General features: G+C 56.3%; 11 protein-coding genes across 30 annotated transcripts in view; 5 read left to right on the top strand and 6 right to left on the bottom strand.

Moving 5' to 3' along the window:
- Positions 1–4,329: 4,329 nt before the first annotated feature.
- On the bottom strand, positions 4,330–5,170 carry MIF (macrophage migration inhibitory factor). The gene is made up of 3 exons (XM_030836261.2): positions 4,939–5,170; positions 4,595–4,767; positions 4,330–4,512 (listed from the first exon to the last, which is right to left on the bottom strand). The coding sequence occupies exons 1-3, from the start codon at positions 5,044–5,046 to the stop codon at positions 4,446–4,448; spliced, it is 348 nt and encodes a 115-aa protein (XP_030692121.1). The 5' UTR covers positions 5,047–5,170; the 3' UTR covers positions 4,330–4,445.
- A 133-nt stretch (positions 5,171–5,303) lies between these two features.
- SLC2A11 (solute carrier family 2 member 11) lies at positions 5,304–28,533 on the bottom strand. Of its 14 annotated transcripts, none has more exons than XR_009566360.1 (13): positions 28,172–28,532; positions 25,463–25,561; positions 23,043–23,203; positions 19,842–19,966; positions 18,061–18,190; positions 17,395–17,543; positions 14,352–14,539; positions 14,131–14,241; positions 13,761–13,862; positions 13,554–13,629; positions 12,780–12,899; positions 11,645–11,794; positions 5,304–8,431 (listed from the first exon to the last, which is right to left on the bottom strand). XR_009566360.1 is itself a non-coding variant. In XM_060310209.2 (13 exons), the coding sequence occupies exons 1-13, from the start codon at positions 28,334–28,336 to the stop codon at positions 11,789–11,791; spliced, it is 1,560 nt and encodes a 519-aa protein (XP_060166192.1). In that variant the 5' UTR covers positions 28,337–28,525; the 3' UTR covers positions 9,983–11,788. The 14 variants fall into 14 exon arrangements, 11 of the variants coding, with proteins under 11 accessions (XP_060166197.1, XP_060166192.1, XP_060166190.1 ...); XR_009566359.1 differs by lacking the exon at positions 5,304–8,431 and adding an exon at positions 9,983–11,116 and having other exon boundaries at positions 28,172–28,531; XM_060310209.2 differs by lacking the exon at positions 5,304–8,431 and adding an exon at positions 13,207–13,334 and having other exon boundaries at positions 9,983–11,794; positions 28,172–28,525.
- Positions 28,534–37,611: 9,078 nt separating this feature from the next.
- DERL3 (derlin 3) lies at positions 37,612–39,708 on the top strand. The gene is made up of 7 exons (XM_030836268.2): positions 37,612–37,833; positions 37,961–38,026; positions 38,102–38,175; positions 38,274–38,367; positions 38,781–38,976; positions 39,433–39,523; positions 39,627–39,708. The coding sequence occupies exons 1-7, from the start codon at positions 37,741–37,743 to the stop codon at positions 39,706–39,708; spliced, it is 696 nt and encodes a 231-aa protein (XP_030692128.1). The 5' UTR covers positions 37,612–37,740.
- A 2,094-nt stretch (positions 39,709–41,802) lies between these two features.
- SMARCB1 (SWI/SNF related BAF chromatin remodeling complex subunit B1) lies at positions 41,803–68,850 on the bottom strand. Of its 3 annotated transcripts, none has more exons than XM_030836267.3 (9): positions 68,558–68,849; positions 64,730–64,841; positions 63,053–63,182; positions 61,017–61,154; positions 58,868–58,995; positions 55,625–55,791; positions 48,336–48,526; positions 42,448–42,579; positions 41,803–42,116 (listed from the first exon to the last, which is right to left on the bottom strand). In XM_030836267.3, the coding sequence occupies exons 1-9, from the start codon at positions 68,648–68,650 to the stop codon at positions 42,077–42,079; spliced, it is 1,131 nt and encodes a 376-aa protein (XP_030692127.1). In that variant the 5' UTR covers positions 68,651–68,849; the 3' UTR covers positions 41,803–42,076. The 3 variants fall into 3 exon arrangements, with proteins under 3 accessions (XP_030692127.1, XP_030692126.1, XP_060166012.1); XM_030836266.3 differs by having other exon boundaries at positions 64,703–64,841; positions 68,558–68,848; XM_060310029.1 differs by lacking the exons at positions 41,803–42,116; positions 42,448–42,579; positions 48,336–48,526 and adding an exon at positions 51,568–53,930 and having other exon boundaries at positions 64,703–64,841; positions 68,558–68,850.
- A 1,186-nt stretch (positions 68,851–70,036) lies between these two features.
- On the bottom strand, positions 70,037–75,070 carry MMP11 (matrix metallopeptidase 11). Its single transcript, XM_060310126.1, has 8 exons — positions 74,912–75,070; positions 74,593–74,822; positions 73,546–73,689; positions 73,332–73,465; positions 72,948–73,189; positions 72,614–72,830; positions 71,670–71,927; positions 70,037–70,800 (listed from the first exon to the last, which is right to left on the bottom strand). Exons 1-8 carry the CDS (start codon positions 75,068–75,070, stop codon positions 70,667–70,669), a joined length of 1,518 nt encoding a protein of 505 aa, XP_060166109.1. The 3' UTR covers positions 70,037–70,666.
- A 5,489-nt stretch (positions 75,071–80,559) lies between these two features.
- On the top strand, positions 80,560–82,466 carry LOC115841962 (histone H3.3A-like). The gene is made up of 3 exons (XM_030836410.2): positions 80,560–80,571; positions 80,689–80,766; positions 81,701–82,466. Exons 1-3 carry the CDS (start codon positions 80,560–80,562, stop codon positions 82,112–82,114), a joined length of 504 nt encoding a protein of 167 aa, XP_030692270.2. The 3' UTR covers positions 82,115–82,466.
- Positions 82,467–83,955: 1,489 nt separating this feature from the next.
- On the top strand, positions 83,956–85,867 carry CHCHD10 (coiled-coil-helix-coiled-coil-helix domain containing 10). Its single transcript, XM_030836273.3, has 4 exons — positions 83,956–84,112; positions 84,363–84,582; positions 85,425–85,572; positions 85,671–85,867. Exons 1-4 carry the CDS (start codon positions 84,072–84,074, stop codon positions 85,688–85,690), a joined length of 429 nt encoding a protein of 142 aa, XP_030692133.1. The 5' UTR covers positions 83,956–84,071; the 3' UTR covers positions 85,691–85,867.
- A 731-nt stretch (positions 85,868–86,598) lies between these two features.
- C13H22orf15 (chromosome 13 C22orf15 homolog) lies at positions 86,599–88,178 on the bottom strand. Its single transcript, XM_030836411.2, is given in 7 exon segments — positions 86,599–86,820; positions 86,823–86,848; positions 86,930–87,004; positions 87,238–87,331; positions 87,333–87,373; positions 87,465–87,551; positions 88,154–88,178. Coding segments are annotated over 7 exon segments (462 nt in total). The 3' UTR covers positions 86,599–86,706.
- Positions 88,179–91,988: 3,810 nt separating this feature from the next.
- On the top strand, positions 91,989–93,103 carry VPREB3 (V-set pre-B cell surrogate light chain 3). Its single transcript, XM_030836697.2, has 2 exons — positions 91,989–92,037; positions 92,787–93,103. Exons 1-2 carry the CDS (start codon positions 91,989–91,991, stop codon positions 93,101–93,103), a joined length of 366 nt encoding a protein of 121 aa, XP_030692557.2.
- Positions 93,104–94,504: 1,401 nt separating this feature from the next.
- ZNF70 (zinc finger protein 70) lies at positions 94,505–112,330 on the top strand. 4 transcript variants are annotated; one of them, XR_009566439.1, is made up of 4 exons: positions 94,639–94,971; positions 97,073–97,244; positions 97,951–99,823; positions 112,141–112,330. XR_009566439.1 is itself a non-coding variant. In XM_060310693.1 (4 exons), the coding sequence occupies exons 3-4, from the start codon at positions 98,014–98,016 to the stop codon at positions 99,649–99,651; spliced, it is 1,329 nt and encodes a 442-aa protein (XP_060166676.1). In that variant the 5' UTR covers positions 94,639–94,971; positions 97,073–97,244; positions 97,951–98,013; the 3' UTR covers positions 99,652–102,303. The 4 variants fall into 4 exon arrangements, 3 of the variants coding, with proteins under 3 accessions (XP_060166674.1, XP_060166675.1, XP_060166676.1); XM_060310693.1 differs by lacking the exon at positions 112,141–112,330 and having other exon boundaries at positions 97,951–99,324; positions 99,634–102,303; XM_060310692.1 differs by lacking the exons at positions 97,073–97,244; positions 112,141–112,330 and adding an exon at positions 94,530–94,571 and having other exon boundaries at positions 94,889–94,971; positions 97,951–102,303.
- Positions 112,331–119,103: 6,773 nt separating this feature from the next.
- LOC115841903 (immunoglobulin omega chain-like) overlaps positions 119,104–123,776 on the bottom strand; it is a 22,142-nt gene continuing 17,469 nt past the window's right edge. The window contains exons 2-4 of one of the 2 annotated variants that reach the window (XM_060310189.1): positions 120,086–120,137; positions 119,893–120,014; positions 119,104–119,423 (exon numbers count right to left, since the gene is read on the bottom strand). In XM_060310189.1, coding sequence (XP_060166172.1) covers positions 119,104–119,423; positions 119,893–120,014; positions 120,086–120,137 — 494 coding nt within the window. The remainder of the gene's footprint in view (positions 119,424–119,892; positions 120,015–120,085; positions 120,138–123,776) is intronic. The other variant, XM_060310188.1, reaches the window with a different exon arrangement.

The following is a 123,776-nucleotide window of genomic DNA, read 5'->3' as shown; positions in this document are numbered from 1 at the left end:
GAGACTCTTCAGGTACTGAGATAGACTTTTAAGTAAAAAAAAAAAAAAAAAAGTACAACCTAGTGTAGAATATGCTACCATTTGTGGGGGAAAAAAAAAAAGTTGGGGGGAGGGGAGGGGGTGTTATATGTGCATAAAATAGCTCTAGAGGGATTTGAGAGAGGGCTGCCCGGTGGAGGGAGGAGGCAGGAGGGAGCTTTCTCTTTGGGGATCCTTGGAATGCTTTGAATTTGAGCCAGGTAAATATATTACCTATTAAAATGAGAGCAGAATTAGGAAAAGAAACCAGGTGGCAGGGGGCATGGTGGCAGAGACTTCCCATTTGTAGCTTTGGGATTTGGAGCCCTGTCTGGATGTTTGGGGCGTAGACCTATGAGAATATCGAGTCCAGACCCCACTGTCCCCAGATGGGGGCTGAGGCTCCAGTAGTGAGGGCACAGAGTCAATTTCTGAAAGCTGACCATTTTTGTCTCTTTTAGGTCAGCTTCAAACACAGAAGTGAGGTGTGCTCACTTCACTAGGAGGGGAAATCTGGGCAAATGGCTGGTGGGTTTGCAGTATGGCTGCCCCCCCCCCGGCCCCCATCTTCCAAGCCCATTCTGGTTCTCCCTGGGAGGGCTGGAGGGCTGGAACCTGGCTTTGCACGGCTGGGAAGAAGGGCTGGGTGGCAGGAGAGAGCTTTACAAAAACACAGTTTTGGGGGCCAGCACTTAGTGCAAAGGGGGGCAAAGAGTCAAGGAGGACATCAGTGGGCCAGAAACACTGGAAACTTCCTAAGCTCTGGGACTGGCTGACCTCCCCAGATAATACCAAGACCTGTGTGCAGTCACGGCCCGCTGCTCCCTGCTTCAGCTCCCCTGGTGATCCACATTACTCGTATCAGAGGCTGAGCTGTCCCGTCAGCTCTGAGGTTTAAGGAATATGTAGGAAAGACATGTGGTGAATCTCTTCATTTCACAGATGGGGAAAACTGATGCCCAGAGGGGAGCCAAGCAGTCTCTTGACCCCAGGGTCCCTCGGATCAGGCTCCCAGGGGAAGCAAGCCCTGAGGCAGGCGTCTCAGACCAGGGGACAGGGCAGTGGGGCAAGCCTGCAGAGGACAAGGTGGGAGGCCTGAGGGGGAGCCTACGCTGCCCAGCTCTTCAGAATGGACAAGCCCCGAGTGGCCTCCGGGCCACCGGCGCAAAGATCACAGAGCCAGATGCAGCCACCCAGAGAGTGCTGGGGGACACAGGACCCAGAAGCAGCTCACAGGGCCTGGGCCGAAGCACAGGGTACTTGGCATCGTGCAGCACTGGGTGGCCTCAGGGAAGGCATCCTAGAAGGGTGCAGTGTGGGGCTCCCAGTGAGCAGGTGGGGGAAAGGCATTCGATGCAGAAGGAACAGCACCGGCAAGGGAGGTGCCAGGCTGCAAACCGGGGCTGAAGGTGCTGGTTGCCCCAGAGGCCAGGGGTCTTTGCTGGCAGGTGATGCGGTACCACTGGGGCAATGGTGGAGAGCGGGTGGCAGTCTGTGCCTCCACCCCCATCTGTCCCACATCTCAGTTCGAGCTGTTATTTGGAAATGAGTTTTTGCTGCTGTTTTGAAGGTTGACGGCACCCCTGTGGGCCTTGGGGCAGCTGGTGGCATCAGGGGAAGGGATGGATGCTTGGTGGGCAGCGGAGCCCATGCTTCGGAGGAAATGGAGCTGGCCGGGTGTGGGGCGGGGCGTGGGGGAGGACTGGGACTGGGGACAGATGTCTTGAGAGGGAGGTGCAGCAGCTGCTCTCCTCGGCATGCAGGGACGGTTATTAGCTCCAAGGGGCTTGGGAGCATGGCGGGCAGGGTTAAGAATGTGGGACCCAAAAAAAAAAAAAAAAAAGAATGTGGGACCCTGATCCACAGTTGCCCCCTTTTTCCCGTCCAAGGAGCCACTGCTGTGCGACACCCCAGCTGACCAGAGCCTCTGGCGCTCCCTGATTCATGGGGGCAGCGTGCCATGCTCTGCCCTCCAGAGCCCCTCCATCCTCCCCAACACAGCAGGTGCCCAGCCTCCTTGGCCCTCAGAGACCCCTACAGCTGGGGAGACCCCCATGGCTCATGTGAGGCCACAAGGTGAAAGTCCTAGCTGGGGGCAATGGGAGGGAATGTGAAGTCTGACGCTGGGAGGTGGTGGCCTGGTGTCGACACACCCCAGGAACCAGGATGGTGTCCTCACCTGTGAAATGAAGGAGTCGGATAAGATGCTCACAGACACCTAGGCCCCTGCTCTCACGACCTCGTGTGGTGTGGTGAATCAAGGTGAAGGCCAAGAGCAGGGGGAAGAGGCTGTGTGCTGGGAACTTGGGGGTTGGGGGGCACAGAGCTGGGGAGCTCAGGGGATGTGACAAAGGCCAGGCCGAGGCAGGAGCCTGTCACAGGGCAGGTGCTCATACCCAAGAGGGAAGCCCCAGGCCACGAGCCAGGCTGAGTGATGTTTGGCTGCAGCTGGAGCCATGCCACCCCCCCACCCCCTCCCCCAGCACGGAGACTGACTCCAGTCCCCTCGCTGAGGACAGAACGAGACTGAGGTGAACTGGAAGATCTCTGTGGAAGAGGAGCATCCCCTCCGAAAGATGGGCTACGCCCTCCAGACTCCCTTGAACCGACTCTCCTCCTTTCAAAGGTCACGACTGTCCCCACTGTCCTGGAAGTAAATCCTCAATACCCAGGGAGCTGACTGGGGGCTGAGGGTGGAGAGTGCCCCCTGGACCTGGACCGAAGGAGAGCAGCCCTCAGGCATCTGAATGCGCAAGCTGGCACTGGCACTCTGCCCCAGAGGTGTGGGGTAGGGGGTGGATCCAAGTGGAAAGTGCCAAGGGACTGGGCTAGGCAGCCCCGGGGCCTGGGCTGTTCTGAAGTTGCCATAATCAGAGGGCAAGTGTGGCCTGCTACAAGCCTAGGATGGGCACCCAAAGCTTCCTGCCCCTGCCTGCTGGGAGTTCACACTGAAGCCACAGTGGGTGCCACATGGGCTGGGCCACTGGCAGCCGTCCCAAGGAAGGAGCCCGTGGCCACCCCAGGCCCCAGCACACATACAAGGTGGCCCTTGTCACTGTGTATCACTCAAAGGTGGGCCTGATCCTCACTCCCAGCATCAGAAGGGAAGAGCTCCAGAGGCTTGGTCCAAGTAGTAATAACCCTTTTCCCCAGAGCCCTCAGCTTCCAAAAACAAATTCACTTAAATTCTGTGGAATTTAAAAAAATCACCTCCATCTAGGATGTTCCTGACTATCTTAGGGGCTGAGAAAGAACAAAGGGTTTCAATGGCTCGGGGCCAGCAGGAATCCAGAGGTGAGGCCCCCAGGAATGGGGTTCATGTGGCCAGAGGAGCCCCTTCTCTGTGCCAGCAGCTGCAATGAACTGGACTTCTCCCCCAGGGCAGGCAGTGCGGGAAGGGTGGAGCTGGCCCTTCACACAAATTCCCAGTGCTCATGGCTGGGGCTCATTTGGAAGGAGTCGCTGCCAGGGCCCATGGAGGTGCTCACGCTGCAGGGCAGTAAAGTGTTCAGCCCAAAGGCGACTGGACCTGAGCAAGCAGCACCTCGTGGCAGCACCAGGACTGCCTGCTGCCCTATCGCTGCCCCCACGAGGGAGTGAGCCCCTGCACTTGGAGAAGGGATCCTAGGCCAGGAGACCCCAGTTACACTGGACCTTGACACTGACTTTGTTTTCACAGGGTACCCTCAGCGCCAGGACCTCCGGAGTCCTAGTGGGGTTAACTAGCCACCTGGAGGCTTTCAGAGGTGCTGCACCATAAGACCTGAATGGTACCCAAATTACAGGGGGTGTTATCTCAGGGAACTGCTGTGCCTGAGGGGAGCAGAGCCCAGGCCCAGAACTGGGGTGAACAGGGCAACATAACCAGGAATCACCTCCTGGGCACCTTCCCTCCTACCAGACCCAAAAGCTGTTGCAAAGTTCCAGAACAACGGGATTTCCCAACTCAAGACACTGAGGCAGCAGCCTATCGAAAAGTGACCCTGGATGGAGTGGGGAAGGCCTTCTTCCCCCCCCCCGCCCCCACTCAGATTCTGACCCCTCCCCCTTCCCCCCCAGCCCTAGCCCGAAAGATAGTCCGGCCTCTGCGGGAGGTGGGGGGTGGGGGACTATCGACGACGAATTCCCGTAGGATTCCGGGGTCTGCGGCCTTGGGCAGGATGCTAACCACAGCTGGGCCCTCTGCTGGGGGCTGGGGGCGTGGAGAGGCTAGGCTGCAGATTCTGGGGGCACCCCTCCCGACCTCGGTTCCCCAGTCACTGACCCAGCCCTGCACCGATTCCTCCGCAAGGCAAGGAAGCCCGAGGCAGCCCCAGTCTCCACACCGTTTATTTCTCCGTCCCGGTAGGTGGGGTCGCTGGGGCGGGGCGGGCAGAAAACCGCGCGCAGGTTGCGGGACGCGGGCAGGGGAGCCCGGGGCGCGACACTCAGGCGAAGGTGGAGCCGTTCCAGCCCACGTTAGCCGCGTTCATGTCGTAGTAGTTGATGTAGATCCTGCGGGGGAGGAAGCGGGTCTAAGCCGGCTGCGAGGTGGCCGCCGTGGCCGCGCGCCCCCTGTCCCCCGACGCCCACACACCTGTCCGGGCTGATGCGCAGGCGTTCGGCCAGCAGGCCGCACAGCAGCTTGCTGTAGGAGCGGTTCTGCGCGCCGCCGATCTTGCCGATGCTGTGCAGGCTGCAGAGTGCGCACGGCTCGCTGGAGCCCCCGAAGGCCATGAGTTGGTCCGGCACCACGTGCACCGCGATGTACTGCGGGGGAGGGGCAGCGGTCAGCGGGCCTCCTGGCCTCGCCGGCCCGGACGCCCCCATCCCTTCCCCTCCCGGAGCCCCATCCCGGAGCCGCCTTCCCCGCCCAAGCCCCATCCCGGGGCCACCTCCCGCCCCAGCCCGGGACCGCTTGGCCGGGCCCTCCCCGCAGACCTGCGCCGGCTTGCCAGTGGCCTGCGCCAGCTGCTGGGTGAGCTCGGAGAGGAGCCCGTCCGGCACAGAGGCGCGGGGCACGTTGGTGTTCACCAGGAACATCGGCATGATGGCGAGGGACGGCGAAGACGGGGATGCAGGAACCAACCGACTCGCGCGCAAACACCGCCGGGAAACCTCGGAGCTACGTGACCGCCGCCCGGCGCCCCGCCCAGTGCGGCTGCGGCCCAGCCTCCCGTGACGCCCCAGCCGGCGGAGGCCCCGCCCCCGAGGCCGCGGCGCGCTCGCGCCTGGTGACGTCACCGCCTGCGGAGGCCCAGCCCGCCCGGCGGAACTCGGAGCCACTGCAGAGTCGGCCATTGGCCCTGAGCACCTCCTCAAAGTTCTCCACGCGGCGGCCAGAAATCTGCCTGTCCCTCGTTTGTCCTTTCATCTAGTCACAGCGACGTCTGTGTGCCGGGAGCAGCGGGGATGCGGCTTTTAGCGGGACAGATGGCCCCTGGCCCTCCAGCAGATCACAGCCGGACAAGAAGATGGAGTCCCAGCTCATTCCACTGAGCCCTTGTGTGTCCGCAGTCTCCGCGTGCGCGCGCGCGCGCGTGTGTGTGTGATGGGGAGGGGTGGTCATTGATGCAGGTGGGAGGGGGCTTCCACAAGCGAGTCACCATCCAGAGGCCTTCCCTGCACCCCTGCTCTTCACGGTGGGTAAGGATGCTGGGAGGTGCCCAGGGGAGGGGCAGGGAGTAGGAGGGGTTCCAAAGGCAGTCAGCAACTCCGTCTCAGAGCCCACGCCAAAGCCCCATCCGGTTCCCTGGACAACCCCTCTGCAGGTCTGGAAACTTGAGCTCCTCAGGGAAGCCCCACCCTAGCCAGGTCCTGTGCGGATGCCCTCTCACAGAGCCCTGGGTGCAGTCTCTCTCTTCCACTGTTGGTCAGCTCAGGGGGCACCTAGTAGGTGCCAAACATACAAGAGACATGGACTAACTACTGGCTGAATGAATGAATGAAGTTAGCCATGACACGGCAGGACGAGGACAGGGCCAGGGATGAGCCTGCAGGCCCTGCCATTCCTGGGCAGGAGGGCCACCCGACTCCCGCTCTGAGGAGACCCTGGTGGGGGGGCTGTGCTGGGGAGCAGAGCTCTGCAGGCACTCGAGGGGGTTTGGCTCATGCTGGTTTGGCCAAGTCTCAGAGCTCTCCAGGGAGGTCCTGTCCTTGGTCTCTGGCAGGTGTGGTCTGGTTAAGGTGGCACAGCACACACTGGCCTGGACACTGGGCATGTGATAGAGCAAGGCCACCATGCCTGTGGGAGCAGGCGGCCTCAGGCAGGAGGTCACATGGCCCAGCTGTGCAAATACTCTGTTAAATGTGGATCCCTCCAGGTGGGCCCCAGGTCATATCCCTCCCCACTCCCACACCCCAGCAGACTTCCTGTGCCCAGGGCTCTGTTACCACTGATGCACCCCATGCATTGTCTCCAGCCCGGGGTGCTCCTCCGAGCCCCAGCAGCCAACTCCGCATGTCCTGCTACCTGTGTCCAAATCCAGGTGCATGACTATTCTCCCACCCCTGATCGCCTGCCAGTGAAATGTACCTCCATCCACTGTCCCTTTACCCTCACTTCTCCGGCCCCCACACTGCCTTAGCCTAAGTTAGCTGGCACCACCTTTGGCCTGGCCTGGCCTGCCTGGGGGAGGGGTCTGTCTCCCCACCCACTGGCAGCAGATCTGGCCATGTGACTTGCCTGGCCCAGTGAAATGTGAACAGAACTGACACAAGTGACTCCAGCCAGAAGATTCAGGAGCCAGCACCTGGTTGGCGGTTCTCTGATAGTGGAAGTGGGTGACACATTGAAGCCTTGCCAGCAAATAACCTGCGACACCGTGTAGGTGAGCCACTGTTCGGGGCCCGTGCTCCTGGCTTCTGGCTCCTGGCTTGGGCGTTGGTCCTGGAACGCTGTCGCTCAGTTCGTCAGGAAAGCCCCAGAGCTCCTGGCTCCATCAGGTCCTCTACTTCAAGGCCGTCACCATATCTGTTTGCGAGTTACTGCTTCCTTTCTGGGCTGCATGAGGTGGGGGACATTGCTGTGGCCTACCTTCTGACCCATTACTAGGTAGCAGGCGGAGGGCCTCCAAAGACGACCACACCCGATTCCCTGGAACCTGTGAATATGTTACCTTACTTGGCAAAAGGCACTTTGTAGATGTAATTAGGGCTACAGACTTTACAGTAGGGAGGTTGTCATGGATTATCTGGGTGGGGCCAACGTAATCACTTGAGCCCTTAAAAGCAGAGAATTTTCTCCAGCTCAAGTAAGAGATGCAGCAGGAGGGGCGGTCAGAGAGCCTCGAAGCAGAAGGACTCAGATGTGCCGTTACTGGCTTTGAAGATGAAGGGGCCTCAGTCGTTCAGCTGCAAGGAACTGAATTCTGCCAGCAGCTTGAATGAGCTCAGAAGTGGGTTCCTCCCTATTTGACCTGGAGACGCCTTGACTTCGGCCGTGAGACCTGAAGAAGACGACCAGTCACTTTGTACTAGATTGTGACCCACAGAAACTGAGATAATAAACGTGTTGTTTTAAGCTGCTCGATTTGTGGTAATTTGTTCTAGGAGCAATAGAACATTAACACCCCGGCATCCCCAGGGGCTCTATAATCACCTGCTGAACAACAGCGCACACACACCGGGAGCCCTTGGCCCCCAAAATCTTCTCCCCCTCCCCTCCAGCTGGGGAGGCAGGTCAGCAGAGGTGGAGATGGGGCAGTTGCCAGAGAGAAGCTGGGAGAACACACAGAGGGCTCCCAGAGTGCTGACACCTGCCTTCCAGAAAGCTCCGCGTTTACCGGACCCACAGGCCTTCAGTCCCATCCTTCAACACTCCTGCCTCCAAAGGAACCCCAGCTGGGCCTGTCCTCAGGAAGCCAGCTCCAGGTGACTTCTCCATGAGACCTCGCCTGACCCCGACTCAGAGAGTTCTCGCTCCCCAGAGAACCTACTGCTTGCCGCTTCTGCTGATTTGGCGGTTACTGCTTCCTACTGAAAGCCAGACAAATTCTTTATGATACAACAATGATCAATTGTTTTTTTGACCTAAGTGCCAAGGTAGTGCAATGGGGAAAAGATGGTCTTTTCAACAAACAGTGCCAGCACCACTGGACATCCATTAAAAGTAAATGAATAAGGGAATTCCCTGGTGGTCCAGTGATTGGGACTCGGCGCTTTCACTGGGCCCGGGTTCAATCCCTGGTCGGGAAACTGAGATCCTGCAAGCCACGCAGTGCAGCTTAAAAAAAAAATGGTGGACACTAGATGACTGTGGATGTGGTGATCAGTTTTTAGATACAACACAATCCATGAAAGAATTCATAAGCTGAACTTCTTTAAAATTAAAAACATCTGGGGACTTCCCTGGTGGTCCAGTGGTTGAGACTTCGCCTTACAATGCAGGGGGTGCGGGTTCCATCTCTGGTCCAGGAACTAAGATCGCACATGCCTCCAGGCCAAGAAACCAAAACATAAAACAGAAGCAATATTGTAACAAATTCAATAAAGACTTTAAAAATGGGCTTCTCTGGTGGTGCAGTGGTTAAGAATCTGCCTGCCAATGCAGGGGACATGGGTTTGAGCCCTGGTCCAGGAGGATCCCACATGCCACGGGGCAACTAAGTCCGTGCACCACAACTACTGAGCCTGCGCTCCGCAGCAAGAGAAGCCACGGCAATGAGAGGCCAGTGCACCGCAACGAAGAGTAGCCCTCGCTCACAGCAACTAGAGAAAACCCGCACACAGCAACGAAGACCCCATGCAGCCAAAAATAAATAAAATAAATTAATTTAAAAAGGAAAGAGTTTAATATATATATACAGGGACTTCCCTGGTGGCGCAGTGGTTAAGAATCCACCTGCCAATGCAGGGGACACGGGTTCGAGCCCTGGTCCAGGAGGATCCCAGATGCCATGGGGCAACTCAGCCCGCGAGCCACAACTACTGAAGCCCGCGTGCCTAGAGCCCGTGCTCCACAACAAAAGAAGCCATCTCAATGAGAAGCCTGTGCACCGCAACAAAGAGTAGCCCCCGCTCGCCACAACTAGAGGAAGCCTGCATGCAGCAATGAACACCCCATGCAACCAAAAATAAATAAATAAATTTATTAAAATATATATATACATTTTATAAATAAATAATAAAAACGGCTGCTCTGTGGAAGGCACTGTCAAGAAAATGAAAAGGCAAACCACAGACTGGGAGAAAATATCTGCAAAAGATGCATCTGATCAAAGACTGTTATCCAAAATATATAAAGAACCCTTAAAACTCAACAATAAGAAAACAAACAACTTGATTTTTAAAAACAGCCAGTTTTTTTTTTAATTAATTAATTAATTTATTGGCTGCATTGGGTCTTCGTTGCTGTGCACGGGCTTTCTCTATTTGCGGCAAGCGAGGGCTACTCTTTGTTGCAGTGTGCGGGCTTCTCATTGAGGTGGCTTCTCTTTGCTGCCGAGCACAGGCTCTAGGCACACAGGCTGCAGTAGTTGTGGCACGCGGGCTCAGTGGCTTGCAGATTCTAGTAGTAGTTGTGGCACACAGGCTTAGTTGCTCCACGGCATGTGGGATCTTCCCGGACCAGGGCGCGAACCCGTGTCCCCTGCATTGGCAGGTGGATTCTTAACCACTGCACCACCAGGGAAGTCCCAAAACACTTTTAACAGACACTCACCAAAGAAGATATATACAGATGGCAAATTAGCATACAAAAAGATGTTCCATGTTTGTCATCTGGGAAGTGCAAATTACAACAAAATACCACCACACACTTATTAGAATGGCCAAAATCACTGACAACACCAAATGTTGTGAGGATGTGGAGCAACAGGAACTCTCATTCAGTGCTGATGGGAATTAAAATGGTATAGCCACTTTGGAAGAGAGTTTGGCAGGTTCTTACAAAACTAAACATACTCTTACCCTACGATCCAGCAATCATGCTTCTTGTATTTACCCAAAGGAGGTGAAAATGTATGTCCACACAAAAACCTGCACATGGATGTATATAGCAGCTTTATTCACAATTGGCAAAAGCAACCAAAATGTCCTTCAGTAGGTGAATAAACTTTGGGACATTCAGACAATGGAATTTTACTCAGTGCAAAAAGAACTATTAAGCAATGGAAAGACATGGAAGAAACTTAAACGCATATTACTAAGTGAAAGAAGCCAGTCTGAAAAGGCTACATACTCTATGATTCCAACCATATGACATTCCGGAGAAAACAAAATTGTAGAGACCATAGAAAGATAAGTGGTCACCAGGCGCTGGGCAGGGGCAGGAAAGGGATGACCATGTAGAACAGAGAGGATTTTTAGGGCAGGGAAAATACTCTGCATGATACTATCATGGTGCATAATGTCATCATACATTTGTCCAAACCCATAGCATGTAAAACTACAGGAGTGCACCCTAATGTAAACCGTGGACTTTGGGTGTGATAATGACGTGTCAATGTAGGGTCGTGGATTGTAACAAACGTCCCACTCTGGTGGGGGACGTTGATAATAGGAGGCTGTGTGAGTGTGGGAGAGGGGGCATATGGGAAATCTCTGTACTTTTCTCTCAATTTTGCTGTGAAATTAAAACTACTCTAAAAAATATCTTTTAAAAATAGTGGGCAAAAGACTTGAACAGAGTCTTCACAAAAGAAGATACGTGAATGGTCATATTAGCACACGAAGAGATGCTCAGCATTATTAGCCATCAGGGAAATACCTCAATAAAACCACAAGACGCCACTACACACTCAGTGGAATGGCTAGATTAAGAAGAGTGACATTGCCAAATGCTGACGAGGATTTGGAACATCCAGAAGTCTCATCAATTGCCAGCAGGAATGTAAAACAGTATATGCACTTTGGAAAACAGTTTCTGCTACGGTTAAACATACATTCATTATTTTTTTTTAACATCTTTATTGGAGTATAATTGCTTTACAACGGTGTGTTAGTTTCCGCTTTATAACAAAGTGATACGTTCATTATTAAACTCAGCAATTCATTTACCCCAAAGAAATGAAAGCATACATCTACACAACTTGTGCAGGGATGTTCATAACAGTTTTATTCATCATGGCTAACAATTAGAAACAGGGCTTCCCTGGTGGCTCAGTGGTTAAGAATCCGCCTGCCAATACAGAGGACATGGGTTCGAGCCCTGGACTGGAAAGATCCCACATGCCGCGGAATAGCTAAGCCCGTGTGCTACAACTACTGAGCCTGCGCTCTAGAGCCCGCATACCACAACTACTGAAGCCCGCGTGCCTAGAGCCCGTGCTTCGCAACAGGAGAAGCTGCCGCAATGAGAAGTCGGCGCACCATGGCAAAAAGTAGCCCCCACTTGCTGAAACTAGAGAAAGCCTGTGCGCAGCAACGAAGGCCCAATGCAGCCAAAAATAAATAAATAAAATAAATAAATGTATTTTTTAAAAAAACAACAACCAATTAGAAACAGCCAAATGTCCACCTGCAGGGAAATGGGTTAACAGATGATGGTATATCCATACAGTGGAATACTATTCAGCCATACAAAGGGATATATGCTAATACATGCAACAACACGCATGAACCTCAAAAACTTTATCTGGAGCAAAGCCAGACACGAATGCATACATATGGTATGAAATTATATCAAATTCTGAAAAAGAAATCTGACCTGTAGTGACAGAAGGCAGGTCCGCGGTTGCCTAGGGCCTGGGGTCGGGCAGAGTATTGATTGCAAAGGGGCACAATGGAACTTTGGAGATGATGTGACCGGTCTACCTTGATGGTGGTGGTGGTTCATGGATATGTACACCTGTCAAAACTTATCAAACGTAAACTTAACATGGATACATTTTATTGTATGTAAATTATACCTCAATAAAATTGATTTTTAGCAATCAATTCCTCAGAAAATCCTTCCCTGACCACTCCCCTCTCAAACACCCCTTGGTATACACACCCTTCAGAAGCTGTATTTTCTTCCACTTCATTTCCCCAAGTTTGTTTTGTTTTGTTTTAAGATTTTTTTGATGTAGACCTTTTTTAAAGTCTTTATTGAATTTGTTACAATAGGGCTTTCCTGGTGGTGCAGTGGTTAAGAATCTGCCTGCCAATGCAGGGGACACGGGTTTGAGCCCTGGTCCAGGAGGATTCCACATGCCGCGGAGCAGCTGAGCCCATGCGCCACAACTGAGCCTGCGCTCTAGAGCCTGTGAGCCACAACTGCTGAGCCCACGTGCCACAACTACTGAAGCCCGCGCGCCTACAGCCTGTGCTCCGCAAGGAGAAGCCACCGCAATGAGAAGCCCACGCACTACAATGAAGAGTAGCCCCCGCTCACCGCAGCTAGAACCGCTAGCCTGCTCGCCACAATGAAGACCCAAAAATAAATAAATAAATAAAGCAAGCCAAAAATAAATAAATAAATAAAAATTTAAAAATTTGTTACAATATTTATTCTGTTTCATGTTTTGATTTTTTGGCTGCGAGGCATGTGGGATCTTAGCTCCCCATGCAGGGATCAAACACGCACCCCCTGAATTGGAAGGCGAAGTCTTAACCACTGGACTGCCAGGAAAGTCCGCCCAAGTTTGTAATTGTGTTTTTATTGGTTTCCTGTTAACTGCCTCCAGACAGGGAGCACCGAGAGGTCCCAGACCCCATCTGTCCGGCTCACCACTGATGGCTGAATACCAGGCCTGCACACAGTAGGTGCTCAACAAACACCCATTAAACAAGGGGATGCAGGGCTAGTGAATGGAGAGGGCCCGAGGGAAGAGCAGCAGCCGGCTGGGCCCCAGCCAAACCTGCTGAGCTAGAGTTCTGTGGACCGGATGACCTCCGGCCTGTCCATGCGGGGCCCTGGCTCCACCCCGGGGAAGTTGAGTCTGTGCAATTCCTCTGAGATGTCCATGAAGCTCTTCCCTCTGGTCTCAGGGAGGAAGAAGCCAGTGTAGACGGCCCCACAGACACAGACACAGAGGAAAGGAACATAGAGGAAGTGGGACAAGCCCTCCTGTGGGTTAAGAGACCCAAGCTCTGGTGTGGCCCATTCAGCCCCCACATGGAAGGCCCCACCACAGGTCCTGATGAGGGACTCGACCCTCTTGGCTCAGATAAGCCCCATCCCCTTCAGTCTCACACCTCCTGGATGGAGCCTCCCCTGGGGTTCTCATGCTGACAAGGACAAAACCTACGGCAGGGCCCCCGGGAGGGAGGGGCGGGAAGGCCTACCACGATGAAGGGGAACCCCAGCCCGACTAGGAAGAGCATGGTCCACATGAGCATCCCGCAGACCATGTAGGCAGCAGGCCGGGCCATCTGGTCAAACAGCTCTGTGGCCAGGATCCCGGTCACTCCGGCTGGAAGGAGGAGTGGGGACAGGAGGCTGCCAGCCAGGGCTCCCTGGCCGGCCTTCCCCCCACCTTGCCCCAGACAAGAAAGTGGGGCCCTTCCAGCGCTCCTCCAGCCATTCCCTCCCAGAAGCCTGTACAGTGGGGGGAGGGCACACCCAAGCATCCTTCACCCAGACATCCGTGCTCCTTCAGCCAGGCCCAAAGACAGGAGCTCTTCCCACTCACCAGGGCCAATGCCAAAGCTGAGGATGAAGGCAAAGACGCAGGACATGGCCAGGTAGGGCATCCAGGGGAGGGAGCTCTGCGGCAGAGGGGCGGGGGTGAGGTGGTGGTGAGGGGAGGTCAGGCGGGGCCCAGCCGCCCGGCCCTCATCCACGCCCTGCTACCTGCAGGCACAGGGCCGACGCCCCGCCCTCATCTACGCCCAGCTACCTGCAGGCACAGGGCCGCTGTGAAGACGCTCCCCCAGCAGGTCATCAGGCCGTACCCCACCATCAGCAGCATCCGTCGGCCCACCCTCTCGATCACCACACACTGCAAAGGAAAGGAGCCCTCACTGATTCACTGGTGTGGGCCACGGTCGCGGTCCCCTCGGTTTGCGGGCCAGCAGTGGGGAGGGGCCTCATGAGGAAGCCCGGCAAACTAGATGCTCGATAAGTGCTTGCTAACTCGCCGTATTTTAACATAGCGACCTGAAGTGGAAGTGGCTTAGCGCTGAGGCCTGCGGTCCCCGGAGGGCCAGCACCCCCAAGGGTCCGCCGCAGGGCTGGGGGATGAGGTGTCATCCCGGAGGCAGACTCACGCTGAGCAGCGTCGCCAGCAGCTCGCAGCCCCCGGTCCCGATGGCGGCGTACTGGACCTTCTCCGGAGGAATCCGCGCCTGGCTGAACACTGCCGACGCGTACGCGTACACCTGCCGCGGGGGAGGGGGGGAGGGGCGAGAGGCCGAGGCGCACCGGCCCTCCCCGCCGGCCCTTCCCCCTCCCCTCTCCCCCCAACCCCGGCCTGGCCCGGACTGCTCACCGTGTCGTTCCCGCACAGCTCCATGGCCCCGCCCAGCACCACCAGGCTCGTCACCTGCCTCCGCAGCGCGCAGTCCCGGAACAGCTCCCACGGGCGCCGCGCGCGCCGGCCCTCGCAGGCGGCGCGCTCCCGCTCCAACTCGGCCAGCTCCTCGGCCAGGTCCGCGGGGCCCCGCAGCCGCTGCAGCGCTGGGGGAGGAGGCAGGGCAGAGGACGCTGAGCTCCCCTCCCCCAGGCCCTCTGTGACCCCCACAGTGAGCTGCCCACGCCCACCTCCTTTCGCCTTCCCAGGGTCCCCTTGGTCTGATGGGGATGATCAGTTCACAGCACCACGGAGCAGAAAGGGCTTTAGAAACTCGGGGTTGTGCGGGGGCATCACACAGGACACAACTGTGGCCGATCTCCACTGCAGTCTCAGTTCACCCCTCCCTGGGCCATGGGATTTGGTAGCTGCTCCCACTAAAGAGGCATGTATACACCCGCCCCTTGGTGCTGGGTTCGGCCCTGCGACTCGCTCCGGCCCCTAGAATTAGGCTGTAGGAGGGCGTGCCGCGTGTTCCAATACAGCCTCAAGAGACCTGCTGGTTTCTGTTTGGTCTTCTGTCATCATCATAAAAACTTGCGGTGGGGCTGGCCCACTGGTCCCAGGAAAAAGCAGAGATGGCCCAGCTGGGACCGTCCTAGATCAGCCAATGCCCAGCTGACCTACACCAGTGACAGAGCCTCCAGCCAGACCTAACCTTCATCAGCCAACCCGAGAACTCAGAAGCTTGGGCTAAGTAATCATTTCCTTGGTCTCCCGCGGAGGTGCGACTGTTAGGCAGCAAGAAAAAAAACGGACTAAAAAAACCCCTGGTATGGGAGTAGGTGACGCCATAACTAGGACCTATGACATGCAGTGTTGGTTCCTAACCAGGCAGAGGACGGTGAGGAGGCTGGAAGAATGAAAGCCCGTGTAACGTGCAAGAAACAAAACAGGTCTAATGAACTTCTGGACTTGGGCAAAGAGATCTCCAAGCGTCGAAAGCATGAGCTAGCTGCCTTTACCTGAGTATTCTGAGCTGATTGTAAGGAAAATGAGCTCAAAAAGACCTTCAGAGGGAACACAATTTAATCCAATTTAACTTATTTCAGAGCTTGCTAGGTTAGTTAAATAAAAAAGAAAAAGAAATCTGTTTTTCATCTCTAGCTTCTCCATCTAGCAGAGTCCTAAGTTAAATCACAGCCTGAGAGCAAAGACTAGATCCAGAGCAAGGCCAGTGAGCCCTGGGCTGAGGGTAAAGATCAAATCAAGGGTATGGCTTCCTGCAGTGCCTCATGGACCCTCCGGGCTGGAAAAACGGGCATTACAGAGGCTTAAGGGTATTGGTCCTCCGCAGCTCGACATGCCCTAGATTCCAGTAATTAGGTTGCAAGAGAGAAGCATGTCTCGACAAGAATTGTGGGCGTGACTTTCTGGCACATAAATCAAATGCACAGAAAGTTCACATCATTTTGGGGGAAAGTTGTATTGACAGAAGCTCTGCCGGCCTGGATGAAAAGACACCAAGACGGTTTGAAATGTAAAGGCTTCTGTGCCCCAGTTTTCTATAGGTACATTTTCCAGGGCCCTCTTCAGGTGTCAAGGAAGGTGATAGAAAAGGAAGGCGATAATGTCAGGAGGCTCACAGTCTGATCTTAAATCTACCCCGAACAGCTGAAGAGTCTTGACTAAGTCCCTGTCTTCCTTTAGGCATTTCTAATCTGTACCACGAGGGTGCTGAAGAAAATGATCCCTAAGGCCCTTTCTAGTCCTGACAGTCTATGATTCTATATGTCACAGCCTGGACTCCACTGAATAACATAATCGCTGTTTAACACTGAATTGTCTTGTGGAGTCATATTACAGTTAAATGACTCCAAAGTGCTACCGTGACACCCAGATTCTCAGTGGCCTGGGGAGCCCCTCCCTGGGGGCAGAGCCAGGGCTTCATGCAGGAGCACTCTCCATCCCAGGGCAGGGGAGGCTGGCAGCGTTTCCCCAGGGGCACTCAGCATTGCTGTGGATCGGCAACTGCTTTCTGCCTCCTTGCCGCCTCTTTTTTGAAAAACAGTTTTTCACCAGTGTCTGCTGAGTGCGCGCGAGGTGGAAGACTTCTGTTTATCTCTTGGGTCTTTGGCTCAAGAAAAGGCATATATAGATTTGACATGATCTTAAGACCCTGGACTTCAAGCCTGATGCCATGATTGGGTGAGACTTGGTGGGGGTGGGGGGTGTTTCCGGATAGCACTGAGCATGTTCCTGCTCAGGGCAGGGACATGAATAATAACTGTGGCCATGGCAAGCTGGGAAGAATACATTAGTGGGCCCTGGTCTTCGCCCCTTGCCACATGAGTGGAGATGCCATGGATTTTCCTATCTCTGGACTTTGGGTTCAGTGACGTGACTCTCCTTGGCTAATGGGAGGTCAGTGGGCAGGAAGGGACCAAAGGTTTGGAAAGTGCTTGTGCAGTTGGATCTGCCTTCCGGGCTAGTCTGTCAGTACCAAGAGTGCAAGGAGCAGTGTGTGCAGCAGAGCTGAACTGCTCCAGCTCAGACCAGCCTCAACTGGCCAGCCCCAGCTGACCCCGACACCATGAGCCAGCCCAACGTGAAGGACTGTGTGCTTTAAGCCAGAGATTTGGGGATTGTTCCTTTGGCATCATTATCGTGGCCATAGCTAACAGGGAAGACCATCAGCCCAGCTGGCATTGGGCCCTTGAGGTCTTACTCAGTGTTTCTTCATCTTGCACGTCAGGCAGGGGGCAGGTGGCGCTCCTTCTCTGCACCACCCTGGGGGTTCCCAGATGGCAGGTGCTGGGTCTGTTCCATCCCACTGCCTTGGCGCTTAGGACAGCCCCTTGATAAAGAGCTCTGAAGGGATGGATGGATCATGAAATTGAGGCACAAAGAGAGGGATAGCTTTTCCTGAATAAATGCGACCCAGGAAATAAGGACCCACATGCTCTGGCCAGATGTGCCCCATGGTCAAGGGTGGTCTGGGGGCCCGAGGTCAGGGACTCACCTGCCAGACAGGCCTCGGAGTCTCCACAGTCAATGAGGAGGTAGCGTGGGCTCTCGGGGAGCAGGGGCAGGGAGGCCAGCTGGAGCACCCCAGGCACCAGGCAGCTGGCCAGCAGCAGGGGCCAGGCCTGCGGGCCACCCAGGAGCTCCCTGGGGAGATAGAGGAGAGGCTGGGCCAGGTGCCTCCTTGTCAGAGCTCTGTCCCCTACCGGCCCCCCCTGAGGGCAGAGGGTTTGCATTACCCTGTGCCTCTTCCCAACCAGCTCTGGGTCTGGACACCCAGGTAGGGACCCACGATAGGACAGGGTCATAGCCCCACCTCATCCCTGGCAACTCCTCTCCCCAGGGCTCTTCCCAGGGCACAGGGCTCTGCCCTCACCTCCCTTTTCTGGGATAAACAGGACACGCTCCCTTTAAAAGCCCAAACCTGCACCCTCTCCTCTTTGCTCCCTGATCCGGAGAGGCGAGAAGAGGGTGACTCACACCAAGTGTGTCTGACTGACACCACACTGGCCAGATGCACATGGACAGGGTTTCAACGACTTCATACAAGGAAGCAACGTCTTAATCCACTTGGGTGGGTAGGGGAGAAATTTTGGTGAAGAAGGGCTTTCCCTGGCATCCCTCCAACCTCTCAGTGCACGTGGGGTGGGGGGGCGGCACTTACCTGAGTCCAACCACCTGACCCATCACGACCCCCAGGGCGGCGAAGATGGCTGAGGTCATGGCCACAGCCCCTCGGAGCTCCTTGGGTGCGCTCTCCCCCAGGTACATGGGCTGGACGTTCATGCTCACACCTGGACATGAGCACAGCAGCCGTCAGCCACAGGCTGGACTCCGCAATGCTTGGGCCCGCCTCTCCCCGCCACCCCCGCCCGCCCCCACCGCGGCCTTGGCACCACCAGCCCATCATCTACAGGCACTGAGTGCTGCTCCCTCAGCCCAAGCGCTCTGAGGGGTTCCTCTCCACCTGATATAGGGCCAGCAGGATTCCGGTCAACTCCCAGTACTTCTGAGAGAGAAGCCCTATCACCGGGAGGAGTGTGAGGGGCTCAGAGGGAGCAGATGCCCACCAGCGGCCCCGGCTCTCACCTCTCACGTCAACTACCACCGCATGTTCTCCCCCATCTTGCCTTCCCTGGGGACGCACCTCGCACCCAGGCAGCCAGTGGGAAAATGGAACTGGATGGCGCCCCCACTGCCCACCCCAGAGGGTGACAGCCGGCAGAAGCTAGGAGGCCGCAGTACTGGGGCACCATCCACCTGGGAACACGTCAGGGAATGCTGCTCCACCCCCTCCCTGACATGGGATCAGGAAACAGCCCTCAACAAGGTCCTGCCCCTCTCTGAGCACTGGGTGGGGGGAGCTGGGAGGAAGGGGGGTACACTGATTGCCAGAAGCTCTCCCATGGAGGTACACCCACTCTTCCTACAGACAATTAGGGAGGGATTCCTTCTGTGCCAGGTACTCAGGGCACAAAGTTTGACCTGGTCCTTCTTCCCTGAAATGCGGGCTGTTCTGAGTGACTCACTTCTAAGTAGACTGTGGCAAAACTGATGGTGTATGACTTCTGAGATTAGGCCATAAAATGCACTGGGACTGTGTCCTTGCACACACATGTGGGCTTCCTCTCTCCCATCACTTCCTCTGGAGGAAACCAGCCGCCATGCTATGAGAACACTCAAGCAGCCCTACAGGGAGACCCATAAGCTGAGGAGCCCGGGCCTCCTGCAAACAGCACGCGAGGGCGCCATCTCAGAAGCAAGTCCTCCAGCCCCAGCCAAACCTCAGGTGACTGCAGCCCTGCCTGACAGCTTGATCACAGCCTCCTGAGAGGCCCCAAGCCAGGACCACCCAGCTAAGACACTCATGGTTCCTAACCCAGAGAAACCATGAGTTAATAAATGTTGCTGGTGTTAAGCCACTAAATTGTGCAGTACTTTGTTTCACAGGAATAGATAACTAACTAATGAAGACATCGGCACCTGGCTGTATAAACAGTAGGAGTCAAGGGGGATTGTTGATGGGCACCCCTAAAAGCCCAGGTGGACACGCTCAAAATTCTGCTCCCTCCCGTGACAAGCCCCAGAGCCTGAGGGGTCCCTAAAAGGCTACTCTGCTTCTGTAGGGAAGATCAGAGAGCCCGTCCTAGATGGCTTTTCATCTTGACTGCCAGGAAGCTCCCAGCTTAGAGGACTTCTGTTGGTTTAAGTTTGGGGATGTTTGCCCTCCCATCCCTTACAACTTTTCCATTTTTCTAGATCCACTTTAAGTACCTAGTTATATGACCCTTTTAAGATAAATCATATCTAATCATTCTGCAAAAAAAAAATAATAATAATGGTGGGCATGAAAGGAAAACAAATCAATGAATGAAGGGAATAAAGAGGATACAGGAAAGTGTAGGAACAGAGGCAGGAGGGGATCCACACACACTCACACTGTACCTGCGCTGACGCCCACGAGCAGCCGTCCCAGCATGATCATCTCAAAGGAGCCTGCTCTGCGGCTGAAGCCAAACAGGGTCGCTGCAGCCACCACGAAGATGTTATTCACCAGCAGGGACTTCTTCCTTGGGGAAGCCAAACACAGGCGAGAGAGGTGGGTTCAGTCCTGAGGACCACCCCTGGGGACCCTTCTCTGAAGCTGCAGCCAGCCCTGATCAGACCTGTGTGTGCATGAGGGGACTGAGTCAGGAGTGTAAGCTACACGAACAGAAATGGCGCTGGCCACTGTAGCTGGGGTCACTTGTGGGATGCCCCCAGGGGCCTACTCCCACTCCCCTCCTCCAATATGCCCCAAATTACTCTCCTTTCTGCCTCCGCCACGGCTTGAAGTGACAGAACTCGTATGGCTTTATCCCTACAGATTGAGCATTGCTCTCCTCAAACTCCTCTGTAAAGCGAAGGGCCTAACATCTGATTTCTCAGACTCAAGGAAACCCTAGGGAGGAAGAACAGGGGCTTCCGGAGTGAGGGAGGGGACAGCTGGGGAGCCAAGTGCATTGCAGAGTCACTGTTCAGAGCCTTCAGGATGGCTGGGTGGTCTCTGCCAGGCTGGTTCAACAGGACAGACGGCAAAACAGGAAGGGGTACTGGGCATGTCAGCAGCGCCACACGATGAGGCGTCAGCTCTGGGCTCCTGACACCGCGCTCAGAGGCGCCGTCATGCAGGTCACCCAAGAGAGGCCACAGGAGGTCATATGGCGCATGTACTGACAAGGAAATGAGCCACAGGAAGCCGCTGGCCTGCTCCAAACCAACAGCACAGGGGTGAAAGATGGGCCAAAGCTCAGATCCCCTGGCCTAGAGAATGGAGAATGACCGTGGATTATAACTTGATCCTGTGGTAACTCCAGTTGTGACTTATAAGCCACATACGGCTTCCTCACTGATATAAATTAATACAGTACTTCCAAGACTTTCCTGGTGGTCCAGTGGTTAAGACTCCACGCTTCCAATGCAGGGGGCACGGGTTCAGTCCCTGGTTGGGGAAGTTCTGCATGCCAATGCCGCACAGTGCAGCCAAAAACAAATAAACAAAAAAACACAGTACATCCATTGTAGCTATTCATCCGGCGAATGCATTTTGCTGCATTTCAATACACAGACGACAGCAGAAACACTTTACGTCCACCGGCAGGGAGAGTACTGCACCTTTACCGACCTCCTTAGGGACATGGCAGCTCTCCAGCTCTGGGCCACACCTGCTCCATGGGGAGCTGCCCGCCTCAGGCATCTTGCTGGCCTGCTGCTTTGATGCCTTTATGCTGAAAGGACCTGGGGAAGAGGAAGCGGCAAGTGCACCCGACGTCATGGTAACGTACAAGCATGACAGAGTGGGAGCCGCCACACCAGTGGAGCTCCTGACGTCCGAGGGCACATTTCCTCCAAAGTGCGGGATGGCTTGCTGCCCTTCCTCTAAGAAGGGTGGACAAATCTCAGATGGCTTCTTTCTACTTTGGAGGCAGCCTGTCCCACAGTGAGTGTCGTGATCTGACACCTACACTGGATATTCGCAAACCTGGAAGCTGTGAGTGGAGTATGCCCTAGTGGGTCCAAACCAGCTGCCAGAGGCTCCGCCCCTCGACCCTCTAGACCTGGGAGATTGTGGTGCTCAAAGTGCCCCCAAGGAGAATCACAGTGCAAGACCTAGGATTCTGGAGTAAAGCCACTACTTCAGTGAATTACTACCCCCTTAATCAGAAATAACTCCTGGCTGGTCAGTAGGCCCTAGTAGAGAATAAACACCAGAATGGGGTGTTTGGCTATTGTTTTAGCCAGCTGAGTCCTGGTTTTCTGTTACTTGCCGTTGATACTTCTGCTAAATACACAAACATGTTATCTGTGCAATTTTGCTTCCAACAAAGGAGGTTACATCAGTGGAAGCGGAAGGATGGGTGCCCACGGAACTCAGTATCGCGTTAGGAACCCCGTCATTCAGAAGTAGATGACCTCAGAGGGTAAGAGCCTGCCGAAGGACCCACACCATCAGGACTGCCCTGCTCACTCAAGCATGAAGATTGGGGTCACGCCGATGGGCAAACAGCCTCAGGCCGGTGGAAGTGCTGACCCAAGACAGGAGCAGAAAACCTGAGGATGGACGTTCCCGAGGCAGGTTTTGGAGTGACCAGCTCCAAAACCCAGGAGCAGACCCTCTACCTATGTTTCCAGGTTCTGGATCATACGCTTTAAACTAAATTCATCCACTAGTTTCCTTTTCTTTGACTAGTTTCCCCTACACTTTCTTCTTTCTTCTTCCCATGAGGTGTCTTGAGGACAGTTAAGTTTACCATTAAGTGTGTAGTGTGCAGAATATCAACACGTTAACGGCAGGGCTGGCAGATTGGTCGTCACGTGGAAACTCTGCACTCAGGGAGGACACCTCCGTTGTGTCATCCCTGGTGGCTGTGACGAGGCAGTGCCCTGGGTGGTCTCAGTAAGGACTGAACCAACTAACGTGAGGAGGGGCACATGGGGAGCTGAATATATGGGTGAAAGGTGCTGACACGTGCTGGGTGGCCAGCCAAGGGGGGGACCATGAGAGCCGCTTGTTTTCCCGCCCGGCCTTGCTTCTCTCCTGCTGTCTCATGGGTGTAGGCGTGTGACCCAAGGTGGGCCAGGAACAACCCGTCTCCCTTGATTCTGAGAGTGAGTGAAGATGCTGGAGGTGGAACAAGGCTGGAGCTGATGCGCTGAAGGCATCTCCCAGGAGGAAAGCCCAGGCTAGGGTGGTCTTGCATCCTGCCCTCCCCAGGCCTGGCTTTTGACCACTTCCTTTTGTCCTATGAGCTGCCCCAGTATCCTTTGCGTTATCACAGTTTTCCATTCAGTCTGTCAGAGTCTGTCTCTCTTGTTTGCGACCCAAGATCTGCATCAGTTGGATACAAAGGGGGGCACTGGGGAGAAAACACCTGTTCACAGTCAGACAACATGTGTTGTATTGGCAGCCATGGGTCCTCCCTCCCTCCCGGCATGGGACTCTTCCCTCTGCCACATCTGCTGGGAAACGTGAGTCACCCGGTGAAACTGCAGGCAGAGCGGGAGGCTGGTGAGGAGTTGACTCAGGCCTGGGCCTGCCGGGCATCCTGCCCACACCCGGGGTGCCCCTCATTGAAGGGCATTTGGGGGTCCACGGGAAGCACTTACCTCCCCAGTGTGATGGCCAAGGGGCCAGCAAGCAGTGCTCCCAGAAGGCCCCCCACGGGGTACAGAGACACGATGAGGGACCACACAAGCAGGACCAGATGGTCGGGCAGCGGCCGGTCAGTTCGCATCCGCCACGTCTCATTGGTGAATTCTTGAATGTACTGTGGACAGAGATGCCACTCAGCCCCCCTGGGGGTGGGGGCTCCCTCCCCACAACAGGCCTTCTCCCCACAGGCCCTGCCTCTGCAGAGCAGGCAAGTCTCCCCAGCAATCCTAGTCCCTTCGGGGCAGGACCGAACTCACCCAACTGCAGGGCACTGTGCCGTCTCTTTCAAACACAGTGTCTCCTGGAGCTCAGAGCTGGCCAGTCTCTATGTGCCCCTCTGAGTCCACTATCAGCACCCCTCCCCCACTTTTGGCCTGGGAAGCCACCTGCATGGGCCACATCAGCAGGCTCCCTTGATGACCAGCTTTCTGATGGACTTGGCCATCAGTGAGCATCAGCAGAGCAACAGAGGAGGCAGGAGGGGTGTTTGTCCCCAGGGCTCCGTCACTGGGGGCACCTCAGGATCGCTGCAACGCCTGACCAAAAGACCCAGATACCCTCCTCTTGGTCAGAGATGAATGTCAGCGTCTGGCTGGTCTTAGTCCTCCCAACAGGACGTGAGGGAGGACGTGAGGATGACCAGGGGGTGTAGGTGAGCAGGCCAGCTCAGGGTAATGGCTGTTAGCCTGGTGCCTGCCAGGTCCCTCTGGGGGAAGGACCTGTCTGGGGGAGCTGGGACCAGGGCCAGCCTCCCCTGACCTTGGCTTGAAATCCTCAAGGGTGACCATTCAAGGGGGTAGGGGAAGCCTCAGAAGCCAAGGAAGTCTCATTTGCAGGACCCAGTGATGGCCCATGGGAAGCAAGGCCTGAGAGCGTCCTGCTGTGGGCAGATCCCTCTCCAGCGTGCAGGTTTGCACTGAAGTGGACACTCGCATGCTTTTTGAATAAACAAATAAAAAAGCGAATGGAGCTCAGACCCCCCTTTCTAAACCCTTCATTTCATCCTCTTTTAAGGGACTGGGCAGCTATAGTTGTTTCTGCCCAGAATGTACTCCCGTCCCCAACTTCTAAGCACCAACACGCTTTGAGGGAAATTCTTTCCCCTTGACAATTACACCCCCCTACACAGTTGGTCACCTGACCCAGGCCTGGCCAATCAAAGTGCTCCACCCTCCTGACCACATGATTGGTCTAGTGGGCATATGATCCAAACCAGCCAATCAGAGGGCATGTGATCCAAACCAGCCAATCAAACTCTTCCCCAACCTTTCTGCTGGAACTAACAGGGAGGACTTCTGTTTGGGGGTTCCCAGTCCAGGACAGGAAGTGAGTCTGGTGACAGCTGCTCTCTTGCACTGGGTGGAGGATGATGCCCTGCAGGGATAGGAGAGCCCCAGTTCCATCCTGGGACCTGTTTCCTGCAGCCCCACCTCCTTCACAGCTATGTGACAGGACACTTGCCCTTCTCACTTAGGTGGGATAGAGGTGGCTTCTATCAATGGGGCCGAGAGATTCATCCTTTCCACAGGCATTTACTGAACATCGGCACAGACCAGGACAGAGTCAGGTGCTGGGGACTCAAAGATGACTTGGACACTGAGAGGAGACCAGCAGGAGGCTGAGACCAAGGGCTGGGGAGGGAGGGTGACTCCAGCTGTGGGGGCTGCTAAAGGACGGCTTCAGGGAGGTGATGGCATTTGGGTGGCTCTTGAAGGGCTTCTTGCAGGTGGGGCAGAGAGGGCTTCCCATCAGAAGGAGTCTTCAAGGAAGGGCTGGGTGCATTTGGGGAACTGCGTTTAACCTGCTTTGATAGCGGAGTTGGGGGAACGAAGGTGGAAGACAGGTGGACAGGTTCTAATCCCAGGAGGCCTTGGACTTCAGATGGATGAGTCTGTCCTTATTCCTGTAGGCACTGGGGAGCCACAGAATGTTTCTGGGCAGGGGAGTGGTTTGATCAAATTTGCGAGGATCTAGAAGGGGGAGGTCAAAGGCAGTGAGGCCAGTGATACAGGCAGGAGAGACGGGGTCTGAACTGGGATTGTGGAAGAGACCCGAGGAGAAATGGCTGGAAGCCAGAGGCAGTTAGGAAGGACTTGGTGTCCAAGAGGGAGGGAAGAGTCAGGGCGGACCCCAGTCACTGGGTGGATGGTGGAGTCATCTACTGATATCAGGGACTCAGGAGAACTTGCCAGTTTCAGGGGAGGATGCAGAGCTGGGTTTGAAATCGCAGGGCCTGTGGAGCATCGCAGTGGAGGTGGACGTGTGGGAGAAAGCGCCACCAAGTGGCTGCTGGCCTGAAGATCCGCTGCAGGCAGCGGCTGGCCCTGGCCCAGCACCCACTGGGATGGTGACGGTGCGCATGGAGGGTACATACCGAAGTCGGGGCATTGATGATGGAGAGGTTGTAGCCAAATTGAAAAGTCCCACCAATGCCAGCCACACAGATGGTCAGCAGCAGGACCCTGCCCTGGAACTGAGGAGAGAGGAGAGGACACAGAGTGCCTGACTACAGCCTCCACCAATCCCAGCACTGCAATCTATCTGAACCAGGCAATGATGGCTCCACTTTGCAGATGAAGACGCTGAGGCAGAGACGAGTTGCCTAGTTAATATGGCTGGCAGGTAGCAGAGGCACCCCTAGCCTTCTGCTCTGAGTCCAGGATCTCACTGCCCCTTCACCCCTGACAGCATTTTCCTGAGATGGACAGCCATTCCCGGCCCTCCTTGCCGGGCTGCCCCTGGGCATGCCTGCTGTGACTCAGGGGACAATGCCTTGAGCTGGGGCCCCACAGGCGTGAAGCTCTGCCTCTGGCAGGACAGGAGTCCCCGAGCTACATTGACGCGCCCCAGTGAAACTCTCTCAATAGAGTGGCTGGGCCTCCCTCTCTTCCCTCCCAGCCTGTTCTGCCAGGAGGCTAAGAGGAGGGGCCACACGGACCTACATGTGTGGGGGCCTGGGGGGGGGCACATGGAGCAGCAGAGAGCAGCCTGGGTCGCAGTGCCAGCTCTGCCCTTCCTCCCTCATCTTCCCTAAGGGGCTTCCTCGCTGGCCCTGGTGACGATAATGGCTACCTTCAGGCTGGGGGACAGCCAATGCGCATGTGCACTACACACACCTGGTACAACAAAGGGCAGCTTTTCATCCTCATGCAGCACCCTTAGAGATGGAGGGAGAACTCCCCAAGGCACCCAGCTCAGCGCCCTGATGCCCCATCATTAGATTGGTATCTTCTTCGGGGGATTCAGTCTTGTTTATAATTTTTCTCTTACAATTTTTAATTACAAAATAACCTGCTCATTAAATTTTTTGAAAATCCAGTGTACGCTAACAGTTCTCCACTCTCCCAAAGAGCAGTGAACTGCTTCCCTCAGATATTTTCTGAGACATTCACAAAGTGGTTAACTATACAAAAATCAAATTGTTGATCTTTTCCTAGTAACTCTATACTACCTTTCTTGCTCGGGCAAATTGTCCCTCAAATATAAAGCACTGTGTCATATTTATTACTTTTTTAATTCTTAAATACAAGTTTCAAGTCAGAAGGATGTTTGGCTAAGGGCTTCCTGAAGAATCTCCGGAACCTGAAGACTACTTACTCATTCATCCGTCAAATACCAAGTGCCTGTCCCAGCCAGGAACTGAGCTGGGAGGCACACACAGTGCGGCGGGGTGTGGGGTGGGGAACGACAGACCTGCTTTCACCGTATTGTGAGAACATGGCCTGGGGGTGGGGAGGTAGAGGCTCTGAGGGCAGGTTCCTGCCAGAGATCTTGCCACAGGTCTGCAGGCAGGTCTATGACAGGCACCCTGGCTGCCCGCAAGTTCCTACAAGGTCTAAGTAACTTCCTCCCAAGCCTGAAGCCATAGGGGGAAGCCAGGTGAGAACCCAGGAGTCCCGTCTCAGTCTCACTGGAGTCACTGGAAGCACCCTGCTGGGCTGCCCGGAGGTGAGAGTTCCACTAAGAGAGCAGATCTGCAGGAAGCAGCAAGTCACGCACTGCCTGATGAGAACTGAGCCCACGTGACAGGGGTGCCGGCAGGTCTCCAAGACTTCATTCCATGAGATCGTGCATGGAGATTGCCTAGTCCTCTGACTGGTCATGGAAAGCATTCAGACATTAGCTATGGTGGTGATTATTAAGTCAGTGAATAAAGATTTCTTGCCTCCCTACTGTGGGCAATAAATCTACTGTTCTAGGTGCTGGGGATATAGTAGCGAACAAAAGAGACGAAATCCGTGACTATTCCAGCGGGGGAAGACAGGCAGTAACAAATAAACAAGGAAAATACATAGTAAGTCAGCTGTGCGATGTAGACAGAAAGCAGGCGAAGGGGAGAGGGGCGTGTCTGGGAAAGGTGGTCAGGGAATACGCCATGAGAAGGGGGCCTCCGCACAAAGACTTGAAGGAGGTGAGGGGAAGCGCCATGCAGATCAGCGCCGGTTGGCGGGGTAAACCCTGAGGCGGGGTGGTGAGCGTTATAGGCTTGCTCTTCCCGCTGCCCCGCCCCCTCGGTGCAGCAGGACGGGAGGACGGAGTTTAGAACCAGCGTGGAGGAGATGAAGGTTGGGGAGAGAAGTGAAGGTGGGAAACAGGCCCAGGACGGGATGAGGCGGCCAGGACTGCAGTGCCCAGGGGCTGCTGCTGCTGGGGGCGTGTCCGGCCCATACGAGGACCAGAGGGATGCTAGCCTGGGACGCGGCCGGTGCGCAGGTCCCGTGCGCAGTGCGCACACTGCGCCCCAGCCCAACACTGCGCGTGAACACCTGCTCTTGTTCGTCTGGGCCGAGCACCTAGCTCCACTGTGCACACTCAGATACTTCTGTACACTGGACGCGTTCGTTGAGCCTTCCCAAGTGCACGCCAGTCCGCAATCCCTCATCCGATAAGCCTGGGCCGGCAGGTCTCGGAATTCAGACGTTTGCGAAAAGCGGATCGGCGTGGAAGAGGGAGGCGCATGCGTAGTGGGCACTTGCGAAGACTCGCTCAAAGCTTACCTTAGCCAGAGCGCGCGGCCAAGACACGTGCGCAGGCGCACAGGGCGTTAAGGGTGTGGGGGGCTGGGGTCCCGCGAGCGGGTCACCTGAGTCCGAGGCTGTAACGGCGGCTCGTGTTCATCCTCCATCCCTCCCTTTCTGCAGCTCTGAAGGTGAAAAGCCACTGACTCCTTACTCGGCCGAGCCTGTGGCCCATCTCCGCAGACCGGAAGGGGGCTCAGGTCCGAAGTCATCACGGCCAGCCCCTGCATCTGCCTTCGCCTGTCGTGGCCGGCGGCTCTGATCAGCGCGCTCCAGACTCGCACGAAATCCCGGCCCTGGCCCCTAGTCCCCTCGTCTCCTCCCCCGCTGCCGCCTCCGGAGTGACTCTCAGCCCGTCACTGCTGCGCTCCCCTTTGGACCTCCGCCGCCGTCCCTTCCGGCCCCTCTGCCCGGCCTCCTCTCACCCCAATCAGGCGCCCCTGCCCGCCTGCGGGAGGCCCCTGTCCCCAGGCACTATAAGGGCCGAGCCCTTGATTCCGCACAGGCATCCCCACTCTCCTCCAGTACAGGTGTCCCCGCCCTTTCCCCCCAGGGGAGGGACAGGATTAGGAGGGCCAAAAGGCAGACCCACAAGTCTGGAGAGCTCTCATCCGTCTGTCCTGGCAGAGCCAGTGACTTGGAAGGCGGGTGGGAGACCCAGTCTCGGGTTGCAGCCCGGGGATCCATTCCGTGAGAGGCCAGCCCGGCCTATGCGACAAGATTAGTCCGGCCCAGTGGACCTTGTGAGATGAGGAACCACCGGGTCCACTGGGCAGGATTAATCTTTTATTTCTCAGGGCTTCTCAGGTCCTTCATGAATCCAGGAGTTGGATTAAGGCCAAATCGAAACCAGTTGCCAAAGATGCTATTTTTGGTCATAGAAACATAGACCTGAAAGTGACCCTAGGAAGTCATCTGAGCGAAGACTGTGATAGGACATACACCAGAAGGGATACTGTTTTATTTTTGCTGCCCTGAACTTGTAAAAGTTTCTAAAAAACATCATGCATTTTTTAAGGAAAAATATCAATACAATAAATAAAATATTAGCAGTTGCTAAGTGCATGCCTTTCTGCATCTCTGCATCAATTGACATGATCCACTGCTGTGATAATACCCTCTTCGCTCCCTCCCCGCCGCCCCCCCCTCCATGGACACCTCGCTGGAGTCAGCCCCCCAATGCGTGGGCTCCCCAGCCACTAATTATTATCCTTAAGCAAGGGAGCTTGAGGTTTCTCTTTGGCAAACATTAATCAGGAGTTTAACCTTGAGTGTGTGACAGTCAAGGTTGTGAGTGTTTGTGGCTGCCCAGTGCTGATGGCTAATCCTCTCAACGTCCCTGAGGCTCCACAAGGTGGAGTCTGTGTCCGCAGCACCCCTGCAGCCCTGCTGGAAGTCGGGGCTGGGCTTTCAGATCTCCAAGTCCAGCGCAGACCCTACGGGATGGGGCTGTCAAACCACGCCTGAGTCAGGGGAGCATGGAAAGACAACCCCCACGCGTGCCGACTCCTCCTCCGGGGAGCTTCCCGCGTGGATTCCCACCCAGTCTCGGATTCCCACCCAGTCTTGGTTTCCCCGGTGAGAAGGCAGAGGTGGGGGTGTTACCAAATCTTGGCTCCCTGTCCACTGATGCCGAATAGAAATAAGGAGACAGAGTTTGGAGGAAATAGAACAGAGTAGCTTTATTCCTTTTGCCAGGCAAGAGGGGAAGACAGTAGGCTAGTGCCTCAAGAACTGTGTCCCCCTCCTCGGGGAATCGGAGAAGATTTTATATGTGGGGCTCGCAGTCCCGGGTATATGATAAGGATCAAAAGTAGTGAAGGTCTTGCATTTCTTTTCTTCTGCAAATTCATGGCCAAAGCTGGCATCAGGCGGCTCAGCAACCAGGTCTGGCGTCCCTGAAGTTATCGGCTGGTGACCTTCTTTCTGAAATGAAGAGTGCTACAAGGGAGTGTAGGGGGAGAAGAAAGGCCAGGTGCAAAGGGTAATTTGTACGGAGTCAGAGAGTGATCAGCTTTGTGAAGGACAAGTCCAGCTACAAGTGTTTGTTAGTAGTAATAGCTAAAGAATAACCAAGATTACTTAACTCTTTCAGGCCTGTTTATATTGTTTCCCCAGCCTGTTCATTGTTTCCTTATTTTCCTTGTTTATCAGAAAATTCTCATGTCTATTTTTCCTGCAACAGGGTCAAGGGAGGAGGGGTGGCCTGCTTTCAGTCACCAGTGCTCAGGAGCTCCGGGAGGGAGGCCAACGTGGGTGGTGACGCCCCTCCCCCGCCATGGGAGCCACGACCCACGCTCCCTCCTACACTCCGGAGCCTGTCACTCTGCAGATGGGGAAACTGAGGCCCAGAGCTGGCGGCGAGGGGGGAGTAGGGGGATCCACCCCGGCACTCCGCGGGAGGCAGGGAACACAGCGGCTCGCACCGAAGGTAATCGATACCGCAAAGCTGGCTGGAGGGCTCCACCGGGTCTGCGCTCCACCGAGCCCCCGGCTGCTCCTACCCCCGCAGAAGCGGCGAGGCCGCCTCGTCGACCCGAGCCTGCTCCAGAAGGTGCCTCCACTGTTACCCGGGCCCGGGGACTCCGCTGACCCCCGGATTAGGCCTCCCGGATTAGGCCTCCAGACCCCATTTAGCCCTCCCAGGCCGCCCCCGCCAGTTGCCGGGATCCGTCCCCGCTGCCGAGACCGGCTCCGGCCGCGAGGGGGCGACAAAGCCCGCGCTTCGGGAGTTGGCGCGGCGGGTCGTCAGACCTCTCGGGGCTCCGCGGTGGCAGGGAAACCAAGAGGCCTGAGCCAGGGCCCCGCCAGGTGCGGGGAACTCCGGGGCGAGCTGCCCCCACGGTCCCTGGGCGCCGAGTCCTGGCCGATCCCGGGCGTCCCCTGTTCCACGAGCCCCAGGTGATTTCGTTTCCTTAGTCCTGCGCACCCAGACCGCGCCCCGCCGGGGGCCGGGTGGGGGGGGGTAGGGCCTCGGTCGGGAGTTCGGCGGTCTGACACCCAGCCCACCCTGCCTCTGCCTCGCTGTGTGCCTCCCCTCTCTGCTCCATGAAGGGTGGGACAGGAGTCTGGATCGTGGCCTAACCCCTGGAGCCTGGGCTCAGGCTGGCCCCGATGGTCCCTGGTCTCTCCTTCAGCCCATCAGCTGGGCATCCATCACCGGGTGGGTGGTGGGTGGACTGACCTGCTTTGACCCGACTGCCTCCCCTCTGACCTCAGCGTCCTCATCTGTCAGCTGTGCTTTCCAGGAAGGGCTGGGGAGTGGTTCAAGGCCTTCCCTGTTTCTCCCACCTGGACTGGCAACTCTACTCTACACCAGGAGCCTCCCAAGGAGGCACTGGCTGGAGTTCAGAGGCCAGCTGACCTTGGGCACCAGGCTGTCAGGGTGGGCAGTGAGCCATCACCAAGCACAGCAGGCCGGCCACAGGCCTGGCTGCAGCTGATACCAATGGGGTACCTGCAGTCCCAACATGTACTTCCTCTCTCCAGGCTCCATTTGCTCACCTGTAAAATGGGGACATCATGACGACTGACCTGCCCCCTGCACAGGCACTGCACCCTCAGGCCCCAGGTGTGTCTGTTGACTGCCCGCACTGAGCATCCTAAGGGCAGGTACTGTGCCCTCTCTTGATCTCCAGACAGACCCTGCCTGTGGGTAGGTGAACATGAGGGGCTGCAGCCTGACTGAGTGTGGAGGGCAAGGCCTAGGGGCAGCCCCTGCAGGCTCTACCCCAAATCCAGCTTCTCCCTCCTCCTCAGAGCTGGCATCCACTCCAGTTCTGGGTCACATTTCCAACTTAACGATTCAAAACTAAGAAAGAAAGAAGAAACCCCAAGCAACAACCAGCCGAGCAGCCCCTCCTGGCCACCCTTTGATATCTGAGGACTGAACAGTAGAGCTGATTGCGGATAGGAGGTTTAAAGCCATCTTAATTAGAAGCAAAGAATGTCCTCGGGGTTGGCTGTTCTAAAAATACAGCTGTGCCCACATCTGGAGGGGAAGGGTGGGAGGCGGGGGTGGGGATGGCGGTTAGACAGAGTCTGAAGTGCTGACGCCTGCATTCCCTGGTGGGGGAGGCCCCCTCCCAGCAGGGCCCATGGTGGGGGAAGAGGGGAGGACACCAAAGTGGTGGCCAGTCCCCTGTGGCTGGGCCACCTGGTGCAGGTTTGGGATGGAGCTGAACAGGCAGCCCACCCCTTCCTGGGCCCACCCTCACCCCTTCCCCATGCCCTCCCCACACCCCAGCCTCAGTTTCCCCAGGGGCCTGGTTAACGCCCGCTGCTTCTTTCACCAGCCCCCGCCTGACACAGGCACAGCTTCTGACCGGGGAGGGGATTTTTCCTGGGTTTGATATTGAGTGCTACTTGTTAACTTTTGTGAACTTGTTGCTTGTTTTGTTCGTGTCCTCATTCTAAACAAATGAGGTACTTTTGTACCTAATCTTGGACTTGTAATTTTGCATTTGTTTTCTTAAAGAGGCCCTAATACCTCACACAGGTGAAGGGCATGCGAGGCTGGGAGAACATCTTGAGTGAAATGTGGAGGCGGGGCTTGTGGTGGTATCTGGGGCGGGGGGTGGGGTGGAGGGGTACAAGGACGCAGGGTTCCTGTCCCAGGGTCTGAGCGAGCACCTGGCCTGGGGCTCAACCTCCCCGGTATGTGAGCAGGGCCTGGGCTGCTTGGCAGGGGTGTCGGGGGTATAAGCCAGGTGGGAGATGGGGGAGCCCAGGGCCTTTCTGAGCTTCTCCATCCACCTGCTCTGAGCACTCAGTCACTTTCTGGGCAGGGCTCCCAGAGTGGTGGCCCCTGTCCTTCCAGGTCCTTGCCAGACCACAGATGGGAACTGCCTGATGATCTGGCAGGCAGGCTATGGGTAGGAAGACCGTGGGACAGTGTGGCCTCAGGTTCCACACGGACCGGATCCCACGTGCATCCCCGGGTGTGCAGGTGGGCAGCAGACCCGTGTGGGACCACACAGTCTTTTCACTGTATCTCCATGAACTCGCATCCCCGGCCCTGCCATTTGGCTGATTCAGCCAAGCAGATAATTTTCTTCCAAAACACAACCCCACAGCCACACTGAGCTCGAAAATAGCTGAGGTGGAGGGGGCGGGGGGGGGGGGCACCGCCAGCTGCTCTGGGGCTCTGGCTGGAGGCGGCTTTGATGGTCAGGTAGTGGCCACAGCAGTGAGTGGAATGAGGGGCAACTGATGAGGGTCATGACAGCCGGGCATTGAAGGTCAGGCTGGTCTGGCAGCTGGGGCTGGGGAGGGACCATCTCATCCAGCCACTGAGGGTCAGAGATAGAGAAACCGGGGTCCAGGCGGGGAGTCCCACACCCCAGCTACTCAGCAGGGGAGCATCCAAGGAGCAGAGTCGCCTGTCAGAGACATGGCAGGAGCCCAGAGGTGGCAGAGAGGTTTTTGTCTCTGAACCACAGCTGGAGAAGGGTGAAGGAAAGGAGCTGGGAGGGCAGGGCTGGGGAGGCCAGGGAGGGCTTCCCTGAGCGGTCCTGTCCCCCCGGGACCCCTAACTCGGCCTGTCCCAAACCAACAGGGGCTCTCCCTCCCAAACCTGGCCCTCCCCTACATCTCAGCCCCCTCGCCAAGCACTCACTAAGGTCTATGCCTTCCGCCTCCTTGACCCTGTCACCCTCGCTGTCACGTGCCCACCACTGCAGGCCGCAGCCATCTTCCCCTCTGACCCCTGCTTTCTCCAAAGAGCCGCCATCTGATCCTAACCTCACCTGGGGCTCTTCACTGCCCTTGGGACAGAGACCATCACCTACAGGGCCTGTCAGCCAGTCTCTCATCATATGCAGCTCCTTCCCTGCCTCTGTCCCTCCATGCCATCTCAAGACATTTGCACAAGCTGCTCTCCTGTCGGGCCTGGCTAATGCTTACTCTTCCTCTATCCTGACTGCCTCCTCCCTCCCCAGCCCACCCAGAGACCCTCAAATTCCTGGAAAGTCGATTCTGCTACCAGGCTCAGAAGGCCAGGCCCAAGTCGCCCCCTCTGCCGGGCAGGCCTGACATAGCCCACCTGGACGGTTTGTTGTTCTTATGCTCCGGTCACGAGCAGCTGCTGCCGAGTGAGTTCCGGACTCAGTGCTAAAAATATCCCATGACCCAGACAGGAAGGGCCACCGGGGACACAGCTGCTCCTGGGGGCACTGGCTGGAGCTGCGGTGAGACCCACCCACAGCAGTTGGGGGCGTAGTCCATATGCTGGGAGGGGGTGGGCACTGAGCTCGCAGCCCCTGAGGAAAGGCCCCGCGAGGGGTGCCACATGTTATCCACAGGAAGACACAGTGCCTCCAGCACTCACCTTGTTTCTGCTTCTTGCCAGCTGTTACCATGGGCACGTGCTGCTTTCGGAATAAAATACATCTAAAATTTGAGTGTGTGGGGCCCTAACAGAAGGTAGGTGAGCTCTGGTCCCTTCAGGGAGGGCTTCCTGGAGTAGGGGGCATTTCTATCACCCTCTCTCCCTCTCCTTTTAACAGAACGTCTAGGCTGGTAGGGAGGGAAATGAGTGACTGAATAAGTCAGATCTGGGCTGTCCCAGGAGAGGGATGCTGAATAAGAGGTGGGGAAAGGACTGGAGGGTTCCCTGTGGGGCCGGGGAGTGGGAGTCAGGGTTGGCTCCAGGGTTTGGGGTTGTCATTGGGGTCTCATGAGGGCCTCTCCTGGTGTACGAGCCCTGTGAGGAAGAAGGCCAGCTTGATGGGCACGCAGCAGGTGCTGTCCTGCCTGTAGGCACTGGAGAGCCTGGACAGAGAAATCAGGGGTCTTCGGGTGTCCCCGGACCTGGGCACCTGTCCCCAGACCTGGGCTCCTTGCTCGGTAGCAGGCAGGGTCCTGAGGCCAGCGAGGTGGCTTGGAGAGCAGGCCCATCTTCACCTCGCCACAGGCCCGCCTCCTGCCATAGTCCTCAGCCCAGGAAAGAGGAGGCGGCCCCTCGGGCAGGCCTGCTGCCCTGCTGCTCAGGACAGACAGATGGCTACACAGCCATTAGCATCCAGCACCCCGCCTGCCTGGCTCACCCAGGCCTTCTCTCTGTAATTAACTGTCTGGAGGTGCCAGGGGTCGGAGCAGCGGGCCCGGTGCCTCTCGAGTGGCCTGTCCTGCGCCTGACACTGGATGTGAAAGCCTGGACTGGTGGTGACAGTCTGCCCCAGGCCCTGCTCTGCCTCCTAGGGGCCTCAATCCCCACCTGAGCATACCCTGGGCCTGAGAAGGGAAGATGTGCAGTAGAACCCCGCAGCTGCTCCCAGCATGTCCCGCCCCCACCCTGGGCTCTGTCTCCCAGGAATGTGCTTCTCCAGCCCCAAACCCGGCTCCTGCCTTATCAGCCCCATCGAAGGGGAGAGACAGACACCCCTATCACATGACGGCCCCTCCGTTAGTCCCAGCCTGACCCTGAGCGGAGGGCCAGCCAGTGCCTGCTTGCTGAGGGCCCGGAGGCAGGAATGCCTCCCCTTCCCCGTGCAGACAGGAAACCCGACACCCTCGCTGGCTCCTTCAAGCCTGGCAGGCGCCCGCCCTGATGTCTGAGGCCCTGGATCCCAGCCCTGCAGCCGCACCTCCACCTGGGTGGGATCCCACCTGGGTGGGATCTGCTCCGACGGTGTCACCTCGAACGTGACCTAGATCTGCTTTGCTGGAAAATGGAGGCTGTCTGAGGGGGCCTTATCAGCTTGCTCCCACCAGCCTCTCAGCCCTTGGTCCAACTCCTGCTGTATCAGACTGACCTCTCCTCACTCCTGAACCCAATGCACACCTCCTTCGTGCTCCCAGCCTCTCCCTCCCCGCCCCTCCCAAGTGGGCCTCCAGGTGCCACTCCCCAGGGGACCCCTCAGCCCTCCTCGGATCCACCTGAAATGGAGTTTCTCTTTTCCACCAAAATAACAAGGTATCTCGGCTGGTTCTCCCCACTCCAGTCTCCCTGGGGGACTCAGGGTCCAGCGCAGGGCTTCCCTCACCTGCCACACTCGAGTCCAAAGTTGAGCTCCCGGTAAAGGTCCGGGCACCTTCCTCTCCCTCATGGCCGCCATTATCCAGGGACCTTGGCGTGGCTTCCCAGGCCACGACTCCCAGGGCTTTTCACTACCTTGTCCCTGCAGCCTTTTCCTGGTTCTGCTGCAGCCTCCCTGGTCTCCCTGCTTCCCTGGCTGTCTGCCTTCTCTCTCTAACTAATGAAGGTCGAGCTGCCCAGGCCTGGCCTCGCCCCTTGGGCATCTCACGCAGGCCCAAGGCTACAAATGTCATTGGTCTAATGAAGGCTGCTACCCACACTTGGACAGCCTGCCTGACATCTCCTCCAACACCACACTTGGGTTTTTCCACACGGATGTCATACAGATGCCCCAAACTCAGTGAGGCCAGAACAGGACTCTCCATCTGCCTGCCTTTCTCCCAAGCATTCTCCAGCTCAGTAAAGGCCACCGCCTTCCATCCACCCTGCAGCTCAGGCCTCAAAGTCACGCTTGACTCCTCTCTCACAGCTCTGTCTAGTCTGCTGGCAAACCACATCCCGCCCCTCCTGGCCTTCCAGGCTCCACCCTGCCCAAGCCACCAGCGTCCCTTGCATCATACCTTGCTCACCGATTCCTCTGGCAGTCTACCGTGCTCACAGCAGTGACAATCAAACATCACCTCTTCACAGAGGATTCCCAGATCACCCCACCTGGCATGGGGCACACTACCCAACCCTCCAGTCTCCACTTGGCTGATATTTCCGTTAGCGCGCTGTCCTGCAAACACTATCTCTCATCTTAGCACAAGACCATGACGGCCTGTCTCCTTGGCTACACCAGGAGGGCAGGAGGGAATGGCATCTTTTGTTGGCCTTTGTGTCTTCAGCATCCAGAACAGTGCCTGGCACATGGTCGGTGCTCAATAAATGATTGACTTTGTTCATTAGAATGAATAAATGGAGTTTCCCTTTTCCATCAAAATAACAAGGTCCTCTCCAGCCTGCCTCGTCACCGGGGCTGCAAGTCCCGAGCCTGGCCCCTCCTCCGGCGGCCTTCGTGGGGCTTCCCAAGGAGCCGGCAGTTTCAGCAGGGCCTGGACGTGCGGGGGGATTTGGACTCGCGGCTGAGCGCCTCCTTCGCTGCTCTTGTTCCCGAGGGAAGAAGGACGGCCCGGGTCGCCGGCCAAGCCAGGTGGATCGACATATCAGGGCGCCCGAGCTCCGGGTTCCGCCCCGCCCACGCCCCGCGTGGCCCCGCCCCTTTAGTCTCCCGGGGCCTCCTCGAGCAAGCACTCCTAGCCTCGCCCCCAGGGTGGCTCGTGGGTCCTCGCTATTGGTCCTCCCCTAGTTTGCCGCGAAGTGCCCTGTTCCTCATTGGCCACATATTCTCCCGCGCCGCAGCCGCAGTCACCACAACAAGCGCCACGTGCTCAACCGTGGGGCTTGCTCATTGGCCACGAGTCCCGACCCGCCCACGCCCCCATCCTGCCCCAGGCTTCCTGCTTCCTCCTCCTATTGGTTACCTGTCCCAACACCCCTCCCTCTAGCCCGGGCGCGCTGCACCTCAGATGAGGATTGGTCGAAGACAGGAAGGCGGGGTTTGGAGGCAGGTTAAGAGCGCTCGGCGGTGGGGCCACGCGTTCCTGAGAAGGTTCAATGGCGTGGCAGGGGATGGCGACCGAGTTCCTGCAGGTGCCGGCGGTGACGCGGACCTACACCGCAGCCTGCGTCCTCACCACCGCCGCCGTGGTGAGCCGGGCGGGCGGGTATCGCCATGGTTACAGCCCTGGGGTTGCCATGGTTACGGTTGGACCACCCACCCCCACCCCCACCCCCCCCGCCGGGGGGCAGTTCCTGACGCCCCCTGGTTCCGCAGCAGCTGGAACTCCTCAGCCCTTTCCAGCTCTACTTTAATCCGCACCTCGTGTTCCGGAAGTTCCAGGTGAGGCCGCCCCGCCCCTTGCACCTGCTAGCCCAGCCCCGCCCGCCCCGCGCCTGACCGCCCGCCCCCATGCAGGTCTGGAGGCTCGTCACCAACTTCCTCTTCTTCGGGCCCCTGGGATTCAGCTTCTTCTTCAACATGCTCTTCGTGTATCCTCCGCGGGCCTGGGAGGCGGGGGTGGGGGTGGGGCAGCGGGAGCGGGGAAACTGAGCTCCGCTGGGAGGCACTTCCTATACGGACGCCGCAGGTTTCGCTACTGCCGTCTGCTGGAGGAGGGTTCCTTCCGCGGCCGCACGGCCGACTTCGTCTTCATGTTTCTCTTCGGGGGTGTCCTTATGATCGTATCCTTCCGGGCTCTGGAACCTCTGGGCCCAGCCTGTGCTGGCCCTGGGGCCCGGCTTGAGCGCCGGCTGGAGAGGGACAGAGTCGCTTCCAACAGTTTAGGCTGTATTGAGCGTGCATCGCGTGCTCAGCTCCAGGTGCCAGGGCTAGGTCCAGTGCTGTACCCAAAATGCCACACGGTGGGGTACCCGGGGCTCTGAGCCCTGAATGCCAGTATCCAGGAGGAACTGGGGCCAGGAATGACCAGTAGTGGAGCCTGGGGTGAGGTGGAGAGGCAGTGCAGATCAGGTGGCCCCTGGAGGCCACAATGTGGCCTTAGATTGGGAAGAGAAACCAGCCAGCAGGAGGGTTCCAGGGGTTTAGGAAGTCAGAGGGGCCCTGGGCAGGGCATGAGGCCTTGACTCTGGCCCAGCTGCTGGGGCTCCTGGGCAGCCTCTTCTTCCTGGGCCAGGCCCTCACAGCCATGCTGGTATACGTATGGAGCCGCCGCAGCCCCCGGGTGAGGGTCAACTTCTTCGGCCTCCTCACCTTCCAGGCGCCATTCCTGCCCTGGGCGCTCATGGGCTTCTCAATGCTGCTGGGCAACTCAATCCTCGTGGACCTTCTGGGTGAGCCTGCTGTCCATCCAGCCTTCCCCAAGCAGGCTGTCAGGGACCTGAGGGTCTGCTTGGCCAGAGCCCCCCGTCCACCTGCCCTGGACCTCTCATCTGTCCCCACTGCCTCTTCCTGCCCTCACGGCTACCCTGTTCTTCCAGCCCCTCAAACAAGCCAGCCTATTGGTTTTACTTCTTCAGGCCTCACCTGCTTGCTGGTGCTTGTGTAGGTTCTGACCCCGGTGGGGATGGGTGGGTCAGGGTTCCTGCTTCATGGCTCCCATTCCTCCCATGTTCTCAGGCCTGACCCCCTCCCAGGACCTGCCCTCTTCTGGGCCAATCCTGGCCCCACCCTGGGCTGGCAGTCTGTGTAGGACATTGGTCACCCGTGCTCTGGGGCCTTCAGGGCTGCACTGGCCGTGGGCTCTGGGCTGTGGAGGGTGGCTTCAGCAGTTGGTGGCTCTCCCACAGGGATCGTTGTGGGCCACATCTACTATTTCCTGGAGGATGTCTTCCCCAACCAGCCTGGTGGCAAGAGGCTGCTGCTGACCCCTGGCTTCCTGTGAGTGCTAAGATGACAGCCCTCCCTACTCCCCCCCAGATGGTTCCCTACCCCATGGGGGAACCCCTGTTGGCTGAAGCTCAGCGTGGGCCCCTCCCCACAGGAAGCTGTTACTGGATGCCCCAGAGGAGGACCCCAATTACCTGCCCCTCCCTGAGGAGCAGCCAGGACCCCTGCAGCAGTGACCCCACCCAAGGCCAGGGCCAGTCCCAGGGGCCCATCTTCCTGGCCTCTGGCAGGACTGCATTCCCCCCACAACCCTGGCTTGTAGCACAGCTACCTGTCCTGGAGGCTGGGCCATGCCCAGGGCCCACCCGAATAAACAATGACCTGCATCCTCTTCACACACAGCACTGGCCCTCCTGCCTCAGCCGGCCACACCTTTCCATGCAGGGTAGGTGCTGCTGGCCTTGACCAAGGGCCACCAAGCCTGACCTGCTCTCTCAGACCAAGAGCAGGTGGTAGGATGGGAGGCCCAGAGAGGGTCCAGAACCTACCCACAATTGCCCAGCAGAACTTTGAGCTCTCATCCCCACCCTGACTGTGCATCAATCAGCCTTCAGTGAGGAGTGTCAGATCTTGGTGGCGGGGCCAGGACTGGGCTAGCTGGCCATGCTGAGCCCATTCTGTGGTGGCTGCTGCCCGAGGGGCCCTCAAGCTGATGCCTCCCTAGGCCCCTCCTGTCCCTCACCAGCAACCCACAAGGGGAGCTTTGCCTCATTTTCCAGCTAAGCAGCTAAAGGACTGGCTAAGTACCCACAGGGCCAAATGCAGAAAGGGGGCAGGCCCTTTCTGTGACCCCAAAGCCTTAAGTGTCACCTTAGCAGAGTCCAACGGCTGAGGCAGAGACCTCTGGGAAGCTCTGCCCCTGCCATTTTCAACTGAGGACGCGGAAGCCTCCTCTGGCCCACAGCTCACTTGCATCAGATGACCAGTCCCCATGGTTTATTCCTGGATCGTCACCAGCACGAGGGCTCCTCCAGCCACCAGCTGTCACGTTCACAGATGACAGAAGTATTCGCCATAGAATTGGACCTTGACATTGTAGTGAAACCTTTGGAGCAGCAGTGGGCTCAGCAGTGGGCAGGTGGCCAGCCTGGCCAGTGGGCTGAGGCAGGCAGGGTGTGTTCCACCCACCAGCTGGGGGCTTGGGCCACCTCCCAAGCCTGAACACACACCTCAGCAGTGGAGCCCACTTGTCTCCAAAGCCAGCTGGGCCTGGAGCCTTCCTCTTTGTTCAGGGCCTTCCAGTGAAGCCCAGCTGTCTCCTTGCTTGGGGTCCAGCAAGTTCCACTCCTGGATGAAGGGCAGTGGCTGGAGTACAAATTCTTAGGACGTGCTCACGAGGCCCACCACCACCCCCGCCCCAGCCCAGACACCAGGCCCATCTCACCCCACATCTCACAGCAAGAACCTTCAGAGCTCTGCCCCTGCCCAGTATGGGGCTTGGGCTGGCTACCGGGTGCCATGGGGCCCCAGCCATGCTCCGGGGAGCAGAGCAGTCCTGACCCTCAGCCCTGCCAGCAACTGAAGGTGCAGGGTCTGGGTCCATGGTCTTCAGTTAGACTGTAGCTGTGCCTGGGTCACCCTGTGGTGCCTGGCCCAGTGAGGAGGCCCCCATGTGCCATCCTCCTGGGTCCCACATCCCAGGCAGAGTGGGGACCCTTCCACATTACAGAAGAGGATGCAGAGCTGCATCACTCTTCGAGTTGGTGCCAGGTTGGGTGTACTGCTCCTGTTATTCCTCACAACCTGCGCAGAGGGAGGGGCTGGCCTGGCCACAGCATCAGCTGGGGGTGGAGATGGGGCCCAGTCCACCTGTTATGTGTGAGGTGCTAGGAGGTGTGGCGAGAGCAGTGCACACCTGCTGGAGCTGAACAGCTGGGCACAGGCACCCGGGCTGGCAACACGCCCTCAACGACCACACAAGACGGGGCCTCTCCAAGGACCAGAGAAGCATGCGCCTGGCTGGGGGCGGGGCTGTGGCTGATGGGGCAAGCAGCCCTGCCTGCTGAGCCTCACCACCTCCTCATCCCTCTGGGACTGCAAGGACTTGCCGAGCACAGGTGGGTGGGATGCCGGGGCCAAGGGGAATCAAAACTGCTCTGAGTCAGGGCCTTGCAGGGCTGAGAATAGAGCCACGGTCCTGCTAAGGCTCAGCTGGGGACATGAGGCAGAGGAGGGTGAGGGTCCTGCCCGCAGCCTCGACCACATGTCCTGGCCACATGTGCTCTCCCCCATTCTTGTTTTTATGCCACCACTTTGAAGAAACGAAACAGGACCTGTCGCCTTTTATTTAAAAAATGTTGCTTGCCCTGCCTGGGGCTCCTATACAAAAACAAAACACAACCCAAAACGAGGCTTCTTCCTGACCAGAGACGGGCGGTAGGGACTGGAGCTCAGCAAAAGGAATGTGTACCCTGGGGTGGATGACCAGGAGGCCCCTGCCCCATGCTCCTCAGGATGGCCGGGCTGCCCCCTCCTTGCCAGAAGATGGAGGGGAGACGGTCCATTCTTCCAGATGCTCCGTGGGAGCCAAGCACCACTGGGTGGTTACCAGGCCGGGGCAGTGTTGGCCAGACGCCTCATCCGCCTGCAGGAGGGGAGAGGGCGGTGACCCTGGGCAGCTGCCCCTCCACCAGGGATCTCTAGGGCAGCCAGGGGAAGGGGCAGAGACAGGATGTGGTAGGTGGGATCCCCAGCCCCTCCCTCAGCCTTGGCCTGCTACTTGGGGCCCTGAAGCTGCCCTCTGTCCCACCCACCTCTCCAGGGGTACCGAAACCTGGTCTAGGCTGTGGTCAGACCGACCCAAGGGCTACTCTTGTCCCCTGCAGGACTAGACTGGGACTCATCATCCAGGGGCCTGCTGGGTCTCGGGAAAGGCGACGGTCCTGTCCTGCCTGAAAATGGGGCTGGGGAGGCACCTTGTGTTCCTGTCCTGGTCGCGGATCTTCTTCTCCATCTCGGCATCTGTTAGGGTCTCCAGCAGCGGGCACCACTGATCAGCATCGCCTGTGTTCCGGATGGCAATCTCCACCGTGGGCAAGGGGTTCTCACTGTGGAAGACAGGAGGAAGTAGACAGTTCACAGAGCAGCAGCCGGAGAAGCTCCAGAAAGCACTGTCCACGCCCCACGGGCAGCTGGAACGCTGGAGCCTGGTGTCTGTGCCTGGCCCCCAACAGGGCGGTGGGGGTGCTGCGGCCCAGTGGACACCACGACAGCGACTCCAGGTCTGCATGCTGGGGAAGGGTCCATAGGACAGCGTTGCAGGGCCAGCTGTTCCCACTGCACCTGTGGGGAGGGGGAGGGCCGTCGCCTCGCTCAGCGTCCACGAAAAAGGAAACCAAAGGAGTCCACCCAGGAGTCCAGATGCCGCTCACTGAAGGCCACTGCCCCTGATGGTCCCACACACAGCTCCTCAGCCTGTCATGGGGCCCAGAACCCACGACCCCTGACTTCTCCACCTTGGGGTCCCTCAGAAACGTCTCCGACTCCAGCTGAGGGCCATCTGCACACCCTCTGGCTAAGTGGACTCAGCGGTTGGGGGGTCAGCCTCAGCGAGGCCACCAAGGCTGGGGGTGCCTGACCGAGCTGCCACCTTTGCCAGGAGGGCCAAGCCCAGGCTGCCCGGTGAGCCTCAGCACAGCCCGAGCCCTGCTCCCATCTACCCAGAGCCCTGTAGAGTCAGCTCTGGAGGAGGGAGAGCAGGGGGGCCCCAGGGAGGTGCCCGGTGGATGATGGCACAGAAGAAAACAGGCCCCTGGCCTTGGTCTAAACACCTCATCTCGAAAGTGGGGACAATGTCCTTGCTGTGAGGGCTTTTAGAGGATCACTATTACTAAACATCCAAAGTACGTCCACTATGTGAGGGCCGGGTGCCACTCCCACAGCCCCCGCCCACCCCCCTCATGCTGCCCCTCGGCCTGGAGTCTCAGGGACCGCAGGCGCACGGGGCACAGCCCAGGACTGCCCTGCTCTCCTGCAGAAGTGGGGCTCGCCTCTTGCTGCCACAGCTTGGCCCGTGGGGTCCATGCCCATGAGGCCCGGAGCTGGAGCTGGTGCTGGTGACTCAGAGGCCTGTGGCTGGGCCGCCCCTCCTCGGCTGCTCCTGACAGCTGCTCCCCAGCCGGGTGGCGGTTTGGCAATCCCAAAACCATCCGGCCAAAGACCCAAACATCATTCCTCACCTCGAGGGCTCCCAGCCGCCTTCCTCAGGAAGGGGAAACATGAAAGTCGCCAAGCCCACGCGGAGGGGAGCCAAACATGTTTTCCTCTTAAACAAGAGCTGGAGCGTGGGTCCTGGAGGCCCCTGTGTTTACCTCCCCGTGGCTCTGGGAAGATTCCACCCTAGTGGGTTTGTTCTAAAATAAGAACTGCTTGAGCCAGGCACGGAAGGATGGGCCTGGAGCCAGCAGGCCCCATAGGTGTTGCAGGAGACATGCAAGCAGAGCCGCCCTGACGCCCTCAGAATCCCCTCTGAGGGGACTGTGCTTCCCGGGCCTCAAGGCCACCTGGGACCCTGATGTTCCCACGACCTGCGGTGTCCAGGCAGGGAGGCCATGGCTGAGGAGGCAGAGGACCTGGACGTTCATCTTCGATGTGACCTCACTTTTATGACCTCACGAGGTACAAGAGGCCAGCTGAGAAGCATGACTGTGCCCGCTTGGTAGAGGAGAACAAGGCTGCGATGGTGAGCAACCTGCCCACAGCTCCTCAGCTGGGAGGAGGGGGCAAAACTCGACGTTGCCCTCCTGTTTATGATCAACTAACTTTGGATAAGGGGCCAAACCCACTCAATGGGGACAGAGCAGTCTTTCCAACAAATGGTGCTGGGACAGGAGCCTGGATCAGGCCACTGTTTCTTAGTTATGACACCAAAAGCACAAGCAACAAAAGAAAAAGTAGATAAACTGGACATCATCAAAATTTAAAACTTTTGTGGGACTTCCCTTAACCCTTCCAGTGGTTAAGACTTCGCCTTCCAATGCAGTGGGTGCAGGTTCAATCCCTGGTCGGGGAGCTAAAATCCCACATGCCTCTCGCCAAAAAACCAAAACAAAACAGAAGCAATATTGTAATGAATTCAATAAAGACGTTAAAACAATGGTCCACATCAAAAAAAAAAGAATTTTAACTTTTGTGCCTGAAATGACACTGTCACGAAAGTGAAACATAAACCCACAAAAAGGGAGAGAATATTGCAAATCATGTATGTGATAAGGGACCTGTAGCTAGGATATATAATGAACTCTTACAACTAAATAATAAAACCAAATAACCCAATTAAAACTCAAAAGACTTGAATGACCTTTCGTCTAAAGAAGATATACACACGTCCAACAGCACATGAAAATATGCTCAACACCATCAGCCATTGGGAAATGCAAATCAAACCACACGGAGATGCCACTAGGGTGGCTAGGATCAAAGTCAGATAACAAAGGCTGGCGAGGATGTGGAGAAACTGGAGCCCTTGGTCCGCTGGAGAGAATGTAAAACCGCGCAGCTGCTTTGAAAACAAGTCTAGTGGTTCCTCCAAACGCTAAACAGAGCTACCACGTGACTCAGTAATTCCACCCCTAGGTACATACCCAAGAGAACTGAAAATAGGTGTTCAAACAAAACCTTGTGCACAAATGTTCACGGTAGCATTACTCTTAACAGCCAAAAGTTAACAAAACCCAAATGACCATCAACTGATGACTGGATAAATAAAGTATGGTCTGTCTATATGATGGAATATTATTCAGCCACAAAAAGGAATGAAGTTCTGATACAGGCTCCACATGGACGAACCCTGAAAACATTATGCTAAGAAGCTGGCCACAAAAAAACATATGTTATATGATTCTATTTACGTTAAGTATTCAGAACAGGCATATCTACAGACGGGAAGTAGATCAGCGGTTGCCCAGGACTGCGGAACTGTGCAAACACACAAAAACTCACTGAGTCGACACTCTAGGTGGTGAACGAAAACAAGCCGGCCAGCCCGGCCATGGGGCCAGCGCAGGGGCTGGAGCCCCAGGACTAACCTCTTCTGGTGGCTCTGGTCAGCCAGTCCACAACGACCCTGGTGCCTCCCAACCCTGAGGCTGTTCCAGTGACAATGCCTCTGTCCCCCACCGGGCACAGCTGCCAGGCTCTCTGACCCTTTGCCTGTCCCCAGCTTCCTCCAGCCGCTCCTGCCCTGGCCACCCGCTGCCTCCTCCCTGGCCCACACCCTCTGGCCTCGGTGGCCAGGCACTCGCACCTCCTCTGCTGGACAGCGCACTGGTTCTCCCCTGTGTCCCCAGCCAGGGCGGAGGGCTGGCCTGGAGGAGGTAGAGGAACTCTGCAGGATGCCACCCCCCTCATAGTCTCGGTGACCGTCTGACACCCTCACACCCTCTGCCCAGCCCTCCCCTGGGGAGCCCTGCCCCCTCGTCACTGACTCTTGTCTCCGTTCCGCTGGTTCCAAGACATCTGTATGTCCTTCTGGTTCAGCTCTATCCTCTAGCAGCCACACGCCCGCGTCCCCCTCATGCTCACTGCCTGCCTCTGCCCACATCAGGCTTGCCCGGCCCGCTGCCTGTTCTCCGCACTGGTGCCCCAGCTCACTAGCCTGTGACTAGCCTGCTCCACTGTCGCAGAGGAGGGCACCGCGGCCAGACACCAGGCTGGACTCAGTCTGGTGGAGACAGCCAGCACTGGCTCACAGGAATCCAGAGAGCTTCCAACAGGGGTGACGGGGCCCAGAGCTTAAAGTCCCCTTGAGGAGTCATGCGACTCAGCAGCTGCCAGGCTTCGCGTAGCAGAAACCAGGCTGGGGCTCCCCGTCCAGCTCTCTGTGGGCCAGGCAGGCCCTGGCCCCGGAGATGCGGCGAGCCCCTCTCCTTTCCCCAGGCAGAGGCTGGACAGCAGGGAAAGGCTGCTACTGGTCTCCCGGGGAGCTCCCGAGGTGTGGGGAGCGCAAGGGGAGAACGCGGGGTGGGGTCAGGAGACAAAGTTCCAGGCCCCCTGCTAGCCGCAGTCCTGCCCCTGGATGATAAAGCCTGACCCCGCACTCCCCTTCCTGTCCTGCCAGCTCTCCGAGCACCCCGCTGCCCAGCCCAGACCCAGCACACGCGAGCCCACGAAGCCTGGTTGGCTGGGGAAGTGCAGCAGCCCTCCTGATGCCAAAGGAGGCCTGTGGCCGCCTCCAGACCACCAGGCAGGCCGCACCCACCCAGCTGGCTGGGCCAGGCTGCTGTGGAGGGGGCATGCTTACCACAGTCCCCAGTGGGGCGGCCCTGCCTTTAATCCTGAGGATTTGAAAGCTGCATCCTCAGTACCAGAGTCATTCCCACCCACACAACGGAACGTGTTAACTAGCTGCTGAAATGGGAGCACTCCATTCCAGTCCTGACCTGCACCCCCCGGGGCCCCCGGGGGCCTGCTCTGGAGCTGCAGGTCGCACTGCCGACAGCCCGGAGCCCCGGCAATCAGAGCAGGAGGGATGCGGCCTCGTGTGTGGACACCCTCCAAGTCCCCCTGCTGCACACCAGTGAGATGTGGGCTCTGACTCAGCATTTGGTGATGAGGGACTCCCAGGACCTCAGGGTTGACTCTAGGAAGCAGGGCCACCCCAGACTGGCCCCAGTCCGGTCGGCCTCAGCTTGCATGCCGTCAGTGGACACACACCGCGACACCGTGAGCAGACCTCCCATGGGATGTGGAGTGTGGGCCTGTACCCACATCTGTGGAGCAGGATCCCCAGTTAGCGGGGCTGCTGGAGGTCATGGGAGGCCACGCATGTTATGTCAGCCGGGACGCCCAGGGCCTGAGGCCCTGCGGGTGTTGGTCATTCCTTCTCTCTTGCTCAGAGCTACAGGAAAACTGAGAAGGCTACCTCGTGGGATTTCTGGGGGAACCAGCTGATACAAACAGACTCATGCGCTCCCTTAGCTGTTTCGTCTCTTCAAGGCTCTTCATCTTTGCTCCTCTGCACCACCTTAAGGGGTGGTCCCTCAGTAATGGCCTCCAAATGTGGACGGTGACAGCTTGACGAGCAGAATAAATCCTAACATCCTATTTTGATGCAGAGATACTCAGCGCCGCCCCCGCTGGCACCCCATCCCGCAGAGGAAAAGGAGCTCAGGGGACAGGGCTGGATGTGACAAACAGTCCTGCTGGTGGGCGAGCTCTGCTATGTGGTTAACGCTCGCCGACTCCTGCCCCGGCCAGGCCCGCACGGCAGGGCCACCAGGAACAGGAAGGCCACATCTATGTCATGAGAAGCCCTGTCCCCCGGTCCACCCCCACCAGCACCCATGACACTGGACCAAATGCTATATTTACACTCCCTACCCCCCCCCGCCCCGTCCCCAGCAGCCTGAACGCTACTCCCTCTTCCACAGCGGCACCCAGTACGGGTCCAGCCGGCAGGGGCGCCCACCACCTGCTCTCTGACTGAACAAGCAGCCTCTTGACTCCCCTCCAGGGAAGGCAGCATGGAGTAGGCCTTGTTTGAGATTCAGTGCCAGTCCATCAGACGACCCCGACCGAGGAAGGGTCTGGGTGAGTGCAGGGAGGAGGTGGCGTGTGAGGGCGGCAGGGGCTGTTGGCGGCAGAGTGGGTGAGGACAGAGGGGCAGACCCGCCGCCTCCTTAGATCCTCCTCTGTGATGGGGGATGGGAGGAGCCAACAGAGGCCGTTGAGCCCGCAAAGCTGCTCTCGGCCAGACGGCATCATGAGGCTCCAGAAAGTCCCAAAGGCATCACCACACACAGGGGGAAGCCTTGTCCCCAGAATGGTCTGCAGAAGGAGGAGGAGGCACCTGTCCAAGACCTACCTGAAGGCGTAGGTCTTCTGATGCCAGCTCAGCTGTCCCCGGATGCTGTACGCGATGGTGGTGACGAACTCCCCGCCCAGCCCCAGCTCGGAGCACAGCTTCAGGGCAAACTTCTCCGGCGAGTTCTCCTTCTCTGACATGTCCCACTCGAACTGGTCCACCAGGGAGATGTTTCCCACGTGGATGTTCAGCTGGGCCAGAACCAGGAACACAAGTCAGAGCAGGCAGAACTGCATCCCCCCTCCAGGCCCATAAGGAAGTGGGACGGCTGCCCTTATCCCTCTGGCTGCAACTCCCCATCCGCAAACGGGGCTGACCCCACAGACCTCCTGGGCGGCCAGAGAGACTGTGGTTCAGGGCCTGGCACTGTCACCCTCTAGGGAGGGCCCCAGGCACCTGAGTCCCGCCTTGCCCCTGTTCCCACCCCCTCGCTCCCTGCACTGGCCGATACCCTCTTCTCTGCCCTTCTACCGCACCGCTCTGGACCTTTACAACGTGATAAACACTGGTCACTCATCAGATACTATCCCCGAGCCCTCACCTGAGCCAGCGCCCACCCCCCTACTCTGTCTCTTCACGGAACATGCCCCGCTCTGAAATCATCTGCTATGTGCGCTCACAGACTCACAGCCCACATGGCACAGGCAGGGCCTGGGCGTGTGGGGGTGGGGGGCGGCGGGAGCGGAGGCCATGCTGGTTCCTGCGCCTCGCTCCCCAGAGGCATCTGTGAGACGTGCCACCTGCAGCCACAGCCTGTGCCCCAGGAGCTCCCCACCCTGACTTTTCACCCCACAGATGACCTGGGCCTGCTCTGAAACTGGGCATCAGAGACTCACAGGAAGGACAACTCGGGGTCTGGCGGCATTCACTGGGCATCGTGTGGAGACCCCTGCCCCTGCTGTCCAGCCCTCTACCAGCCAAGCAGGCCACGGTGCACCTGCCCCTTCATGCTACTGTCCCCAGGCGCTCAGCTGGGCTTTTAAGATTCGGATCGGGACTCGTCCATGCCTTCAGAGAAATGTGAGGCCCTACCACCTGACCTGTGCATGAAGTCCTGCACGTCTGGGCCCCCTGCACGGCACTCCACTCTGCAGCCGAGGCCCCGCCACTCCCACCTCCAAGCCGCGCCCTTGCTGGGCGACCAACCAGGTCTGCGGGTGAGAATCGGAAGAGCCGGCCCTTCCCAGCAGGAACCACGTGTCTGGTGAGCCACGTCGGCACAGCAGGACTGGAAAGCGAAGCAGCAGCAGGCAGCCCGTGGACACATCACACGGGACCAAACCGCCCTGCGCACCACTCGGCCTGGCCATGAGGGGTGCCACGCAGACCGGTGCCTGTGTGTGCACTGCGCCGACTGCTCATCAACGCTATCGTTTATTAAGAAATACATACTCCTGCCGACCCAGGAGGCGCACAGGGGACGCACAGTGGGAAAAACAGACACAGAGTCATCTTCATGGGTTGACATCCAGTGCGGGGTTAAATACGTGAATGAGGGGACATCAGAGGTGTAGGTGCTGAGGGGAAGAGGGGGAGGGGCAGAAAGTGCAGTCAGCGGTTAGCCAGGAGCCCCAGGAAGGCCGCCCGGTGGAGGGGGCATTTTAGGAAGAACTGGACAAGCTGAGAGAGAGCAGGGTGGGGCTCCCAGGGGAGGGTCTGGGCAGAGCAGGGCCTGAGGCCTCCACAGAGGATGCAGGAAACTCACAGAATGGGGACTGGGAGCCGTCAGGGGGGTGGGGGGTGGTGAGGGGCGGCTGGACTGTGGGGCCAGGCCCCCCGAGCAGGCTCCCCAGCTTCAACCTGTATCACCCACATGCCATTCCCTCCCCCAGAAAGGGCCCACCAGCCCCCCAGAGTCTGACAGCTCCACCCTCAGCTGCACTGAGCCCCACGGCCCTGGAGGGCCAGGTGTCCTGGTCGCGGTGCCAGCCTAGGCTTTTGTTCCACCACTCCGGGAGCACCTGTGAGCGGCCGCCCTGAGCTAAGGCGCTGCTCTGTGAGGAGACATTGGTCAGATGTCATCCTTCACTGTGTCCCAGAAGCAGCCGGCTCCTCTGGAGTCTGTGACACATGGGAAACCCTGGATGTGGCCATCAGCGTGCTCGCCTACCAGGTGGCACGCTCCCCCAAGGTCACAGTGCCCACGAGGCTCTGCCTCCCCGGCAGCAGGCCTTCCCTGACCAGCTGTGTCCGGCCCCAATGCTGGCAGGCCCTCACGACCCCAACCAAGCAGGACCCCGACCTGGGGATGGTCTCCCAGCAGCCTACCAGCCGACACCATCCCATGGGTGGGGATTATAGGTGGGTGTGAGGACCTGAACGGACCCCACGGCTGAGAGCTGTTTAGTCACCAAGAAAGCCTCTGATCAGGGAGCAGGTGACGGTCCCAGGTGGATTTTCAACTGCCTGACAACTTTCTGTATGGCTGCCCACAAGCCCCATCAGGAAAATAAAAAGATGACACTCAGTTACAAGAAAATGTCAGAGAAGCCAGCTGTCAGACTCACAAGGACCCTCCCTGTGGCTGATCTCGCCTATTTGGAACCATGCAGTTGGGTGTAGCCAACTCTGCAAGTCCACGTCCCCACCATGGTTACAGGACAAAGATGCAGCACAGAGCGGAGTAGGGACCACCCTCCAGGGGTCACAGGCTGCGCACAGGAACACAGGTGTTGGTCCCACAGCTGCACCCCACACATCCCCACTGCTTCTCTCCCAGGACATCCCCCTTCTTTCTCACCCGTGCCCTTTTTCTGCTAGTTGGCCATAATGAGAAACTGAAGCAGGTTAAGAAAAATAAATTCATATTTCTTTTAAAAGAAATTAACTAGCAAGGAGGTTGAATCAGTAATTAAAAACCTCCCTACAAAGAAAAGCCCTGGACCGGATGGCTTTACTGGTGAATCCTACTAAATGTTTAAAGAAGAACTAATACCAATCCTTATCAAATCCTGCCAAAAACAGGATGGACTTGAGGGGGAAGGGTAAGCTGGGACGAAGTGAGAGAGTGCACGGACTTATAAATACAACCACATGTAAAACAGATAGCTAGTGGGAAGCAGCCGCATAGCACAGGGAGATCAGCTCGTTGCTTTGTAACCATCCAGAGGGGTGGCAAGGAGATGCAAGAGGGAGGAGATATGGGGATATATGTATATATATAGCTTATTCACTTCGTTATAAAGCAGAAACTAACACACCATTGTAAAGCAATTATGCTCCAATAAAGATGTTAAAAAAAAAAAATCCTGCCAAAAAACTGAAGAGCAAGGAACACTTCATAACTCATTGCCTTGATACCAAAGCCAGGCAAAGATACTACAAGAAAGGAAAACTATAGACCAATACTTCTTATGAACATTGATATGAAAATCCTCAACAGACTTCCCTGGTGGCACAGTGGTTAAGAATCCACCTGCCAATGCAAGAGACATGGGTTCGAGCCCAGGTCCGGGAAGATCCCACATGCCACAGAGCAACTAAGCCCATGCGCCACAACTACTGAGCCTGTGCTCTAGAGCCCAAGAGCCACACTACTGAAGCCCGTGAACCCAGAGCCTATGCTCTGCAACAAAGAGAAGCCACCACAATGAGAAGCCCGCACACCGCAATGAAAAGTAGCCCCCACTCGCTGCTACTAGAGAAAGCCCACACGCAGCAAGGAAGACCCAATGCAGCCATAAATAAATTTAAAAAAATAAATTCAACAAAATACTAGCAAAACTGAATTCAACAGCACATTAGAAGAATTACACATCATTATAAATGATACAACAACATAAATCAATTATAAAAAGTGGACTCTATTATGGCAATGCAGGGATGGCTCAATAAGAAAACCGATCAATGCAATAAACCACTTGAACAGAATGAAGGACAAAAACCATATGATCGGGGCTTCCCTGGTGGCGCAGTGGTTGGGAGTCCACCTGCCGATGCAGGGGACATGGGTTCATGCCCCAGTCCAGGAAGATCCCACATGCCACCGAGCAGCTGGGCCCGTGAGCCATGGCCACTGGGCTTGGGCGTCCGGAACCTGTGCTCCGAAACGGGAGAGGCCACAACAGTGAGAGGCCCACGTACCGCAAAAAACAAACAAACCAAAAAAACCCATATCATGTCAACAGATGCAGAAAAAAGCATTTGACAAAATTCAACACGCTTTCGTGGTAAAAGCACTCAATAAACTAAGAATAAGTGGAAACTATGTCAACATAAAATTAATACACAAAAAAATCAATGTAAATATCACACTCAATGGTGAAAGAATGGTAACTTTTCCTCTAAGATCAGGAACTAGCCAAGGATACCCACTCTTGCCACTTTTATCCAACATAGCATTGGAATTTCTAGCCAGAGCAATTAGGCAAAAAAAAAAATAGAAGGTATCCATTTGGAAAGGAAGAAGTAAAGCTATCTCTGTTCCCAGGTGATATGATCTTATTTGTAGAACACCTTAAAGATTCTACCAAAACACTATTAGAATAAATGAATTCAGCAAAGTAGGAGGATACAAAGTCAACACACAAAAATCGGTTGCATTTCTACACACTAACAATGAACAATCTGAAATTAAGAAAAAAATTCCAATTACAATAGCATCAAAAAGACTAAAATATTTAGAAATTAACTTAGCTAAGGAGATGAAAGACTTCTACAATGAAAACTATAAAACACACTGAAGGGACTTCCCTGGTGGCGTAGTGGTTAAGAATCCACCTGCCAATGCAGGGGACACGGGTTCTGAGCCCTGGTCTGGGAAGATCCCACATGCCATGGAGCAACTAAGCCCATGTGCCACAACTACTGAGCCTGCACTCTAGAGCCCGTGGGACACAACTACTGAAGCCCATGCACCTACAACCCGTGCTCCACAACAAAGAGAAGCCACCACAATGAGAAGCCCGCGCACCACAACGAAGAGTAGCCCCCATTCTCACAACTGGAGAAAGCCTGTGTACAGCAGCAAAGGCCCAAGGCAGCCAAAAATAAATAAATAAATAAATAAATTTAAATTTTAAATTAATTAATTAATTTAAATACATGCTGGGGCAACCAGTGGTTGAAAGTCCATCTGCTGATGCAGGGGACGTGGGTTCGTGCCCCGGTCCAGGAAGATCCCACATGCCACGGAGAGGCTAGGCCTGTGAGCCATGGCCGCTGAGCCTGCGCGTCCGGAGCCTGTGCTCCGCAACGGGAGAGGCCACAACGGTGAGAGGCCCGCGTACCGCAAAAAAAAAAAAAAAAAAAAAAAAACACAAAAATCATGCTGAAGTAAATTAAACACATAAATAAATGGAAAAACATCCCACGTTCATGGATTGGGAGACAATATTATAAAGATGTGAAGATTGCCCAAAGCAGTCTACAAATCCAATGTAATACTTATCAAAATCCCAACAATAGAGGGCTTCCCTGGTGGTGCAGTGGTTGAGAGTCCACCTGCCGATGCAGGGGACACGGGTTTGTGCCCTGGTCCGGGAGGATCCCGTGTGCCATGGAGTGGCTAGGACCGTGAGCCATGGCCGCTGAGCTTGTGCGTCTGGAGCCTGTGCTCCGCAACGGGAGAGGCCACAATAGTGGGAGGCCCAAGAACTGCCAAAAAAAAAAAAAAAAAAAATCCCAACAATATTTTTGCAGAAATAGAATAAAATCTATTTTAAAATTCATATGGAGGGACTTCCCTGGCAGATCAGTGGTTAACACTCTGTGCTTCCACTGCAGGGGGCCTGGGTTCGATCTCTGGCTGGGGAACTAAGATCCCACATGCACAGAGTTCAGCCAAGAAAAAAAAAATTCATATGGAATCTAAGAACAAAGGACATCCAGCCAAAACAATGATGAAAAAGAACAAAACTGGAAGACTCACACTTCCTAATTTCTAAACTTACTGCAAAGCTACAATAATCAAAACAGTGTGGTACCAACATAAAAACAGACAATAGACCAGTGGGACAGCCCATAAATAAACCCTCAAATATGTGGTCAAATGATTTTCAACAAAATTGACAAGACCATTCAATGAGGAAAGGATAGTCTTTTCAACAAATGGTTTTGGGAAAACAGGATATACATATGCAAAAAAAACGAAGCTGGACCCTTACCTAACACCATATGCAAAGATTAACTCAAAATGGATGGAACATATAAATGTAAGAGCTAAATCTATAAAACTCTTAGAAGAACACAGAGTGAAAGCTTTATGACATTGGATTTGGCAATGATTTCTCGGATATGCCACCAACGGCATACACAATAAATGAAAAAATAGACAAACTGGACTTTACCAAAATAAAAAAATTCTATGCATCAATGGGCACTATCAACAACATAAGAAGGCAACCCACAGAATAGAAGAAAATATTTGCAAATCACTTTATCTGAAAAGGGATTGCTATCTAGAAGACCCAGGGAACTGCTAAAGCTTAACAACAAAAACCTGATTCAAAAACACAAAGGACTTAAGCAGCCTTAGAGGATAAACAAATGGCCAATAAACACATGAAAAGATATTCAAGGTCACTAATCAACAGGGAAATGGGCTTCCCCGGTGGCGCAGTGGTTGAGAGTCCACCTGCGGATGCAGGGAACAGGGGTTTGTGCCCCGGTCCGGGAAGATCCCACATGCCACGGAGCGGCTCGGCCCGTGAGCCATGGCCACTGAGCCTGCGCGTCCGGAGCCTGTGCTCCGCAATGGGAGAGGCTGCAACAGTGAAAAGGCCCGCGTACGGTAAAAAAACAAACAAACAGGGAAATGCAAATCAAAACCACAATGAGATATTGCTTCATACCAAGCAGGCTCTGCAGCAGGCAGGCCTGGGCCCAAACCCCAGCTCTACCACTTCTCAGCAGGGCAGTTGGGGGTAGGTGGCCCCACCTCTTCACTTGTAACACAGCATCTTCCCCCAGGATGGTGGAGGTTACTGAGACAGTATGGGGTGTGCTTGGCGCAGCCTGCCCACAGGAAGAGTGTGGCAGTGTGCTCATCTTACTGTAGCCTTCCCTGCTCTACCTGTCAGCTGGCACAACCTCCTTTGTACCACCCAGGCTCTGCTCCACACCTGGCAAGGCCACAGCAGCACCCCAAATGCACCCAGAATGTGATACCTTACTCAGAAGCCAGCCCACACCTTTCCTGGGATAAGCTGCCTGAAGGACAGCTTTCCAGAAGCCCTGTCCCTCAGCATGAATCCCAGACAGGCTTCTGTTGAAGCCTCCACGTAGCTTCAGCACCCCATGACTCCCACCAGTATAAGGAAGGCCCTGGTGCAGGGCAGGGAGCTGCCTACCTTGATAATGACACGCTGGTCTGACTGGTCCTCCAGGATGCTGTCTGTGGGGTAGGACTCGATCTGCTGTCTGATGGCGGAGGCGATGGCTGGTACGAACGTCAGTGGGTTCAAATCCAGGTCATCACAGAGAATTTCTGAAAACATCTCAGGGGTCATCAGCTTCTCTGAAATGAGGTGAGAGGTATGGATTGCTGGTGGACTGCAGGGCCTAATGTCACCGTGCTCAGCCCTGACCTCCCCCAGCCTGTCCTCCTCTGCCAACCCACCTGGATGAAGATGAGCATAAAGATGAGGACGATGGATCCTCCCAGACACGGTAAGGAGAGGAAGCACAAGACGAACACCCCGCTTCTGGCCCTCAATCCATACACACACACCCCCTACACCTCGGGAGGTGGTCAAGACCCTATGTGCTCCCCAACCCCAGGCTCCCCGCTCCCGGGCTTAGGACTGCACGGCTCTGTTAGTTCTAACCAGTGAGCTGTCTGGGGAGGGGGGAAGCAAAGGCACTTCAGAGCTGACGTGCCACTTCCTCACCTCTTCCAACTCAGGCAACCAGGGAAGCCCACGTGGAGACACAGGGCGAAGATGGCCTCAGAGGAAACCAACGTTGCCAACACCCTGACTCAAGAACTGGGAGGAGATAAAACCTGCTGTTATGCCCCCCAGGCTGTGGGACTTTGTCACCGCGGCCTGAGCTAACACAGGTTCCTTCTGGACAAGCCACTTGGAAGCCAGCATCCACTGGAAGACGGAGCAGGTGCATGTCTATCCACCACTTCCTCCACAGTGGAAATCCCCCAGAGATCACCTGGGGCTGCGTGTGGCTTTTTACAACCCCCCCACTGAGTTTCTGACTCTGTGGGCAGCACACACACTCAACAAGGCGACAGCGTGGGGGTGGGTACGGATCCTGGATCCTGGAGATCCAGGCCTCAGGGGTGAGCTTCATGGGGACTGTCCACTACTGGCCGGACTACAGCAAGGTCCTGTGCAGTCAACTGTTTTCCCCAGACCTGCCCTTTCTCATAACCCAAACTTCAATGACCACGTGCCAAACTGGGATGAGCCACAGAGAAGGGAAAAAAAAGAGTGAATTCCCGGGTTTCCCTGGTGGTGCAGTGGTTTAAGAATCCGCCTGCCAATGCAGGGGACACAGGTTCAAGCCCTGGTCCGGGAGGATCCCACGTGCCATGGAGCAACTAAGCCTTGCGCCACAACTACTGAGCCTGCGCTCTAGAGCCCGCAAGCCACAACTACTGAGCCTGCATGCTACAACTACTGAGGCCCACACGCCTAGAGCCATGCTCCGCAACAAGATAAGCCACTGCAATGAGAAGCCTGTGCACTGCAACGAAGAGTAGACCCCGCTCTCTGCAACTAGAGAAAGCCTGCACGCAACAATGAAGACCCAATGCAGCCAAAAATAAAAATAAGTAAAATATATAAATTTATATATATATAAAAAAGGAATGAATTCCCTCACAAGCACTCGGCATGATTCCATCTTCAAGAACGGGGTCTGCTGGGACTTCCCTGATGGTGCAGTGGCTAAGAATCTGCCTGCCAATGCAGAGGACACAGGTTTGAGCCCTGGTCCGGGAAGATCCCACATGTGGCAGAGCAACTAAGCCCGTGCGCCACAACTACTAAGCCTAAGCTCTAGAGCCCATGAGCCAAAACTACTGAGCCTGTGTGCCACAACTACTGAAGCCCACATGCCTAGAGCCCGTGCTCTGCAATGAGAAGCCACCACAATGAGAAGCCCACACACTGCAGTGAAGAGTAGCCCCCGCTCACTGCAACTAGAGAAAGCCCGCACGCAACAAAGAAGGGAGGGAGGGAGGGAGGAAGAAAAGAAAGAAATAACTAAATAAATAAATAGAATGAGGTCTGTTTAACAGACAACTGACCCCACTATTTCACTAGCCCAGAAGAAGAGCTAGAGACCAACCCTCCTCACAGCACCATTGTGCCAGACCTGAACACTCAGCCAGCCTACTATTGATAACGCATACATCCAGTTTTGGAGAAGCAGCAGGAAGCTAAGGTGCTCAGGCCAAGCATCCTATGAGTATATTGTGCAGAGGATTTTAAAAGTTAACTTTTTTAGTCTATGATCGTTGTAGATTCAGATGCTGCCTTGATTACTGCAGCTCCACACCAAGTCTTGGGATTAGGAAGACTCATTCCTCCTACTTTCTTCTTTTCCAAAATTGCTTTAGCTACTCTAGTTCCTTTGCCTTTCCATTGAAATTTTAGAACAATTTTGTCTAAATCTACAAAATGTCTTGCTGGGATTTTCAAAGAAATTGCTTATAAACTTGCATATTAAAAGGGAAGAGATATGGAGATATATGTATATGTATAACTGACTCACTTTGTTATGAAGCAGAAACTAACACACCATTGTAAAGCAATTATACTCCAATAAAAATGAAAAAAAACTAAACTTGCATATTATTTTAGGGAGAATTAACATCTTGAATCTTCTGATCCATGAACATAGTTGTCTGTCCATTTATTCAGATCTCCTTTAATTACTTCCATCAGTGCTTTATAGTTTTCAGCATACAAAATGTTTCCTGAAACAAACTATATGTTTGTAAGATTTACATCTTTTTTCTTAACTGAGTAACTCTAAATAATAACATATTTTTATACTGGACATTTGAGTGTCCACGTGTTCACTGACAGTATATAATGTATAGAAATACAATTGACTTTTGCATGTCTATTTTGGGTCTTGTGACCTTGCTAAGACTCAGTTTTTAGTTCTAGCAGGTTTTCTTGGTAGGTCTCTTGAGATTTTCTATGTAGATAATCATGCCATCTACAAATAAAGACAGTTTTATTTCTTCCTTTCTGAAGCGTATGTTTTTTACATCATTTTCCTGCCTTATTACACTGGCTAGTACTTCCAGCACTATGTTGTCTATTCCCAATTTCCTGAGTTTTTATCAAGAACGAGTGCTGGATTTTGTTAAATGCTTTTTTTGTATCAAGTGATATAATCAAGGGATTTATTTATCTTTTCTAGTCTGTTAATATGATGGATCACACTGACTGATTTTCAAACAATGAACCAGGTTTGCATTCCAGGATTTGAACCCAAAGCCCACACCCTCTAAATCTACTCCACAGTGCTCTGAATGTCACAATCAGAGTCCAGGGTCCCCCTGACGGGCAGCAGGCAGGAAACAAGACTGTGTGCAAGATGGTGGGTTGGCCACCACATACCGTTCATGTTCCAGGTAAAGGCGTCCCGCAGCTTCTGCCCGTCTATCTCCATGTCCAGTCGGATGGGAACCAGCACCTCGGGCTGGGACGCGTTCTCATGGATCACAGCTGGGTCGTGGTCGTCAAAGCTGGAAGGGAGGCAGCAGCATGCTCAGCAAGGGGGACTGAGGTCCCTGCACCCAGGGCCTCCCTCTCTGCACCACTGGTCACTGTGACCTAACCAGAGGGGAAACCCTGCTTCTTACAGGGACTTGTCCACTATGGGCTGAGTCGGCAGAGACAGTGCCAGCAGGGGTCCACGGACACGTGGGATGGGAGGGGAGATGCTGACTTGGGCAGCAGGACAAGATGGAGATGTCCGAAGTAAGGGAGATTTAAGCCCCAAAGCATGTAGGACTTTCCCAGGAAACTGTAGGAAAGGAAGGGTACTCCCAAAAGTGGAAGCCCTTGAGCAAAGGCCGAGGGGCAGGAGAGTCAAGAGCTGCTGAGGGAAGGAGGGGTGCAGATGGGGCGGGGGAGCAGTGGGAGGATGCTGGGAAGCCACAGGGGTCCAAGTGCCCACAGTTCTCCATCTCCAGCCTCGACCCCGAGGGAGCCCCAGGAAGACTGAGAGCAAGGCAGTTCTGTGCTCACACCTGCATTTTAGGAAGACGAAGCGGGAAGATATGGGGTGAGGGTGGGCGCAGGAAACCCAAGGATGGAAGACCGAGGGTTGAGAACTGTTCTCAGAGAGCTGGGGGCACAGATGACAAATAAACAAACAAATGAGGAAAACACCCCCCTCTCCCCGCCCAGACACGAATGCTCTAGGACAGAGTGGCCATTCTAAAAGGGGAGGACCACTCTGAGAAGTGACATTCAAACAGGGATGGGGAGGGAGAAAAAGGAAGGGGGAGGAGGGAAGGAGGAGGAAGAAAGGGATGAGTCTGCAGATGCTGGCAGGAAGTGAGGGAATTGCGAGGGCAGGAGTGCCTGGGCAGCTGAAGAGCGCTGAGGAGGCCACTGTGCCTGAGATGAAGGGCGTTAGGAGCCAGGGCCAGAGAGCGGCAGGCACCACCAGGACTCTGTCACGTGGATGCTGGTGTGACGGGGCATCTAGAGGACCCGCCCTGGTTGAAGGGGCACACGCCCAGTGGGGAGCTGGCCAAAGGTGGTCGGATTCTGGACACTTGGAGAGCTGAGCAAGTAGAATTTGTGGAGACTGGCTCTATGCTGTGAGAAGGAGGAAGGGTTCCAGGATTGTGGCCCAGGCACAGGAAGGACGGGATTGCTGTGTCCTGGGCTAGAGAAGCCTGCAGGCAGCCTGTGCTGGAGGTGCCTGGGGCGGCATTCAGAGGACAGCTTAGTGGGCAGGAGCTTGAAAAATGGCCCCCCAGAGACATCTATGTCCTAAGTCTTGGAACCTGTGACTGTCACTTTACAGAGCAAAAAAGGAGAGGGAGCCTTGTCCAAGTGGGCCCTAAATTACATCACAAGTGTCCTCACAAGAAAGAGAGGGAGAGGGAGTTCCCTGGTGGCCTAGTGGTTAGGATTCCAGGTTTTCACTGCAGTGGCCCAGGTTCAATCCCTGGTCAGGGAACTGATATCCTGCAAACCACGCGGCACGGCCAGAAAAAAAAAAGAGAGTGATAGAGAAAGAGAGGGAGATTTCACACACACAGAGGAGGCCATGTGACCAGGGAGGAAGAGACTGGAGTGATGCTGCCACGAGCCAAGGAACGTGGCAGCTGCCAGCAGCTGGAAGGGACCCTGGAGGGAGCAGGGCCTGGCAACACCTTGATTCCGGCCCAGTGAAACTCCCGGCCTCTGGAACTGTGTGAGAATAAACTTGTGTTGCTTCAAGCCACCCAGTTTGTGGCGTTCTGTTCTGGCACCACGGGCAACTAAGCATCGAGTCATGTGGATGGCAGAGAAAAGGTCCAGGGACTGGACCCAGGAACGTTACCTGAGGAGCCGGGGGTGAGCGCAGGCAGAGCCAGGCTGGACCATGCAGAGGCCAGTCATGCTGGACGCTGAGGGAGACCAGCCCCAAGGAGGAGCAGTGCAGAGTTTCTGGGACAGGAGGTCAAAGCAGAGCGTTTTTCTGGGGAGGAGGAAACTAAAACATGCTGGAGGACCTCGGTGGAGTCAGAGAGCGAGGCCCACTCACCACAGCGGGAACGTCCTCTTCTTGTCCCGGCCCATGCGGTTCCTGTTGATGGTGGTGGAGCAGGGCACGGCGTCCAGGTGGTGGGAGCTGTTGGGCAGGGTGGGCACCCACTGGCTGTTCCTCTTAGCCTTCTGTTCCCTGGGAGACATGGAAATACCTCCGCTCAGTCTACGAGCCGAAACTGCCCACCAGGCATCAGGTCGTGGTCAATGGATGCCCACTGCGCCCCTGCTGGGCCCCAGGTCCCAGTGGGGACCTCTGTGCACCCCAGACTCCGCGGGTGTCTATTCCCTAGGCTCCCACCAGCACCTGCTCCTGGGTTAGGGGAGGTGCAGAAGGGCCCCAGCCCAGTGCCTCAGCCATGACCCAACGTGCTACATGCTGACCCAACGTGCTACAGCCACACGGAAGCAAAGTCCCTTCTGCCAGGAGGGGACTGTACAAGAAGGCTGCCCAGTAGAGTAGCCCTGGAGCAAAGGCTTAAATGCTGGGTCACGGTTCATGGGTGGAGGAGAGGAGAGCATTTCAGGAAGAACACAGAGGGCAGCAGGGCTGGAGACACAGAGAGGGTCCTGATTACAGGGGCTGGCGTGCTCTGCAGGAAACGGATGCACTCAGCAGGTGGCTGTGAGTCGCTGGAGGTTTGAAGCAGCCAGAGACTCAGACTGTTATTTTAGACATGCAGTCCAGGCTGAGACAGACTAGGCAACGGCTCTGGCCTCTGGGCCTTCAGACCAGTAGAAGTGAGAAGACACATTGATACATACTCTCTAGAAAATGATGCTCAAAGTAATCCAAGGAACCCATGTCCCAAAAGAGCTCACTCTTCTCTCCAAATTACAAGTTGCTTTTACTACTAGGAAAGTACCAAAAGCTGACCGACAGGAGTGGGTGGGCTCCCACATTGCTCTGCGAGCCCCTTCATCACCCTCGGGCCATGTCCCTAGTAACCTGGGAGCAACGTGAGGGCAGCAACTGTACGTAACTGACCTTTCCATCCCCAACCTCTGTACCATGTCACCTTCATGATTTTCCGTAACCGCATCGCTTGAAACAATGGCCTGCCCCCCGCCTTAGTGCTCCCACCATCTCATGCACCTAAACGCATGTTTTCTTGAAAGCTGAAAGCGTCACGCAGGTATTCTGCACGTCTCGCTCATGTGAGCCAGGTTTCGGGTTGCTGCAGGGTCTACTTACCCACAACACATCGTGTAACCCCAGATTATTTGGGTGTCTGCATCTTCGCTCACACAGCCTTTCCCTGAGGCAGGACACTCAAGGGGCTCCCTAGTTCCCTTTATAATTCACATGCCACCAATAGCATCTCTGTACTTATAATGGTTTTTGTTTACGGTATAAATTATTTCCCTGGGACAAATTCCCAGGGGTGGAATTAATAGATCAGAGACCAACAAAAAACTTTGGGGCCGCAATGCCTGAGGCAGAGCCGCCACGGTGGGCGTGAGTGTGCCCACTCCATGACGCCCTCCCCGGTTCTTTATGTTGCTAGTTATTTTTTTATTCTGCATTTTTAAAATCACACCCAAGAACAAACATCATTCCCTGTGTTTGTTTACTCCTGTGCTTCAGTGTGGATCACACTTTACCTATTTGTCTACATAAAATAGAGAAATACTTGGGGTATCCAAGTTTTTCTTATAAATCTAAATGAACAAACTCTACAAGGTAGCAACTTCCCAATTTCTCCCGTTTAACTGTTAGTGTAAATGCTCTTTCAAAGGATCTACGTTGATACGTTCAAATCTATTGTTTGTGTTTTTTGTGAGTTGATCTGGGCCGCTAATTGTTCTGACAGATTAGTGAATCCCACTTTCAAAGCATTTCTTAATGACTCTCCAGAACCCAAGACTTGACTTATGTTTCTTAGAAATTCCAAAGTCAGAAAAAACTTCGAAGCCTGGCTAAGATGATCTGTAAACACAATGGGTAAATTGCTGAAAAGTATTTTGGCTCCAGGGCATGAGAAAAATACCCGTGGGTGTCCCGAGAGCGAGCCGAGCCCGGGGGTGCAGTACCTGAGGTAGGTGGGGGGTTCCGTGCTGATGGATACGGCCTTGTACTTCTCATCGTTGCCATCCAGAATCTCTTCCACCTCGGAGGCTTTTAACAGAGTTACGCTGGTGGCCAGGGTCGTGTATCCATGATCTGCAACCAGAGATGCGGCTGCGGTCACCCTGCGGGAGGGCAGTGAGCAGCAGCAGCCAGGAGATGCAGCGCACTGAGGTCCTCACATGCAGGAGGTGGGAAAGCGGGTGTCAACCTCACTACTGCCCAATGCTGGCCTCTTCCAAAGGGGCGGTCTGGACCCTGGCTTTCTCTAGAAGCCCTCCCGGGTCAGCACTCCCTGGATGGACGGGGACTAACGTGTCCCGGGAGGAGCACTGGCTCCAGGCACAGGGGACGCCCATGGGCAGCTCAGCCCACGGGGCCTCTCGGGGAAAGGAAGGCTCCAGAGTGACACCGCCAGTGGGAAGAGGTCTGACACCGCTGCAGTCCACGACACGAAGCAAGGTGGAGATGAAATGAGGGATGAGAAACATTTTTCTTTTAAAACAAGAGCCCAGAGAGTTGGAAAGAGCTGCTGTACACCAAACAGGAATTCCTGGCCCAGCGCCAGTGGATGCGAGCTGCCCGGGAGCGGGGAGTTCTAGGCAGTTCGACCACAGCTCACCTAGGAAGCCTGGTGGAGAGACAGATGGTTACAGGAAAGAGTCTCCCGAGCGCGAGGCCAAAGAGTCGCCAAGGCTTCCAAGGGGCAAGCGCAGGTGGGGACGCACTGGTTAGTGACTGGCGCTCCACTGGGGCGGAGGGAGGACCAGGGAGGCTTTGGAAAGCGCGGGAGGGAGTGAAAAGTTACAGCAGCGCATAGAAAAGCAGCTCCGGCTCCTGCATTAAAAGAACATGGTAGACGAGACCAACGCAGGGCCTACAGACATACCGGCACGGGACAGACTGTAAAGCGCACATGCACACACGCAGGGACGCAGGCACACGCACGCAAACGGGCACACGCACGCAAACGGGCACACGCACGCAAACGGGCGACGCGCACGCACGCAGGCACACGCACACGAGGCCCGGGCCAGCTCCGCCAGGCAACCCTGCCAAAGGGAAGGCAGCTTCGACCAAGCCCAGAGGCACAGGGCCTCTCCCCAGCTCAGAGGTGAGGAGCACCCTCTGCCCGCCCTCCCGGGTCGGGTGGCAGCGCCCCACAGCCCCAAGCGGGACATGCACACGAGCACCAGCGGACCGACTGCCAGAACCAAGTGCCACACGATGGATGTGCGCTGGGAAGCGAAGCGGTGAAAGCCCGAGGGGAGAGGGGGCTGGGGCGGCCCCCCGCCGCCCGGGCGCATGGAGGGTGACGATGGCAACACGCCCGCGGCATATGGTAGAGCATCACAGCATTCCTAAAACGTTTTCAGACCAGTGGTCTTCACAACACCCTCTCCGCCCTGGCCCCGCCCCCTCCACCTACTGCCCGCTGCCAACACCTGACCCTGACCGACCCTGACGGAGGACCACCCGCTCCAGGGGGCCCCCAGGACACTCCGCCACCCTAAGGTCAGGGCTGCCGTGAAGACGCTCCGGAGTGAAAACGTTTTATCTTCATGACATAAGCGAGTGGTTTTGAAACAGGTTTACAAACCCTCGTGAAGACGCACCCTTAGTGTTAGGTTTTGTTTTTTTACCATGTGACGATGCAACTATTTTCTTCCTCTCTTCCACAGTGGCTAGTCGCCTCCAGAGCGAGGGGTATCTCTTGTACAGAGAACCTCGGAACATACGGAGGTAGTTTCCCACCTATGAGTAAAGCGAGAAGGCTCATTATGAGGGTCGCAGCTCCTCGAGGAAGGGGAGGGCCCTGGCTCAGAGGCTCTGCTGGATGAGTGACAGACAAACACACCTCGACTTGGCCCCCAGGCCTCCAGGCGCCAGGCTTCCAGCAGCAGTAAAAATACATTCTGCTGACATCAGGGGTTCAACAGCAGTTCGTATCTGGCCTACATCTGTTCCTCTGGCAGGGGTAATAACATCTGCATCCTGACGACAGGACCAAATTCAGAAAGGCCTGACCAGACACTGGGGACGCAGGCCCCCCGAGCTCACTAAGCAGCTCGATGTGATTCTGATTTTGGACTAAGGATCTCTGGCACTTTCCAGAAATGCAAGGCCTCTCTGACTTTCTTTTATCTTAAGACTTTGATATTTTTACGATGTAATAAAGACCAAAAAGGTCTTTTAATTTTAGACAGATGCAGGATAATTTCCCCCATGGCCTTTGTTGCTTTGTTTAGTAACAAAACTCAAACCAGAAATACCAAAGGAATTTTCCAAAGAGTTTAAAATGCACTTATCAGCAGTCCTTAGATTGCTATATAAATCATTACTGCCCCAAACAATAGCTTCAGTTTGCCTGTACCAAATACTCGAAGTACGGCTTACTTGATGAAAAGAAATCTAGTCCTAAAGTTTTTATAGAGAAACTCCATTGTTTCACTGACTTTTCAAAAACGAACACTTGAGTCACATGGCCAGGGACAGGAGGTGGACTGGGTGCTGGCTCCACCTGTGACCAGGCATCACTTCCCTTTTCTGGGTCTCCCTGCTTCTCTGTCAGACGTTCATCAGCTGTGAGGTTCACCCACGAAGGACCACTTCTACTACTTTCCCACTTACCTACCCCATTATAGTATATTTATTTTTAAAAAGTTTCTCCATTTTCCATGAATCAAAGATTTACATGATGCCCAACCAGGGCTGCCGAACAGTGCAAGAGAAAGTGGCCACAGGGTCACTGGTGCTCCCCACTGCAGGCACAGACCCATGCGAGTTATTTGGCTTGAGTGTGGTTACCGTCCAAGGGTAAACACATAGTTTCCATTAGGTTTTTGAAAAGACACTGACTGTAATGCCCCCACTACTACTTTGCAGGTCCTGCAGACCTCCCACACTCCTAGGCCCTTCCCAAGGTCCCTTCAGAACTTAGGAGACCAGGCCTGCCTTCCTGGGTTTTCCCTGAACCAGCCTTTGCCACCTCTGGACCCGGGTTTCCCAAATGGAAAACCAAGCTGTGGTTATGAGGATTTCCTAGGATCCTCTTAGCAGTGACTCTGGCATGGTGACAACGGCTGCCTGCAGATGGCAGGAGAAGGGTGACACGCTCACTGCACCTGTGGATGCCCTCCCAAGGCTGCTACACCCAAGTGTGTGGGGGCGCTGAGGGTGTTGCTCTGGCGGGCCCACCTCTCTGAATATGGTGCCTGTTTGCCAAGGGCAAGGGGCCTGGGGGTCATCCACCCAATGCTGTCAGAGGAGCTGCTGCTTATCAGTAGACAGCACTCTGACCCTGAACCCTTCCCAGGCCTCCCAAGGCCTGATGATTGTTAAGCCAGGCCCCAGAAAGCAAACTGCCTCTCCCTTCTCCCATGTGGTCTCTATATACTGTATCTCAGGACAAACATTCTCACTCAACAGGGCTGAAAGAGAAGACTGCAGTTAGCTGTCTAGAATCTAAAATGTGCTAAGGGGAAGATCTTAGAGACCATCTAGTCTAAGCATCTCATTACATACATGAGAAAAGTGACACACAGGCAGAGCTGGAACCAGGCCTCCTGACGTTCTGCCCACTTGGCTGTGGGCTCCACCTAATAAATGCAAGCTTGATTTTCAAAAGTACCACCGACTCAGGGTCAATGCTCAACTGACTGCTCTTCCTGCCCGTTAGATCAGGTAAAGGTTTCTTTCTTTCTTTTTTTTTCTTAAATTAACTACTAATTTATTTTTGGCTGCACTGGGTCTTCGCTGCTACGTGCAGGCTTTCTCTAGTGGCAGTGAGCAGGGCCTACTCTTCGTTGTGGTGCATGGACTTCTCATTGCGGTGGCTTCTCTTGTTGCAGAGCACAGGCTCTAGGCGTGCGGGCTTCAGTATTTTGCAGCACACGAGCTCAGTAATTGTGGCTCGCAGGCTCTAGATCGCAGGCTCAGTAGTTGTGGCTCATGGGCTTAGTTGCTCCGCAGCATGTGGGATATTCCTGGACCAGGGCTCAAACCCATGTCCCCTGCACTGGCAGGCGGATTCTTAACCACAGCGCCACCAGGGAAGTCCCAGGTAAAGGTTTCTTTAAACAATCTGTCCATCATCACAAACTGAAACTCCTCCACTGCCTTTGTGCCCACCAGCCAATGAGGACCATTCTGAGCTATGGCAGATGGCAGGCACTGGCTCCTCTCCTCAGCACAGCTAGCTTTGAAGAGTATTTTTGTGATGACATGAAAAATGTGTTGCATCCTGCCCCTTGTGTTTTACAAAAACTGGTGAAAAAAGGAAACACTAAGGTTCTGATGCTACTGAAAACACTGGTCTCATAACTCAATACAACTCAGACAAGTCAGGAATCACAGGGAGTCCTGGAAGCCTCAGTGTGACCATCATGAGGCTTAATTCATTCACACTATGTTCAATTGTGATGGAAAAAAAAAACATTGTGGGGGAAAAAAAGAAAAAAAAAAGGAATGAAATGTCTAATACTGAAAACTGCTACAAGGAGAAGCAACCGCTGGCATTTGTAACTGCTTTAACTCTCCAAGATCTGCACTTAGCTCATTACATGAGGAAGACACTACTGCTTGGTGTTTGCACATCTAAATTGCATATCCATAATTGAAAAATATATGTGTATGTGCATGTACACACACAGACCTGGGACTGCCAAAAAGCCTAGTTTGAGGCAATCTGGAAAAACTTAATATACTTGGTATAAACTACCAGTGAAGAACCAGTTGTAGGGTTTTCCTAAAGTCAGTCAACCACATGATTCAACAAAGTGCTGAAAAGTTACTTTTAGTTAAGGATTAAAGCATAAGGCTCTTTCCCCTGTACTAACTCAGAGTTAGTTCAAGATATCCGAAGTGTCAAGCGCTTCCGAATTGCTGATAGATCTAACTCGGGGGCTGCGGCCTTAGCCATCCAAAAGCAAGTATCCTCCTCCCAACCTGTTTCCTCACTGGTAATCAAAGGTCAGAACAACTCCCCGCCCACCTCAAAGTTCACGAACACGAAGGGAGTGAGCCCTCACTAAGCCCCGTGTTTCGAACATACGATTTCAGGATCCCAGCTCCAGCAGTGTGGGACAGGTGCGCGTGAGGGGTACAACATCTCCCCCCACGTGTCGCAAGAGATAACACCCCGTTTCTATGTGTCCGGCTGGAGCAGTGAAACTCAGCGTGGCCCCGTGGCCCCGGGACGCCGCAGCCCTGGCAGCCGGGGGAGTCCGGGACTCCGCAACACCGGTGGGTGAACCGAGCGCGGGGCTGGGGACTGCTCAACCACGCCCCGGTCAAACCGCGCCCCCAGACACAGACAGACCACGCCCCACTGGCCGGCCGCGCAGGCGCGCGCCCGCCCGTCCGCCGCGATGAATGGAGACGCGCGTTCCCGGCGCGCAGACCCGCCCCGAGGCTCCCGCGGGGACCAGGCCGGCCCGGGGCCCGAAGAGAGAGGACGCGCCGCGGGCTACCTCAGAGCCGATCATGTAGAACTCGCCGTCGTCTTCCAGCTGGAACTTGACAGGCTTCTGCCCGAAGGTCTTGCTCAGCGCCATCATCATCATTGCGGCGGCAGAGTCGGGCGGCCACGATCGGGCTGCGAGGGTCAGGAGGGCTGAGGCGGGGCCGGGGCGCGCCGAGCCCAGGGAAGCCGAAGCCGGAGGCGAAGGGCTGGCCGAGCCGGGCCAGGTACTTGCGCCGCCGCCGGGCTCCTCCACCGCCGCAGCAGACGACGACCAGGCCGCACTCAGTGCGCAGGCGCGGGCGTTGACGCTGACGCGCGCGCCGCTGCCGCCCAAACAAAAGGCCGAGCGCGCCCCCGCGTGCCCCTTAAAGGAGTCTCGACACGTTTCTCTTCCTCCCAGGCCGCCTCCGAACTGGAGGTACCAGGGAAAATTTCTCACGGACAGAAATAGCAACCGCGGCCCTGACTCAGGCGGTGGTCTTCCCAGTCTCACAGCTGGGACTGTAACTCAGCCCAGTGAGGAGGAACGAGGCGAGGCCTGAAGGCCTGGAGGAGGCCAGAAGCACATATGCCTCAGTTTCCTCGGCCCAAGAACTCAGTGCAGCTGAGAGGATAGGAGGGCTCAGGGACCGCTATCCCAGCTCCGGGCCCACACTGTTCCTGTGGCTTTGGGGATGGGGTTGGCAGGATTTCAAGGCCCAGGTGGTGTTTGGTTTGGCTGGTGCATCCTCTGAGTGCTGGGGTTGGTGGGGGCGGGGGGACCGTCTCCATTCCCTCCTTAACTCTGCGCTTTATGCTTACCACAAGCCGGGTGCACTGAAGCCAGACAGCCCTGCCCTGGGGCGCTTACAGCTGGAGCGGGGCCTGACACACTGGAAAGCATCAAAGCATCCGTGTATCCGGTTGAACAATTGCAGTAGGTCAAAAACGGCCCACTGCTGACAATTTCCTATGGTTCCATCTGATAAATGGCAGCCGTGGTAGGTGCCACTCCGAAGAACATTCGCGTGGGGCTGGGTGGCAGGCGAGGAGACCCTGGAGAGTTAGGAATGGTTGGCGGTGGTAACCATGAGTTTTGTTCTGTGTCTTGACAGCGGCAGGATAGGGGCTGGAACGTGGCATGATCAGAAAGAGTGACCACCACTTGGTGGATGAGGGTATGAGGGGCCATTGTGGAGGCAGGGAACAGATTATAAAGCCACTCCAGGCATCCAGCAAGATGAGGAAGAGCCCTAAGCAGGGCACCCGGCCCCGAGGACCAGGGGCTTGGGGGTGGGGTGGGCTGCAACCCTGGCTCCCAGGGCAGAGCAGGTTCCCAGCCAGTCCTCCCACCTCCCTGGCCCAGCTCTCCCCCCATCCTGGCCTTGCAGTCACAGAGACACCCCAGGCAGGCAGGTAGAAAATGACCATGTTTAATGACAGTCCTCAGTAAAAAAAAAAGAAAAGCCTTTATACACACTGTACACATTTACATGGCTTTGGAGGGCTTGGTGTGGGGTGAGGGCTGGAGAGGATCTGACCCGTGATAGGATTGAGGTATGTTGGGGCCTCCAGGTCCCAGGGTCTCTGGCAGGAAGCACCCCCCTCCCCAGCTGCCTGGCCCTTGTGCCCTGGATCCTGGGGAACAGGTCTCCAGAACCACCAACTGGAAGGCAGCCAGTTCCAAGCACCTACCAGAGCTGACTTCTCAGGAAAAGACAGAAGGCACAGTGCCCTGGGACCCACATGCCAGCACCCTGTGTTACCCCACAGCCAGGACAGTGAGGGCTCCAACTCCCCCAGCCCTGCTGAGGTGCTACTCTGAAGAATGGGGACAGAGACCCAAGGCAGCTGGGTTTGACTGTGACCAGCACAGGTTGGGTGGAACTGGCCTGAGGCCACCCTCACCCTTAATGCCGGAGCCTCCCTGCCCAGTCTGAGGCAGTCACTGGCAGTGGCCACGACCCGCGCGGCCCTTCCTGCAGTCCTGATGGCAGTGCCCGCCTCCCCCCCCACCCCCGAGTAGGCACGGCTCCGTGCCGCACCAAGTGCCCACAGCCACAAAGATGGCCAGCGTCTCCAGCCGATGTCAGTGTCCTGGCAGGGGTTAGGGGCCCTGAGGACATCCAAGCCATGGTTAGCGGAAAGTATTGGCAGGCTCGGTACACCCAAAGAAGTCGGGGCCCACGAGGCGGGGGAAGCCCTCCAGGGCCTTCACCTTCACAGGGTCAAACTTCCAGTAGAGGCGGCCGCGCAGGAAGTAGGCATAGCCTGAGGAGACAGGAGGGTCAGGCGGGGCGGGTGGACACAGGGGCAAGTCCCAGTGGGCAGACCTTGGCCACTGCTGAGTTCCTTGAAACCTGTAGACCCCAGGGTGTCCCTTCCAAAACCTCCCTTTGGGCAAGCCCTTCTGCCTGCCCCAGGGTCTGATCTGAGCTACCACCCAGACTGACAGAGGCCAGAGCCTCGGAGGCCCAACTCCTGCCCCTCAGGAAAGCAAATCCCGCCCCTCTCACCACCTCTCCTGTGCCTTGAGTCAGATGGGGGACACTGGCGACCTGGAGCCCAGGAGCCCGAGACCACTACAGGACAGCTCTCCCGGCAGGTCCCGATGTGGGGGAGCACAGAAGCAAAGGGGGGACACGGGAGAGAGCGCTGGACTGTGAGTCCCAGATCTAGTGCTTCAAGATCACAGGAGGCAGGTGGCTCTTGGCTAGAAGCAGGGACTGCCTGGGTGGAGGTCCTGGTTCTGTCCACCTTGGTGGACCCGGTTAGGTACCTCACCACCTGAATCTCTGTTTGCTCTTCTGGAAACTGGGTTCATAACAGATGCTACATCGGGAAATCGCATGAGACATGTACAGAGCTCAGCACTGTGCCCAGAGCCTCATTGGCCCTCAGCAAGCAGCAGTTATTACTTCAACAGGCACGACCAAGGGACCTCGGCAAGTCCTTGTACCTCTCTGGCCCTCAGTCTCCTCATCTGCAGCACAGGGGTCTAGCACTGCCCTGGCACGAGGAGGGGGTGGAGAAGGAGTTCGCCAGGCAGAGGACCCGCAATGAGAGCTAATGCCCAGCCACCACCGGTGGGAGATGCAGCCACCACCCCGCTTCCCCCAGCCACCCCACCCCCAGCGCACCGTCAGCATCCTGGAAGGCAGCGTCGATCTCAGAGGGCACCCCTCGCCAGTCGGTGGCCCGGCGGGGCACAGGGCTGTCCACACGGCGGGTGCTGGGGTGGAAGCGCCAGTAGTCTCCGCCTCGGAAGAAGTAGATCTTGTTCTTCTCGGGGCCCCAGACCAGGGCGGCGTGGACCAGGGACCCCAGTAGGCCCAGCTCAGAGAGGGGCGCGGGGCCCAGGACTGGCTTCTCACCATCGTATACCCAGTATTGAGCTCCTGTTAGAGAGTGGAGGCTGCAACAAGCTGCCCAACTGCCACATCCAGCCACTGTGGACCCGCCCAGCCACCACCATGGCCACGGACTTTCCCAGCCTCAGTTTCCTTGTCCATAAAACATGAAGGCCAGCAATGCCTGCTTGGCACCCCCCACCCCCAAGTAGGACATTGGGCAATGCAGGCACTGGGAGGTACACGTGGGGAAGTTTACTAGAGGCCGCCTGGGCTCCTGCTCCTTCCCTGCACTTGGCTGCCCTGGACAGGCACCTGCTGCCCATCCCTGGGCCCAGCCCTGCCACAGCAGGCCCTAGCTGGGCCTTTGTGAAGTCCCTGCTGCCCGCAATGCTCCAGGCTCTCGTCTCTGCCAGACCCAGATCACATCCCTCTCTGCCTTTTCCAAGCTGTGCCCTCATGCAGGTCACTTCACCACCTCTGAGCCCCGGAGCCTCATCTCTAGACCAGGGGTAATGATCACACATGCTCCATGGGGTGTGATACCTTCAATTCTACTCCAACCTCGAGAGCCGCTTCCTCTAGGAAGCCTCCCAGCTGTGCCCAGAGGAGTGAGCCATACTCTTCCTTGGCCCCAAGAGTTCGAGGCACACTCCATCTGTTCATCATGTCTGCCGTCTGTCCCTACCCTTGACCATGATATTCCTGAAGTGTGACCTCCAGCCCCCACTCACCTTGGAAGAACCAGATGTGGCCCTGGGCATCCTCGAAGGCTGCATCCACGGAGGTGGGCAGCCCCTGCCAGTGGCGCGAGGCCAGCGCAGGGTAGCCGGGCTGCAGCTGGCCCCCGCGCAGCCGCCATACAAAGCCTGCCTTGAAGAAGAAGAGTTCGCCGCGGATGGTGGCGACCGCATCAAAGGAGACCTGGCAGGCATCTGGTGGGGCATCTGGCTGGGGTAGGAGAGAAGGGTCAAAAAGAGCCTGCACTGGAGCCACAGAGGCCAGCAGTGGGGGTCGGGGCTGGAAGCAGGGCCTCACCTCCTGACTCCCCACCCTCCTGGGCCTCACCTCCAGTGGTGCAATCTCGTTGGTGTCCACCCCGGCCCCGGGGCCCAGGTCTGGGGGCCTAGAGGTGGGGGCTAGTCGAGGCCGGCCGTAGAGGTGCTGGATGCCCCTGCGGTCATCCGGGCTGAGGCTCAGCGGGTATCGGAAGGTGTAGAAAGGGGACATGAGGGCCTTAGCAGCTGTCGTGTGCTGCAGCCCGAGCACATGGCCAAATTCATGGGCTGCCACCTGCAGGAGGTCTGTGCCTGGAAAAGGGAGATAGCCCAGCAATCCCCAAGCTCCTGCAGCAAGACACTGAGCTGCGGGCCCAGCTCAGGGACCTCGGCAAGTCCCCATTCTCTATGATGTTCAGTAGCCCCATCTGGAAAGTGGGTCCCCAGCCCATACCCTGGTTGTCCCCGATTGTCCAGGTCTCGTCATAGTCGAAGTGGACATCCCCTTCTCGGTGGGTCTTGGGGAAGAAGGCGTGGGCCAGGATGCCCCCAGGTCCATCAAATGGCAGGTTGTCCCCATGCCAGTACCTGCAGGGGAGTGGGGGCAGAGTCAGTGGCTGCTGATGGGTGGGGCTCATTCCTAGAGGGGTCCCCGGCCACTGGCTCACCTGGTGAAGTCGATCATGATGTCAGCGTGGCCCTCGTGCACCTCGGTAAAGGTGAGTGGCGTCACATCACTCCATACCTGTAGGGCCTCTGCCACCGTCTGCCGCACCTGTTCCCGCACCAGCTGCCATGGGAACCGGAGGATCCTGGGGGAGGAGCAGGGGCCTGGACCTGGCTCATGGGGCAGCATCAGCCCCTGATGGCTGTTGGGCCAGGAGTTGCCCCTGGATGCTGCTCAGTGGGGGAGCAGGCATGCACGACACAGGCCAGGTGTGCCCTGGGCCTCAGGTGTGGCACACCAGTCCCTCTGCCACATGGGCACATCTTTGTGTGGGTTTGTGTCCTCAGGTGCCCATGAGTATCTGCATTGGGTGGAAAGAACACAGGACCAGGAGCCCCGAGGCCCACCTTCTAGACCTGACTATACCGCTCACTGTGGGGAGACCTTGGGCCCTAAACCTGCCCCCTCCTGGTTCCCAGCTCCCCACCCAGGACATTTCCGGAGCCCCCAGCAGTCTCGGCTCCAATGCCTCGGGGCACCACACCAGTATTCACACCTTCTCTCCCAGGATGAGCCCCGCTGCATCACCCTGAGGGGCCTCAGGTCACCTGAGCTATTACCTGTCCTGCCACTGTTGCTCCCTACCTGCTCGGATCCCAAGTTGCAGCGATAGATATGAACCCGGTGTGGATAACACCTAGCTCGCTGAGAGGAGGGGCCATGTCTGCCTCATTCACCACAGAATCCCAGGACCTGGCCCTTAGTGCATCCCCACAGAGGCTGCCTGGCTGACTGAAGGCTGTGTCCCCACATGTCTACGGTGTGACCAGGCATGTGCTGAGACTCCTCTGCTGAGGGAGGGCATGGGTACAGGGGGTACCATCTGTGTGGGCATCTAAGTGTGGGTTTGGGGTGTTGACCCAGGGGGCTCAGAGGCCAGTGGATACACCAGCCTGTTACCATGGGGATCTGGCACAAGTGTGTCTCAAGAAGCAGGGTGAGGGCGGTAGGTGGAGGGCGAGAGCCTGCTTGCAGCCCCTGGCCCTACCTGTAGGTGAGGTCCGTCTTTTCCCAGCGCCCGCCCGACAGCACGAACCGCTTTTGTCGGTTGTGGGCACTCGGCCCATCCAGCGGGTCAGGCACGCCGCAGCGGGGAGGTCTGGGGCCGGCGGCAGGCTGAGGGGCCTCCTGGGCAGTCGGGGCAGATGCCGGGCTGCTGGGAGGAGCTTCACGCCAGGGCTGTGGACCCCTTCTCACCGGGTGGCGGCGGTGGGCATCCTGTGCAGGAGAGAGGATGCAGGGACCTGCTCAAGCCTTGGGTTCTGGTGGCCTATGGTCAGAGGTGTGGACGGTCAGCGCACCCTCACTTGACCCCAGCCGGCCGTGTCGATGGCCAAGCTGAGGCCGTCACGCAGCAGGGCCCTTTGGCACAGGCTGACTGGCATCCAGATGCTGATTCCAAGGCCTCCTACCGCCTCCTGCCCCCTTGTGGAGGGCCTGGGCTGCCAGGCACCTACTCCCGCCATTTGGGCTGGTGAGGACTGGGTCGGGGTGCAGCCCTGACTGTACTCTTCACACACACCCAGGAAGGGACCCCACAAAGCTTCCAAGGAAAGGCTAGGCCCTTGTGCTCTCCACCCCCCCAGCAGATACCTTTCCACCTACCTTTCTTCCTGGGTGCCCCCGGCCCCCACTCTGCCCTCTCCAGTTACGTGAGCTGGCTCCTGCCCAGGACAGCCACTGCAGCCACTCCCCAGCGTGGAGGGGCTGCAGTCCTGCCTCAATCTGCTCACCTGACAAATGGGGACGATACTTCCCCAGAGCGTGCATCTGAGGATGAACCAGGCAGTGCACACAAAGTGCGAAGGGCACCGGGAACTGAGGTCTGATTGCTGGGGGCAGTCTTGCTCACGCCCTGCCAGGGCTGGGTACACGGTGGGGCTAGATGTGCTCTGTTTGCCCCCTCCCCGGGGGTATGTGGGGCAGACAGTTACCAGACACCCAGCCCCACCGTGCCAGAGCCCATGGACCACAAACAGTGATTCTGACCTGGAGCTCCCACCCTCCAAGAGTCCCAGGATGGAGGTCGCAGTTCTCATGCATGGAAAAAACAGAAGCTCAGAGAAGTAGAGAGACCCAGCGGGGTCACCCAGCAAGGGCATGGCCGGGCCAGGTGAGGACTCTAGCATCCCAGGCAGGGGGCAAAGGCCCGGCTTGGGACACAGTAAAGCTGGGGGAGAGGCAGAGCAGTGCCGTCTGCTGAGAGACTCAGCGCCTGTCTAGTCTGGGCCTGTCTGGTCAGGGCCGCTGTGGCCTCCCCACAGCCATATTTGGGGCGGGAGCTGGGCCACCCAGGCCCCACCCTCGGCCTCAGCCTCTGGCGGCTCTCCCAGGCCCTGGGTGCCCCAGAGCTCTGGTGAGCATCCTAACCCCCCCAGCTCCCGATTCCAGAGCCACCAAGAACTCAACAGCCTGGAGCCACTCAACCCCCAAGGACTCCCCATGATGTAGGGGTCCTCTAGACACCTAGAGCTTCTGGGGTGTGAGGCCCTGGGCCAGTTTTCCCCATTTCAGAGTTGCTTCTTTTTTTTTTTTTTTTTTTTGTTGTTTTGTTTTTTTTGTGTGTGTGTGTGGTATGCGGGCCTCTCACTGTTGTGGCCTCTTCCGTGTGCTCTGGACGCGCAGGCTCAGCGGCCATGGCTCACGGGCCCAGCCGCTCCGAGGCATGTGGGATCTTCCCGGACCGGGGCACGAACCCGTGTGCCCTGCATCTGCAGGCGGACTCTCAACCACTGCGCCACCAGGGGAGCCCCAGAGTTGCTTCTTGAATGGCTGATCACCTGACAGAGCCCAGCCATACCGAGTGTGCCAGTGCTAAGTACTGATGGCTGTCGCAGCTCACCCGTATCTAGGCTAGGACGCTGCCAACTGCTCCACGGACACGCTCTCAGCCCCTGATGGGACCTCCCACCATCTCTGCAGTCATCATCCCCATTTCTCAGGTGAGGACCCGGAGCCCAGAGAAGTTAAACAACTTGTGGGGGACACAGCTGGCAGGTGGCGGGCTGTCTGCACTCACAGCCCACCCGCTACTTGCTACTCTGCTCTGCTCTTCAGGCTGGGGTCACCCTACCCCTGGAGGAGGGACACATGCTGGCCTCACCTTGGTGACAGAAGAGAAGGAAGGGGAAATGATTAAGTACCTGCCACTTCCCAGGCACTCTGGAGGCAGGTTCACTGAACCTCCCCACCCCCATCCCCGGCATAAGTTGGGGAGGATACGCATGCCAGGTCTCACATCAAGGATGTGGACCCCAGACTTACGTGACGAGCCATGACGGCCTGCACCGTCCCCTCCCCAGGAAGGTCTAGCCCACAGACCTCCAGGATAAATAGATTCCTTCCCCCCAACCCTGGCCAGGATCTGAGGACCCTCCCCAGAAAGGCCAGGGCTGCGTCGTTCCTGGGAGCCCCAAACAGCCCAGAGCCCAGCCTGAAAGCTCTGTTTATGCCCGCGAGCAGAAATTGCTCCTCTCCTCTGCCCCACCAGTGAGGCCTGAGCAGCCAGCCACAGAGGGAGGGTGGGTGTGCCTTCCTTTCCTGCTCCCACGAGGCACCAACTCCTCATGGATCCCCCATGAGGACCCCTGGATCATGGGACTGTCAGTGCAGCAGAAAGAGCCACGGGCTGAGATTCAGAAGGCCCAGTTCTGTGCTGTGGAGACCCTGGATGGAGTGACCCTGGGCAAGTCACTGTCCTCTCTTAGCCTCGACTCTCCTATCTGTCAAATGGGAATGGTGCCATGGCAAAGGGCTAAATGACCTCCATCTGCAATGCCCACTGCAGCATCTGGCGCAGAGAAGAGCCTCTTCCTGGTCTGGCTTCTTGCCCCGTGGGCCCTCCCCTCCCACACCTGGGAATCTGCTCCACCCAATTCCCTACAGCTCCCCTGAAGTTTCCAGACTTTAAATCGTAACAAAGGAGTTGCAGCTAGAAGGGAGCTCTCAGGCCTAGAGAGGAAAAGTGACTCGTGCTGGGTCCACCCACGAGCCAGGGGCCTCTTGCTCCCCGCCCACATCACGTTCATTGGTACTGGAGAGCGAATGAGCAGGAGGCACTAGGATCAAGGCCCCTGGGCAGTGGGGTCTTTTTCTTGGAGCCCACCATTTAAGGGCTCTTGGCCTCAGTTTCCCATTGCTGGGATAGGACACATGCTCCCTGCCCTGCCGACATCCCGCACTCTCTTCCCCAGTCCTTTCCGGCCTGGGGCCAGGGGCCCTCCCTAGCTGCAAGGCCTGGCAGGCAGCAACCTGATTCCTCAGATGGGTGTGCCAGTCCCCCCAGGGCAGCTGGGAGGCAGTGAGGCGGGGGGTGGGCATAGACCACGCCTGGCCTCATCTACAGCCCTGGGGGATTGGGGAGCAGGTGTCACCCCATTTCCCAGGGGAAGAAACAGAGCCCAGAGAGGTCAAGGTCTTGGCTCAGGGTCACACAGCAAGTCAGCCAAGAGCTGGGCCTAGACCTGGGGTTCATGCCTCCCCACCCATAGCCCCCATCCCCCCAGCTCTGGCCTGTCTCCAAAATCCACATTCCTGAGAAATGCGCCTCTTTGGAGAAGGTCTGCCTCCTCCTCGGCCAGCTGCCTCCCTCAGCCTGCCCTGGGGAGGGTGCCCAGCTCCTTCACCCCACCCTTCTCTGGCGGGCACCAAACCACAGCCTCAAACATACTCGAGGAATTTCTTGGGGAACTCAGCCTCCTGGCTGAGCTAGAGGCTTGGGGTCAGCCCCTGGGTCAACCTCCAATTAGGAAAATGGGAGGTACCTAGCAGAGGGGAAGTGAGGGAAGACCCCAGACTGGAAAGTGCTGGGTCTGTTTGCTGTTGGTCCAGCGGGACAGTTACTCATAGCTACTCTCTCTACTGTGGGCAGGAGGTGACCCTGAGGGGAGGGCATTTGGTTAGACTGTGAGGAAGGCAGGGAGCATCACCACGCCATCCTACGCCCCTCTGAGGCTCAGAGAGATCAAGCAACCTGCCCAAGTCACACCGCTAGTGGGGAGGCAGGTCCATCTCCCCCCACCTCCCCCGCTGGCTCCAGAAGGGAAGGCAGCGTCCACCCCACTGGGCGGCGGGTCTTTCATCAACCCTGAAGGCTGTGAACTGGGATGGATAAATATTTACAGAGCTTTTCTGGCCCTGCCAACAGCAGTCCGGGGATAAACGCATCGGAGGCGACCCCAAATGCTCCCTGCATATCTGCAGCGTGACAGACAACGGCCCAGCTCAGACCCAGACCCAACTGACACCGCACGAGCGGCAAAGTAGCAGCTGCAGGTGACGTCTCCAGTGTGCCTGGCTGAGCCCTCTCCTGGCCTCACCTCATATACTCTTCAGCCCAGCAGCGGGCACTCTTGCCTCCCACCCACCCAGACAAGACTGGGGTCGGGGGTGCTGAGGCTCCAGAGGGCTCACCTAGGGTCACGTGGTTCAAACCCAGGTCTCTCCTATACCCGAACCCCATGGATTCAACAGCTACCCAGGGTGATTTCTGACTCTGCCCCAAGGTCTAGGGGACCAGGAGGGGCTGGGAAAGAGGCAGGGTCCCTGGACTGGGGTGCCCACCACCCCTTCTGTCCTCTCCTGCTCCTATAGCCAGGGCAGGGGAGGGCAGAGCTGGCGTGGCTGGACAGAGGGGCCCAGACTGGCCAGACCTCCCTCCTCACTGGACTCTACCTGCCACCTCCCTAATGCTCCCATCCCTGCCTGGGCTGGCTGGATGCTCAGCTGGGCATCTGAGTGGGCTGGGTACCCAGCGGGCTCTGGGCCTGCAGTTGCCCAGGCTGTGACACCAGGCCCACCTGGCCGCCCCTGGGACTGGTCCCCCCAAGCGCCAGCCGGAGGGGAGGGTGCAGTTTTCCCAGGCACACACAGGCTGTCACACATGCCGGGCCCTCCTTCCTCTCCAGATCACACCTTCCTCTCCCTTCCCTGTCTGACCCTACGCCCTGCTCTCTGAGGGTCTCGACTCCCTGCTCTCGGCCCCTTCTTTCTCACCCAACTCATATAACACACACTAGCTCTCACACTCATGCTGCCTCCTGGCTCCACGCTCCCCAATATCACCACTCTCAGGTGCCAGGCGGTGGCGCCTCCTCCAGGCTCAGACCCCATTTCCCCGGCAAAGGCTGCCCTCCCCAGCGCTTCCTTAACCCTCCAGCCTGGAGGTGTGCTCACGGAGGCCACACATCTGGAGGCTGACGCCAGTCTGAGACCTGCTGGGCTTTGTCCCTGCAGTGAATAGGGGGCCCTGTAGCCACTCCCGCTGTACCTCCCCCAACACACACCCCAGTATCTCGGCCGGGCCGCCGAGGAGCAGGTCCCAGAGCTGGGAGGGGGGTGCGGAGTCCCGCTCACCAGCCTGAGCGATCCCGGCGCAGGCTCCACTTGCACACCTCCAGGGACGGGAAACTCACTATCTATCACGCCCCCAGGGACCCAGACAACTTTTCGGGTAACGGGCCGCGCCGGGCCACCCCGGGCATCCCCGTGGGTCCAGCTCGGCCACCGGGCCCAGCCCGCGTGCCCGGCGCCCCTCGGTGGGGGGTGGCCAGCCGGCGGCGGGCACTCACCGGCGACCGCGGGGCCCGGGCCAGCAGCGGCGGCGGCGGGAGCAGCAGCAGCAGCAGCGGGAGCAGGAGGGCGCGCGGGGCCGCGCCGCGGAGCCGGGCGGCCCAAGCCATCCGCCCCGGGGCTGCTGGGCCTGCTGGGCCGCGCCGGCCGCCGCCCCTTATAGCCTCCGCCCCGCCCCCGCCCGCCCGGCCCCGCCCCCGCGTCTTTTGTTCTGCACTCGCCCCGTGCTGGCGGCCAGGGTGGGGGAGGTGGGCGGGGAGGGCTGGCCAGGCGGGGGCCGGCCCGCGGACCCAGTCCTTCCCGGGCGGGCCGGCCCTGCGGTCTCAGGGGCCTGGTGCTGGGGGACCCTGGCCAGCCGGTGCTGCTCCGGGCCTCAGTTTCCCCGATGCGGTGGAGAGTCTGAGAGGCGCCGCGTTTCACTCCTCCCCCTCCTGACCAGGCCACCTTTGGAAGGCGCATCCCTAGCTGGTCTCCCTGGGGGCCTGACCTCTGACCTCCTGTTAGCCTGTGACAGGTGGCGGTACCCACGGGCAAGTTCTGCCACTCCTCAGAGCCTCAGCTGATCCATCTGGAAGATGGCACTATAGCCCCTGTGAGGAAAGGGATATTAAAGTGTGCCCCAGAGGAAACTGAGGCATATGGAGGCGGCTGGCCAGGACCCCAGCTTGGCGCAGAACCATAGACAATTATAGATGGGGAAACTGAAGCCCTAAGAGGGAGGGACGAGATCAGGCTTTTCCAAACCAGCAGGCAGGCAGAGGGGTCAGAAGGCCCTCTAGCTGGTCAGCTGGAGGGAGGGTACGGTCAGAAAGCCATGGGGGGCAGTGTCTGAGTGGGGCACTGGGGGCCCAGGCTGCCCCTTGGTCAGGGACTAACAGGCTCCTCTGGCCCCCTCCGGCCCAGCTTCCTGAGACCGAGGATAAGTAGGTGAGAATCAGAGGAGGGGGTGATGACCACACTCTGGAAGGGATCCTCCAGGCTCATATACTCTCTGTGATGACCAGGGACCTCACCAGCTTGCCAGGCAATCCGCTCCATCATGGGCAATGCTGGGGAGCCAGGACACAGGCGGTGGCTCCCGTCCTGGCGGGCGGGGTGCTGAGCTGCCTCAGTGTGAGGCTGTGGGCACCCGTCCTGGGCCTAGGAGGCGGTGTGGGGAGGGGGAGGAGAGGGACACTGGCTGACTCAGTCCTCCCTCCGGGTTCCAGTCCGGGGAGCCTTCACAGCTTCTCCAGAGAGGCTCTACAGAGACCCCTAGAGGGCAAGGAGAGGAAAGACAGCAGTGATTTTTACTACCTGGGCTGTTTGCCATCTTTTTCTTTAAAGTGATCTACTTTTAAAAATTGAAATGCCTACTTCAGCCTCATTTTAGCCACATTGGTCAAGAAGTCATAGATTTAACGCAGAGCGGTTTGGTCGTTAGTCGGAGGAGCTTCTTCCATTAGTTCGGAGACTGCGGCTCTTCATTGGGCAGCAGGAGCGGTGCGGCTGTCGGAGAAGCGGCGAACTTAGGCATTGGGTGAAAGAAATTGGCCCGAACCAAGCAGACTGCTCGTAAGTCCACGGGTGGCAAAGCGCCCCGCAAACAGCTGGCCACTAAAGCGGCCAGGAAAAGCGCCCCCTCTACCGGCGGGGTGAAAAAACCTCATCGCTACAGGCCCGGGACTCTTGCGCTTCGAGAAATCCGTTGTTACCAGAAATCCACCGAGCTTCTGATCCGGAAGCTGCCTTTCCAGAGGTTGGTGAGGGAGATCGCCCAGGATTTCAAAACCAACTTGAGGTTCCTGAGTGTCGCCATTGGTGCGCTTCAGGAGGCTAGTGAAGTGTACCTGGTGGGTTTATTTGAAGATAGTAATTTGTGTGCCATCCACGCTAAGAGAGTCACCATCATGCCCAAAGACATCCAGTTGGCTAGCCGGATACGGGGAGAGAGAGCTTAAGTGAAGGCAGTTTTTATGGTGTTTTGTAGTAAATTCTGTAAAATACTTTGTTTAATTTGTGACTTTTTTTGTAAAAATTGTTTATAATATGTTGCACTTGTACTTAACTCATTCCGTCTTTCACTCAGGATGAATGCAAAAAGTGACTGTTCACAGATCTCAGTGATGTGAGCACTGTTGCTCAGGAGTGACAAGTTGCTAGTATGTAGAAGGGATGGGTGATATTTCTTGCTTCTCATGATGCATGTTTCTGTATGTTAATGACTTGTTGGGTAGCTATTAAGGTACTAGAATTGATAAATGTGTACAGGGTCCTTTTGCAATAAAACTGGTTATGACTTGAAAAAACTCATAGATTTGATGAGCTAATTGTATGTTTTTTTCCGATACACATGAAAATATAGACAGTAAAAATATTTGTGTAAAAAATATATATATATATATATATATTTGTGTAACTACCTTAAGTGGTCTTGAGTGCCTCCAGGGGAGCATGGCCTTGCTTTGCGGAACCACAGTCCACCTGTCATGGGAGCTCAAGTAACAACATCCCACGTTGTAGGCCGCAGTGGAGAGCCATGGTTACAGCAAGCTGGGCTGGTCACAGAGGGCTTCCTGCAGGAGGAGGACCCTGATCAGCCTAGGAGGGCCAGTTTGGCAATAGGAACAAGTGGTCAGTGGCTGCATGAGCAAAGCGGTGGAGGCTGGACCAGGCCTGGCATGTCTATGAGGAGAGAGCAGCCACCCTTCACATGCTTCCCTCACCTCGAGGCCAATGGTCACCCCTACTGCAGAGAGGAGAAAATTTTGGCCCAGGCCCAGATGAGGGTCAGGGGAGGGCCCTGCTTCCCAGGCTGGCTGACAGGACTGTGTGGTTGGGACACAGTAGAGACATGCTGAGCCTGCCAGGCACTGCCCATGTCCCCTGCGTCCCTTCTGCCCCTTCCTCACAGAGGGGACTCCTCTCCCCACCTGGGACCCCTCCCCCACGATTTTGCTGTGGGCGATTTCATCCTCCCCACAGTCCTGGTGCTGGGAGGACTCCCTCGGTCATAGGGGACAGTGATGATGGGGTGGTAAAGAGGTCAGGACCTCTCCCCGCTAAGGGTAGCAATAAAAGACTATGAAAACCTCCAGTTCCCAAAGGGCTGGGAAGCGTCTTAAATTCGGCATTGCCCTGCCCTGGGCCTGGAACCAAGGTGGTAAAATTCGAGGCCACAGGATTCAAACCCGCACAAACACCTCTAGGTTACGGCCTTTGGGAGGGACACGCTGCATAAACGCTGTAGGGGTCTGGCGCTGCATCCGTGGGGCAGGGGGTCGGGTTGGGTGGAGGGCCACGCAGGGGGCCTCGTCGCACCCCAGCGGGGGCTGCCCGCGCCCCGCAGGGATTTTGCCGGGAAGGAGTCCGAGAGCGGTCCGGACGCCCCCTGGCGGGAGCTCTGGGGACCTTCGCGGAGGGTGGGTGCTTCTTCCCCTGCCCAGTCCACCCGCGACCCTGAGGCCACGCCGGAGCCAGCGAGCCCGGTCCGATTGGAGGGGGAGGAGCAGGGACCGGCCTCCTGGTGCCCCACTTTCCGAGCGCGGGAGAGCCCCTAGCTCCACTCCCAGAGCTCCGCGGTGGTCTTTGAAGGGCCAGGCTTCGCTCCTGCGTACGCCCTCGGCGCCCTGCGACAGCGGCCCGTGTCCCCAGGGCGCACATAGCTCGGGCCAGGAGCTGGGAGGGAGCAGGGTCACCGGCAACGGGTGCTGCCTGATGGAGAGGCCGGGTGACCCGCGAGGGTGCAGCCTGGCCCCGGGTCCCGAGCCTCCGGCCGGGGGCGTGGCCCCGCGGCCCCGCCCCGGCCCCGCCCAGCAGCGCCGGCCGTGACAGGCGCCGCCGCCTTCGTCCCCGAACCGGAGCAGCAGTCACCGTTGCTGTCTCCGACTCGGTTCAGCCGGTCCCACCGCCGCCACCATGCCCCGGGGGAGCCGCAGCATGGGCGCCCGGGCAGCCAGGTGGGAGCGGGACGAGGGCCCGCAGGGTGGGGTCTGGGGAAGCGCGGCCCCCAAGGTCGTGACAGCGTGACCTTGGCGGCTGCTGCGCCATCTTGGCGGGGGAGGGGCGGGGGTACCGCAATCAGGCGTCTAAGACGGTGGTCGTCCACCCTCCGGGAGGAGGAGAGGGTGGCTCTCCGGAGCTGCGGGCCCCTGGGGCCGCCGGCCTGGAGTCCGGCCGGGATTAACCCAGCTTCTTCCCATCCCGCAGCCGCAGCGCCGCGCCCCCTGCCCACCCGCCCGCGCACCCGCCGCCCTCGGCCGTGGCCCCGGCCCCCGCCCCGTCGGGCCAGCCCGGCCTGATGGCGCAGATGGCGACCACGGCCGCCGGAGTGGCCGTGGGCTCGGCTGTGGGACACGTCATGGGCAGCGCCCTGACCGGAGCCTTGAGCGGGGGGAGCTCAGAGCCCGCCCAGGCTGCTGCCCAGCAGGTGAGCAAGGGTTCAGGGGAAACTGAGGCCGCCTTCTCTCAAGGCCACTGAGCGGGGAGCTGCTGGAACGTCCAGCGAGGAGTGTCCAGGGTGTCCAGAGCTGCCTCGGCCAGGGACTGTGCCCAAGAAGGGTCCTATTAGTCGCTCTGCTGTTGGTCTCTGGTCACAGGACGGCTCTCCCTGCCCCTCCCCTGACGCCAAGGTCCCTAGACCCCGTGGACAGACACCAACCAGCCCTTTAAAGATGGGGAAACTGAGGCCCTTAGGGTCTCAGAGACTGGCCCAAGGTCACCTAAACCTAGTAGAAGGGAGGGATGTTGAAGTTCCTGAGTCCGTGTTCTCTCTCCCAGGTAGACCCTTCCTGTAGCCCCTGCACCCAAGGGTGAAGGGTAGCCAGTGACTCTGGATCTGTTCCCTGCTGGCCTGTCCCCCACTGGGCACCCCACCAGTCCTGAACCAAATTCTGGCTTAGTGGTGGGGTCGGGGGTAATGAGGATCAGTGTTGCTGAGCAGGAAGGTGCTAGAACTTGTGGGGGTGGGGCTCATACTCTAGCAGAGCACTGGGCTTTTCTAGAACCTTCTCTCACCTCCCACCCCCACCTGCCAGCATACCTGTTATGAGGCAGCTGGGAATGCTGTCTGTACCAGCACCAACTGGGTGGCTTTGAGAGGGCTGTGGGCTCACCCTGTTTCAGGGATGGAGCAGCTGAGGCTACACAGGGCAGGCTGGGCCTGGCAGGGCTGGGGGCGTTAGGAGGGGCAGCTGGCACCCCCGGCTCTGGAGTCCTCTTCTGGGTGCCAACCCCAAGCTGACCTTGCTGCTTCCTGTGCTGTAACCTCAGGCCCCGGCCCGCGCTGCCACGCAGCCCCAGCAGATGGGGCCCTGCGCCTATGAGATCAGGCAGTTCCTGGACTGCTCCACCACTCAGAGCGACCTGACCCTGTGTGAGGGCTTCAGCGAGGCCCTGAAGCAGTGCAAGTACAACCACGGTGAGCTGGGAGGCCCTGACCCCTGCTGGGGCGGGAGCGTGGTCTCTCCTCCTGTACCTTCGGCCTGACCTCCACCTGTGCCGGCCCTCCCTCTGCAGGTCTGATCTCCCTGCCCTGAAGAGACCGGTGCAGATTCACGGGCCAGCCCTGCAGCCACTTTCACACCTTCACCGACAGCAAGACCATGACATCAGATTGTACCCACGTAGCTGAGACTGGGAGTGAGGAGAGGGTTTCTCACCCCACAGATGATCCAAGACGAAAATGTGCAATTAATAGTTTATGTTAGATCCGAGCCTGCTGTGTCCACTCTCATTGGACTTTCTGCGGGTGGGGGAGGATGAATGGATGTCTCACTGTGGACTGGGATGCTTCACCTTCAGCTGGTGTCGTGGTTGGGGAGGGTGACCTTGTAATCCTGTGTAATCTGACAGCCTCGGGCAGTCCAGACTGGGTGGTGAGGCATTAGCAGGTGACCATAAGCCTCAAGGGCGTCTGACTCCTGGGGCTGGAATCCCTGGAGGAGCGGTGCTGTCTCCTCTCAGGGACCCCTGCCCCTCCACCCTTCTCATCTCTGCCTCTGGATCCCTTTCTCCGCACCCACACCTTAGGGGCCCCGCGGCGGCCTCATGTTCTGTCAGTGACCTTGCAATTTCCCAGAAATTCCAGATTCTGCAAGAGGAATACTGCTGGGCCTTTGCACCTGATCACACCAGGCAGAGGTCACGGCCAACCCCCTTGGATCTGAGTCCAGCTCAGCCACTTGGCCGTGATGTGCCAGGTCACGGGGCCTGCCGGAACAGAGGTGCTGGCCCTTCAGACGCCATCACACACTCTGTGCTGCTGCCTTCACTGAGTTCATTCAGCAGCTCTGCACTGAGCACCTACGGTGTGCCAGGCCCTATTCCACATCTCCCCGCCCTTGTGCAGGCATTTAGCCTCCAGCGGATGGTGGGGACCTGTCGCTGGATATAGTGTCTTCCATCGTGTGGGTGTATGTGTGTCTCTGAGGGGGTTGGCATTGGGGTCCACCTCTCAGCACACACATCTGTCCCCTGGGAAGGGGTCCCATATCTGGGTATGAGCATCCCCCCAGGGATCCATGTCTCCTCCTTACCTGGCTCTCGGCCCCAGCTAGTGGGTCCCAGGCAGCAGGAAGCCCACCCTTCGGGGCCGTGAAGGAGGGCCTTGCTCCTGGTGGCCACGCAGAGTGCCGGCACGCCTTCTCCAGCCATCGCCCGGGGGAGGGGAAGGCCCGACAGCCAGCGCAGCTCCTCTGGAAGGCCCCAGAAGCCCTGCCTGTGGGGGACTGGTGGGAAGGCACATCCTCCCCCTGGGGCTCTCCTGTGACACTCACCTGCCAGCTCTGGACACCGCTCATCCAGGTTCTCCAGGAGGGACTCATAGCAGGTGGGGGCCCCGCCCTCACCCTCTGCGGAGGGAAGAAGGCTGATTCCTGGCTGGCCTGGTGGTCCACACCCCCACCTCTCACTCTGGACCTGTTTGCTGGCCCACAGTGGGGTCAGGACAGGGCATTGGATGGGAAGTTCAGGGCTAGGTCCTGGCCAAAGCAGGGGCTCGGCAGGGCTTGGGTGGTCTGTGGCTGCTCTTCCCCATCTTATATTCCAGCATAGCTGCACAGGGGGAATCTGGGGCCCCACTTACTGATGATCTGCACTAGGACATAGATCCCACGCTCCTGCAGCAGGGGGCTGCCCATGGAGGGCGCCAGGGAAGGCCCCTCCTCTAGTCCCTCAGCCAGGTTCCAGGTGCCCATCCTCAGCCAGGAGGGCTATGGTCACTGGGGGAGCAGAGAGGGAGGCAGGGCAGGGCTGGAATCCCTACCTGGGGGCCCTCAGAGGTTCTCCCAGCACCCCTCCCTGCTCCCTCACCATTTGGGGGCACCTGCCCCCTCTGCCTCAGGTGGGTGATGAGGAGCACCAGGCTGCACCAGGGGTTCACCAGCTCCCAGCAGCCAGCTGTGGGAGAGGAGCAGAGGTGAACGAATGGCACCCTCTACTCCCCCCAAACTGGGACCCTCTGCCTCCCTCCCGTCTCTTCCCTACAGAGCAGGGAATGGGGCTATGAGATTAGGGGCTATGAGATTAGGAACGTACCCCCTTCCATCTCCCAAGATGTCGGTGACCGGGGTGCACAACTTCTGTCTTTCTCACGCGACCCTCCCCTCCCACTTCAGCCCCACCTCCGGCACCTGACAGCCCCTCACCCCCTACCCCGCACCAGCCCCGCCTCCACCAGAAGGTCAGGAATTTGCAGCTGGGGCTAGAGCTTTAGGTGCCTCATGCCCCCTGAAGCTGGAGGACCACTGACCAGCTAAGGGATGGAGCAGTTTGAGCATTTGCTCCACGGCAGCGGCTTGGTGGCTGCGTGTCCCGTGCGCTCCTAGAGGAGCCCACATGCATTTCCCAGGACCCAGCCGGGGTTTCCCCTCAAGGGACTCTCCGCGGACGCTCCCATCCCTTACCATGTGTACCCCTTCCCCACGCCGCCTCCCCACTCTCCCTCAAGGCAGAGGGAATGTACCCCCACCAGTCTTCCGGGACAGGGGACCCCCCCTTACCTCCAGACATCACCGTGATAAACATGGCTGCGGGGGGAGGAGACAGATGTGGGGGCTTTGATCCCCCAACCCCCAACTTCCTGACTAAGGAAGGAGCTGGGGCTGAGATCTACCGCATGTGGCGCCCTGCGGGAGATGTGTGTGTCGGGGATGGGGGAGTGATGGGTGGGTGGGTGGGTCCAAGTGCAGCTCCCCGCTCAGCTGCCCTTGGGGCTGGGCTCCACCAGCCCAGGGGGTCCTTGCAGCTAGTCCAGGAGACTTGGCCTCCTCTTCCTCCCGCTAGCTAGATCAGAGTACAGAGAAGACTCAGGTCCTCCCAGCTTCCAAGCTGGTCTCCATGGGAGTGGGAGCTGCCAAGAGGTCTAGGCAGGAAATGCCTTCCCCCCAGTATCCCGGTAACGGGCTCTGGGGAGGGTCCGGACATTCCCTGACGCAGGGCTCTAGTGGGGGCTGGAGCCTCAGCGACCAGGGATGTCCAGAGACCACATCCCCTCACCAGTAGAGACAGAGCTTCCAGGCTGAAAGCAGGGGAGATTCCTAGGGGTGGGGTGCTGGCGTGGCTGTAGCAGGAGCGGGATCCTCACCAACCTCACAGGCTCCCTATCAACTCAAGGCCCCCTGCCCTGGGCTCACTCCCAGCCTCCCTCTCTTCTGTCCTTGTTTCTTTCCCTTCTTAGTCAAGTTTATTGAGTTATGGTTTACAGACAGTAAAATTCACTTTTGAGTGAACAAAACACTTTTGAGTGTTTTCCAGTTGTGACAAGTCTCACAGAACCACCACCAGTCTGGATACACAACATTTCCATCACTCTCCCAAATTCCTTCATGCCCCTTTGTGGTCACCCCAGCCCCTGGCAAGCGCTGCAGTGTTCCCTGCCCCCACCTCTTCCAGACTGTCGCGTCCCAGAGAGGGAAGCAGCAGACAGTGCGGAGCCTTTCAGGTGCGGCTGCTTTCACCTAGCTCCATGCGTGCAGGATTCACGGGGTAGTCAACCGGTGTCAATGGGTCCTTCCTTTCATCACCCGGGAGGGTCCCACTGCCTGGAGGTGCCGCGGTCTGTGGATCCACTCACCTGCTGCTGTTTGGATTGTTTCCCGTTTTGGGTGATTATGAGTAAAGCCAGTACAGACACTCACCAGCAGGTCTCTGGGTGAAGAGACGTTTCCATTTCTCTACTGTAAACCTCAGCAAGAGGGATTGCTGGGTCCTCTGGGGAGAGTATGTTTAACTTTGTAAGAAACTGCCATTGTTTTCCAGCGTGGGCAGCGTTTGCATTGCCCCTCTTTCCGTCTGGTTGTGGTTGGGCCTCTGGACTCATGGCGGGTCAGGATACCTCCTTCTTAGCTGCCCTGCCACTGCTCCCCGGTGATTACACTATTCATCCACCCTCTGCAGGCAGAGCTCAAGGCAGGAGGCAGGAGGAGGCCCAGATCCTCCCCGCAGCTCATCAGCATCACTCTGCCTCTGGACAGGACTTGCCTCAGTGCTCACACCTGTAAAGCAGTGAGAGGCACCGCTCACGGCACCACTCGCACCGCTCACAGCACCACGGGCAAGTTAGCGTGAGGACGGAACGCAATTAACCCTTTTGAGTGCTACCTGGGTGCTCAGCCTGCAGCAGGCACTCAGAGGCAGCACTGGGGAAAGCCCTGGGGCAGCGTTTCCCAAACTTACAGGCAGGGCACTTTCTTCCAAAATCTGGGGACCCGTGTCCTGCAGAACACAGCCCAGGAGTGGCTGCAGCCAGATTCTGGAAGGAATGGAACTCCCGGCCTGGACCCTCAGCTCCAATGACCACCCCTCTTTTCCGAGGGGTTTGTCTTTAGTGCCACTGAGGAGGGATCTTTTGTCTTGAGTGTCATGGAGGTGCTCTAAGGAGGTGTTAGGACTGGAGTGGGACCCACAGTGGGAGCTTTGTAACCTTCCCCAAGCGAGCTCTCAAGGCTACAAAGTAATGAGAGCACACTGCTTTAACTTGTTTTATTATTTTTTAGGTATTTGGTAAGGCCAGCAGATCAGGAGATGATTGCCATTGAGAAGCTGGTTTGTTACAGTTCCCAAGTGGAGGAGGCATGACACCCCATGGTGCGGGAGGCCACATGGGAAAGCACCAGGGCTGGTCAGGAGGCAGAGAGAGAGGGGGAACTCTGGGCGGGAGCCTCTATCGTGGTTTCTGAGGGAAGGAACAGTGAGGTGGGGTGAGCAGGCTCAGGGTTGGCTGTTTGGAATAACTTCATGCTCTGGGGCACAGGAACCGTCCCTGGTTGTCTGGTACTTACTTGTCCTGGGTGACAGGGCAGGAGGGCAGTGGCCCAATGAGAGAGCCCCGTAGGGGAGGTGGTCAGGGGAGTGTGGACTCAGGAATGGTTGGTTTGCATTTGAAAAGTGTTACTGTCTCTAGGAACTGGCTGACCCTGGGAAGGCCTGTCCCTCCAAGGTCAGCAAGGCCCCAGATGTCAAAGCATCAGGATAGAGAATATAAAAGGCATGATTAATACACACAAAGTCCTATCTATGTTTTTGTTTTTGTTTTTGTTTTTGTTTTCTGGCTGCAACATGCAGCTTGTGGGATCTCAGTTCCCTTACCAGGGGTTGAACTCAGGCCACGCAATGAAAGCCCAGAATCCTAACCACTAGGCAACCAAGGAACTCCCACAAAGTCCTATCTTTGCATCTTCACAACACTTGGACTGGCACAATGCTCGTCTTTTGTTTCCAGATGAGGAAACTGAGGCACAGAGAGGGGAACTTGGCTGAAGTTGTGCAGTCAAGAGGAGGAGGATCTGGGATTCAGGTTTGAATCCCAACGCGGGTTGAATCCCAACCAAAGTCAGCTCCCCTCGGTTTGGCAAACTCTCTTGCCCACAACAGGAGTGCAGATAGGCACAACCATGTCGGGAACCCTGGTGGTATCTACTAAAACTAAACAGAAAGGGGACTTCCCTGGTGGTCCAGTGGTTAGGACTCTGCGCTTCCACTGCAGGGAGCACGGGTTCGATCCCTGGTTGGGGAACTAAGATCCCGCATGCTGCGTGGTGCGATGCGGCCAAAAAAAACACAACACTAAACGGAAACGTTCCCTGTCCTGGGTGTCTGTCCAGCAGAAACCAGAGCTCAGGTGCACCAACGACACAGGCAGGAATGCTCGCAGCAGTTCTCCTTGAAATAGCCAAAGATGAAAGCACCCGAATGGCTAGTAACAGGAGATGGATAAACTAACTGTGGCTATCCACACAGTGGCTTACACACAGCTGTGACAACGAATTAAACATTGCTGCACACACGGATGACTCATAATGTTTAACAAAAGAAGCAGAAACAAAAGAGGACACACTATCACTCCATTTATAGCTGACGTTCTACAGCAAAACTGATTAACCACAGAGTCCCACTTGGTTACTGTTGGGGGCTAAGAGGGTGTTACTGGCAGGGGAGGCGAATGAGGGAGCCTTCTGGGGTGATGGAAATGTTCTAAATCTTGGTCTGGGTAGAGGCTGCAGGGATATATATATATAAAATCATTGAGCCATACATGTAAGATTTGTGCACTTGACCGTATGAGTTATACCTCAGTGAAGAGCAGCCACCTGCTCTAACTGCACATGTGGATTTCCGGGCTTCTGTTCTCAAGAAGGCCCTGTGCGGCTGGGATGCTGACGTTTGGGAAGATAAGGTCTGGCTGCTGGGCCCCAGCACCACCCTCCCACCGTGTCAGTGGGCTGATTTGCATGCCCTGTCGTGGTCCAGCAGCCTCCCCAGTGTGCCCTGAAGCACCTGGAGCATGCCCAGCGCAAGCCCAACAAGCGACTCCCACCTGCCTCCCTGCCTCTGGCCATGGCCTGTCAGCATCTGGCCCTCCTTCTGACTGGGGTCCTCCTAGCAGGTGAGCCCTCCCTGGGCCTTGCTCACCCAGGGGTGGAGTGGGAAACAGCACACTGGCTCTGGAAGCCCCCTGTAAGGAAGCAAATCCATGTGGTCAGTGGGGAAGGTTTTGGAAGGGTCCTTGAGGTGGAGAGGAGAACCGGCCACAGGTGGCCCTGCCCCAGACTTGAGGCAAGTCACTTCTCTATGTGGGCCTCAGTTTCCCCATTTGTGAATGACCAGATTGCTAGGGTCCCTTTGGACTCTGACTCTTGGGGGTCTCAGAGACTCATCACCTTTTGAGTTTTTCAGAGGGGAAGCTGGTGTGGGCTGGTTCCTACCCCACAGGGCCTCAGGGACAAGCTAACCCTGAGAAGGTTCTTCAGCAGCCAGTGGCCGGAGGCTGAGCCAATGGGTAGTAACAGCTCAGGAGGCTTCTTGGGGGGTCATCAGTCTGTAGCCAGGGTTTGGACAAGCCAGTGTGACCAAAGTGATAGGGGTCTGAAGGGCAAGGGACGAGGGTGGGCAGCCCAGAGACCACCAGCACACCCTCTGAACTCTAGATCCTTAGCTGAACATGGCTCCTTGGGAACATGACACTAATGGGGGCTTAGGGGTCGCCAGCTCTGTGCCCCACCCAGTGACGATCCCATGGCACCGGGCTGTGAGCTTTTGGGAGAGGATTCTCCTGGGAGTCTGACCAAGACTTTGTGGGGCAGGGGCAGGAAGGAAGGGGCCCAGGCAAGACCTGAGTGTGTCTGTCTCTCTCAGCCTCCCAGCCAACCCTCACCCAGCCGGACACACTGCTGGTCTTCCCAGGCCAAGTGGCCCAACTCTCCTGCATGCTCAGCCCCCGCTATGCCACGGTCGGGGACTACGGCGTGTCTTGGTATCAGCAGCGGGCAGGCAGCGCCCCCCGCTTGCTCCTCCACTACCGCTCAGAGGAGGACAACCACCGCCCCCCTGACATCCCTGACCGCTTCTCGGCAGCCACGGATGCAGCCCATAATGCCTGCATCCTGACCATCAGCCCCGTGCAGCCTGAAGACGCTGCAGATTATTACTGCTCCGTGGGCTACATACCCTAGGGGTGGGGTGTGGGATGAGTGCCTTCTGTCTGCCTCCCACTTATGCTCCTGACCTTGGGACCCTCCCTTTCTCTGAGCCTTGATTTTCCTCCTTTGTAAAATGGGTTAATAATCAACATGTCAACAGTAACTATTCTGAGGGCCATGAGATCCTGGCTGAAAAAGTGACTGTGAGATGCAAGAGGGAAGAGATATGGGAACATATGTATATGTATAACTGATTCACTTCGTTATAAAGCAGAAACTAACACACCATTGTAAAGCAATTATACCCCAATAAAGATGTTAAAAAAAAAAAAGCTCAATAAAAAAAATAAAAAGAAAAAGTGACTGTGGTTGGTCTGGGAGTGTGGGGGTAGGGATTCTGGGGATTTTTGCAGAAGGGGAAGCACCTGAGACCCTTGGGTGGGGCCCCACCTCCCTACCAGCCCCCAGGGGGCTCAGAATGGGGGCTCTTGCCTTCCTGTGACTGGAAGAGCTGGAGTGAGAGAAAAAATAACCAGCCCTTGCTGGTCCCAGCTCTGCATGGCTGGTTGTGGTCCAACACACACAGGGTCAGTGGACTGGGTCCCTAGGAGCCCCTGCCTACTCCTGGATGGGGCTAGGAGGCACATGAGGGCCAGGACGGAAGGTGCTGAAGACAGGTGGGCAGATGGCAGGGGGAGAATGGGCAGCAGCCATCCTTGGGTAGAGGGGCAAGTCTTGCCACCAGAAGCAGAAGTGAGCTCTGGGAGGGGGGTCGGGGGCTGAAGAACACACCCCGCTTCCCTCCCGGTTCCCCTAAGAGGCGCCACCTGAACGGAGGCCATCCCTCAGATGCAGAGGTGGGGTCCACAGAGGGTCCCGCCTAGGCTCCCAGCCATCTCCTGGGCCCTCTCCGGGCTCTCCTCATTTGTCTCTGCGGGGACGAGGTGAGCAAGCAGGACCAGAGCTCCCCAGGAAGGGAGGGGGAATTGCAGCAGGACCCCGGGCCTGCGCGGGGTAACGGGCTCCGCAACCCTGAGCGCACCTGCCCTTCTCCCGGCGACACAGCCGCCTCAAGGCCTCTGGCCGGCCCCACCCCCAGGACAGGTGCCCAGGAGCCGGCCGCCCCTCCCGGCCTCAGTTTCCTCCTCTGCGCTCCCGCCAACGCCCGCCCAGCCGGGACGCGCTCGGGGACGGCCCGGAGCCCTGAGTCGACTGGACGACCCCTCCCGACCCCAGTCCTGCGACCCGGATCCCGGCGTCCAGGCGGAGACACGTACTGCGCGGCGGGACCAGCGAGACACTGGCCTCCGCGCGGCCTAGAGCGGTCCCGGAAGTGCCGGGGAGGGGGCGGGGCTCGGGCGCTCGGGCAGCCGCGGGCTCCGCGTCAGCAGCCGCAGCCGAGCGAGGCCACGGCCGCGGGCAGGAGCAGCTCAGGTGCGGCCCCGCCCTGCTCGCCCGCGGCCCCGCCCCCGCTCAGGTGAGCGGCCCCGCCCCGGCCTAGGTGAGTGGCTCCGCGGCAGCCAGTGTGGCCACCTCTCCCTCCGGTGGCGTAGGTGGGGGCGGCCCCCGTCCGTGGAAGCAGGTGCGGGTCCGCGGCCGCTCGCTGGCCTCCAGCCAGGAGGCCCTGACTGGCCCGAGGGTCGGCCGGGTGCCCAGGCCCTGGGGGTCTCAGGAGGATGGAGTGACGGAGGCAGGAGGAGCCGGGGAAGGCCAGAGAGAGGTGGGAAGTGTGGGGTTCCAGACCTTTGGATTTTCGGTCCCAAAATATTTAAAACATCGTTGGTCACAGATAAAGTATCGCTAACTTTTTCAACACAGTGGAGACTTCAGCGTGTAGCTGGTACATAGTGGGAATGGAAAACCCCCGAGGAGGGAACCTCGGAAACACCAGGATTTAGCAGGTGGGTGGAGGCACAATATCCAGATACAGAGAAAGAGGGGTCAGAGGGCATGAAAATTTGGGGGGGAAAAGAAACCAAGGGGATGAAGTGGGGCGTGGGAGTGGGGTAGGTTGGCCAGCAACGTGGGTTAGTGAAGGGTGGGCTCGTATTGTCACATCGTCCAGTTTTTCATGAGAAAACCTACTGAGTTTTAAATATTGGCAGCTAAGTCAAACAAAAAGGAAAAGCCTGACTCTTTGAGAGTCAAACACAATGTGTCTGTGGCAGGATCCCCAGAGTGCCAATTTGCAGTCTCTGAAATGAAGGGTTTTGAGAGGGATGTCTTGGGGAGGCCTTCCAGAGGGGAGAGGAAGTGAGGACCCAGAAGAGAGGGCTTGGCTGTAAGGAGGTCATTAGATGCTGGAGCTGAAGTCCCAGCTGAAACTGGAAACTTGAAGTTTGTCTCCGTGCCAGACACAGTCGTATGATTTTCCTTGGCAACATTCAGCATCTTAGGAGGAGCTGGCAGAGGAGGTGGGTAGTTAGTGGCAGGGCAGGGAGGTGAGGAATGTGATGCTGGTCAGCGAGCTGGTTGAAGTGATGCCCATAGTTAGACCCACTGTAGTCTAAGCTAGATGGGGAAGGGGTGGACCAGGGTGAAAATGGGACGTGAGGTTTGAGGAGGTCGGGTGAGGCGGGGGGGAGTGGAGACTGTGGTTGTGAAGAGGAGTGGGAGTGATCACAGGCTTTTTTTAAAAAAAAATAAATAAATTTATTTATTTATTTATGGCTGCATTGGGTCTTTGTTGCTGTGCACGGGCTTTCTCTAGTTGCCGCGAGTGGGGGCTACTCTTCGTTGAGGTGCACTGACCTCTCATTGCGGTGGCTTCTTTTGTTGCGGAGCACGGGCTCTAGGCACGCACGCTTCAGTAGTTGTGGCGTGGGGGCTTCAGTAGTTGTGGCACACGGGCTTAGTTGCTCCGCGGCATGTGGGATCTTCCCGGACCAGGGCTTGAACCTACGACCCCTGCATTGGCAGGTGGATTCTCAACCACTGCACCACCAGGGCAGTCCGACACAGGCTTCTTGAGGATATTGCAGTTCTGTGCTTTTTTTCACACCTGGCCTTTCTACTGGCTGAAAATTCATTAAAAAAAAAATTCTAAATAGGAATGATTTCCATCATGACTATTCTGATTAATTTAGTATGTCTTTTTGAGGCAGTTCCTCTCTGACTTCAGTGTAAGGATGATAGTACCTTTGTATGGAGTCCTGCGGAGTACATGAGATATGCTTGTAAAAGGTCTAGCTGTGCCTTGCACACAGTAGTTGCTCAATAAACTCGAGTTGTCATCATTATGGTACCTGAAGAGTTTCCCTGGAGGTTGCATAGCAGTTTGTGGATGGGGTCCTGCGGGGCTCCCTCTGGGCCCCCACAGTGGGTTGGGGGGCTGAGTGGGGTGTTCTAGCCTCCTTCCTTGTCCCTCTGAAAATACCCCCTTCGACCGGAGCAGCTCTGCTTTTGTATGTTTCATTTATTCATATCTCCCAGGTAATTGACTTATTTGAATAAAGAATACTTTTGGCAAAATAAAATAAAAGTGTGGGGCTTCCCTGGTGGCGCAGTGGTTGAGAATCTGCCTGCCGATGCAGGGGACATGGGTTCGAGCCCTGGTCTGGGAAAATCCCACATGCCGCGGAGCAACTAGGCCCGTGAGCCACAACTACTGAGCCTGCGCGTCTGGAGCCTGTGCTCTGCAACAAGAGAGGCCGCGACAGTGAGAGGCCTGCGCACCGCAATGAAGAGTGGCCCCCACTCGCCGCAACTAGAGAAAGCCCTCACACAGAAATGAAGACCCAACACAGCCAAAAATAATAAATAAATACATAAATAAAAATTTAAAAAAATCCTTTAAAAAAAAAAAGTGTGGTAAGCAGTTCTAACACAAACACAAATAACTTTTCCTCCATTCAATCATTTATTTATTCAATAAATGTGTGTGTAATGATTGAGTGGCTGTGCTGGGAGCTGGGGATTCCAATATGGCGGAGCCCCGGATTTGCCCTTGGGGAGCTCGCAGGCGGTGGTGGGGAAAGTCCTGCCATGACATTTGCCTTCCAGGTGGTGAATGCTGTGATGGACATATGCCCCGTGCTCCACGGTCACCAAGGCCACGTGCCCAAGATTGTCAGAGTCTGAGGGTGCAGGGAAGAGGGGACATTTGAACTGAGTCTGAGCAAGTGGCCATGTGAGAAGAGTGGGGACCAGTCAGGAGGAAGAAACAGCAGCATGTGTGAGTGGTGGAGCTGGAAGTTTGGGGATGTGTGGAAGGAGAAGCAGGTGACAGGGCCACATGGCCGGGTGTGGAGGACTTGGGCTGCTGCAAGCTCCTGAGAAGGGGGATGCCACGATCAGGACTGTGTTTTGGGCGTTTGACCTTGGCATCCACGTAGAGAACAGGCTGGGGGGAGGGGGGAAGCTGGAGGTAGGCAGCCAGCGGGGAGGTGAGTCACACGGAGGCCTGAGCTGCCCAGTGGCAGCGAGGAGAGAGGGAGAGACCCCTTCAGTAAAAATGGGAAGTGGACAGGACGGGGTGTGCCGGCGGGAATGAGAAGGGCTGACTCCCAGGGCTCTGGCTGGGGCTCTGGGCTGGAGGCCTGCAGCCGACCGACCGTAAGAGTGTGCTCTCTCTTTCCCAACAAGACCCCAGCCCCAACCTCCTCTGGTAGCTGGAGTCTTGCCCCTTTTTCAGAATGTCTCCACTTCCTGTCCTTGCCCACCTTTCTGGACACCCTGAGCCTTTAGAGTCTGGACACCACAGTGTGTCATTGTCTGTCTGTCTTCCTTGCAGTTGTTTCTGGTAAGTCAGACTTGTCTCTTAACTCAGTAAGGACCATCTCAAGGGCAAGATTGTGTCTTTGGTTATATCTGCCTTAGACTCTGGCACCTACTAGGTGCTTGACTTGCTGACTTGACAGTGTCTCTTGTTTTCTTTTCAGAATCTGAGAGCAGTAAGTGTGTCCCAAAGAGAAACAGTCACTAGGGGTGAGCCCGGACCCACAATGGATATTCCCCCGGCAGCCAAGCTGGGTGAGGCCTTCGTGTTTGAGGATGGGTTGGAGATGCAGACAAACCTTTTCCCGGAGGAGGACCCGGGGGACCCTTTTCTTCAGGAAAGGGGTTTAGCACAGATGGCTGTCATCTACAAGGAGATCCCTCTGGGGGAGCAGGACGATTATGAGGGGAATATCAGTCTGTGCTCAAGCCCCATCCAGCATCAGAGCATCCCCCCAGGAGACAGACCCCAGGACGATGAGCCGTCCAGCCCAACCTTCCTCCAGAAATCAGACCTGAGTATGTGCCAGATAACCCACAGCGAGGAAGCGTCTGGTAAGCCCGATGGGGAGACGGCGGGCAGGGGGGACTCGGGACCCGAGGGGCCTCACAGGACTGCACAGCCAGCCAAGCCCTACGTGTGTCGCGAGTGCGGCAAGGCCTTCAGCCAGAGCTCACACCTGCTCAGGCACCTGGTGATCCACACGGGGGAGAAGCCCTACGAGTGCTGTGAGTGCGGCAAGGCCTTCAGCCAGAGCTCGCACCTGCTGCGGCACCAGGCCATCCACACGGGGGAGAAGCCCTACGAGTGCAGGGAGTGCGGCAAGGCCTTCCGCCAGAGCTCTGCACTCGCGCAACACCAGAAGACCCACACCGGGAAGAGGCCGTACGCGTGCAGGGAGTGCGGCAAGGACTTCAGTCGGAGCTCGAGCCTCCGGAAGCACGAGCGCATCCACACCGGGGAGAAGCCCTATCAATGTAAGGAGTGCGGGAAATCCTTCAACCAGAGTTCGGGCCTGAGCCAGCACCGGAAGATCCACACGCTGAAGAAACCGCACGAGTGCGAGCTCTGTGGGAAGGCCTTCTGCCACCGGTCCCACCTCATCCGGCACCAGAGGATCCACACAGGCAAGAAGCCGTATGCATGCGAGGAGTGCGGGAAGGCCTTCAGCCAGAGCTCCAACCTCATCGAGCACCGCAAGACGCACACGGGCGAGAAGCCTTACAAGTGCCACAAGTGCGGCAAGGCCTTCAGCCAGAGCTCCTCGCTCATCGAGCACCAGCGCATCCACACCGGCGAAAAGCCCTACGAGTGTGGCCAGTGTGGCAAGGCCTTCTGCCATAGCTCGGCCCTCATCCAGCACCAGCGCATCCACACGGGCCGGAAGCCCTACGTGTGTAATGAGTGCGGCAAGGCCTTCCGGCACCGCTCGGCCCTCATCGAGCACTACAAGACCCACACGCGGGAGAGGCCCTACGAGTGCAACCGCTGCGGCAAGGCCTTCCGGGGCAGCTCGCACCTCATCCGCCACCAGAAGGTCCATGCGGGGGACAAGCTCTAGAGGAGGGGCTGGTGCCACGGCCCGTGCCTCTGCCAGCTGGAGCCTGGCCCCCCGCTCATCTGTGAGGCCTGCCCGCCTCCCCAGACCAGTGCCTCCTGGAAATGCCCGCCCACCCTGGTGGCAGGGTCCGGCCCCCCGTCTGCGGCCCTGGCCCAGCAGGGGGACTGGGTAGGGTGGGGAGGGAGGCCAAGGGCTGGGGCACCAGGGCAGAGCTGGCTCTCAGTTGTCTCGTGCTCACCTGTGACCCAATGGGGTTTAGTTTTGCCCTCTATTCGCTTTTTCCAGAATCCAGAAGAAGAATAAACGTCAGAGGGAGAAAGTGGAGTTAAACCCATGAAAATGTCAGATGAGCTCTAACATCAGGCACTTTTAGAAGAAGTAACCGTGTTCGCGGTCCAATCAACTGAAGGAAAATGGATCCAAAGTAGACGCGTCAGCAGCCCACCTCGGGCACTGGTGGGGACGGCCAGCTCAGGTGACAGAGCAGAGGGAGGGTCTGGAGGACTCATCTTGGGTGTGGGGGTAAGGCCCCCTTGTGCTCTCTCAGCCCTTGACGTGGGTTAGCTGAGGGCGGTTCTGGCCGGCAGCTCTTCCAGGAGGTGGAGGCGTGGTCCTGGAGGCCGGCGGAAGGTGCAGCCTGGCTCTGGCTCAGCCCGGGCAAAGGCTCACTGCCCACCCGGGGGTAACCCTCCACCAGACCTAGGGCCCCAACCACAGTGTGCCTTGGACATCATCGGGGCCCGTCTCTGGTCGGTGCTTTGCAGCCTCCCCTCCACCCTCCAGTGCAAGGGGATAGAAGGTGATTCGGTCAGGTCTGGGTTCAAGTTCCAGTTCTGGCCCCTCCCTCACCTTGGTGACCCCTTCCGTGAGGTGGGCATATTGGGACTGGCCACATTCCCCTAAGGGCTGGCGCAAGGCTCCTGTTCAGAGTGGGACCACGCATGAACGTGCTTTGTCGGCTGGCGATTGAGGATGGAGACCCACAGTGACCGCTGCCCCACCTGCAGGGGAGGTGCATCCCTGTCTGGTTCCCGACATGGCAGGGACCCCCACTTCAGCCAGGCTTTCCCTCCCTCCCTCCCTCCAGCTTGTGTCCTGGGTGCGGCGCCCTGGGCACGGCGCCCTGGGCAGGACACTTCCTGCACACCATCCCCGCAGCGGCAGTGTGTCTGCGTCCTGTCCTTCTCTCTGTCCTCCCCACTGGGGGTTGTTTAATGGGGACCATTGTCTGCGTCCTGCCCTGACCAGTTCAGTTGGGCATCCCCAGAGGTGGGGCTCCGACAGTGGCATGTTTTTAAAGCTCCCCAGGTGATTAGAAGGTTCCCCTGCATAGCAGGCTGTGAGCCCATGCTGGCTCCCAGGCAGCCCCAGCATCTCCCAGATGGCATCGTCCAGAGCAGAGCTTGAAGGTGGCCATCCTGTCTCAGATCTCTGCCCACCACCCCAGGGATTGGCTCAGGCAGTGCCGTGTCTGGTTGGTTGGTAAGCGTTTGTCCCAGGCCTTTGTGTGTCCACGAGGATCTTTAGTTCTGGCTCCCCGGGCTCCTCAGAGCTAGTGTGGGGAGTTCGCAGTCAGAGCTATTTTGAAGCTTTCTGAGTCTCTGGCTGAAATCCCACGAACCCATCATGGTCACACTAGTTATTTCAGCTTATGAGAAGCTCAGCTGGGCAGCTGTGTATAGTTTAGATGAATGAAAATGGGAAAGCCATAGTGGTTACTTCTTAAGTGGAACTTGGTAGGCCAGAGATGGTAAAACGACAGGTCTGTTGGGCTGGGAAGATCGGCTCTGTCCAGCTCCTCTCTGCTGTGTGAGTCTGTGGAGCATTGAACCAGCTCTCCAGGCCCCAGCAGAGCCTCTGCATGAGCAGGTGGACCAGCCCGACCGGGCAGTGCCAGGCACTGTCTGCAGGCAGCCTGCACGGATGGTCTTCGGTCACCAGTGAGAGTACTGACACCCCTGCTCAGTGCAGGTGGGACATTATCCCCCCAAGATCTACCTCCTCACCCCCTGCTGTCCCCGCATTCAGCCTCAGCCTTGCCAGTTGTCTGCTTCCTACCTTTGATGTCTGTCCCTGCACACTGTGCACCAGCCAAATTTTTTTTTTCAGGCATCACTTTGCACATGTCACCACTCTCCTTAAAACCAACCTTCAGGGGTCTTCTGCACGTAAACCCCCATTTTAGCCAGCCTGGGTTACCCGCGCGAGCAACCGTCTCGGTGTTCCCACCACGCCCAGATGCACCCCACTCACGCCCAGCTTCTCAGCTCATTTATGCTGTTCTCACATTTTTGAATATGCACTTTTTCTCTTCCTCCCCCACATTCCCCTTTCTTCCTTTTGACTATGTAACATGGAGATTAAGACCCCCTTTCTGAAGGGTTGACAGACTCTCACAAAACCATGGTCAGACCAGGCAGGTACTTTCTTTGTAGGAAGTGTGAGCAGAACCTTGTTCTTTCAGTTCAAATTCTTTCACTGATTTCTTATGTATTTTTATTTTTTAATTTTTTTTATTTTTATTTTTTGCGGTACACGGGCCTCTCACTGTTGTGGCCTCTCCCGTTGCGGAACACAGGCTCCGGACACTCAGGCTCAGCGGCCATGGTTCACGGGCCCAGCCGCTCCGCGGCATGTGGGATCTTCCTGGACCAGGGCACGAACCTGCGTCCCCTGCATCGGCAGGCAGACACTCAACCATTGCGCCACCAGGGAAGCCCTGTATTTTTAAATCTTTTCATTTATTTAGGTTCTCAAACAGTGTGATGTTATAAGAGATCATCTTGGTAATATTTTAATCATCCTTGAGTTTAGTTGTTTGTTTTTGTTGTATTGTCTTACATTTTTTCCTTCTTCTAGTTGTTGAGTGTTGAGCTCCAGTTCTTGGTTCTGTTTACTAATTGAATTGTTTGTCAAAGTACATGTATTCTGCTCTTTTCTTTCTTTTTTTTTTTTGACTTAATACTTTACATTTCTTAAGATTATTTAGATACAGTTAATCATTTTTAATATTTCTAGTAAATGGGGGTACTTTAGCCTATGATTTTTTTCTTACAGTTAGAGCTTTTTCTGCACTCCGTAATGTTGACATGTGTTGTCTTTTGCTGTTGTCCTTAGGACTTTCCCTTTGGCCCAACTATTATTATTGTTATTGTTATTATTAATTTAATATTTCCCAGTGATGACTGCTGAGGTTATGGCTTTTACTTCTTATGGTACGTAGTGGTGTCAGCATTTCTAAGTGTCCATAGAACTTCTCTGGGCCTGAATATATTATCAGTTTTTATAAGACATTTGTGTACTCTCAAGAAACGTGTTTTTACTCCATCAGTTCTATTTGTTAAATCAGTTTTTATGTTACTTTATTCAAATCCATACTCTCTCTAACTTTACTTCAGAGTTCTTAACCTGGGGTCCAAGGACTGCCTGGGAGTCCATGAGCATGCAGGGGTTTCAGAGGTCATGGATGCCGGGCATTGAACAAAGCTGTGTGGATATGTGCGTGCATAAATTATTCTGGGAGGGGGGTCTGTAGGACTCACTACATTTTGGAAGGGCTCTGTGACCCCAAAGTAGGTAAGAACACTCATTTACCTAGTCAAATCACAGTCTGATTTTGTGTGTTTTTTTCTTTACGTATTTCTATTTTGCTTTAATTTCTGTTTCTTTTTTATGTATGTTGTTGCTTTGTGAGTTGTGCAGTTATCTTCTTAAGAAATAGGCAGGGTACAAATGATCAAGTAATTACCATGTTTGGGGCATATATGTTTAATAGTGACATATCGAAAAACTGTGCCTTTTAGTGCCCTCTTTGCCTCTTTTAATGCTTCTAGCTTCAACTTCTCTTTTCCAAATATCATAATGGAAGCCCCTTGCTTTTTTTGAATTTGCATTTGCATGAGAGTTTATTTAGCTCGGCATTTTATTTTTAAAATTTGTGTACATATTTTGCTATATATCTGTAACTTATAAACAGCAAATTGTTGGATTTTGTTTTCTGATTCTTTCTGTAATTCTCATATAAGTTCTATTATTAACATTATTGTTTAGAGTAAGGCATAAATTATCTTCATCTTAATATTTTAATATATATTAACTCATATAACCCAAAAAGGTCATGCTCATCTCCCCCCCACCGCCGTCCACGTGTAGAGCATCACTTCTGGGTAGACTAGAGGTCTGCCATTGGGCACACCTGCTCCTCCTGGTCTTCATCAGTGCCAGGCTCTGTCCTGAGCCCCTCTTGCAGCCACATCCTCTCGCTTCAGTGTCCTTGGCTGTGATGTGGAGGAATGATGTTACCTCACAGCCCCGTGGGGCTTGGAAGACTGAGGAGTGCAAACCTGTGTGGAAAACTGAAGGTGTAGGTGATTATTACACTCTCAGTATTGTGAAATATTCCTTTGATTTTCTGTTCTTCTTAATCCCAAAGTTTGTTCAACATAACTTAGAACACTACATTGTGCTTTACTTCTTAGAAATAATAGGCGATGCAGCAAAGAGCTAGACGTCAGGCCCACCCTCCCTGAGGGAACCCACACAGTCATGTGGAAGAGAGGTGGGGACCCTGATCTTGTGCCCCTCTCCCCATCACCTGTCTGTCCCAGGATGGTCCCCTCAACTTTCCCCTTTCTCCCCTGACTCCTCCCGTGGTAGAGGCAGAGGCTCCAGAAGATGGTCACTCTGGCCACTCCTGTTGCAGGTGGGAACCCGGGGCCAGTGGTTTACCACAGGTGCAGTGGTTTAGTGTCAGATCTACCGGCAGCCATGGGGAGGAACAGTTCAGATGTGATGCTGGAGCCCCAGCCTGCTGCTGCCAGGACTTCTTAGAGGCCACAGTGGGTTCAGTCACCACGGGCCAAGGTGGAAACCAAATGGCCTCTCTGCTCAGAGTCGCTCTGCTCTTGGGGCCAAGCGGATGCTCACCAGCATCACACATGTCTGGATGTATTTGCCATCGACTGACACCCACCTTACAGGGGGTGGGGAAAGGCAACCCCCTTCTTTTGGGGGAACCCCCTCTTCAGTATCTGATAACCAGGAAACCCAGTCAGGAGGTGGCCTGGGGAGTGTGGAGTGGGGTGTCTTGAGATGGACCATCCCTCCTGCACCACAGGCCAGACGCTCTCCCAGTGGCCAGGATGCCGGTGGGGCCGTGTGCTGGAGACCCTCCCATGTCCCACCCCCCGCCCCCATCTGCCCTGGTGGGCATCTTTCTCTGTCACTCACCTTCCTCGGCTCCTGCTCGCTGGGAGGTCTCTGCCCTCTGGGGTCCAGAGCACCAGCTTGAAAGGCTCTCCCCACACCTTTCAATCCCTGCTCCCTGTGCTGCCACCCTCAGCCAGGCCAGCTCTTCTCGCAGAGATGACAGGAGCACCTCTGTCCTCCCCAGCCCTCACTTGGGTCTTCCAGCTCCTGGACCCCAGAACTGAGAGGGGGTCATGAGCCACAAACGAATGCGCTCCCTACATAATCCTCACGTGGCCTCATCTGGAAGAGGGAGCAGCAGCACTGCATGGCTCTGGACTGGTCTTCTCCCGGGACCACAGGCACCCCCAGAGCGAAGAGCTGTCCTGGGCACGTGGTCGGAGGTGGTGAGGGGGCCAGTTCCCCTCCTGGAGGCTGGTGGGGCCTCATGGGGTTTTATGAACTGGAGCCTCTACCTCCTGCCGGCGGCCCATCCGCATTCCCAATGTAGGCCTCGCTCCCGCCATCCTCCCTTCTACCCGCTGTGCCCTGGAGGGGAGTGGCCTGCAGGTGTCATGGGCAGCAGCGTCCCCCGCTCCACCAGCACTGCCTCGTGAGCTGGCAGCTTCTTCCTGAGTGTCAGCCGCGCTCTTCAGCCTCTTTCTGTCGCCCGTTGTTTTCTCTGGTCTCGCTGATCACAACCAGGGTCTGGAGACCCCTCCTTCTCTACCTTCTCATACACCTATCCCCCCAAGTCCTGCCCACAATGTCCCTAATGCCACTCCCTCCTCTTATCTCACTGCACGGCCCCCTCCCTGGCCACCCACCCCCGGCCTTTCTCTCCACCTCAGCCGGAGTGATCCTTCTGCCCTGCAGCCTGATGGGGTCAGCCTCTTCCACAAACACCCACCCTGGTTTCCATGGAAACCGGTGTCAAGATGCTTCCCGATGATCGGACACCTCCTCCCCACCAGGAGCTCCTGTGTTCCGAGCAGGCCTTCATCCTCAGGGGACCCTTTCCCATCTGTAGAAAGAGCCTGGGCCAAAGACGGTGGGGTTCTCGCCCAGGGTCAGCAATTCTGAGAGGGCCAGGCCCCCTGATCCAACCTGCCCCAGCCCTGTGCTGCGTCCTGGGTGTCAGATGCAGTAGAGCTGGGGAAGGAGGCTGAGTTTAGGGTCAGGGCCAGCACTTCAGTTAGTGGAGACTGAGAAGAGAGAAAGGGTCCAGGAGAGGGTCACCCTCTTTTTTTTTTTAATCAACATATAGTTGATTTATAATGTTGTGTTCGTTTCAGGTGTACAGCAAAGTGATTCAGATAGATAGGTATAGATAGATTCTCATTCAGATTCTTTTCCATTATAGATTATTACAAGATATTGAATTTAGTTCCCTGTGCTCTACAGTAGGTCCTTGTTGTTTATCTATTTTTTATATAATAGTGTGTACCTCTTAATCCCAAATTCCCAATTTATCCCTCCCCGCCTTTCCCCTTTGGTAACTATAAGTTTGTTTTCTATGTCTGTGAGTCTATTTCTGTTTTGTAAATAAGTTCATTTGTATCATTTTCTTGACCGCATATAAGTGATATCATATGGTATTTGTCTTTCTCATTCTGAATTACTTCACTTAGCATGATCATCTCTAGGTCTGTCCACATTGCTGCAAATGGCATTATTTCATTCTTTTTATGGCTAATATTCCATTATGTATATACACCACATCTTCTTTATCCATTCAGTTATCTTCAACCATTGCCTTCCAGCAGGGGGGCATCCAGTGGGGTTGATCTAATTGAAGGTTTCCTACCACTCCAGCCCTTTGCTGGGTGTCAGGCCAAATGACCTGAGTTTGTGACCAACGGTTGAGAAGCCTATTGTCCTGTGGCCACTCAGAAGCTGTGACCCACACTCCTGGGCTGCATCCTGTGCCCCACTGAGCTTAATTAGCTAAACTGGGACTCCTGTTCCTTATCTTACATGTGGAAAATCACCTCGAAAAAGCCAAATCCAACCTCCTTGGTAATAGTTTGTCCGGGAATGTTGGTTTTAACTACTGCAGGCCACACCTCCACTGCCACCTCACCTCCCATGAGATTTCTCCTATGAAAAGCCCTCAACCAGACTGAGGGGTGGTCATTTTTGAAAAACATGACATTGGGGTCACCCTTGGGAGGCCACCCCGAAGCAGTAGTTCTGCCCTTTAAGCTGTCGTGAGGCGGGTGGGGAGAGGACAGGATTTCGTCCCCTCCTGACACTTGGAAGCAGGAAATGTTTGGGGGGACAGAGAGTTGAGTGTCCAGCCTCACTCTCACCAGATGTGGGCTCTGGGAGAGGTGAGGGTAAAGGAAAACTGGTTCCCTCCTTGCTGACGTGTAACACAGCCTGTACATGCCTGCGGTGTTTGCAAGAGTGTTTGTATTTAGTCCTAAGCGGTCACAGCTTCTGGGTCCTTCGGAAATTGATTTCTTTTATACATCCCTGGACAGGCTTCTCTAGCTTCACTGTCCTGGGAGCAAATCTCACTAATCCTGGGAGACCTTGCCCTGCAGGTTGCTGGTTGGAGGGGAGAACTTCTGCATCCTTCTGTGTCACCTCTCCCCAGCAGCCATCCCAAAGGAGCTTCCTGTGTTCTCACTGCTGATCCACCCCTCTGGTTTCACCCCAGTGTGGATGGGGCCGACCTGTTGGGTCCCCACCTCCTCCTGCTGTTCCCTGTGGCCGCTGGCTGTTAGCATGTGCAGGACCGGGACCTGGAGCATCACCCATCAGAGCCCAGAGGATGGGGAGTGGAGACGAGGAGTGAGCCCAGGAATTTCGAGGGACCAGAGGCAGAATACTGGACTGTGTTCTCCAGGGAAGGCAGTTTTCTCAAAAAATCGTCAATAAGGCCACCCCAAACCATCAGCCTTATCTGTTGCAGAGGAGTGGATTTCTCCCTTTGGCTAATGGTGGTTGATTTCTACCTGGACCAGGGTATTTATGTTTGAATTACAATCTTACCCCCCTTTGCGCCTCCAGGGATCTGGAAAACAGGCCTGGGCTAGACAGAAGCTTTCTAGAAGATTCACTATTGAAGGGATTCAAAGAAAAACCTTTGGTGGTCAGCGATCTGTGGGGTATTGGGGGGGGGGGTCAAGTGCTAAGTGTAATGGCTTAGCTATTTTTACGGTACCAGATTCTTTGTGTCCATAGCGCAGCTGGCCAAAAGGCTTAAACAACCAGAGGTTTGCAGCAAAGAGAGGGTTTATCCACAAGGCAGCCAATGAGGAGATCAGAGAACACTCTCAAATCTGCCTCCCTGAAAGCAAGGGGGCTGGGTGTTTACGGGATGGAGAATCAAGCAGCAGGGCGGTCTGAGGTGTGGGGAGCGCGGGGGAAAATGATTAGAAAAAGGAGCAGGGACTGTGGTTCTGCGCAGGTGTAACCAACTCCCGGCCTCTGCACGCTCACAGCACGATCTGGGGGCGGACTTTTCACGGAGCGGACCCTCGCGCACGCCCAGTGGGAGGGTCAGGGGTCCCATCCAGTCTTAGCCAGTTCAGCTCCAACTAGATGCAGCTGACGACTCTGAGTTTCTAGAAAACAACCCGGAAGATATTTTATCATTTGGGCTACGTGCTTGGAGTACATGCAGGTCTTAAAACGGCCTTGATTAGTGACGGCAGGTGGAATGGATTTGACTAATCATGACCCACAGATTCGCTATCTCAGGGGCTGCCCTCATCCCCCACCTATCCTACCATAGGTGGGGCATAGGACGCTGAGATCTGGGACATACTTACGCTAAACAGTCAGTCAGGGTTGCTGAGCAGACCCGGGGCCATCCTCACGCCAATCATTGGCTCCTGTGCCCAATAAAAGGGAAAGAATGCGGGAAAACAGGGAGGCGGTTTCTGGGCCTTGAGCTTTCCTCCAGCACCCTCTTCTGGCAGAGCCAGGCATTGCACGCGCTGACCAAACCTCGGTGTCCGGCTCGGAGGCCCCATCCTTGTCCCAGAGATCTCACCCTCTCCCCAAAATGAGGGACACCTGCTCCCAAGAGTCGTATGCACAGCCAACTGTGTTAATTCCTCCTGAAATTCAGTCACAGTTCCACTGAATATTCTGCTAACCTCCAACAACTCCTACATAAAGTAACGCTGAGAAGAAAAGAGAACGTGGTTGATAAATACACAATAAGGAGCAAAGAAAAAAGACGCAAAGTCACCGCCGTTCTCCTTTTTCATCGCTTATGAATAGGGTTGCCAGATAAAATACAGGATGCCCGCACAGTGAATAATTTTTTAGTATAAGTATGTCCCCAATATTACAGGGGACGTACTTAAACTACTACTTGTTGTTTTCTGAAATTCAAACCTAATCTACCTTTTTTACAAGTTTTGTGGGGCAGTCCGCAGCCTGGATGGGATCGGGCGGTCTCTGGCGTCCTCTAGCGTTGAAAGGTCTCAGCCTGGTGTTTTGGGGTAGCTGGCATTTGTGATGATGTGACCAGGTGAATATGATCGTCCTTTATGAGGAAGCACGCTTGGAGCTTGTTAGCTGAGGGACCAGAGCAATCAGCCTGCACCCGTGCCCCCAGCCATCCATTTCTCCTTGGAAAATAGGAAGATGTCACGTAGACCTGGAGCTGGGTGGAGAGGGTGCCCTGTGTTCTTGCTGCACCTACTTGGAGTGGAGGTGCCATCAAGTTGTGCTGGGCGGGTGGGGGAAGGGAGGAAACAGGTCATTTCATGGGTGAAATGTTACAGACTCTCACTGCTCTTGCCAAGTTTTGGTAGACTTCCTTGAATAAATATTTCATTTTTTGTATGCCCTTAGGTCCATTTCCAGAGACTTTAAAGATATAGAGGTTTAAAGATATTTAAAGACTTTAAATATTTATATACAAAGATAATATTATTTCTTAAAATTTATACATAAATTTAAAATTAATATATAAAACACATGCATATATAATTATACATACACAATTATAAATATATAACTATATTTATATATTATTATAAATTCATAATAGAAAACAAACATAAATATATAATTATAAACATAAATAAATATATTATTATAAGTATATAATTATAAACACAAACATATTTGTATATTATAAATATATGATTATAAACATATATTTAAATATTATTATAAATATGTAAATTAAAAAATAATTTTCACCACTTTTGCTAGAGGCGGGTCTGTGGAACTCTTTGTGTTGCTGTTCCAGAAGTGGAACTCTCCCTCTCCAAACTGGCTTTTGAAATGACCAGGAAAGAAGTGAAATGTATAAGAATTGGGAAGATAGCAGCAAAATTGTCATTCTTCACAGATGATATGTTTAAGTATGTAGCAAGTCCCACAGAATGTAGATAAATTAACAGAATCTATAAAAAAGTGTAGCAAATTTCATATGCAAAAACTTACTGTATCTCTGTTAACAGCAAATGGAGAATAACATTTAAGGATACATTTTACAATTCATTAAAAATATCAGTTTCCTAGGGATGAATCTAAAGAGATGCCCAAGTCATTTGTTTATGGGGAAAACTCTACATACAACTTTATTGAGAATATTAAAACCTATTAATGGGAGGGAGAGAGAGAAAGGATATCCATGGATTGAAAGTTCAATGTGGTAAAGATGCCAGTTTCCCCCAAATTGATTGCTAAATTCCCCCAGAACTGGTTCAAGGTGCAGAATTCCTGTACCTTTTTTAGGGAGCAGAAGCCAAAGAGCCGATTCTAATTAAGAGACGCTCAGATCCTCTTGACAGAGAGGAGCTCTCTCCTTCGTCCTGGCCACCTGGGCAGTTTCAAGGTCATGGCCAGAAGGACTTGGTTCGCTGCGTCGCCCACTCAGAATTCTCCCTCTCTGTCTGAAGAGGCGACCTTGGTGGGGGGGGGTCCCCCCCATGGGCACACCCGTCCCCATGTATGGGTATGGGTAAATACACTGTGTAATCCAGTCAATGGAATATTATTCAGCAATAAAAATAAATGAGCTTAAGTCATAAAAAGATATAGAGGAACATGTAATATGTATTAATAAATGAAAGAAGCCAATCTGAAAATGCTACCAACTGTCTGATTCCAACTATATGACATTCTGAAAAAGGCAAAATTATGGAGACAATAAAAAGGTCATTGGTTGCCGGGGTTTGGGGGTAAGGAGGGAAATACTCTGTATGATACTCAAGGATAAATACATGTCATTATACATTTGTCCAAACCCATAGAATGTAAACTATGAATTCTGGATGATTATGATGTGTCAATGTAGGTCCATCAGTTGTAATAAATGCAGGAGAGATTGATAATAAAGGAGGTTATGCACGTGTGGGGGCAGGGCACATGTGGGGGCAGTATGTGGGAAATCTCCATGTCTTCTGCTCAATTTTGCTGTGAACCTAAAACTGCTCTAAAAAATAGTGTTTTTTAAAAAATCAATTGACCATGGATGTATGTTTTTATTTCTCACTCTCAGTGCTGTTGCATTGATCCATATGTTTATCCTTATTCCAATACCACACTGTTTTGGTTACTGTTGCTCTTGGTAAATTGGGAACTGTGCTTCTTATAATTAGGATCTACCCACCCACCCAACTATTCAACCATCCATTCACCCATCCAACTACTAACCTACCCTCAAACACACCAATCCACCTACTCAAATACCCATCCATCAATCAACCACCCCTCTCTCCATCCATTTACCCACCCACCCAACTATCCATCTATACATCCATCCATCCATCCATCTCTTCCTTCCTTCCTTCATTCAAACTGTTTACTGAGAACCTTGAAGTTACCACGCACTACACTGGGGATGAGATTCAGAGCCTGCAGACCCAGGAAGAGGCCACATCCCTTGGGAGCAGCAGCTTTTCCTTTGTCAATGAGGGTCCTGGAAGGGGGAGGTGAGATCCCATGGGGTCGGGCCCTCCAGGATTCCAGGACCCCGGATGGAGCTTGGGGAGGATGTGGGGAGGCAGCCATGGGGCAGCATCAAGCCCAGGTGGGGCTGGGAAGGGGAGAGGGCTGGGAGGGGTGGGGGCCTCTGCTACCCGCTCCTGCGAGCTGCACAAACATCTGACTACAGCCCTGAAACTGCCCTGTCCCATCGTCCTGGGCCACACCTGGCCCTGTTTGTCACCAGTCCCACGCCCCATTGACCATGGGCTAAGCTTCTCTTCCCCTTACTTCTCCCCTTTTGTCACCCTGAGTTCTGTTTAGGTCAAAGTTAGGGTTAGCTTTGCCTGGGGATTTCCAGGGTTGACCAGCAGGGCCACCAGAGCTGGGGAGGTGACCCACTCCATCCCCTTTCCACCTCGGGCCTCACTGCCCCCAGGCCTGGGGCCTCCCTGCTCAGCCCCTTCATCCAGGAATCCGACAGTTTTCTTATAGTTTCTGGCCCGCAGGGCCCCTCACCCAGCACTCCCTGAGCAGAGGGAAAGGCTGGGGCCCAGAGAGGGGAATCATCTTGCCCAAGGTCACACAGCATGTCAGAGGCAGGCCCCAGGCAAGATCCCAGGAGGTGACAGCAGTGGCTGGGGTGGGGGAGGGTCACCATGGTCCAGGCACCTCACAGGCATCGTCTCCTTTAATCCCCAGGCCCACCCTTTGGGAGAGAGACTTGTTATCACTTCCTGTACAGATGGGATGAGGAAACAGCCCACAGAAGGAAGCAAATGGCCCAAGGTCAAAGGCTGAGAAGGACTGCAGGTGAGGGGGACCCTCCTTGTCCACCCTGGGGTCTGGGCTCCCCCAGGCCCTTTGCCACCAGCCCTCCCTCCTTCCAGCCATGGGGTGGGGGTGGCCACTGGGTCCACTCTCGGGCCTCCTTCCTGTTCCCCTGACTCGGGTCGGGGCTGGGGGGTGATGGGGGAAAGTTGCCCACGGGAGGGGTCTGGGGCCCGGCAGAGGGCAGCTCTCCATCCGGGTGCCCCTGTGTGGCCTATTTCCTGTCCCTCAGAGGGGAGGCCCCAGGTTGGGAGGGGGAACACCGGGGGCTGGCTCTGTCTCGCTCTCTGGGCTGTTAATCATTTTGGGCCTCGGTTTTCCTACCTGTGAATGGGACGGTGATGCTGGCTGTGAGCCCCACGGAATGTGGAAGTGGCTCAGCTGGGTAACTCGTGTTGCATGTTTCGTAAATGGTTCGGGACAGTAGGCCCTCAGTAGCCTCAGGGCGCAGCTGCCTTTTGGAATCTCAGATCTGGTCAGGACTGAGGCCTTCAGGGCCTCTGCCCCCTGCCTCACCTCTTCTGAGCCCCGTCCCTGTCCCTCTGCTGGGCTCCGGGGCTCGGGACACTCCGGCCGGCCTCACTGTGTATGGCACAGAGAACCGTCCCCCCTGGAGAACTCCCGGCCCACCACCCCCGGTCCCTCCCTGGGCCTGCTCCCCGCACCCTCTGCTCGTCCCTTTCTGCCTGGCGTCCAGTCTGTGTCTGATTCCTCTTCCTCCCCAGGGCAGGGCCCCGCCGTGTGACACCGAATGCAAGGGCTTGCTGGGCGGTGAGCAGGGTGGTGGGCCAGGCGGTGCGGGAGACAGGAGTCTGGAGTCTCCGAGGTGGAGGGGTCAGGGTGCTTCACTGGGGACCTGTGTGCGCCAGCTGCGGGCTGCTGCGGCCCGCCCCCCCCACCCCCGCTCTGTGCCTTTGCTCATGCTGACCCCCCGGGAGGCCCTTCCTCCCTCTGCCCCTCAGCGCTGGGGGTCCAGCTCCCAGGCCCTGTTCTGAGGTGGCTGAAGCTGCTGCTGCTCCCCTCGGCTGAACCCCCAGGACCCCGGGATCCGCCGTCCTTGTCTCCCCGCTAATGTGTGCTGGTGGGGGAGGATCTCTCGGCGCCATGGGCTCTGGGCTGGGCAGGGGCGAGTTTCCCTGTCTTAGCTTCACCTCCAGGACGCGACCTGGGCCCACAGGGACGGTGAGGGGCGATGGGAGTGAACACTGGCTGATGAGCTGACTGATCAGTGCTGGGGTGAGGGCCATACTCCCCCAGGCTCTCGCGCGGGGGCATTTGGCCCCCGGGTACTGCACGGCTCATGTGTCAGGGGATGCGATGTTATGGCTGTGGCCTGTGGCCTGGCTCCCGACGTCCCTGGGCTGGGGGACCTACTGGCAGTGTCCCCTGAGAACGAGCTGGTGGAGTCAACCCTGTGGAAGTGATTCGCTGTCTTTGAGGGTGAACTCAGGAAACTGGCTGGGTGCTTGTCCCCCATCTCCACTCCCATCAGGACCTTGGAGCCCTGGAATGTCCTGGGAAACTCTCTGATTGGAGAAGGACAGGGGAGGAGAGGAGAGAATGGGAGGGTCAGCCTGGAGGGTGGATCGGGGAGGCCTGTAACTGTGGGTGGGGGTGAGGTGGGGAGTCAGGCCACCCACAGGGCAGGAGGCAGCTGGCCTCACCACGCTGGCCCATCTGTCACACCTCTTGCCCTCTCTTTGACCTCAGCGTATCGACCAAGCACAGGGCAGACTGGGCAGGGAACAGGGCACCCAGTGTCCAAAGGCCCCTCCTTCCATGGTGAAGCAGGCACGTTCCAGGTCTGACTTTGGCCTTGACTGGGCCAGGCCTGCCTTGCCTGGGACATGAGTAGCTGAGAGCCCCACACAGGCCAGGCCCCCAGGAGGCCCGACGGAGGCTTTTTGGATGGATGGATTGATGGATGATGGGTAGATGGATGGATGGGTGGACAGACAGATGGACAGATAGATGGACAGACAGATGGATGAGTGACTGACCAATCTGAGGTCCTGTCCATTGGGGAAGGACTGCAGGAGGCCTCTTGGGGGACATCTGTGCTCTGGGCTCCTCATTATTACCCCAGACCCAGGGCTCCCAGTGCAGTGATTGTGAGGGTCCCCATTTCTCCCCCCTTCCCCGTCCTTGGCCCAGTCCCTCCCCCAGAAGAGTCCCAGGTGTGGGGACAGCAGGGAAGGTGTGACTGCAGTGCCCCATGTCCAGCCCTGGCCAGCCCTGCCCCCCGGGCTCCTCTGAGCCCCGAGTGTCTGGCTGTGTCCTACGTCAGCCGCAGCTGCACGCCCGGCGTTTAGAGAGGTCCCTGGGGACCCTGAGGAGGGGGTACGACCTGCACAGACACAGATTCTGGAACAGAAGATGCCCCTTCTGATGGTTGATTGACGTGATCTCTGCCCGGCTCAGGCCTGGGCGCAGGGGCTTGGGCAGCCTGGGTGCTGTGACGCAGGTCTCTTCTCCAAGAGAGTTGGTGGAAGCTTCCAGAACTGGAGCCACTCCTCCCCCCAGCCTGGGGAGAGGGAGGCACCTGCTTCCCCGGGCTGGGCCGGTCGGCGTTTCCTGGCTATTTTGGGCGTCAGGGCCTCTTGGTTTCACCAGGCCAGCTGCGCAGGGGTGAGGGTGGGGCCCATGGGGAGCCCAGGGGTGCTGGCCTGAGGCCGGCTGGGCCCGAACAGGCCGATGCTAATGGCAGCAACAGTCACCCTCAGAGACCAGTAAACGTCCATTTTCCATGTGACCGTCCCTCCTGGACCCCAGGGAGCGAGTTTCCACTATCACCAGCCCGGCTGCATGGCGGGGACACAGGCCCCAAGCCGCCAACCCAGAGTCAGGGCTGTCCTGCCCCCTGGCCACCTCCAGGCTCGGCCGTGGCCCCTTGTGAGGCCCAGTCGGGCACCCTCAGCCCTCACCCTGGTTGGTTTTTCCAGGGCACGAGCCCGTCCTGCACGACACCACTCCCTCTCTATAGGCTGCTTCCCTGTGCCCACAGGAGGCCCAGCAGAGCTGAGTTGCCACCGCCGAGGTCCCCACACATCGTAGGTGCTCAGGAAAGGGCTGCTGAGTGGTGGCTTTGCCCCGGGCAGTGACCACAGCGGGCCTCATCCACGAAGGGCCTTGGTCCACACTAGTGCTGAGCTGGAGGCCCTGTGTGACCAGAGACCCTGCGGGTGGGCTCACCAGGCTGCTCTGGGGTCCCACCTTCCCTCGGAGAGCCGCTCTCGGCCGGCCCACAGCAGCCTTTCCGTCCTCCTTAGGGAGCCTGTTTGGGATCTGGCTGAGGCTTCCTCCTTCCTCCCGGCACAATCTGGAGGCCCCAGCATGTCCCCAGGAGGCCGGGCCCTGGGCGGGCAGGGATTGTCCATCCTGGTGAGGACCGGAAGGGGATCCAGACTCTGGTGCCCAGCACAGCCCCGGGCACAGAGAATGCTCAGTGGACGCCAGCTCTGACGTGACATGTCCCCAGGCCAGGTGCTGAGGAGCAGAAGGGACCTGGGGGGTTGAGTGGCCACAGGAAGAGAGTGTCACCCTGACCTGTGTGGAAACACACGCATTGCGGTGCCCTGGTGAGTTGTGCTGACCATTAACTACTCTGTCCCCGGAGTGGACAGAGGGTGTCTGATGACCCAGCCCCTCCCCTGGCCTCTGTCCTGGTTGCCCCAGACAGTCTCCCTGATTCTTGCCTGTCACCTCCTCTCCCCTCCCCCAGGGCCCCAGCAGTCACCTTCCCTCCCCTCCCCCAGGGCTATTCCTGGCTCTGCTGTGAAGGAACCACAACCCCCCTCCCCCATCAGTCAGCTCCTCCAGCCTTGGCCTCCCACAAGGAAGCCCCTGATAGAGAGCACTGCCCAGGGTCGCACAGCAGGCAGGGCAGGGCCAGGACAAGCCCCCTCCCCTGACCTGACACTCTTTTCTATTAGACCAGGGGTCCGCCCAACATGCCCCCATCCCCCGCCACCCAGTGCCCTGGGGCCACCAGTCCACAGGGGCTGTCCCTGCTCGGAGCTGAGCAGGGCAGGCCTGGTGCATCCCTCATGGTCAGTGTCGCCTCTGTGAAGTGGGCAATGGCAGCCCTGATGGGGACTTTAAGGCTCCCTGAGGGGCTCTGATGAGCCTCGAGACGTGCTCAGTGCCGGCTGCTGGAGGATCCGCCTTGTGGGGCCAGGCAGTGGATGAAATCTTATCTCAGGTGTGCGGGGAGATGCTCCCCGGGTGGGGAGCTGACCTGGGTGATTGAGGACACGGTGGGGTCAGCGGTGGGCTCTACGGGTGTCCCCCCAATGCATGAGCTGTTCCAGGGCAGGTGGTCCTGTCTCCTTGCTCCCAGCACCAGCCCACAGCAGTGCTCACTGACGGTTTGCTGAATGAATGAGTGAGTGAATGGATGAATGACATGTCAAGCAGGGCTGAGGAGCTGTGGAAAGAGCTGGGGGTGGTGGGGGCAGGTCAGCCAGCAGCTCACCCTGTAACCCTGGGCAGGTCCCCCAACCCCCATCCCACTGACAGAGCCTCAGTTCTCTCCTCTGTGAATTGGGCCCACAATACCCAAACTGCTTTGCTGTATGGACTCAGAGGGTCCATGAACCCCCTCCTGCCTGCCCCTACCTGCACCGAGTCAGTATAGATTGAGGAGCCAGGGTTCCCCCACCCCACAGAGCCTTAGGATGCCTCTGACGTCCAGAGGCTGTGGGGTCATGTGCTCAGCACCGTCTCCCGGCTGGCACAGCACAGCCTCCTCGGGGGGGAAGGTGACCTCATGAGGGGGGCCCGGGTGCCCACCGTGTGTGTGGCCCTGAGTGCCTGCGGGACCTGGGCAGCTGCCTCAGCTCTGGGAACCTCTGTCTCCTCATCCATGAGGTGAGGGGGTGGTTAGCACCCACCTCCTGGGGAGGTCTGGGGGTCACAGGAGGTAGGCAGCACCCAGCTGGGGCTCCAGCCTCGTGGAAAAGAGATGACACCTGCAGCAGAGCTGGGGACGGTCAGTCCCACGACCGGGCAGAGGTGGGGTACGGAGGAGGGTGAAGCCGGGTCCCCGTGGACACCCTATTGCCAGCAAGCCTGTTACCAGCTGCGCTGAGCAGGTCTGTGGCTGGCAGCTCTGTCCTAGGCGCCCAGGCACAGGTCTCATTCCTTACCCTGACGGGAGGTGTGAGAAGCTGCTTCCTGCTGCCCCTGGGGGTCGGGAGTGGGTGGGAGATGCCTGGCGTCAGCTCCTCTCAGCCCCCACGTGCTCAGCCCAGACTGGCTGAGGTTCAAGCATTGCCCACGTGAAGGTCACGAGTGGAGAGCTGAGTGCGGGTTATCAGGGAGTGGCAGGCCTCTGTCAGGTGGATGGGGACAGGGACTGTCATGCCAGCAAAGGGAGCAGCGGGAGCAAACTGCAGAGGCGTGAAGCAGTGTGGCCTTTGGTGACAGAAGCCCTTGGGCTTAGAGTAGGTGTTGGTGGGACACAGAGGCAGCAGAAAACGAGTCTGGGAGTGTGGGAGGAGCAGATGCCAAAGGGACCTGTACTGGGGGCTTGGTGTTTGAACTTTACCCTCAAGATGCTGCTACTGGGCCAGTCTGGCCCTGGGCCAGACTGACCCTTCCGGTGGCAGGGCACAGTGAGCCCTCACCTCCAGGAACTAGGACCGAGGCGGGGCCTCCAAGAAGACAACACCCTTTCTCGGCCCCTCCCCCAGTGCCCTGACCCAGATTTCTGACCCAGAGGAGGGGAAGGGCAAGAGGAAGCCAGCCCCTCCAACCCAAGACCCCTGACCCCCATGGTCCCTCTTTGGCCCTAACAACCCTGTCGCCTTAGGCCATGGGTCCCAGGGCCAGGGACCTGGGTCCAGGTGGGCTCAGAACTCTCCAGGTGGTTTGATGCCTGGCTGGTAAGGCCTGGAGAACATTTAACCGGGGCGGGAGGGAAGCAGTGCCCCAGAGCAGAAGCTAAGATCAAAGTCCCCTCCCCATGAGCCCAGGAGGAGAAGGGGCCGCAGGAGGCCAGGGAGGAAGGAGGCGGAGCCTGGGCTGGGAGGCCCCCAGGAGTGGCCCAGCCCAGGGACCAGGCAGGACACAGAGGGAGAGGAATGTGGGCGAAGGTTCCCGAGTCAGTTATGCTAACAGCCATACTGGAAAGAAAGGACAAGCTGGGGGCAGGGAGGTGTGGAGGGTCCCCACCAGGGCAGGGAGGGAGGGCTCATCTGGAGGTCACCAGCCATGGGCAGCTCCGGCCAGGAAGGTGGCAGGGGGTGGGCACGGCCTTGTGCTGGAGGAGGAGTGGGAAGAAGGAGAGGGCAGATGGGTGATGTGTCCTGGCTGGTTGCCTGGGAGATGCCCCCACCCAGGAGACTGTGAGCCTCTCCCTTTAGTTACTTTCTCACTGGCGCCTAGGATTCCCCACCCCACCCCCAGAATTCTGGAGAGTGCAAATTAAATAAGAGACAAAAAAAAAAAGAAATGAGCAGAGGGCTTCCCTGGTGGCACAGTGGTTGAGAGTCCGCCTGCCGATGCAGGGGACACGGGTTCGTGCCCCGGTCCGGGAAGATCCCACATGCTGCGGAGCAGCTGGGCCTGTGAGCCATGGCTGCTGAGCCTGTGCTCCGCAACGGGAGAGGCCACAACAGTGAGAGGCCCGCGTACGACAAAAAAAAAAAAAAAAAAGAAAGAAAGAAATGAGCAGAGATTTCTGAATAACGATGAAAACATTCTATTGAGAGTTGATTGGGTGCAGGAGGAAGGGCTGGGGGGACCAGGATGGGAGGGGGGACCAGGATGGGAGGGGAGTCCCCCCCAGGGGACCCGTGGCTCCAGGCCCCGGAGGGTGGGGGGTCCAGGGACCTAAGGGCACCCTGAGGACGCCACTGTCTTCTCCACGGTGCTCCCCTCATGCGTGACCTGGCAGCTGACCCTGTCATAAGATCTCCACTCGCTGGCCGTCAGGGCCAGGTAGCTGCTGGCCACGTACTTGTTGTTGCTCTGTTTCAAGGGCTGGGCGGTCTCCACGCCCCTGGTGATGGTGGTGCTGCCTGCCTTCCAGGCCACCGTCACGCTGCCTGGGTAGAAGCCGTTGATGAGACACACCAGGGTGGCCTTGTTGGCCTTGAGCTCCTCAGTGGAGGGCGCGAACAGAGTGACCGAGGGTGCAGACTTGGGCTGACCTGTGTGACAGAGGAGGGGGTGTGAGATGCAGGGGCGGGTCTGGGGTTGCCCACCCCCATCATGGCCTCTGTGAGTGTCCCCATGGTGGCCCTGCTTGCCTTCTCTGTCCCCCCTCCCACTCAGCCCCTGGACAGCAGACAGCCCCCAAGAAGCTGTTCCACATCACTCTTCCGGGTGACCCGGCCAAGCTGTCCCATGTGCAGCCTCAGTGTCCCCGTGTGTAACCAAAGCAGCTCTCCTCCCTCCTTACGATCCCTGTCGGACTTTGGTGGTGGCTGCTCCTGCTGTTGGGGTCCTTCCTGCCGGTTACCCCAAGACCAATCTGCCTCCCCAGGCCCCAAGGAGAAAGGTGGGGGTCGGTCCTTAAGCTGGGAGGGCAGAGGGGAAGCAGCCCCCGGAGAGAAAAAACTGACTTTCCCAAGACAGCCGAGGGTGGGACAGGCTGGGAAAGCTGTGAGAGCCACTTACCTAGGACGGTGAGCTGGGTCCCGCTGCCAAAGACGTACCACGGTGACTGAGACTCGGACCAAAACCCGCCAGGCCAGCACCTGGGGCCTGTCCCCCGGGGGCCAGGATGGAGCAGGGAACTGCTGGGCATGACGGGAACAGGGCTGTAGCAGGCAGGGCTGTGTCCTCAGGTTGGGGGGGGTGGGCAGCCAGCCCCCACCGCGAGGCTGGGGCACTCCTGGGTGTCCCCATGCCCAGCCCCCTGTCTGAGGAAGGAGCCACTCTCACCTTGTCACCCAGTGTGTCCCCCTAACTCTGAGGCTGTCCTGTGACCACTGAATCCTCAGTGCTGATGGTGCTGCTGAGTGCCGAGTCCCCTCGGGTGGCCATGTGGTGTGGCAGAGTGAGTCCTGAGCTGGCTTGGACCTGCCTGACCTCTTCTGGCCTCATTTTAGGGCTTCTGGGTGTTCCTTCCCCCATAATTTCCCACAGTCCAGCCAGGCAGCTTTCTTCCTGGGCCTGTGGACACCAGGTCATGTGGGGCCCCCGTGCCCTGTTATCTCCACTCACTGAGACGCAGTTCAGTTCCTCCTCTTTCATGAAGCCTTCTTGGATCTTTCAGATCATTGTCTTTCTGTCCATCTGTTTTTCCATCCATCATCCATCCATCCATCCATCATCCATCCATCCATCCATCATCTATCATCCATCCATCCGTCCATCATCCATCCATCTATCTATCAACCATCCATCCATCATCCATCCATCATCCATCCATTCATCCATCATCCATCCATCCATTCATCCATCTATCATCCATCCATCCATCCATCCATCCATCATCTATCATCCATCCATCCGTCCATCATCCATCCATCTATCTATCAACCATCCATCCAACATCCATCCATCATTCATCCATCCATCATCCATCCATCCATCCATCATCCATCCATCCATCCATCATTCATCCATCCATCCATCCATCCATCCATCATCCATCCATCATCCATCCATCCATCCATCATCTATCATCCATCTATCCATCCATCATCCATCCATCATTCATCCATCCATCATCCATCCATCCATCCATCATCCATCCATCATCCATCCGTCATCATCTATCCATCATCCATCCATCCATCCATCCATCATCCATCCATCCATCCATCCATCCATCCATCATCCATCCATCATCCATCCATTCATCCATCATCCATCCATCCATTCATCCATCTATCATCCATCCATCCATCCATCCATCCATCATCCATCCATCATCCATCCATTCATCCATCATCCATCCATCCATTCATCCATCTATCATCCATCCATCCATCCATCCATCCATCATCCATCCATCATCCATCCATTCATCCATCATCCATCCATCCATTCATCCATCTATCATCCATCCATCCATCCATCCATCCATCATCCATCCATCATCCATCCAACATCCATCCATCATTCATCCATCCATCATCCATCCATCCATCCATCCATCCATTCATCCACCCATCCATCCATCCATCCATCCAACCAACAATGGCTCCCGAACACTTGCCTAACAAGCAGTGTTTTACATTCTGGGACATGCCAGGGCCCTTCTGGCTCTCACCCCATCTCTCCCTGAAATCTCTCAGGTGATGGACAACAGGGCCCTCATCTGGGTCAAGTCTAAGGTCCCTCTCCAGTTCCTGTTGTACCTAATGTCTCTGCAGGATGTAACATAGGGTTGGCTCCTCTTTCCAGTGACTTGGTTCTCCTTGATGTCTGTGACCCCCACTTTCTTCCTTCTTTGTTTTCCCTTTCCCCTGACCCATGCATGGCTACGGATCCCCAGACTGCCTCCCTGGGTCCTCCTTCTTTGCCATCTTCCCACAATGTGCCCACATGATGAGGCTCGAGTCTATTCCAGCTCCAAACCCTTTCCTCATCTCCACTTAAGTTGCCTACTGATCATCTCCAGCTGGATGCCCAACAGGAAACTCTAACTCACCACTTCCACATGAGACTGACCACTTTTCTCCTATTCCAGTTCTTTTTCTGTCTTTACCTTGTCACAGGTGACCATGAGTGCTCTCACTCCCAGGCCAGAAAATTTTGTCCTTAGATTCTGCATCTAAATACTTCTTCTTAAATTTAAAACAAGGCCCAAAATAATTAAGAAACAACAGAACCACCCTCAGAGACTCCAAAGCCACAAGAAGTTCCAGGTTTTGCCTTTGCTGATTTAAATTCCCAACTCATACAAAGATGCAGCATTGAGTTGGGGCTCGTTGGATGCAAGAATCTCTGCCAGAGGATCAGACCAGTGTGCTTTCCACCTGCTAAGCTGGCCCAGTTAGCTGTGGTTGGTTTTGTGACGCAAATATAGATCTTTTGCTTTAAATTTTTAATTGTTTTAAAATTATAAGAATATTAGATATATAACACAAGTAAGCAATCTAGAAGTGCATTTAAAAAGTGCAATGAGGGCTTCCCTGGTGGCACAGTGGTTGAGAGTCTGCCTGCCGATGCAGGGGACACGGGTTCGTGCCCCGGTCAGGGAAGATCCCACATGCCGCAGAGCAGCTAGGCCTGTGAGCCATGGCCGCTGAGCCTGAGCATCCGGAGCCTGTGCTCCGCAATGGGAGAGGCCACAGCAGTGAGAGGCCCGCGTACCACAAAAAAAAAAAAAAAAGTGCAATGAAAGGATACTGGGGACTTCCCTGGTGGTCCAGTGGGTAAGACTCCGCACTCCCAATGCAGGGGGTCCGGGTTCATTCCCTGGTCAGGGAACTAGATCCCACATGCATGCCGCAACTAAGAGCCCTCATGCTGCAACTAAGAAGTCTGTGTGCCACTACTAAAGATCCTGCTTGCCACAACGAAGATCCCACGTGCCAAAACTAAGACCCGGTGCAGCCAAAATTAATTAATTAATTAAAAAAAAAGGATACTAGACAGTAACTCAAAGTCTCTATTCACAGATGACATGATCTTATATACAGAGCAAATAAATTCCGCAGGTGCGTGATCAACACACTAGCAGTGAACAATTCAAAAAGCGAAATTAAGAAAACAATTCCATTTGCAATGGTATTGATTAAGAATAAATTTAACCAATGAGGTGAAAGACTGTACACTGAAAGCTGCAAGATGTTGTTCAAAGAAGTTAGAGAAGACCTAAATAAATGAAAAGATGTCCTGCGTTCATGGATTGGAAGAGTTAATATTTGAAAGAGGACAATACTAACCAAAGTGATCCACAGATCCAATGCAGTCCCCATCAAAATCTCAGTGGGTGATCATACAGAGATGGAAAAGCTGATCCTAAAATTCACATGGAATTGCAAAGGACTCCCATAGGCAAAACAGTCTTGAAAAAGAACAGGGAATTCCCTGGCGGTCCAGTGGTTAGGGCTCCATGCCTCCACTGCAGGGGATACCCTGTTCAGGGAACTAAGATCCTGCAAGCCCTGCGGTGTGGGAAAGAAAGAAAGAAAGAGAGAGAGAGAGAGAGAGAGAGGAAGGAAGGAAGGAAGGAAAGAAGAAAGGAAGAATCTCCTCAGCAAATGGTGTTGGGACAACTGGACATCCACATGCAAAAGAATGAAGTTGGACCCCTACCTCATACCATACACAAAAACTCAAAATTGATTGAAGACCTAAGTGTAAAAGCTAAAACTATCTCTTAGAATAAAGCATAGGTGTAGATCTTCATGACCTTGGATTAGGCAGCAGATTCTTAGATATGACACTAAAAGTACAAGCAATAAATGAAAGAATAGATAAGTTGGACTTCATCAAAATTCAAAACTTTTGTGCCTCCAGGTACATTATCAAGAAAGTGAAAAGACAACTCACAGAATGGAAGAAATAATTTGAAAATCATATATCTGATAAGGGTCTAGTAT

Source organism: Globicephala melas, chromosome 13, assembly GCF_963455315.2.
Source record: "Globicephala melas chromosome 13, mGloMel1.2, whole genome shotgun sequence".
Taxonomy (NCBI): domain Eukaryota; kingdom Metazoa; phylum Chordata; class Mammalia; order Artiodactyla; family Delphinidae; genus Globicephala; species Globicephala melas.
Note: the sequence above shows the minus strand (reverse complement) of the source record. Positions and strands in the feature narration are given on the sequence as shown.

Excerpts from the sequence above, each read along its gene's own strand:
- SMARCB1 (XM_030836266.3), bottom strand. The coding sequence starts at position 68,650 with ATGATGATGATGGCGCTGAGCAAGACCTTCGGGCAGAAGCCTGTCAAG. Across the intron at positions 61,155-63,052 it reads GAACCCCCCACCTACCTCAG|GGAACAGAAGGCTAAGAGGA; the intron begins GTACTGCACCCC and ends CATGTCTCCCAG. Across the intron at positions 42,117-42,447 it reads GACCAGGACAGGAACACAAG|GCGGATGAGGCGTCTGGCCA; the intron begins GTGCCTCCCCAG and ends CCCCTCCTGCAG.
- SLC2A11 (XM_060310207.1), bottom strand. The coding sequence starts at position 28,336 with ATGCAGGGGCTGGCCGTGATGACTTCGGACCTGAGCCCCCTTCCGGTC. Across the intron at positions 25,562-28,171 it reads CGTTACAGCCTCGGACTCAG|TTCCAGGGCAGGGTCCTGCT; the intron begins GTGACCCGCTCG and ends CTCTCTCCTCAG. Across the intron at positions 13,863-14,130 it reads TGCTGGCGACGCTGCTCAGC|TGTGTGGTGATCGAGAGGGT; the intron begins GTGAGTCTGCCT and ends TTTCCTTTGCAG.
- LOC115841962 (XM_030836410.2), top strand. Across the intron at positions 80,767-81,700 it reads AAGATGGCACTATAGCCCCT|AAATTGGCCCGAACCAAGCA; the intron begins GTGAGGAAAGGG and ends ATTGGGTGAAAG.
- MMP11 (XM_060310126.1), bottom strand. The coding sequence starts at position 75,070 with ATGGCGGGAGTAGGTGCCTGGCAGCCCAGGCCCTCCACAAGGGGGCAG. Across the intron at positions 74,823-74,911 it reads ACACGGCCGGCTGGGGTCAA|GATGCCCACCGCCGCCACCC; the intron begins GTGAGGGTGCGC and ends TCTCCTGCACAG. Across the intron at positions 71,928-72,613 it reads CCACATCTGGTTCTTCCAAG|GAGCTCAATACTGGGTATAC; the intron begins GTGAGTGGGGGC and ends ACTCTCTAACAG.
- VPREB3 (XM_030836697.2), top strand. The coding sequence starts at position 91,989 with ATGGCCTGTCAGCATCTGGCCCTCCTTCTGACTGGGGTCCTCCTAGCA. Across the intron at positions 92,038-92,786 it reads GACTGGGGTCCTCCTAGCAG|CCTCCCAGCCAACCCTCACC; the intron begins GTGAGCCCTCCC and ends TGTCTCTCTCAG.
- CHCHD10 (XM_030836273.3), top strand. The coding sequence starts at position 84,072 with ATGCCCCGGGGGAGCCGCAGCATGGGCGCCCGGGCAGCCAG. Across the intron at positions 84,113-84,362 it reads ATGGGCGCCCGGGCAGCCAG|CCGCAGCGCCGCGCCCCCTG; the intron begins GTGGGAGCGGGA and ends CCCATCCCGCAG. Across the intron at positions 84,583-85,424 it reads CCCAGGCTGCTGCCCAGCAG|GCCCCGGCCCGCGCTGCCAC; the intron begins GTGAGCAAGGGT and ends CTGTAACCTCAG.
- MIF (XM_030836261.2), bottom strand. The coding sequence starts at position 5,046 with ATGCCGATGTTCCTGGTGAACACCAACGTGCCCCGCGCCTCTGTGCCG. Across the intron at positions 4,768-4,938 it reads CCACTGGCAAGCCGGCGCAG|TACATCGCGGTGCACGTGGT; the intron begins GTCTGCGGGGAG and ends CCTCCCCCGCAG. Across the intron at positions 4,513-4,594 it reads CTGCGCATCAGCCCGGACAG|GATCTACATCAACTACTACG; the intron begins GTGTGTGGGCGT and ends CCTCCCCCGCAG.
- ZNF70 (XM_060310691.1), top strand. The coding sequence starts at position 98,014 with ATGGATATTCCCCCGGCAGCCAAGCTGGGTGAGGCCTTCGTGTTTGAG.
- DERL3 (XM_030836268.2), top strand. The coding sequence starts at position 37,741 with ATGGCGTGGCAGGGGATGGCGACCGAGTTCCTGCAGGTGCCGGCGGTG. Across the intron at positions 37,834-37,960 it reads TCCTCACCACCGCCGCCGTG|CAGCTGGAACTCCTCAGCCC; the intron begins GTGAGCCGGGCG and ends CTGGTTCCGCAG. Across the intron at positions 38,176-38,273 it reads TTCTTCAACATGCTCTTCGT|GTTTCGCTACTGCCGTCTGC; the intron begins GTATCCTCCGCG and ends CGGACGCCGCAG.